Genomic DNA, 144,179 nt, shown 5'->3' with positions numbered 1-144,179 from the left:
GGTCATGATCTGGGCATAACAGGCACAAGATTCTGAGACCCACTTGTTCACATACTCAGGAATTCCACAAAAACAATAAGCTGGAAGCCATAATATATATGCAGAGGACCTAGTGGAGATGCTGCATGTCTTGTGAATGCTTGCCTCAGTCTCTGTGAGTTCATATTATCTTTCATCATGTTGATTTAGAGGACCAGGTTTTCTTGGTGTCCTCCATCCCCTCGGGCTCTTATACTCTTTCCACCTCCTCTTCCATGAGGTTCCTTCAGATTTGAGAGAGAGAAACAATGAAGTTAAGTGGCTAAGAGAGTGGAAGAGGATCTGGGATGAGATGGGAGAAGGGGGTAAAAATGATAAGAATACATTGTATGAAATTATTAAAGATTAATAAAAGCATTCTTAAAATTTTAATAGACATATAAACTATAACAAATGTAATGAATTTCTTAATTTTTATTTCCTGCTAGTAATAGTAACTTCTCTTTAGCCTTTAGTTGAGATAGTCACCTCAACCATTTTTAGATGTTATATACTCCTTGTAATATTTTCATTACATAATTAAAAATCTATCACTTCTACAAAGCAATTTTTTTCTATTTCTGCTCATAACTTGGATTATTCCCTAGAATTTAGTGGTTTACCAAGTTATTAATATGGGTGGTTATTAATATAGTTGGGTAATATTAATTGGCAATATTTGAATGGAAATCTGTGCTTGTGTGCAGGTGGAAGCACTAGAAACATTACCCTTAATTGTCAGTTATGGCTTAACTAACACAAAATCACTCTGTTTTAGTCCCTTCTTAAAATCATAAGGATTATAAATAACATGGCAATTAATAATTTTTCCAAGAAAGCTTGTTTGCAGCAATCTACTGGCCATTATTTTTATAATCATCATGACTTTGATTGTCTTTATGAGAGAGGAAACTATTTTACTGAAATTACACACATGTATATTTACCATCACAATTAAATGGCCTACTCTGCTTTAGAGTAGTCTTTCATTGGATTTATATTATATGTGGTTTTGATAATAGGTACTTATTTGGCTTAAATGCAATGGTTTACTCAAATCCATAAAAACTTATAAAACAGATGACCTTAAAAGACACAAGATTTCTGGGTGAGTTTGGTGCCATCAGGTGAGTCCTTTAAAAGGAAAGGGAAGATGTAAAGTATTAGGGTAGTTCAGTTTGTGCATCACTGTTGGCCTGAAGACGGAAAGGCCATAGGGCAAAAAGGAGAGTGTTCTCTCAGACTCAGAACCAATAGGAGTACAAGGACCTCAGTGTCACAACTGTAAGTAATTGAATTTTACCAATAAAGAACCTTGTAATTGAGTTTTTCTCAGAGATTCCAGATTAAAACTCATTTTAGTGAAGATCTGATTTTCATTCCTTATGATACTCTGAGAAGACAGTCCATTTACAACATACCAGAGTCTCCTAACCTGTAGACCTGCGATCTAATAAACAGTGTTTTAAGTTATCATGTTTATAAAAATATATCACACAGCAAAAGCAACAATAAAAAATACAGTATAACACTTTGCTAGGACTTTTACAACAAACTGTCACAAACAACAGAAATTTATTTTCTCACAGTTCTGGAGACTAGATACCTGAGGTAGAATTATTAGTAAAGATGGTTTCTTCTGAGAACCCTGTTCTTAGCTTGTAGATGGATGCCTTGTGTGTCTGTTTTTATGTTTTCTTCTGGGAGAGTGGGCACAACTCAGCCCAAAACACACAGGAGATTTAGAAGATGTTTATTTTAGTCCAGATGAAAAATGACAGTACTGAGGTAGGGACAATACAGTTGCAAATAAAAATGTGAATGGATTCAATATGCGTATATTACCAGTTTGCTGATAGATAATCTGTGAAGGAAAGAGTGAAAATATGACTGAATAAATAAAATTATCTAAGAAATTTTAATGAAAATAGTAGTATTTAGTGAAATGGAGGAGTGGGGAAGGTATGGAATTTTCCCCAATGAAATAAAAACTTTGGAGTATGTTCAGATGTCAAGTAGCCAGGAGTCTGCAACTAAGAAAGACTCAGAAAGTTTAGAGACATAAAGTGAGACACATCAGCATTTATATGAAACTAAGGCCATGTGAGTAGAAAAAAATGTTGAAAATATGAGAAAATGAAACTTCAAAGTTATTGCAAAATGTGTGATAAGAGGATATCACAATCCTCTTTCATCAGCATGCTATTTCTTCAAAAGACATAAGGTTAATTATTATCCTATGTTAGCAATAAATGTTGAGATTTCCTTATAGCATTTCATAGCTGTAATAAGACACTCACAGGGTGGAAGGTTCAGTGTATGTTTATGTGGAGGGAGGAGTGCTGAGCATGCATAAGGAGAAGACAGACACTGATTTTGAATTACAACGTATTTAAAAGTTATACTTCAGTATTGACTTAGTTATACAGAATAGTGGTAAAGTACTGAGAAGTTTGAGGCAGTGCATATCTAAAAACAGAGTATTAAGAAAATTAATCTGGTGCTAGTAAAATAAATCAACTGGGGCAAATAAACTAGGGTGAGGAATAAATGGGTTTCGAATTTCAGTATAGAAAGATGGATGTGAGGCTACAAATTCATGTTAAAAATCTCAGGACTAGGGTTCACAGAGATTCAGAAAATGCTAATATATTTTTCTTGGTTAAAAGAAGTTATAGTTTGACACAGAATACACCTATAAAAGAATGACAATTTTCTCCCCTTTATTGTAGACCTTATTTCTAATTATTGAGCCCACGAGACACAAATTAAATACTTCACTTGCCAATAGAGCAATATAAGAAAATTGAATCTCCATCAGTCTCCCCTGTGTTCCAGGGTTTTATATGAAACAAGCAATTAGCAGTTTTGAACTATGTCCTAGTAAGACATCCTGAAACAATTTCCTTGTGGCCCATGTACCTCCTTAAGTAAATGTTACTTTATAATGTCATTTTCTTTATTTGGTCACCATCCTTTTTCAGAAGTTAATTAATGCTACAGCCTTTAGATTTGAAACATTACCAAAGCAGCTTGTTTTTTACACCCAAGTTTGAATTTAAGCGCTGGTGATGAATTTAAAAAAAGTTTGCACCTACTCTCTAGATGTATGTTTAAAAGGTTACAAAGATAAGTTCACAGAAGTAGTCATGCCTCCCATCACCTGATTTCTCTCATTAAAAGTCAGTAAGTCAAACTTTCCCCATTGGTGTTCTAAAAATGAGAGTTTGGAGTTAGAGACTTGAATCTAGTGTGGCAGCTACTGTAGCTCTAGTAGAGGTTACATTCATGCATTATTTGGTATGAAATGGTTCAATCACCTTGAAAACTCTTAAGTCTTAAGATCAATCTTCAAAAGAGGATATGCTGTATTTAACTGGAGAGGTTAGAACTATAAGCACCAGCTAAGGATTTGACTTTTCTACCTTCATTGGGTCTAGAGATGATCACAGGTAACTATTTAAAATTGCTTGTAATCTACACTTACTTTCTATGTATGTTCTTTATAAAGCTTCATTCATTTCAAGCAACATTCCTAGAATTAGGAATGTAATTAGTTACAATTTCTGTGTTTAAGTAGTTCAGTCTAGACCATCACATCTACATCACATTGTAATAGTTTCTGGTTTTTAAAAAAGAGCCTTTAAGGGAGAACTCACATCTATAACACAGATGTCCCTAGCATCATATTTTCTTTTGGACAACACATAGCTCATTATATTTTGATTATAATCAAAACATCCAGTAACTTCATTGCCCTAAAAGCTCAAGAGCCACATAATCTGCTACTCTTGGAAACTATTATAGTTAACCTTCATTGTCAGCTTGATTAGAGTTAGTATTATCCAGGAGACAATTCTCTCAATGTGACTTTGAGGGCATTTCCAGAAGGGTTTAATTAAGGAGGGAAGACCTATTCCCAGTGTGGGTAATACAGTCCCATAGACTGGATCCAGAACTTTTTTTTTTTTTAATTTTTATTTTGCAATACAATTCAGTTCTACATATCAGCCACAAATTCCCTTGTTCTCCCCCCTCCCGCCCCCCTCACCTTCCCCCCAGCCCGCCCCCAATTCCAATCTCCTCCAGGGCAAAGCCTTCCCCACAGACTGAGATCAACCTGGTGGACTCAGTCCAGGTAGGTCCAGTCCCCTCCTCCCAGGCCGAGCCAAGGGACCCTGCATAGGCCCCAGGTTTCAAACAGCCAACTCATGCAATGAGCACAGGACCCGGTCCCACTGCCTGGATGCCTCCCAAACAGATCAGGCCAATCAACTGTCTCACCCACTCAGAGGGCCTGATCCAGTTGGTGACCCCTCAGCCATTGGTTCATATTTCATGTGTTTCCATTTGTTTGGCTATTTGTCTCTGTGCTTTATCCGACCTTGGTCTCAACAATTCTCGCTCATATAAACCCTCCTCATTCTCGCTAATTGGACTCCCAGAGATCCACCTGGGGCCTAGTCATGGATCTCTGCATCCAGATCCCTCAGTAGTTGGATGAGGTTTCTAGCACGACAATTAGGGTGTTTGGCCATCCCATCACCAGAGTAGGTCAGTATGTACTCACTCATAACAGGATACTAGATGTGGAACAAGGATGACTGGACTGCTACTCACATCACCAGGCAGGCTACCTGGAAAACAGGACCCCAAGAAAGACACAGGGATCGCCCAACGACAGAGAAATGGAATGAGATCTACATGAACAGCCTGGACATGAGTGGGGGTAGTGAAGGGCGAGGGTCGAGGGAAAGAGAGCTTGGGTGAGTGGGAGATCCCAGCTGGATCAACAACAGAGAGGGAGAACAAGGAATAGGAGACCATGGTAAATGAAGACCACATGAGAATAGGAAGAAACAAAGTGCTAGAGAGGCCCACAGAAATCCACAAAGATACCCCCACAACAGGATCCAGAACTTAATAAAAGGTACAAAATGAAAAATCAACTTTAGCGCCAGCATTTATTTCTCTCTGCTTCCTGACCGAAGACTTATGTGATCAGCTACTTCAAGCTACTGCTGCTGCCATTAGACTTGTTCTCAACACCATGATTCCCTCATGATACACTGTAGTCTTTAACTGGGAGACAAAATAAACCCCTCCTTCCCTTAAGTTGTTTTTATCAGGTATTTGGTCACAGCAACAAGGACATTAAGGAATATAGACCCCACATTCTCTAGCAGGACAATGTCATTCCACATGGAAATCATCCAATAAAGTCTAGAAGACATGGTTAGAAAACTACTAAAAGAAAATCAAGTGTATGATGGGGTACTTCTGTAATCGCAGCTCTGATCTGAGACAAGGAGGCAAAAAAGTATGAAACTACTCTGGATAACACTGGGATTCCCATTTCAAAAATGACTAACCAAAAAAATGAAAGCAAAAACTACTACTAAGAAAAAGCATAAAAGCCTATGATATTAGTCTGGGGAACACCTTTTTGGATGTTGTTGTGGAGTATTAGTTTAAGATGTGTTACATTTGTTTATGCTATGGAACATTTGTTTAATGATGCAAACATGTGTTGCATTCTTTTATGTTGCATTTGTTTTACTCTGTGAAGCTGTATTACTTTGCCTGTCTAAAATACCTGATAGGTTTAGTAATGAGCTCAATGGCCAACAGCTAGAGAAATAGGATAGAGAAATAGGTGGGGCTGGCAGACAGAGAGAATAAATAGAAGGAGAAATCTGGAAGAGAAGTTCAGGGAATGAAAAAAGGAGGAGAGGAGGACATCAGGGGCCAGCCACTCAACCACACGGCAAGCCACAGAGTAAAGAAAGGAATCTAGAACAGAGAAGGTAACAGCCCAGAGGCAAAAGGTAGATGGGATAATTTAAGAAAAGCTGTCAAGAATCAAGTCAAACTAAGCCTGGACATTCATAAATAAGAATAAGTCTCAGTGTATTTGTTTGGGAGCTGGGTGGTGGGCCCTCAAAGAGCAAAGAGTAAGAGACAAAAAATAAAAAATAATAAAATAAAATAAAATAAAAAACCAGCTACAGGATGTGGCTTCTAAACCATAGCAACAGAAAAAAACTTGAATTAATTTTAAAAATTTAAGTATAGCAAAGAAAATAACCAGCAAACTGAAGAGGCAGTTTACGGAATGAGAAAATATGTCTGTAAATTACTACCTAATGTTATCTTAATTAGCCAAACTTTAAAAAAATGGACAAAGGACATGAATAGATATTTTCAGAAGGAGATATGGAAGTTACCAACAAGTATTTGAAAAAAAAATGTTCAACATTACTAATCACCAGGGACATACAAATTGAAATCTCAGTGAGGCTGGGGAGATGGCTGAGTCAGTAAAGTTATCACCATGCCTCCATGGGGACCTGAGTCCAGATCCCTAGCACCCATATAAGAGCTAAGCATGGCAATGCTGTGGAGTCAGCCACAAGGATCTCTGGGGCTTGCATGCCAGCCATTCTAGCCAATCAGTGAGCTCTAGGTCAGTAAGAGGCTGTTTCAAAATATAAGATGGAGAGCAACAGAAGACATCACCCGAAGCCAACCTTCGGCATCTCACAGAGGCTCACACCTATGCTTACATGAACAGATGCAAGCACATAAACGACAACACAAATACACACACACACACACACACACACACACACACACACACCAATGAGATAGCACCTCACATCTGTTAGAATATCTATTTTAAAAGGTAAAACGATAATAAGTATTGCTAATAATGTTGAGAAAATAAAGTTCTTGAATACTGGTAGCTGGAAAGTAAATTAGTAATCTCATGTAAAATACAAGTTCAAGTTTTGTGATCACTAGACATTTTTCCATGTTATGAGAGGATTTTTTCCACTTCTGATTATAGGAAAATGAGTACTATATTTGTCAATTTGCTATCTTTCTATATCTCATTGTTTGACCTTTACCTAATCCATAATATTTAAATTTATAGCATAAATAAATGTCAAATAATAAACATTAATGACCATATATTTTATGCTATACTAATTTTCCCCATTTTAATTTATTCTTTAAGAACTTCATACAGTAATATTTTTGTCATGTTCTTTCCAGTCCCCCCAACTCCTCCCAGATCCTACCCCACTCCCTATCTACCTAACCTTATGTTCTTTCTCTCAACTAAACAAAAAAAAAAAACACTAAAAAACTTGGAGTCTGATTTGTGTTGGCCAATACTCCCTAGGCATGGGGCCTTCCCTAGAGTATGGTTTATACACCCAATGTCACTCCACTGAAGAAAGCGTATTTTACCAATTCCAGAAGCTATCCGAGAAAAGCTTCTTGGCTAGGAGTAGAACTTTGTGCTTGCTTTCTCTCTTTCATGCTGAAATTTGTGTCTGGCTTGAGCTGCTGCAGGTCTTGTGAATGTTGTAACAGTCTCTGTGAGTTCACATGTACATCTATCTGTCCTATTGTGTCTGAGGATGCTGTTTCCTTGGAGTCATCCATACCTATGGCTCCTATAATCTTTCCACCTTTTCTTCTGCATAGATCCTGAGTCTAGGGGTGGAGAGGTGTGATGAAGACCTCCATTCAGGACAGGGCACTCTAAAGTCTCTCACTCTCCGCATATTGTCTAGTTGTGGGTCTCTGTGTTGATTGTCACCTACTGCAAGAAGGTTCTTTGATTAACATTGATCAATTAACTTACCTATGGGTATAGCAAAATGTTAGTGGGTGTTGTTTTATTTCTATATTTATCAGAATAATAAAATAGTAGTAAATTTTTCCCCAGGGCTCATGATCTATCTAATCAAAAATCCAGTTGGTTACTCCAATAACATCCACACCAGAGTTGTACCAGTGGGCATATCTTGCATGTGAGTCATTATTATAGGTTTCAGGGTTCTTAGCTATGTGAGACTGATGACTAACTTTACTCCTCCTGTAACACATGTAGCACCTTCTAACACTAGCAAGTAGGGTACCAGCTAAATCTCTCTATGTTCTATTCATAAGTATGAGGTGTCTTCAGCAATAGGATCTAGCCATCAAGTTATAGAAGGTAACCAATAGAAATGACAATTTCCTGTAGTGTTTGGATGGTTGGTAGGATTCTTTTGGCCAATGACTGAAAAACAAATGTAACTCATTCCTGGAACTGGTTTATTAGGTAGCCTCACACATTATAAGTCTAATTTGATTTAAATTACACACACACACACACACACACACACTCACAATTCCACATATATAAACGTCCACAATAGTAGGTTTTCACGTGTCTTTTCAAAAAAGGCCTTTAGTGTTATTTATCCTTCCCTATATTCTCTTATTCATAAAACCAACTACTATTATTCTGTACCTTGCCTTCCCATCTTTCAGCCCATATAATTCCCCTATTCTAATTTCCTTGTTATCCTTATATAGCATTGTTTTCTATATCTGCTTCCTTTGAAGATTCCTTCCTTCCCTGTGGCCCTTCACTAGCTTCCTAAAATCTATGTGTATTCTAAATGAAATACACATATATAAAGCACAGAAACTAATGCCAACATATAAGGGAGAATATGAAATGTGTCTGGGTTTTGAATGATTTTGTCTATCTCCATCCATTTACCTGAAAATTTCAAATTTTCAATTTTATTAACAACTGAATAGTACTCCAGTGTGTAAATGTGCCACATTTTAATTATCCATTCATTAGTTGGTGGGCATCCCGGCTGTTTCTAATTTCTGGCTATTACGAATAGAGCAAGTGTATCTCAGCCGTCTGTGTTTTATCTTTTGAGAACTCTGGTTAGTTCTTTACCTCATTTTTAATTGGATTGTTTTCGTGATGGTTCAGTTTTTTAGTTCTTTGTGCATTCTCAATACATCTCTGTCTTATGTATAACTAATAAATGTTTTTCCACTCTGTAGGTCGCCTTTTTGCTTGAGTGCTTTGAATCTGTAGGTGTCCTTTGCTGTACAGAAGCATTTAGTTTCATGAAGTCCCATTTATTAATTTTTGATCTTAATGCCTGCACTGTGTCTTGTTCAGAAATTTCTTTCCTGTTCCAATGAGTTGAAGTATATTCACTACTTTCTCTTCTATCAGATTCAAGGTATTAAGGCTTATGCTACAGTCCTTGGTCTATCTGAAGTTGAGTTTTGTGCAAAATGGTAGATATTGATCTATTTTCATTCTTTCTTTTTCTTCCTTTTATTGAAAATAGATATTTTTCAGACGGGTTAGCAATTAAGAGTTTGAGTTCTCAGCACACACATGGAGACTCATAACTGTCAGTATTTGCTTTCTTCTACACACAACTATCCAGTTTGATGAACACAATTTGTTGAAGGTGCTTTCTTTTCTCAGTGTACATTTTTTCCCTTATTTGTAGAAAAAAATCAAGTGTCAGTAGATGGAGTTATGTTCAGGTCTTCAATTTAATTCCATTGATTAATGTGTCTTTTTATGCCCATGCCATGCTGATTTTATTATTGTGGCTCTGTAGTATAAATCTGGGATGGCGATACCTCCTGCAATTCTTTTTTTATTCAGGATTTTTTTTTTTTTTTGGATTTTCGAGACAGGGTTTCTCTGTGTAGTTTTGTGCCTTTCCTGGAACTCACTTTGTAGACCAGGCTGGCCTCGAACTCACAGAGTTCCGCCTGCCTCTGCCTCCCGAGTGCTGGGATTAAAGGCGTGCACCACCACCGCCCGGCCAGGATTGTTTTATCTATCCTGTTTTTGTGTTTTTGCAGGGATTTCTATATGAAAATTAAGAGTTCTTTTGTGAAGATTTTTGTTGTTATTTTAGTGTGGATTGCATTGAGTCTATAATCACTTAAAGAAGAGAGAGAGAGAAGAGAGAAGAGAAGAGGAGAGAGAGAGAGAAAGAGAGAGAGAGAGAGAGAGAGAGAGAGAGAGAGAGAGAGAGAGAGAGAGAGAGGAGATTGATTTTCTGAGGAGGTCAAGGTGGGTATCTATTTCAAGTATCAAGCTTTGAAAAATTCATCTTTTCTTCTACTGAACTATAAATCTATTTCTGTTTGTGTGTGTGTGAGTCTGGTTCTGGAGGCTTTATTTTGTTATTAGTTAGTTGGAATATATTTGCATGAATTCTATATCATCTTCTTTATACTGACATTATCATCTGTCTAAATATATGGTAGACAAAGCCTTTCCACTTTAAGAGTGTCTTCAGTATTCTTGAATCTTTGCATTTACATATTTTTATAAACAGCTTGATAATTTAAAAAAATGCATCATTTTTGTGATCACAAAATTTTATAAAATCTTGATCTCTCAATCCTTGAAAAATAGTTTAATCTCTTACTGAGTAGATGTATTTTTAAACAGTTTTCAATAAACTTAGAATTTTGACTATAGATGTTTTAAATACTTGTTATATTTACTTACAGCTATATATTGACAAATATTTTACAGTGCTACTGTAAATGATATTTCTTTGAATTTTTTATTTTCTTCCTAGTTGCTATTAGAATAAGAGAAAATAATTTTTATGTTGATTTTACATGTACTAATTTGCCTAATTTAAAAAATGAGTTCAAATTATATATTTGAAGACTTCTTCAAATTTTCTGTTATAGCATCATATCACAATTCAAAAGGAATATTTGATAATTTTTCTTTTTAATATTTATATTTTTGAGATGTAGTTTTAATATGCTTCCCAGTCTTAGCTTAAAGTTATGAATGCTCAAATGGTCCTCTTTTGATAGTCTTCTGAATATGTTGCACTGTAAGTAGGCAGTATAACATTTATTCAATCATAATATATTTCAAATGTTTTTCTTACTTGAATACACTGTCAGGGATGCCTGGGAAAATTAATAATTGAAATGATTGCAACAGGCTTGTGCTTATTCTGATCATTACAGGAATGGATTTTTAACATTTCACTTTAGTGTGTCATTTATTTTATTGTTTTTCATGAACTAAAAGTGAGTTAAAAATATACTCTCTGCCTAATTTGCTAAGAATTTTTTTTTTTTTTTTTTTTTTTTTGGTTTTTCGAGACAGGGTTTCTCTGTGTAGCTTTGCGCCTTTCCTGGGACTCACTTGGTAGCCCAGGCTGGCCTCGAACTCACAGAGATCCGCCTGCCTCTGCCTCCCGAGTGCTGGGATTAAAGGCGTGCACCACCACCGCCTGGCTGCTGAGAATTTTTATTATGACCAGATGTTGTATTTTCTTAAGTGTATTTTTTCTATTACATTCACCATTATTTTAGTTTTCTTTGTAATACTATTAAAAATACCTTCAGCAAGCTAACTTTAAAAAGAAAATAGGTTTGTATGCAGCACATTTTCTTTTTAAATTCATCTGTTGGTAAGCCTTTAGGCTGGTTTTATATTGTCACTATTGTGAACAGTATAGCAATAAACATGGGTATGGAAATACCTTGTGATATGCTGACTTATACTTCAAGGCCAGAAGTAGTAAAGCTATGTCATATGGTAGTTCTATCTTGGGGCTTTTGAAGATCCTCTATACTGATATTCATATAAGTCAGCATGTAAGTGTAGAGGTGTCTCCTGACCTCCAAATCTTCATAAGCATTTGATACTGTTTTCTCAATGATAGCCACTCTGACTGATATACAATGCAATCTCAAACCAGTTTTAGTTTGAATTTTTCTGATAACTAAGAATGATGAACATTTTCAAATACATAGCAATTTTAAAAATTAAAATAATGATATTTTCAGGAAAATGAATAGAACTAGAAATCATTACATTAGGTGAATAAGCCTAACTCCCATGAGTAAATATAGCACAGTGTGCTTTTTCCTCTAAAGGGTGTGTGTGTGTGTGTGTGTGTGTGTGTGTGTGTGTGTGTGTGTGTGTAAATATAGCACAGTGTGCTTTTTCCTCTAAAGGGTGTGTGTGTGTGTGTGTGTGTGTGTGTGTGTGTGTGTGTGTATGTGTGTGTGTGTACCCATGTGCACGTGTGCATGTGTATGCTTGATGAACTTAGTACAAGGACCATGAGAGCGGAGGAAGATAGCATAACAGAGGGAGAGGCTGGGAGAAACAGAAGGCAATGAAATACATGTGACACGAAAGAAGAAGGGGAGACTATTTGAGGACAGGAAGAGTTGGGGGATGGTAGAAGGCAGTGGGTGAAACAGATAAACTAGAAGGAAGTATGCTCTAAACTGCTATCTTATACTCAGATTTGCCCAGCTCTCAGACCTCATCAGAGAATTTTTTCTGTACAGTGAAGGATAGTTAATGTGAAACTCGCATTTGATAAAAGTGCAGAGGGTGTCAGTGGAGTACTCAGCCACATATGGGCTATCAATATCTCCCTCAATACATACAAGTCTTAGGGACGTTCATGGAAGAGGGGGCAGAACGATCATAAAAGCCAGAGGTCAGGAAGGGCTGGAGTGAAACCCTGTCTTCTGGACAGGACAGGTTTTCTACACTCATGAACTCATAGCAACTGTAGTTGTCTGCAGAAAATCGGGCCAGTTGAAATTCCAGCATGGAGGGGGAAGGGCTTAAGTACCCTACCCTAACTGGGGAGCTATTGACAATATTTAGCTTTTGGAGAAGGGAGAGTCAGTTTTCTTTAAAGATGTAGCCCATCCTAGGCTGTCCATGTTCTAGTGGATATCCTCACACTCAGGAGTATAAGGACAGCATATGAGGGCTTCTGTCTGTGGGTTACAAAAAGAAAAAAAAAAGAGGACATGAAGTTAAGGGGGGTTGTGAAGTGAGGGAAGGTCTGGGGGAAGAGTAGGGGTAAATACAATCAAAATATATTGTAAGGAATTCTTGAGGAATTAAAAAATAGTATATTAAAGTAAATAAATACAACAAAAAGGAGAAAGCTATCTGAACAGGAACACTCATTATCCTCTGCTTCCTGACTATGGATACAACATAATTAGTGGCCTTAATGTCTTGCCACCAGGACATCCTCTTCCTGTGGGACTATACACTCAAACTGTGAGGTAAAATAAATGCTTTCTCCCTGAAGCTACTTTTACTGGGGAATCTTGTCACGGCAACAGGAAAAGTAACTAAAGATGGAGGTTTGAATGCAAACGGTGCTCGGAAGCTCACAGATTTGAAGGTTTGCTCTCCAGTTCGTGGGACTGTTTGGGAAGGTATGGGGCTTATGACCTTATTGGAGGAGGTGTGTCACTGGAGGCAGGCTTTGAGGTTTCAAAAGACTCGTGCCAGGCCCAGTTCTCTCCCTCTCTGTCTCTCTGTCTCTGTCTCTGTCTCTCTCTCTGTCTCTGTCTCTGGGACTTTCAGCTACTCCAGTACCATGTCTGCCTTCATGCTATGTCCCACCATAATGATAATGGACTGTAAGCAAGCTGTCCCAAATAAATGTTTTCCTTTGTAAGGGTTGCTGTTATCATGGTGTCTCTTCACAGAAATAGAAAACCTCACTATGGCAGAGTTCTTCAGGTACTGGTCCAGCATCATGCCTTCCTGGCCTGTTGCCATGTTCCCCACCACGACTGTCATGGACTCTAACACTCTGAAAACATGAACCCCACATTAAACTCTGTTCTATAAGTTGACTTGGTCATGGTGTTTTGTCACAGCAGTCAAAAAGTAAGTAAGACAGAATGCCCTCAAATTGCGAGCCAAGATAAACTCTTTCTCTATAAAGTTGCTTATATTGGGGTACTTTATCACAGCAACAGGAAAAGTAACTAAGGCAGACCCCAGCTGGCTTTTTTGTTGTTGTTTTGTTTTGCTTGGATTTGCTTTGGACTGCTTTTCTTTTCCTTCTTTTTTCTTTTCTTCCTGTATAGGGGACTGAGCTGAAGCACTGTTGAATATGAGATAAGCACTTTACCATTATACTACATCCCTCAGGATTCAATTTGTTGTCTTTCTGAAAAGACCTTATTTTTGTAATTATATTTATGTGCTTGTGTCTGTGTGAGGGTTTGTACACATGAGTGCAGTGCCCTGAGAGGCCAGAAGAGGATATCAAGTCCCCAGGATCTGAAATTACAGGTGGCTATGTGCTGCCTGATATGGATGCTGTGAATTTTGATCCTATGGAAAAGGAATAAGCATTCTTAAATTCATGAGATGTATCTCTACCCCCTCACACCCCAATTCTTAAAGACCGTACCACCTCCAAATATCGCCACTTTGTGGACCAAATTTCCAACACATGTACCTTTGGGGAACATACTTATACCATATTCACACTGTAGCAATCATGTAATTTATTTTTATAGGCATTATAGTTAGCAGTTTTAGGCCTGCAGAAAAAAGTTGTGTGGAAGGCAAATATATTTACCATTCCACACACCAATAAAAAGCCTTCCCTTCTCTAGTGTGGCACATTTGTTATAAATGTTAAAGAACGAACAGTCTCCCTCTCTTAGCACACATTAAATTTCTCTATCTAGGGGTGGCCTTGTAAGATTTTTCTCATCAATAATAAAATGTTGTGGTGGTTTGGATGAGAACCCCACCCCAGGTCACATATTAGAATATTTGGTCTCCAGTTGGTAGAACTGTTTGGGAAGAATAAGGAGGTGTGGCCTTATAGGAGAAGGCATGCCATGGAATTGGGTGAGGGGTTGAGTTTTCAGAAGCCCACACCTATGTTTATTAGCTCTCTCTTTCTCAGCCTATGGTTGTTGTCTCAACATGTAATCTTCCAGATATTGCTCCAGAGACATATCTGCCTATCTGACACAATTCTCCATGGACTAACCCTCTGAAACTCTAAGCAAGCCCCAATAAACTCTTTCTTCTATAAGTTGCCTTGGACATGGTGACTCTTTATAATAATAGAAAAGTAAGTAAGACAAATGTCATTGTGCAGGTATTGTTTAGGCAACCAGGTTGTTGAAAGTTCATGAGTACAACTCTGTGTCATATAGACAACACTGTCTTGAAACAGACATCCATGGATGTTTCCAGCTCTTTGGGGTAAATACCAAGGAGTGAAGTTGTTATATTCTATGGGAAGTTTGAATGAAATGGCCCCATAGGGTCATAGGGAGTGGCACTAATGGGAGGTGTGGCCTTGTTGGAGGATGTGTGCCACCTGGGGGTGGGCTTTGAGGTTTGAGAAGCTCAAGCCAGGTCTAGTGGCTCGTTGTTTCTTCCTGCTACCTGTGGATCCAGATGTAGAATTCTCAGCTACCTCTCCAGCACCATGTCTGCCTGTGTTCCACCATGCTTCCCACCATGAAGATAATGGACTAACCCTTTGAGCTGTAAGCCAGCCCCAATTGCATGTTTTCCTTTGTAAGAGTTGCCATGGTCATGATGTCTCTTCACAGGTAATAAAACCCTAAGACAGTTCTTATGATACAATTATGTGTAGTTTCATAGGAAACTATAAAACTGTTTTCAAAATGGCTGTGCTTTCTTCCTTATCAACAAGAATGGGACCTTCTGCTGATCCACATCTTCACTAGAATTTGGTTTTATCAGTGCTTCAGATTTTGGACACTCTAACAAATGTGTGGTAGTGATTCAGCATTTTGATTTATATTTTTCTAATGGGCTAAGTCACTGAGTGTTTGTCCTCAGGCTTGTTTGCCATTTATACATCTTATTTGATGTGTCTGTTTGATGAAGTGTATGTAAAAGCTTTTAGTTCATTTGAGCTAGGTTTTTTCATTATTGAATTTCTGGATACTTTGTTTACTTATGGCTTTTATCAGATATGTCTTTTGAAAATATTTTCTCCCAGTCTGTGGACTGAGTCTTCATTTTTGTCAATATCTTTTACAGAACAGAAATTTTCTAGTCTATCAATTCTGTCTTTAGTGGACTATGCCTTTGATATTATATCTAAAAATAATTCCAAATCCAAGGTCATCTATATTTTTTACTCTGCTATATTCTAGAAGCTTCATAGCTTTGTATTATACATTTAGGTGTGTAATATCTTTTGAAATACATTTTTGATGTATATAAAATATTAGTCTACATTTTTGTTTTGCACGTGGTTGGATATCAAGTTGCTTAAGCACCATTTGTTGAATATATAATATTTGCCACAGATCATTTCCTTTTGTTACAATTTGAGTAAGGAATATGCCCTGTAGGGAACTTTGTTGAAGTTTGGTCTCCAGCAAGCAGTACCATTTTGAGAGACGGTAGAAATTTTCTCTGATGAGGCCTAAATGGAAGAAGCAGATCATTTAAGGGCATGATACCATTTTGATTCTTAGTCACCATGAAGGAATACTTTTCTTTATCCATATGTTTCTCTTCCTACCAGGATGTTCTATCTTACTATATACCCAAGAGCAATGGAACATGCCAAACATGGACTGAACCCTCTAAAACCCTGACCCAAATTGTCTATGTCAAGTTGGGTCTTGTTGTTTTGTTTTGTCAGAGTAATGAAAAGGTGACTAACTAATCTACCATTGAACCTGTGACAAAATTCAGTTGATTATATTCATAGTGTCCACTTCTGGACTCTTGGTTATACTCATTAATCTATTTATTTGTACTTTCACCAATGCCCCATTATTGAGATTAGTGTGTCTTTATACTAAGTCAAAATGCTAGATATTATAGTAATCCAGATTTGTTCATCTCTTTTAAAATTATACCAGCTATCCTGTCTTTTCATGTAAATTTGGATTCATTTTGTTAATAGCCAGAAAATAATCTGTTAGGATTTTTGACTAGGATTTTTTTGATGTTACACATCAAATTAGGAATATGCTGACATCTTGAAAACATTTCATCTTTCTATCTATGGGATGAAATTTCTCTCCATTTCTTTAGTTATTGTAATTTATTTTATCAGAAGTTTGTGATTTTTCTCATGAAGATTTTATATATTTTTAATTAATACATAATTACTTCATTTCGGTGTAAAAATATAAATTAGTATTTATTTATAAAAATAGTATTTTTAATTTCAACTATTAATTTCTTTTATATAGTAAAGTGATTAACACTAATACATACACAGTCACAGACATACACACACACATACACACACACACATATACGTACATATACAATGTATACCTACACACATGTACATATGTGTATACATTTTCCTATAAACATTTATTAATTTAGGAACTTTTTTATTCCTTGAGAATTTCATACTTGAATACAATCAAATATGATCATATTTACCCCTCAATTTCTCCCTGTATCTCCTCCCATTTGTCCAACTCTTAACTTTTATCAAGTCCATTTAGTGCTGCCCAGTGGTGACCCCACCACCTCACAGCAGTTATCAACTGCCAATATCTCCGACTGGAGCCTGTAGACTGTCTACCTTATCTACGCTGAAATGTTTTCTCTCTTGGTCCTGTGCTGGTCTTGTACAGTTAACCACAGTTGCTGTGAGTTCCTTGGTATGATAACCCCTGGAATATAGCATTTCACAGCACTTCTCCTATTCTTTGGATATTACATCCCTTCTGCATCCTTTACTGCAATGTTCCTGAGTCTTATATTTGGGAGGGGGTGAATGGGGGAGTGATAAGGACATCCTGTTTCAGGCTGAGCACTAACAGTCACTTCTCAGCACTCTGTCTATCTACGAGTCTTAGCATTGACTTTTTTTTTAAAGATTTATTAATTATGTATACAGTATTCTGTCTGCATATACACCTGCAGGCCAGAAGAGGGTGCCAGATCTCATTACAGATGGTTGTGAGCCACCAGTGGCTGCTGGGAATTGAACTCAGGACCTCTGGAAGAACAACCAGTGCTCTTAACCACTGAGCCATCTCTCCAGCCCTAGCATTGACTTTTGATGACTGCAAAAAGAAGCTTCTCTGACCAAGGATAAGAATAAGGCAGTTTGGCAACATGACCAGTTGGCAAAATAATAATAGTAGGGCCAATGACCTCTCCAGCCATTGAGTTTGACTAGTTTAACAGTATGCGGCATGAATTTCTTCCAGTGAAGTGGTCTTCAAATCCAAGCAGAAAGAAGTTGTTTACCCCATAACAGTCATGCCACTTTTTTGCTAATACTGACCTGCCAGGTAGGAACCTGATTTTTCTTCTTTTTATTCATGTCCTTCCTACTAGATTAATTAGAACTTTCAGTAAAATATTGAAAAGCAACTGTGAGAGAAGACATCCTTGTGTTGTTCCTGATCTTTTGGTGAGTAAGTTTCCAATTTCTTATCAATGTATATTTATATAATACTGAATCCATTTCTTTTATGCACATTATATTTGTTATTACATGATTGAAGTTTCTTCATAGATATTGGTCTATGGTTTTCTTATCATTGTCTACTTTGGGTATTAAGATATTTTTGACCATATATAAATATAAATCAAGTACTTATAACAAGATAATAATTTATTAAGACTAAGTTCGACTTACCCCATATCTTTAAATTTAATTTAACATTTAGAAAGCAAGCAATAGTAGCTCAGGAGGTAACTCAACTGTATAACATGAGAATTTAAGTTCAATCTCCAGCACCCACATTAAAAAGTTGTGCTTGATGACAGGGGTTTGAAATCTCAGTGCTGCAGAAGCAGCGATAGGTGAATCTGTGAAGACCCATGTTCAGGCAGCCTAACATAATTGGCCAGCCCCAGGCCACTGAGTGTTCCTTTTAGAAAAACAAGGTAGATGCTGCTTGGGGAACAACACTCAGATTTCACTTCTTGCTTCTATATGTGCCTATTCACATGTAGAACACACACATTCATATGTAGAATATGGATCAAGTGCTATAATTCATAAATTGGTAAATTAAAGCAGGATTTGGTAAACCATAGCTTACTGTAAAAACTTGGACTGTTACATATTTTTACAATCACTTATTCTTATAGTGATAGTACCCAGAATATGCTAAGCATGCACTTTACCTCTTACTAGCTTGATTTCAATAAAATTTTATTAGAACAGAACCACAACCTGTTTCTATTTTTTAATGTATTACTCTGCATCTGAGTAGTAAACTTTGATCTTGGCTCTTCACATAAAAACAAATGTTGGATAAAAATTACATAATAATATTGGATTTCCAAGGTTAGCCCTCACATGTAATTAGCTTGGAAATTGGCAGTCTATTGTAGTAGCAAGAAAAAGTAAAACAAAACAAAAAAATAAACCTGCAAAGTCAGGAATTCTTTATAGATCTGTAAGGAAATTGAGGTTATAAGTGTAAGTTACTGAAAACTTGTGGGACAGATAGGTAGATGCAGAACATTGCAACTTACCAAAGCAAAAATCTATGAGAACAAATATCCATGAGAATAATTTCCAAAATGGAAAGTACACTATAATTGATGAGTTCTTATAGGCTGGCTTTATAAGTCTGAGAAATAAAACCTCCAAGAGGAATCAATTCTACATGCCACTGACAATAGTGTGAGTTTTACTACCTGAAAGTGTATCAAGTTCTCACACTGAATACCAGAGAATTTGGGGGAAATAGGAAAATGAACTACATAAAATTGTCAAAGAATTTATTTAACAGAGAATACAAAGTTGGCCTTCTGGTGAAACTATTTGACTAACCACGACTTAACCTGCTGTGGTTAAAATTAAAACCTAATTTTTCTGCAAGACAGGGAATATTCATCTCCAGATTATTGGACAGTATTGTACATAGCATAAAAAAACACTAAATAATGAGGTAAACAACGTGATCATTTTTATCTTTTTGATTGTGATTGTGTGTGCGTGCATGCATGTGCGTGTTTGTGCATGCGTGTGTGGGGGGACATATGTACCATGATGTGTGTAAGTCAAAGGATATCGTTTGTGAATTGTTTCTCTCCTATCACCCTGTGGAATTGAGGGATCAAACTCAGATTGTCAGGCCTGCTTTTAAGACCCCTTAACCACTGAGCCATTTTGCCAGCTCTAATCTGAGAATCTTTATTCAACACTTATACTGAATTCCAGAAATAGAAAAGAAAGAATGGAGCAGTAACAACATTGGAAAGGTAATGGTAGCATTCTTGAAGATGAATGAAGGCTTGACCTACTAAATCAATACACCCATTGAATTTGATGAAGTAAATTTTTTTAAAACCTTACTGAGTTCTAGGAATGGAGTTCAGTGGTAGAACATTCACCTAGCATGTAGAAGGCCCTGTCTTTGAGTCCCAGCACTGAAAAATTAATAAATACTCAAATATAGCATAGTGAAAGTACAGACAACTGACAAGACAGAAAAAAATCAAATTGATAACAAGAAAAGAATTACCTAGTGCAATTGATTATCTCTATAAGAACAAGGCAATGAAAAAAATGGCAATTACATCTTCAACATGCTTAAAGAAATTTACTGTTCATGTGAACTTCTAGTCCCAGGGAAAATGTCTTTCAAGGATGTTGGAGAGTTGTTTCACTTGTATACGCATATATTAAACCCTAATATTAGCAACTTGAAAAACTGTCTTTTTTTTTTAATCTCTTATAGTCTCTGTGTGATATCTAGACATGGCATCCTCATACTGTGCTGACATCACTACTGTAATACATCAAAAGAATACTGGAATATTAGGGAGGAAGAACATGATGGAACTAAGTAGATGGAAAAAATGAAATAGAAAATTATTACAATACAAATATATGTGAGTTGAGAAAAGAGAAATATAAACTACTTGAAATAAGTGAAAAGAATAGGTTGGTGTGTTTAAACACAAAATATGGCAGTAATTAAATGCACATATAGTAAACTTCCAGTTAGAAAGGTAGATTGCCTGAACTTTTTAAAAACCCAAGAAAATGTTTTTATATAAATAATATCCTAAATATGAGGGTAAAGTTTAAAAACAAACATTTGAAAAAAAATATTTCAGTGAAAAGCTTAATAGAATAAAAGCTGAAGATGTTAAATAGGGTGTCCTAGTGTTAATAGAGTCCTGATTTCATTTTACAGCCCAACAAAACGAGAAAGAAAGGTAAAATAAATGAAGTGGGTACAAACGTGTTAGTATAGGGCAGAACTGATTTGAACATAAAACGTATTATTGGAGGCATTGGGGATACAGTTAAATCAGTAAAGTTGTTGCGTTATAAGTGGGAGACCTGATTTTAACATTCAGAAGCCAGGTTTAAAAAAACACTAGGCATGCTGATGTGCCTTTGGAACCACAGCACCGAGGAGGTGACCATAAGAGGACACGGTAGGCTCACTGGCCAGATACTCCAAGCAAGTTTCAGGCTAATCACAGACTTTGTCTCAATAAATGAAATAAAATAGTAGATGGTACACCCAAAGAATGATTTTGAAGTTGTTCTTTGCTTTCTCCATGACAGCACACATATATGGAAGCAGATACTTATCCACATGTACATTGTCTTAGTTAGGGTTACTATTGCTGTGACAAAATCACCATGACCAAAAAGCAAGTTGGAGAAGAAAGAGTTTACTTGGCCTACACTTCCATATCACTCTTCTTCATCAAAGGAAATCAGGACAGGAACTCAAACAGGGCAGGAATCTGGGGTCAGAAGATGAAGCAGAGGCCATGGAGGGGTTCTGTTTACTGGCTTGCTTCCCAGGGCTTACTCAGACTGCTTTCTTGTAGAACCCAGGACCTCAAGCCCAGAAATGGTACCATCCACAAATGGCTGGGCCCTTCGACATCAGACACTAATTGAGAAAATGCTTTACAGCTGGATATTATGGAGCTATTTTCTCAATTGAGGTTCCCTCCTTTCAGATGACTCTAGCTTGCGTTAAGTAGATGTAATGTAGTGGTTAGTGCCCCGAGTCATAACTGTTCTAACTGATGAGAATAAGTGACTAGGAGTACTCAGCTATCAATGGAGAATCTATATTAACCCCCATCCACGGCTAGGGGAACACTGCAGAAGAGAGAACAGAAGTGCAAGAGCAGGAGATGAGGAAGAATGCTATGAAGTGCTCTCTTCTCAGCACGACATAGCTATTCCACACATGAACTCACAATCACTGTGTTTATGTCCACAATACCTCCACGCGATCAAGAGAGTTAAAGATTCCAGCATGGAGGGACTCCTGAAGAACTAATGGAATTTGATGACTCCTGAGAGAGGGGAATTCACTTTTCTTTGTGTAGGGGGCTGGGCATTGGTAGGTTACCCATACCTCAGTGGAGGACCTCACATACATGAGCAAATGTGTGGGTTATAATCAAAAGAAAAACTATGAATTTAGAAGGTACAGGAGATATGTGGGTGAGGTGGAGGGGGTTGGAAAGAAGGAATAAGGAATGGATGTGATGAAAATGTAGTGTTTAAATATAAAAATATATTAAAATATAAAAATATCCTTCAAAAGTAAATAAAATACATGAACCAAAAACTTATTAAGTACAAGCTAAAACTGACAAATGAAAAATTCTCAGGCATAATTCTGACACCTCTTTTGATAACAGACATGTGAGGAAGAAAAGAGCCCAGATATATATTGTTTGAATAATGCAAATAAGAAACATGGCTAATAAACAAACATAGAATAGTATACTCCCCCAAAGCCAAATACACATTTTCTTAAACAGCACATAGAATTCTAAATATTGGCTTTATATTAGATCATAAAGAAAGTATCAAGTTTTTAAAAATTAAAATCATTTACATCATGTTCTGTAACCACAATACTTTTAAGCTAGAAATCAATAGTAAAAAGTTAAACAAAAGTCCATATATTCCTGGAAATCAATAATCACATCTATAAATAACTGACATCAAAGAAAAGAGCATTTAAGAAGCAGACAATTTGGGATGTGTATGTAGCTTAATGGTAGAGTGCTTGCCTAGTATGTTCAAGGTCCTGGGTTTGGTCTCTATCACCCTCCATTCTCCTGAAAGTGGAAACAATATTTGAACTAAGTAATAAAAATATAATCCTCTATATATCACAACTTGGTTTATACCTCAAGTATTACTTACAGGGGTTTTTATGAGTCTTTAAGTATCAAAACATATCTCATATATAGGAAAACTCATCATTTACAGTGTGTAGTTTCAAAGTTTTTGACAAAATAGACTTTTATACCCATCGTCAGAGTTTTTAAAAACTGTATTCTGGACACAAGGCTTTAATCAGATAATCAGATATGCAATTTTGAAAATGGTTTCCACAGTCTTTGGCTTAGCTTTTTTTTGACTGTGTCTTTCAAAGAGGAAAATATTTTTAATATTGATGAAATCCATCTGATTATTTAAACAAACTTTGCTTTGGGTGTCCTATATAAGAAGTTTTTGTTCAACCCAATGTTATAAAAGTTTTTTCCTATATATCAATCTCTGAGTTATATGCTTTATGTATTAAATTTATGCTGATAATTCATTTTGAATTAATCTTTGTATAGATGTTTTTGTTTAAGTTCATCATTTATTACCTATGAAAACATAGTTATGATTGCCCACTGTTGAAAGGTATTGCCTTTCCCCCATTAAACTCTATTTGTAACTTTGCCAAAAATAAAAAACAGGAAGACTGACCTCATGGTGGGTGTATGTCTCACTGGTAGAGTGCTTATGGATTCAATCCCTAGAACCTGAAAAAATGACCATATTTGTTTTAATGTGTATATGAGCATTCTCTTCCAGTTCTACTATTGTGTGTTTTTACAGTTGGTCTTGCTATTAAATATCAGGTATACTAAAAGTTTGCAGGAAGGGTGCTGGATGTTTAATCGAGGGGTTTAAGTATGCTAAACATTCATTCTGACTCTGAACTACAATTTTCAAAATTGGCATGACTATTCTAAATACATTCTCTTTCATACAAATTTCAGAATGTGCTTTCAAATAAACTTGTTTTGACTTATACAGGAACTGATTTAAATTTATCTTATAAATATTAAATTTGTATTTAGTAAATATAAACCAACTTGAAGAAATAAGCATCTTAAGTATTCTGAATCTTCTAATTCACATATGATATCTTTCTTTTTAATATCTTTTGCTTCTGTTATCAACATTTTATAGTGTTAGCATAAATATTTTACACATATTTTGTTGGGATGTAAGAGTCGTATTTTAAGTGTTATTATTGAATAATTTCTATTTCCAGTTGTTCAATTATGATTATTTCTTGTTTTTCATCGACTTTCACACTACAATCAACACAGACAACTTTTGTGACATCAAAGGTGTAAAGATTTCATTCCACTAGCAATCAAGCAATCAATTTTGTAGTGGACACCAGCTGGGTGTTCTCTAATCCAATTTAATTCTGACACCACCTGGAGATGGTGTCAGATATTATTGGTCGAGGACTCAATCTATAAGACTGTTTCTTCCCACTTTTGATGCCAGTTACAAGCACCAGGCTATTTTTATCTGTACTTGTGACAGACCTGATATACAACTGGGATTTCCACAATACACTCTTTGGGCTCAATTAATTTTCTAAAGCATTTCATATAACAGGGAAACACACATTTATTATAAAGAGTATTGTAAAGTACACTGATAAAGATGTGAAATAGGACAGGTCTGAAAGAAAGGTCATGGAGCTTCCATATTGTCTCTATGTGCCATCCTCGAGGAACCTCCTCATGTTCCTGTAGGACAACATTTCTCATTGGGTCATGAGCCATTTGAGAGTCCGATGACCCTTTCACAGGGGTAGCATATCATATATCCTGCATATCAGATATTTACATTACAATTCATAACAGAAGCAAATTTACAGTTATGAAGTAGCAACAAAAATAATTTTATGGTTGGGGGTCACCACCACATGAGGAACTAACTCTATTAAAGGGTCCCAGAATTAGGAAGGATGAGAACCACTGCTCTAGCAGGAAACTCACCAAACTTGGCTTTTGGATTTTTTTGAGAGTACATTGCATAGATGTGATTGCTAAGAGACTTGTTGTGGTGTTGTTTGAATCTTAGAAGAATAAAAAAACCCGGTACCAGATATTGGGGTAAAAGCTGAAAGATCAGAGAAGCAGAGCAAGCAAGCCACAGCCACCACCGATTACCTTACCAACTCCACGAATCCTCTTACTGAAATCCTCTGAGTCTTCACCCAAAAGGATCTCAGCTGAACTGCCTTAGTTCCTGTTTCCTCATGCCTTATATACCTTTCTGTGTCCTGCCCCATTACTTCCTGGGATTAAAAATGTGCGTGCTTCCTAGTACTGGGATTAAAGGTGTATGCCACCACTGCCGGGCTCTGTTTCCAGTGTGGCCTTGAACTCACAGAGGTTCAGACGGATCTCTGCCTCCTGAGTGATAGGATTAAGGGTGTGTGCCACCACTGTCTGGCCTCTGTGTCTAATCTAGTAGCTGGCTCTGTCCTTTGCTCCTCAGGCAAGTTTATTATCATCACATTGGGGGAATATAGAAAAACCTCTCTGTAGCATTCATCTGCTTGGGTTAGGACAGCTAAATCTTTTATGGTCAGCTCCAAGAGGGAAAAATGGAGAAAGGATTGCACTTTCTATGATCCACCTTAGGGAGGAAGTTATAGACCAATAATTTTGGTCAAAACATGTCTTATGTCACAATGATAATATATGGAATCACTATTAACATTTGTAACTTCATTTTGTATATTGAAGTCTTTCAAATTAATTTATATAAGAAGGTTTTGTTGAATCCCTGAGATTTTGTACCTAGACAATAATTTTATATGTAAATATGGGTAGTTGAAAGCCATTTATTTTATTTTCATTTGTTTCATCATTCTATAGAATTTCAAGTATGATATTAGGTGGGAGTGGTCACAATAGACATCTTGCTCATTCTTTAGTGTAAAGTAAAACATTAAATCTTTCATCATTAGGTAGGCATGATGTCTACTCTAGATTTTTTTGAAGGCATAATTTATCAGAATGAGGAAGATCCTTTGTTTTCTTAGTTTACAGCATTTTTTTCAGACATTGACATAGGATTTTGACAAATATGTTAGTCTTCATTGAATAAGAAGAACATGTTCTTTATCATCAGTTTGCTAGTCACTGAATTACATTAATTTTGGAATGTTTAGTCAGTGTTCTATTTCTTATTGTCTTAGTTGCTTTTCTGTTGCTGTGAAGAGACATCATGATCAAGGCAATTTATATAAGAAAATATTTAATTTTGGAGCCTGCTTACAGTTTCAGAGGGTCAATCCATAACCATAATGGTGGGGATCATTGCAGAAGGCAGGCAGGCAAGCATGACACTGGAACAGTAGCTGAGAGCTTACTTACGATCCACAAATAACAGGCAGAAACAGAGAGAGACTGGGCCTGGTGTGGGCCTTTGAAATCTCAAAGCCCACCTCTAATTTTTTTCCCTCCTTTTTTGTTGATGGATTTGACTTGTGAGTTGTTCATCATTCTATAGACTTCTTGTATCATTTTTATGTGGTATTAATACTGGAATAATGTATTGGGGGATATTTGATCACACTGTGAACCCTGAGTTTGCATTTGCATTAATTAAATAAAATTAACCTTGAATCAGGAGGCTGAGTTAGCAACTAGTTAACAGTAATCATGGAGCATCAGAGAGCATCTGGAAGAGATAAGAGAGATGCACTGGAGGTAGTGGGGAGGGATTTGGAGGAACATGGCTTTGTTTGTTTCATGGAGCAGAAGGAAGCTCTCTTTAGGAGGCCAGCAAGGAGAGAAGGTTAGCTAGGTGCTGTGGGATGTTCTGTATGCTGTGAATGTATTGCTCTGATTGGTTGATAAATAAAACACTGATTGGCCAGTAGCCAGGCAGGAAGTATAGTGTAGGTGGGATAAAGAAAGAGGAGAATTCTGGGAACAGGAAGGCTGAGTCAGGAGACACTGCCAGATGCCACCACCATGAGAAGCAAGATGTAAGGTACCAGTAAGCCACAAGCCATGTGGCAACTTATAGATTAATAGAAATGGGTTAATTTAAGATATAAGAACTAGATAGCAAGAAGCCTGAGCCATTAGGCCAAACAGTTTAAATAATATAAGTGTCTGTGTGTTTATTTGGGTCTGAGTGGCTGCGGGTCTGAGTGGGACTGGAGAAAACTCCAACTGCAGTTAGGTGCTACTCAACCTCTCTAATCTAGTAGGTTTTTACCCCAGCCTTTGAATCTCCAGTTTTATTTTTACATAGAATGATAGAGATTTAGTTAAAGTTACCTTTAGCAGCAGCAGCAGGGCCAGTGCCTATGGTAACAAAATTCTCGCCAGGCTGCTGTCTGCATGACCAGGCTGCTGCTAGAGAAGCAGGCCCCTACGTGCAGACTTGCAATTGCTGGCTGAGATAGCAATAAAGGCACAGCCACTGTGCCAAAGGTAAAAGAACAATAATGTCTTTAAAAGCATTCCCTACTATTTTATAGGAAAAATTATGTTCAAATATAAGGGAGTGTGGCTTAGTAGTAGTAGAATGGTGAAGTAGAGTGCTCTCCTAGCAAATATAAAGCTCTGGGTTCAGCTGAGGAAGAGGAGAGAGGAGAGGGAGAGAGGAGAGCAAAAGAGAGAGAGAGAGAGAGAGAGAGAGAGAGAGAGAGAGAGAGAGAGGAGAAAGCAAGGCAGACAGAGACAACAGAGACAGAAATTTTTTTGAATGTTTAGTGTTATTAGGATTTTTCTTTGTGAAAAGGTAGTAACGGTGATTTCAAACGCTTTTTATACATTTCATATTGGTTAAGTTGTAGTAATATGTGGTTTCCAAGGAACTGCTCCATTTCCTGATTTCTATGATGTACATGAATAGAGTTGCTCACAGAATAGCTGATTATCCTTTTAATTTCCATGGGCTCAGTAGTTTTGTGCCCACGTTTATTCTTATTAGTGTCTTCTGTTATTACTATTTTCTTTTTTTAATGTGTATATCTCACTAGAAGTTTCTAACTGATATTGAATTATTTTTTCAAAGAATTATTTTTTTAGTTGCACTCATGTCCTCTATTTTTCTGTTTTCAAACTCAGTGACTTTTAGTTCTCATCCACTCCCCTTGTTTGTTTTAGTTACTTTTGAGTACATAGAGATTAAACTGTCTTATTACTTTATAATTGTTCTTATAATTTTTCTGTGCTACAATACAGATATCTAGAGCGGATAACATGGGAGTTTACCTTCAACTAATGTCTTTTATTTTAGCTAAAGGTTTACATTACGAATGACTGTCTTTCATTCAGCTTCATTCTATCTTTGCTTTTTTATATGAGATTATTAAGCCTGATCTGTGACAATATCATCTGGAATTTCTCTGATTTTATTGTTTTCCCCTTTTCATATCAGGCCTACATCACATAATACTTTCTACCAGAGGTAATTTTTTTCTGTGCAGGTGCAGCAAGCCCTTTTTTCTTTCATCCTAACTCAGACCTAGGATATAATTTTAAGAACTATCATTTGTTCTTAAATGAAACTGTCTGCTACAAGATACTAGACATAATGTGAAATACATCATATTTGTTTTATCTAGTCTAGTCTTGTCTAGCTTATAAAACAAAAACTGAAACAGCAATAGATCTGTTATATGTTAGAGCAAGTGTTTAAATCTAGGTTTGTCTGATTACAAATCTACTCTTCACCACTACAATACATAACTTTCTGATATACTCCAATAGTATCCTCTTTTATTTTTGATGTCATACAACCTTTAAACAATGTAGTATGTTTGTACTTCCCTGTCATCTCTGTATGTATAGAACCATTTGACTTTGAGTACCCAACAAATTCTTACAAAGTAAAATGTCTCAGCTCTCTGCCATTACCATCGTCCTCTTCTTTGCTTACTGCTCCCAATATCATGGTATATGTTGCAGATTTTATAAACCTTACTATATATCACATTTAACAAGAATGCTTATTAGGACTGACTTTTGGAACACACCTCTTAGAGTTCCTGGCTGGATAAAGATAAGGAATAAGGCCTGAATTTTTGCATTAAAATTTTTCCAGGTGTTATTAATGATTCTGGCTCCAAGATCTCTCTTTGAGTATGACAGATATGTTGATACATATGATCAAGTTACCTTTGATATGTCTTCATGATATGGTTAAAATTAAAAACCAGATATGTATTCTCATTTACTTTCTGAATCAAGCCAAAAATATCCAGAAGATAAAGTCATACAGAAAAATATGAAGACTATTCCATAAATGATATATTGTATATATATCCTACATAAACATATTTCACTGTCAACAAAACACTACACACAGTGGATCCATTTGGAAAATTTTGGTCATAATGTATATCATGTTGTAAAAGGCTATAGGAACTGTAGTAATAAAGCTATACTACAAATTATATTTAACCAACTGTATATTAAACCCATAGGGTCATAAAACACTTCTTTGTATAGCACCCAGTACAGCTAGTATTGTTCTTGACACACTTTGGGAAATGCTACATCCCTAAAAATCTTCCAGAATCATAGAGCCTATTCCACTGCAATTGTACACATAAGGAGTTGGATAATCTGTCCAGAACCCAGGTCTTGTTTTCTCTAGCATGGCTTTAGAACACAGAAGTCAATTAGTTCTGAACACAAGTATACCACCAGTAAACTATTCTTTAGGAAGAGAGCTAGGTACTCTGATGCAGTGATACTACGGGTTTTATAAGGGATTATCTGCCTTCATTTTAGTTATATGTATCATTAACCAGCTGGTATTTTGATATAGAATTTTAATTTGAACTCACTTCAGATTAATTTGACCTGTTTATAAATGCTGCCTTTCATTTTTGTTCAAATGAAAATAAATATCTTTTTCATAGCTCATATCCTGAACCATTGCCCAGTCAAAAATTTCCCAACAGCAGTTAAACAAGATCGGTGTTAAGTCCTGTCAACAGGCTGGAATGGAGTTCTGCAGGATCAAATGAATTGGGCTCAGTTAATAACACACAGCTGCTTTCATATAATCATACAATGGTTTCACCTACCTTGGGATTTACCTCCTTCAGACCAATGCTTGGTGACCTTTTATACCATGAACATTCTTCTCTTTATCATAAAGAAGGCAGAAGCAAAAAAGGTTTAAGTAACTTTGTGTTAACTCTATCTGTTGCTCTTGTATCATTAGCCCCAAGCTATGAGCCTGGGCTAGAGATGGATCTAAGCATCATCCTCATAAAACAGAAGGTGGAGTAAAGGATTAGTAATACACATAAAAACTGCTGATGCTGATGAAATATAGTTGGTGACAAATTTATAATTACTTTTGCTGTCTAATGATCTAATATAGTTCTATATGTCAATTTTGATAAATTAATTGCTGCTTTGTTTTATCGTAATGATTTCAGGCAGCTAAAGTTTCCAAAATCAGCCCCATACTTCACTGGGACATTTAATTTGATTTTCAAATAGACTAATTCACAGAAATTACACTGAATTCTATGAACAATGTATTTTTAAAGTCATATAGCTGCGTAGTATATTGCAACTAGCAAGTATTTTCATATTTGAACCTAATAAGTTTGTGAGATAGATGCAATAGTGTTTAACACACACACACACACACACACACACACACACACACACACACCTGGTCTTCCTCTTTTCCTGGAATATAATTTCTATTTTTTAACTTTCTTTTTTTAATTTAAAATTATATTTTCACTTTACATACCATCCCCAGATACCCCTCCCTCCACTTCTCCAGCTCCCCCACCTCCCCCGATCCCACCCCCATCCACTCTTCAGAGGGGGCAAGTCCTCCCTTGAGTAGTCAACAAAGTCTGGCATATCAAGTTGAGGCAGGGGCTAGCCCCTCCCTGCTGCATCAAGGCTGAGCAAGGTATCCCACCATAGGGAATGGGCTCCAAAAAGCCAGTTCATGCACCTGGCATAAGTCCTGGTCCCACCGCCAGGGGCTCCTCAAACAGATCAAGCCACCCAACTGTCACCCACATTCAGAGGCCCTAGTTAGGTCCCCTGTAGGTTCCCCAGCTGCCAGTCCAGAGTCCATGAGCTTCCACTAGCTCAGTTAGTCCGTCTCTGTGATTTGCCCCGTCATGATCTTGACCCCTCTTGCTCATATGATCCCTCCTCCTTCTCTTCAACTGCTCTTCAGGAGCTCCGCCCAGTGCTTGGCTGTGGATCACTGCATCTGCTTCCATCAGTTACTGGATGTAGGTCTTTGCCTCACAATTTCTGAGGTTTCGTGGTCACTTGTCCCTGTCTCTATGATTCTGTGATTGCACAGAAGAATATGACTGTGAAGGTCTGTGAATCTACCACGAGGTGGAATATAATTTCTAAAATGATTTGCCTTTTTTGGCATGTTAATTAACTGATTAATCACTGGCAGCCTATAGGTACTACAAGATGATCATTGGATTCTGGAAACACTAAAGTATAGAGCATTAAGGCTTTCAGACTATCTTGTAGGATTGAGCCCCCAAAATCAAAATTGACTTAAATTAGAGGGCACTCAGATTGGTATCCATGGAAGAAGCAATAGCTTGCTTAGCATGCAGGAAAAGTCCCTTCCTTCCCCCTCCGCACACATAACTGTGTTTACACGAGTGTTTTGTGTTGTAACTGTAAGAGACTCTAAGTTTGTTTATCCAGTATCCTCTGTAGGGCAAATCAGTACTTTTTAAATGACCCTCAAGACAGCTCAGCCAAAATGCAAATTATTTTTTATTATCTTTAATATATTTAGCTGATGTTTTAATCCTTATGTCTATCATTAATATGGGAATTTCATTTTCTACTTTACTTGTGTATGTACTCACTTTAACTTTTAACTTTTTTCGTTTTTAGATTTAAAACATTTTATTTACTGTGTGTGAGTCTTTTCCCTGTATGTATGTATGTGTACCATGTGCATGTCTCTATTGTCCTCAGAGGTCAGAAGAGGGCATCAATTACCGTGGACTTGGAGTTACAGATGGTTGGGAGCCACCATGTGGGTGCTAGGAACTGAACCCAATCCACTGCAAGAGCAAGCAAGTGCTCTTAACACCTGAACCATCACCCTAACACCTTCATTTGAATTCTTAAAGAATGAATTGCTTTTATAGCTAGGCAAAGTGAATAAAATTTGTAGCTCTTTTTAAATTAAATTATCTTCTTAGGGAATATCTGTTCTATTCTCCCAAATCAAACATCCGAAATTAGTTTTTTAGGTGCCAAATATAAAGTATATATTATAGAGTGAAACAAAAGACTGCTGGAAATAAAATCAAGAATTCTTTGAACTAATATAAAGCTAAATATAAGAAATGAACTTGTATTACCCCATAGACCAAAGGGAGATGGAGAATACAATCATGAAGCTTGTAGACTACAGTGTCAAGCCACTGGATTTTCAAGTGTGAAATGTTGTAGGTGCATTGTTACATAGATAAGTGCATTTATACTTATTTATCAATAAAAATAATTGGCAATGCAGATTATGAATTCAGAAAGGAGTTCTCAGAGAAGGAATAGAATCTTTCTTGAGAATGATTGATTAAATTGTTGGAAGTGAATGAGGATGGTCAGAATCTGCTTTGTAATTAAACTTGATATGTCTGCCATGTGGTACTAAAGCTCATTTCTTTATTCTTGAGCTTCAAGCTGTATTCTTTATACCTAAGAATGGGAACAAGAATATGAGATACTTAAAAACTGAATGAGTATATCAATTCCACACATTAATTGTAGTCCAACTATGAAAAAGTTGACTGCCTCTATTTCTAAGAAATGCAGAGGGCAAATACAGTCAGAATTTTATGGGTACCATACTTTTACTCTTCACCTCAATTTCTTCTTTACAGACAAGGTTCCCCATTGACTGGCAACAGATACTAACAGCATGTGTGTGTGTGTGTGTGTGTGTGTGTTAAATTCAGATTTCAGTTGGTATTAACTAGATGATACTATTTATATTCAGTTCCCATTCACACAAAGTTTATGCACAATGATATAGCCAAGGTTAGTAATTAGATACTGATCTGATACTACCTGGTTACATGGTAGACCATGTATTTCTAGTTATTTTCATTAATTATTTTATTATTTTTGGATTTTGAGACAAGGTTTCAGTCTTTAGCTCAGACTGGACTTGACTTCATTGTTTAGCTGGAACTGATTTCAAACTCATGGCAATCCTTCTGTCTCAGCATTACAAGGACTGGGATTATAGTCATGTACCACCATGTCTAGCTCATTTGTATTGATTTTTGTGGAACAACATCTAAATGAACAAGAATTGTGCCTGAAAGCTCTGCAAACAGCAATAAATATGTAATACCAACAAGGTATTTTAAAGCATTTTAAATGTTAATTTTTCATATACCTTTCTTCCATAACAATTCAGATTCTTTGAAGGACTCTTGTAACTCATTTCCCTGTCACCTAGGAGATTTCTTAGATGGCTATGTGATGAACAATTAAAAATTTATTTAGCAGTATAATGTAATTCCTAAAAGCTTAGGCTCTGATGGGAATCCCCCTATTATTCACATTCCAGATCCATCTTTAGCACTTATTTAACAGTGGGAACTTTTTTCAGTGTCTTTATATCTGTGCCTCAGTTTCTCACCAGTCCATCCTTACAAAGTTGTGAGAATGTAGCAATTTATATAGTTTCTTGAATGCGATCCAGCACGCAGTAAGTGACTAGTAAATTATTAGCTTTTGTTTACTACTCAGAACAAAAAAAATGGCTACCCTGATGAAAGACATTATCTCCTTTCTGAAATAGTGGTCTCAAGGTTCATATACACATAAAGAAGACACTCTTTTCTGAAGAAGCCTTCAGGTAGTATTTCACAGCTGAGTTGTGCTCGAGTGACTTGCAAGGCATTACCTGATTGGTAAATACCATTATGATTGGATTTGCAAGTGGTTGCAAATAAGTGCTGAACACATTTAAATCTGTTTGTCTCAAAAAGCACCTTAAAGGCTTACAGTTCCTTTAACAATTGGAGATTAAAGAAACAGTGGAACTCCGTGTTTCCTAAGGCACAAAAAAAAAAAAAAAAAAAAAAAAAAATGTCAGGGCAAATTCTTTTGTAAAAATGCAAACCAGTAAAAGCAAAAAGCAAAACGCAAAGCATTTTCCTGAACCATTCCCACCCCACACCTCCAATATCTAGACAGAAATTCAATCATTTGGATACATCTGTGTCAATGTTGTTCAAAACACGTACTGTGACTGGAGCCAGACAAACAGGTTCACAAATTAGAGAATTCTTTCTTGGAGTCCCCATGGCAATCTGCTTTATCTGCATTATCACCAGGAGTTTGTGAAGAATGCAAATTTATCTCTGAAAATTACTTTGTCCCTAGGCTAATACCCTTTAATTTGGTCTGAGATCCTGGAATGAGTACTTAGGCTTGAAACAAACCACCTTTGCTAAGTTTACAAGCCATGGGAAAGTCGCTTTGTTTTCTCTAACAAGTTTGGACACTGGTGTCTTTGTCTTCAGGTTTCCAGTCCTAGGAGCTCCTGCCCTGAACGTCTGTCTCTTCTTTTTTTCAGACTCCTTTACCTACTGTGAAGCCTTGTTGCTATCTCTGTGGCAAGGCAGGGCCTTTCCTGGCACGCAAACCTGCCAGGTGAATCCGCCCCTCAGGGGCGTGTCAGTACCATTTCCTGGAGCAATCTCCCAGGGTGGCTCCACTTTTCATTTGAGCTCAAATAGTTTGCTGTCTACTCTGCAGCTGCCAGACCTGCTCCTGCTGCTGCTCAGGTAACTCATCTCTGACTGGCACCGTGAGGGATAAAAGGTGGTTGATAAAGACCCTCTTTGCGTGTCCCTGCTTGCCTGCCTGTCTTGCTATCATCTTGCTCTGTTTATTCCCTAGGGAGAGCACCTGGGGAAACCCTTTCTGACCACTGAGAAGATGATGAGCTCAAGCTATTGGAGTGAGACCAGCAGCAGCAGCTGTGGGACCCAGCAGCCCACAGAGGTGCTGCAGTGCCAGCCTCAGCATTACCACTGTTACCATCAGTCCAGTCAAGCCCAGCAGCCTCCAGAAAAAAATGTAGTGTACGAGCGAGTGAGGACGTACAGCGGGCCTATGAATAAGGTGGTGCAGGCCTTGGACCCCCTCGGCTCACGGGAAGTGCTCTCCCCCCTCAAAACTGCCTCCTCCTACCAAAATTTGGTTTGGAGCGACCATTCCCAGGTAATAAAAGATAGTTATTCCAGATTGTTGGGAAAAGAGAAACAAATCTTAAACCTCACTTCTCTTCTTTTTTGCTTCATTCACTGTCATCTACAGGATAGCTCTTGGTGAACTGCAGTTATGTATGTGTTGGACAGTCTCCCAAATTCTATCTCTTAGCCATTTTTTTTTTCATTTACTAGTGCCTGTGGTTGGTTGGTTGGTTGCCATTCCAATGATTTACATAACCTAACCTGAGCACAGGAAAGCACATTTTAAAAATTGAAGTTGATTGAAAGATGTGTCGTAAGTGGCAAACCATTTTGCCTTTAACGACAAAAGTAGTCATCAACCTAAATGCAAAAGGTTTATTTTTAGAATAGTTCCCCACTGATTCGCTTCATATCAAGAGCAAACAGGTGTTTTGTGCCAAGTAGAATGATATAGAGACAATGGCATATATGGAGTGACGTGTAGTTATTTGTGTTCAGCTAATAGTATGCTGATCCTGGCTAAGTGACAGGTGCACATGTCTTAGAATTTTCTTATGTGTCAAAATGACACATTGCTTCTTATATATACTGGCTGAATAATTTACAGAATGTTGGTAGAAGTCAGGTTATAGGATTTGAAAAGCAAGAAAGAGGTAAGCCAGTATTATATGAAAGCTACAAAAGATGGATCTCTAAGGCACTCTTGAAAATGAAATAGTTTCTAAGATTTTTGTTTGTTTTGTTTTTACCATCAATATCTGTGCTAATAGTCTTGCAAGTACATGAAAAAACAATGTGGAAAGCCAATATAAAATGACAACTTAATGTCTGTTTTGATTCTCTAACTCTCTTTATATTAAATGTAGATATCTTTAAGCTTTCTGTGAACTTCTGTCCAAACTGAAATTGTATTTTCAAGATATTTATACTGTGAAGACCTCATAAAGCAATGACTGAGGTCCTTTCCTATCTTAAATTATTATATAAATTGGAAAGAGTATAGGTTATTTTTCCAAAGTCCATAATTCAAGTAGAATATGAAACAACATTCTTAAAATGTACAGAGAAACTTAAAAAATAGATTTCCTCCAAGATACAGATGGTTTACAAACTATAGGCACAACAATTTTACTATTGTTTTATTTAACACAGCATAATTTCAGGGAAAAATACAACATAAATCTAGGATTTAATACCAATAATTTCCTTTTTAGCCTATTTTTCTTTTATTGAAAATAGATTTTTTTTTTCATAGAATATATTTAGTGTCCTCCTAACTCCTCAAAGATCCTCCCGCTTTCCCTCCCATCCAAATCCACACCCTTTCTGTCTGTAGTTATGAAAAAGTGTCATCTGTATTGAGTTCAAGGGGTAGAAAAGTATGAAGGTTAAAAAAAATCCAAGGTTGTATAAGTGATCATAGTGACCCACATTTACATTCCGATATTCAACATTAGCATGTTGATGAGCAAGAAAGTTGATATCATCTTAGATCCTTAATACCTCCAAAACAAGGAAGGTTAAAAACAACAATTACTATTGTCATAGGAATGCTGAAGTCATCCTACTTTTCAGTTATTTCAGCCTACAGCCTTTTTTTCATGCTAGTAAAAGAATGATAGATACATACTTAAGAGCAAATATATATATATATATATATATATATATATATATATATATATATATATATTACTGAATATAGAACAATTATGAGAATTGTGTTTTATTGTTTGTTCTTTGTTTCAACTTTCTTTCTTAATAATAATGTCAGGGCCAAACTAAGATGGTAAAGCTTTTTATATGACTTTCCTTCTTTTATATGGAATTTGCTAAATCAATCCCTCTAAGACTATTTCCATTCTGAAAGTTAGTTCCCTGAAGAAAAAAATAGTACAGACCCTTAGGGGCAGAAAGTGTAACCTTAGTAGCTGAGATAAGAGACTGGGATGGATTTCTTTGTGATATCTGGAGTTATCACTAGAGAAAAATAAAAATATGGATGAGTGAAGAGGAGGGAGATGAGATTCAAGCTATGTGGTAGAGAGGAAGAAGATTCCCTTGATAGGAAAGAGAAGTGTTGACTATAAATTTCACGTTGACTCGGATATGAAATCCACTAAAAGGGCCTACAACAAACCAGTTTTTTTAAGATAGTTACCACAATGATAATGAATAGGAATCGCTTCTATTTAGTTTTCCTTTCTTCCTGTGTGTTGTTGGGATGATAGTATGACACTATGTAAAGCAGTCCTAGATGTGATCTCAAGTTACCTTCATGCTGACAAAATGTCTACGCTATAATGGTACCTTTATTATATACCATCTAGGCACTGGGAAGTGAATATTACTCAAAACTCCTTTTACAATTTTAATAAAATTTCTCTTTAAGATGCAGTGTTTTAGATGAGTTGATATGTGGCAATTATGTTGATGTCAGAGTTTATTACAGGGGAAGCCAAGATAATGAGGATTAACATTCAATTTCTGGCCATGATGAATTCAATTAAACTTTTACTTTGTTTTGGTGAATATAGGATATTTAGAGAACTCAGATTTTAAAGTCTTGCCAGTAGTAAAATATGCTCCCTTTGAGAAACAATTCATGCCACACTGCTTTGTTTCATGAATCTCAATCTTGATTTTAGACTTAACCGAATGCCATTTACGACTATTTAGAATTTTCTATCTCTGGTGTTTTAGAACAGGTTTGTTTGTTTGTTTGTTTGTGTGTTTTTTATTACTGTGCTCCTGTGTACTAAAATTTATGGATATAAACATATTTATATTTCTCTCTATATGATACATAATATTGCTTTCATTTCTCATCTATAATTGATGAGACATACTTATGGTTTTCGTGATTATTATTTTGTCTGACTAGTAGGGTATTTCTCAAATAAAATTAAGTGTAGATACCAGTTGCTACTAAGTTATCTGAGTTAATAGTAGAATTTAAATTATTAGGTTTACCTTCAGGAACAAGTATAATCATACAAAACCAGAAACACTTTTAAGCCCAATGTAGTCTTACAAATAAATGAATAATATTCTAGAAGCTACTTAAAGCCAAAGAAAACAGTAACAAGAAACCCCTTTATAATTCAATCCTTAACGCTTAAATATTAAACCACCATAATTAACTCAATGCTTTAAATGAACAACACTGATGTGAATTATTCATTGGACTTATATTTGTTCCTTTAGCTAATTTAAGTATTCATGAAGGTCAAGATATTTTCCATGAATACTGAGAAACTGTTTTGAGCAAGAAAAATGGATCAAAATTAAATATTTTAAATTCCAGTCATTCAGTGAACAGATGCTCCTTAAGTGCCTATTTTACAGGAAATTCTGTCTTCTGGATAAATACCATTTGCTTGTCAAAGGAAAGTCCACTTTGAGAATCAACATACAGAGTCTGGGCTGTAGGTGGCACATATGCCTATCTACATTTTAAAATATCAATTTCTATGTTTCATGAGGATTTTATTAAATAAAATACTCGGTTTTAATGTATGAGCTAAAAAGTCTGCCATTCTTTTTAATTTAAAAACTTGTAACAAAAAATCTGACCTCAGAGAGCAGCCTAGAGGTAAATGTGAATTTGTAAATGACCTTCGCTGCCAATAACTATTCACCTGGGCATAGGTTTGTTTACATTATTATTTTCCTTTGTCTTGGGTTGCAAAGACTGTGAATGACTTCCCTACTGTGTTAAGATTGCTATTTACTACCAGAAATTTTTCCTGTTCTGGGTGGAGAGGTGTGTTGCTTTGAGAAATTGTTGTTCAAGGGTGTGGTCAGTAAAGGGAATGATTGTTCAGGGAAGTAGGTTGCCTGAATAAAGAATGAGGTCATGGGATAAAGGGGCTGCTGTTTTCAGAGTTGGTCATCCCCTTTGTGCTTACAATTAAATGAAGCTTTAGAATTTGTTAGTGCGAGTAATTGCTGGGTGAAAACGTTCATGGCAATTGTCTCTTGTTAAAGCAGATCTGATAAATTTCTGGGCCAGTTTTCAGACAGTGACATTCACAAGCTGTCCTGGTGGTGTAGGAATGGGCAGGGAATGTAGCCAGTGGAAGAAGAGAAAAAGTGTTTTATCAACTAGTCTTTCTTCACAGTTTATGGGGAAACTACTGGGAGAATTGTCATGCTCTTAAGCTTCATTTAAAAGTTAAAGCCTTTCTAAATAAATAGATTTAAACAGACATTTAGCATCAGAAAGCTATTCCAGTAGTAGGTCTTCTTTAAGACAAGAAGCATGCACTGAAAAGAACTATATATTCTGTTCCATTTCCATTTAATAGTTTTCTTTGAAAAGATAGAATAAGAATCAGGAATATGTATCTTAAGTGAGGGATTTGGGCTTGAAAAGAAGAAAAGAGTGAAGCTGCTTTTTCTTTGCTTTACACTACAACACAATCATAGACTTTTATTCTAAGTGAACGAAATGTTTGTTTCATGGGTGGGGGAAGGTGCTTATAATTTACATGTTTCTTGTATAAAGCATTGAACCTAAGGCAGGTGTTTGACGATGTTACTGACTTTGAAAAGATTCTAACAAAAGCTTTCTCCACACCATGCAGGAAAGTTATTCAAATACTAGTCTGCCTTGGGAAATTCCATCAGGATAAATGTCAGGTAGATTTAAATATATTATGGTTTCAGATTTTGTGTTTTATGGGTTTTGTATTTGTGTGTGTCTATTTTCTTTTTTATTCTTGTTTATTATTATTTTGCCTGTTTGTTTTCTAAAGAGAGAGAGAGAAAAGCAGGTCTCTAACTGGGTAGATGGGGAGTTGGGGAGGATTTGAGAGGGTTGGGGGAGGGGAAACTGTGATCAGAATACATTGTATGAAAAAAATTATTTTCAATTATAAAAGAGCTATAAAAACATAAAAAAGAGCCGGGCATTGATGGCGCACACCTTTAGTCCCAGCACTCAGGAGGAAGAGGCAGGTGGATCTCTGTGAGTTCGAGGCCAGCCTGGGCTACAGAGCGAGTTCCAGTAAAGGCTCCAAAGCTAAAGAGAAACCCTGTCTCGAAAAACCAACATATATATATACAGGTGAATCTCTCAGTTTGAGGTCAGCCTTGTCTACATAGTGAGTTCCAGAACAGTCAGGGCTACACAGAGAAACCCTTTCTAGAAAAAAAAAAGTTTAAGCCGGGCGGTGGTGGCGCACGCCTTTAATCCCAGCACTCGGGAGGCAGAGGCAGGCGGATCTCTGTGAGTTCGAGGCCAGCCTGGTCTACAGAGCGAGATCCAGGAAAAGGCGCAAAGCTACACAGAGAAACCCTGTCTTGAAAAACCAAAAAAAAAAAAAAAAAAAAGTTTAAAAAAATTAATGCTTGTTTCAAGCAACTGAGCCTAAACCTAACTCAGTATTATTACTTTCAGTGATTTTAACAGGAGGATCCATAATGCTCCCATCATCTTTGTCAGAAAACATTATATATTAGTCTTTAAGTAAAGGCTTAAAGTTCAAATTAAAAATCATGAAGTTCCATGTTCATTGCAATATACTTCCAAATATATACAGAAAAAAATCTTTCACTGTGTATATAATATTCTCTACTACCTAATTCATTTATTTATTCTTTGTTACTTGAATATCTTAAGTACTTTGACCAGAGCCACCAAGAGATAAGTGAAAGCCAGTAAGAGATGCTTGAAGAGGTTCAGATTTTGCAGTCTAAAGAACAGTTACAGAGAAAATTCCCACAAAATTGCTCTCTATGGAATGTCTTAGGGATTGCTGTAGGTACTAAACATTCAGATACTAAATGTTCAGGTGGACTATGATAGAACAGAACTCTGAAACAATGTACTTTAGATTTTAAGCTTGAGTTTATTTCCTGTTACAAGAATTCATTGGCTGTATACATCATTTTTCTCTTTTATAAAGTGGGGCAATAATAAGGAATATGTAGGATTATTGCTATAGTCAATTGGGATTATATATAGTGGAAAATACATTGTTAAATGATAATTATTGTATTACTTTGAATAAGTCACTTGTTAGAACCTCTCTTTGCTTATTTGGAAAGGAAAAATAAATGGCTTTCTTCAGAACTGCAGAGACTACTGAATAAAGTAAACGTGAAGGTATTCAGTGCAATCTTAGAGATAGTTAGCACTCAGCAATTTTATATTCTTTTTTATTTGATTCCTTAAAAGTATGGTCAACAAAAACCCTTTGTGGTACAAGCAAGGAAATTGACTAAATAGCACACCACACTGTAGGAATTCATTTAACATTAGAATGTTAGGTAGACTTCATGTGCTTGAAAAGCTTAATAGGGCTTTGCCAACTAAGAAAGAATAGGGAGAAAAAGTATTAAAGCAGTTTTACCAAGTGTATAGTATATGTTCAGAAGACTTAAATAGAAAATTGTATTTATAATCCTTAATGACACAAATATCCTTTAGAGAACATCATTTGGAAGTCCTCATGCTCTTAGTTTTTAACTTGAAACCCAATATTTGAGGTAAGGTTTTAAAATTTGTTTTCTTTTTCTTTTTTTTTTTTAAAGAATAAGGTCACACCAAGCATTAAAGCCTCCTAATGTTTTCCTTAGAAATGTATCCTTAAAAATTGTAATAGAAATGCTGAAGTATAGCTCTTCACAGTTGATGGCTTCTGGTGGGCGATGGGGAAGGACTGAGTTTTTTCTAAGGGGCTGGCCACTGCAAGTTTGACCATGCTCCAGTGAGTATATGGGCAACACAAATTGGACTTGGTGTATTTTTTTCTTCTCTTTTGGAGGATAGGGCACAAGGGTGAGGGAGTGGACCTGGGAGGACTGGGAAGCAAGTGTGATCAGGGATACATTGTGTGACATTCCCAAATAATCAATAAAAATATTATTTTGGAAAAAAACAAACAAAAGAAATGTACTTCCAGTACAGAAGCCATAGCCACATGTTGCTATTAACTTTCATATTTCAATTGGATAAAACCCAATTCAGTTCTTCAGTCACACTACTGTCATTTTAAGCATTTAATACCCTTATGTGGCTAGTGGTTTGTGTACTAATCAGTGCCGATATAGAACATGCCCCACATTGCCATGAGTTCTACCAGTGTGTGTCTATAAACTCAAGCCATCTATTATCTAAGTAGAGAAATACCTCTAAAGACCATTGAATTTAAAGGAATATTTGACGGTAAAAGTGTATGATCCACATGCTGCTAATTTGTTAGATCAGTGATGATGGATACATGGGGATGAAAAAATAATGAAGTTACAGCCTTCCAGAGTGTGAGTTTTCAGTAACTATTTCAGTACAGTAACTGACCTTCAGATGTAAAAAACAAAACAAAAACTTTAAAAGACCTGAACAAAAAGCATATGTTTGTAAACATGTATCTTTTGATCTTTTTCTTTTCAAAATCCCATTGTTTCATAGAGAAAATTGTTAGGAATAGGAGAAAGATGAAAAGTGACTCCTATTAATCATAGAGCATTTTCTTGTCTTTGTTTCATTTGGAGGAGGTTGGAAGGTCTCACTATGATAACCAGGATGGCCTGACACTCCCAATTTCAAGTGATCTGCTTGCCTCAGCCTACCAAGTATCTGGGCCTACAAATACATCCCACTGTGCTCAGGCTTTCTTTCTTTTGTACACATGATTTGGATTTCATATCCTCTCTAGAATTGTCTCTTAATTTTTACTCTCCTAAATTATTTTATGAACTTTAGTAAATGAAGTTCTATACCATTCCCATTTTTGCAGACCAGGTCCATGAAGTAACAGAGATGTAATATGACCTTTGGAATTCTGCACAGCTAGCGTATACTAAAACTGGGATTTAAACCTAGCAGTTAGTTGCAAGTCTATACCTATAACCATTATGTAATATTTTATATTCTTGGCATGTGCATTTGACTCATTTACATTACAAAGTCTGTGCCATCTGATTCATTGTTATATTTCATCATCATTTTCTTTCATATGTACCCATCATAAACTACCTAAGATAATATAGATGAATGTAATAAGTAACATAGGGTGGACATGATGTAGTCTCATCATTCAGGAGGTTGAGGTTGTAAGATCATGATGAATTTGAGACCAGCCTTAGCTACACAGTGAATCTGAGGCCATCATAGACTTCCCAAAAAACATCTAGCATGAATACCATTCTGTCTGAACTATTTTCTTTCTCAGGAACAAAATTTTTGTTGTCATTCAGAGTTACTTTTTAAAATATTTTTTCAATAATTTTACTGTTTATTTTTATCAAAATACATGATGTAAGAAATTTATTAATTTTTAGTTATTTCAAAGGTCCAAATGCCCTGGGATAACTTTGATGGAAATATTGAAAGAATAAGATCTCCCTTTCCCTTAATGTGAAATTTATGATCTTAATGACACAATGTCTTTGATGATGTGAAGAACATTTTGGGACCTCCAATTCTGCTTTTTAATCTGTCCCCCACTTGCTACATCTTTCCATCTTGTGTCCCAGATATCCATACTGCTGTTTCCTAAACAAATTCGGTTTGCCACTCTCTCCACTTCCACCTGTGTTATTTATATTCTGTAAATAATCAATCCTGACTCAGATGTCTGTTCATCTTACTGATTCCTCAAAAATGCACCTATAAAGTCATCTTTAAGGTTTTTCATAACCCATGTCTTTCCATCTAAAGCTACCCTAGATGTGGTCTACTTTTCTAACTAATGTTAGTTTGCATTAACTAGTGGGTGACACATAAAATACTACTTTGGTCTGTCCTTCCACCCAGGCTTTACACCTCTTAAAGGTTGACACATTATTTCTAAAATCAAGACTCAAAGGCAAATCAAAATAATTGTTATGGAAATAGAGTATGTACGCTTTTTCTTTCTCTTTATTCTGCTTTTCTGCTCCCTCCCTTACCCCCTTCCTCTTTCATACCTCTGTGTTTTCTTCCTTTTCTATGACTATGGCTTCTCCAAATTCCTGAATATGTTTTTTGTAAAGACATGGAACTGTCTCAGACTGTTACTCTTCCATGACCTCTCTTTGAAATGAAACTAGAAAGGCGCATATTGCTTCTTAAAAAAATTGAACAGCACATAAAATAAACATAATAGACATAAGGAAGTAATTCAATGAGTCAATTAGTTTTGTTTTCCAGATCTTAGGTCTTATTAAGCATCTGAAATTGACTTGTTTATATTTGGTCTGTAACTTTGATGGATAAATATTTGTCACAATTGTTATGGCATATGATGTTAAAGGGCAGGTATTTTGAATGGTCCTCATATCAACTATTGTCGCTTGTAGCCGTTAATTAGTTAGCTTTTAGATATATTCAATGTACTTGCCCTGCTGATGAAATTCTGTCAAAGTAAAGTTCTTTTGTTTATTAAATTTCATTCTATAAACCTCTAATCGTTTGACATATTAGTTACATGCCCAAAGATTCTCTTGTAAAGACTATTATAACTCCTCATTGCTTATCCACACACCAAATTATATTTGGAACTTTCTAAAGAAAGATTTTTGCCTCAAACATATTATCTACTTACCCATTTATCTTCTTACACAACTTTAGCTTGGATGTTATTGTGGCTTGATTATAAAATGCACTAACTAGCTCATGTTTTATACATCTATTCATGAGTTGGTAGCACTATTCTTTGGAGAATCTAGAAACTTTAAGGCAAATGTGGTCTACCTAGAAGAATAAGGTCACTTTGGGTAGGTCCTTCAGTGCATATTTTCCCTGGCCAGTTCCTGGACCACTCTGTTTCTTGATCTGTCATGGTGTGTGATCAGCTGTTCTTCACCACAGGCTCCTGCCACCTGTTCTTAATCACATGGGACCAAACATTCTGAAACTGCGAGCCAAAATGATTTTTCCCTTAGCTTGTTTTTGTACTCGATCAAAACTATCCAAAATTGACTGGATCTGATGTAGAGATTCCAACATATAATTATTTTAAATTCCTCCCAAACTTAATTACACCTAAAATGTCTTTTCTAGAAAACTTCCTCAAGTTCTCTACAAACACCTCATCTCATTTCTCTCCCCATAAAACTTTCAGTGACATTCAGTCTATAAATTTCTTTGTTTGACTTCCAGATCTACTTGTGATCTGCTTCCTATGGACCTTATTTTGTTGAAACCCGATTCTACTGTCCTATGCTTCAGACCAAATATAAACTACCATTCTCTAAATAAGATCCCAGTGTTTACACCTCTCACCAATCTATACATGACAAAACTGTAGCAAAATATATTACCCTCTTTTAATGTTTCTTTGTGATCTAATCTTTGCTTATCTAAGGTTAACTTTACCTCTTAACACTTGAAGTTCCTGTAGTAAACTCATTATAGCTCTTACTTCACTTTTATTTGTAAATTTTTATCTGCTACCTGATTATAACTTTGGTAACAATAGAGATTATATTCTGTTAATTCTTATACCTCGCTACACTGTTGCGTAACAAGTGATATCCATTATACATATAAAGAGGGCTGGAGATATAGCTCAGCTGGTAGAGTGCTTGCCTAGCGTGCATGAATCCCTGTGTGTGATCTCCAGTACCCACATAAGCTGCATGTGGTCATACATGCCTGCGTTCCCAGCATTTGAGAATCAGAAATTTAAAGTTATTCTTGGCTTACATAGCAATTTAAGACTAGTTTGGGTTACATGAGATTCTGTTTCCAGAAAAAAATAAAACGAAAATACAAATTAAAAAATCAAATGTTCCAACAGTCCAAGATAATTTGCCCAAGTTAACACAGCTATTTTAATGAATTATGCATCACTGAATTTAGAAACTTAGGATAATTCCATTGTATCAATTGTCTACATTAGTTCATTTTAATTAGATAGTAAAGTGTCTCACTTTAAACATGTTTATATTTTTATTATGATAAGTCATTTGGTGATAATGCTATTTTTATCACCCTAGAATAGCATAAAAATTTATTAGAGGACAAAAGTAGCATCCATTCTGTTTTTTTAATTCCATCCTTCAAACAATCCTTGAATTCAGAACATAGTGTATGTTTTTCAGATTTCCTTAATGTCTAGAAGAGAATAACAGCTTTCCAGCTTCTGATTTTCTTTCTTTCTTCACTACACTGTGATACTGAAAAGCACTGTCATTAGAGTAAATAACTGAGGAACTCTGGGCCATTTACACTTCAACTGATTTAACTTTGAAAAAACATAGCTATTTTAACAGTTGAAAATGGATATATACTTGTGAATAGTGAATTCCCTACTGGAAACTAAAGTTCCTAGCTCTGATATAGTATGTGCTAAGATGCAGAAAATTATCTTGAGTGATGTGGTGAAATTCTCTCAAAAAGCCAACTGATTTCAACCTACTCTGATTTTAAAATTGCCAAGGCCATGTCTACTTCATAAAAAGTAAATGAGGAAGAGAAGAAGGAACGCTGTTACAACTTTGTCAAAGCTAAAAATCATTACCTCAGGCATCACAGGACAAACCGACCTGGATTTTATACCAGATCTAGCCTATGTAATTATGAACATTGATTTCACCAGGCTTATATGTAAAGGAAGTTGACAACACGGTGGTGCTTATCATTTCTGAGCCACAAGGATAGACGACTCAATAATATAGTATATATTTTATAAGAAGAAGTAGAACTGTCCTGAAATATTAAAGGGATTAAATGGCAAAAGTAGTAAACAGAACTTCAGTGTTTTATTTAATTTAGAGCCCTGAGGCTACACTTTGCAAATATATCATGCAAGTCTAGAGATACCCTTTATTGAATTTTTAACAGCTTAAATTATTTAATCAGGGCTGTCGCCTCATGCAATCACTTTTAGATAGGTGTAATATTTTCAAGAACAGAAAAGTTGTTTTTGAACTGGGTGTGATGATGCACACCTGTAATTCAAGTATACTGTAAGAAAAGGCAGGGGAACCATGAGGCCAGCCTGAGGGACAAACTGAAATGCTGCCACAGAAAAAAATAGCAAGGATACAGCTTGGCAGTAGAGCACTTTTTCTAGCATGCACAAAGACCTCAGTTAATTTTCCAATAGCCAAAAATATAAATGTTACTTTTCACAAGAACTAATTTTAAGGAGGCAAATAAAAATATATTTAGACTCCTAATATAAGATCTAATTACAATTTACCTTATAAGTAGAGTCTTCAATTTATAATGCTGAAAATATAATCAAGCAAGTTATAAATATGGTAATATAGATTGATTAAATGAATGATTTCTGGAGTCATTGCTACTTTTGTTGAAATTCTAGTACCCAATATTGCCTATATGACTTTCATCTATTAAATTAGGCTGTTTTCTTCTAACATTACTTGTGAGTATAATAGAGTTATACTGGTACCTTCCTTATGAGTTTGTTTTAAGTTTAAGTTATTGACTTAGAAAGTGCTATACAAGTTGTTTGAAATAAAAAACTCTTAATATGTATTATCATCATCATCATCATCATCATCATTAGTATCATCATCATCATCAAAGTAAAACAAGATAGATAAGCTTAAGGCATTTCAAATTGTTTTGTCAATATGGAACCAATATGGAAAAAAAAGTTAAAAATAATCTCCCTTTGTTTATAGAATGTCGGAAATAGAACATAGATTAAGGAGTGTCTAAATCACATTTACACACAATCTCATGTCATTTTCAACATAAGGAAACGGAAGCCTGACTCCAAGCCCTGGCACCTTTCTGTTATATACCATGATAACCAAAACACCTCATCTGGGCCTTTAATTTCTTAATTATCAGGAATGAAAGGCTGTGGTACAAAAGCACGTGAACCAAATATAGCACTGCCCATTGAATTTAATGATTTCATTATGAAGGATCTAAATGACGTGTGTGTGTGTGTGTGTGTGTGTGTGTGTGTGTGTGTGTGTGTGTGATTTATATAAAATTAAACACCTAGAAAGTCTACTAAAAAAGAAATTCTTATTCCTGGGGTGACCTTTAAATTATGACATGCTCTTCATTGATTCATTCACAAACAATTTTTCACTTCGTATGGAACAGGAAATGACTGTTTGCAGGATCAATAAAGGGGATAATTATAATTTAAGAACACTGTATGCATGTGACTGTCATGATGAAACCACTTACTTTGTATGATTAATATGCTAGTAAAATATCTCACTAATCTTTTTTTAAAGTAAGAAAAAAAGAATTATGTTCATGTAGAACAAACCCCGCCCCCCCCCCCGCCCCATTTTTTCCTTCATGATCTTTTGGCCAGATCCATTAGCACATGGTTGTATTTGGAATAATTTTTCTGAAGTGAAGAATATGTACCCGTTTGCTTTGCAGTCTGTAACCTTCTGCATTTACCTGAACAATTTTTAGCTTCCAGTGGGAAATCCAGGAACCTATTCAGAGGTGTTCTGAAAATACTGAATTTATATTATTTAAGTTGACATAAAGGAAGGGGAAGATGAAAATATACCAAGTTGAAGACAAAATGATAAAAAAAATGCCAAAGTGTCCAGAACATTTTCTAGTCCGAGCAAACGTTTCAAAAACACATGTTGTACTTACATTGTACCTTGGCTTCTGATAAACCTGTCAGTGTTTACCTTGTATACCTGTGATTCTGATTTTAATTATCCCTTTCTTAGAAAAACATTTTTCTGTTTGTGGGAAAATATCCTGGAGGCATGTCAATCCATTGTAAATTATAGGAAGGCGTGAGGAGCTTGAGTAATGCTATCAACTGTGCAATCTGGAGATGAGGGAGTAGCTTAGTGGTAAGCACTGGAGTATCGTGTGAGGTCTCGGGTTTGATCCTCAGTACCTGTACACACTAATGAAGCAATGCATATTAACTAACTTGGGGAGAAAGATAAACAATGATAGCATAGTCAGAAGGGTAATAATTTTGTCTAATCATTATGAAAACCACATTCCTTCACTTCTGTGAATGATTTTGAAGCAACACTGCTGACTCCAGAATTAAGCTGGTTCCAGACCAGATAAAGTATGATGGAGCCAACTTGCAGTAATCTAACATGAAGTTGGTCAAGTAATTCAGTAAATGTGTCCTTTGGAAAGATAGACATCATCAGAGAAAGCTTACATACAATGCTCTTGTTTGTGACTACTAAGATTATTACGAAAATATAAAGGACACCTATCCTTTCAGTTGTACAAAGTATAGTGATCAGAAACAATTTCTGAATGGTATTTTTTTTTTTCAACAGGAGCTCCATTCTCCAACTCTGAAAATATCTACTTGTGCACCAAGTACTCTACATATAACACAAAATGCTGAACAGGTAAACAAAGTTGTGTGTTACATTAGATTTGTTTTTCTTATTTTTATGTAAGTCTTGTTCATATGTGTGAACAAACTTTAGGTCTTTATAGAACTACACATTCACAAAAACTTCATAGCTCACAAACAGAAGGAGATATTCTCATATATGAATATAGTCTTTGCCCAGGAAAACAATGTATAGCAAGTGCCATGAATTACATTTTTACTTCCATTATTCTCTGACTTGAACTGTTTTTAGTTTAAGTGTAGATTAACTTCTGTTTAGAATCTTCTAGTGAGAGTGGATATTTTAAGGGTCCTTGGTTTTAGTACAAATAAAGTATCTGGATTTTGGGTTGACTGGAGAACTGCTTTTGCAAGTGGTAGTATTTGAAAATTTATATTTAGAGGTTGACTCTTACAGGGCAAGAGATTCTCCTTATTATGAGTATATGATTTCAATGACACACAGACTCTTATTTCCTTTCACCTTTATGACCTAATAATCCTAGTTATTGGATTAGGTTTCAATGTAAGTCTTGTACATCCAAATGAGATCTGTAATAATAATTAATACTGTAATAAAATTTATTTAGCTAATTGATATGTGTAAAAAAGTAAAGTCTAAGGAAATAAAAATAAAGCATATTATATTTATATTTACATGGGAGAGGAGCATACAATTTTGGGTGTAAACAAGAGAGATGCTATTTTAAGTTTCTGGCAAACATATGGTATTTTGTTGTCATTAAACCCTGATTCCTAGTTTGGTTGGAATAGTTTGTTTATTAACCACTTCCTTTCCCCTTGTATTTTTATTGAGAATTTCATATATGCATATAATGTGTTCTGATCAAATCTGTTCCCTGTTTTTTCCCCTAAATTCCCATCCTTTCCTCACAACACCTGTTTCTCCAAACTTCATATGCTTTTATCATTTTTTCAAACAGAATCCTCTGGGTGCTTCCTGTATGGGCATGGTTGTTGGACATCATGCTATAGCATGAGTAGCTTTTCAGGGGACACCCCCCAGACAAAATATTGCTCCCTATTCCCTAACAGCCATCAGTTCCCAGAAACTCCTTAGTTAGGGGTAGGGCTTCATGATCTCCTCTCCCAACCACGGTGGTATTTGGCTGGTTTGATCTTGGACAGACCTTATCCATGCAGTCACAGCCATTGTGAATTCATGTGTACAGTGGTTTGCCATGCCCAGTAAAGAAGGTTTTGCTGGAGAGGTCCTCGATTTCTGGCTCTTACAATCTTCCCACCTTCCCACCCCTTCTTTCACAACCCATGAGCATTGTATTAAATTGTATATGTACTTTATCGCTTCACTATTCATTACAGATGTTTTTCTCATTGATATGTACCAAGCCTCTTATATTAGTAATACTTTTTCCATAAAACATTTCCAATTGTCTTTATTCTAGTGTTTTCTCTGTGTGTGTCTCTCTGCCTCTGTCTCTGTCTCTGTCTCTCTCTCTCTGTCTCTCTGTCTCTCTCTCTCTCTCTCTCTCTCTCTCTCTCTGTCTCTCTCTCTCCTTCCTTCCTTCTTTCCTTCTTCTTTTTTTCCCTTTGATTGGATTTCAGAGACAAGTCTAGGTACGTACACAAGGCTAATCTGGAATGCCAGATCTATTTGCTTCAGCCTCCTAAGTACTATAATTACAGGCCTGCAGCACCACATACAGGCTTTCTGTCCCTTTTAATGTAATCTATGGCTCTCCACTTCCAACACGATGAATATTTTAAAGGTGTATGCTACCATGCCCAGATAAAGCCAAATATTTAAATTGACTAACATTAAGAAGTATTTTGTTCTAATCCTGTGGGAATGCATCCAACAAAACAAAATACTTTAAAATATCTCACCATTGTCGTTTAAAAAGTATAGAGAGGCACCTATACTCCAAGCTGCTGCTGTTGCTTCTGGAGTTGCTATTGGTCATGCTTGCATAGCACAATTCTTTGTGGTCTTTGTGGTCTCCAATGTGCTTCATGTGGCCACATCAGCTAGCTTTAGCTAGAGAATAGCCTTAACTTGGAAAGTGGCACCACATCAGAAATGCCTTTCACTTTCTCCTAAACAAGTACTAAAGGATTAGCTGACCATTGAGCAGGCACCACCACCCCTTCTCCAGAAAGCAAATCAGACAAGAGATTGGGCACTCTTACTTACAAATGTTAGGTCCAGATCTTTTCTCCTTAATCTATGAAACTTTCTATATTTTCTCAAAGCTGATATCAATGGGCAGAATACAAATACCCAAGTCATCGTAGAGGTTGCTCCAAGTCCTTACTCTAAAGCCTTTCAATATCCATAAATAAAGCCTAAACTAGCCAGTCTCATTCCCTAAGTTGCTGTGGGAGTCTCTGCAAACACCACAGCCAGTAGGATGTCTCTGTGAGTGGAAAAGCAAGTCTGGTTAATGGGGGTGGAGAGATGGCTCAGAGGTTAAGAGCACTGACTGCTCTTCCAGAGATCCTGAGTTCAATTCCCAGCAACCACATGGTGGCTCACAACCATCTGTAATGAGATCTGGTGCCCTCTTCTGGCCGGCAGGGATACATGCTGTATACATAATAAAGTCTGGTTAAACAAGACTCAGTAGGCAGTGTTGGTTCAAACTTCCAGAGCCTGACAATGGGCAGTTTATTTTAGTCATATGTAAGCACAACACAATTTGGAAAAATATTTTCTCATGATAATTAACCCTATCCCGCATGTACAACAAAGCTTAAGACATGATTATATTGAAACTCTTGTAAAATACAGGTGACATCTTCTATAAAGATAGGTTATATATATTAACTAAGGAAGCAGGTTCAACATAAACAGTGCTCATGATAGGGTCTCTGGGAGGATGGCACCATAGATTGACTGAGATAAACATAAATCTAGAAGAGCTGGTGTTGCCTGGCCATACAGACAGAGCAGATGTTACCAGGCTATTAACCACATCTGTTCTCAGCCTTCTGGGCAAAACCAAAACAAAACAAAACAAAAACCAAGTTATATATCTCTTCCTTTGAAAAGACAACTCCGTGTGTTTAACCCTCCCGGTTTACCTAGTGCTTATCTGTGAGCACAAGGACCTCCATTCTTCTTAGAACTTGCAACCCTGATGGCAGAAGCCTTTTTCCTTGGCGAGGGAAAACAGTGGGGACCAGGACTATAAGTAGGAATGATAAGTATTTACATATCATATATTAGTTACTTTCCTGTTGCTATGATAGAACACTATGACCAAAAGTGATTAGAGAATTGTCTTAATTGGGGTTACTATTACCGTGATGAAGCACCATGACTAAAATTAATTTGGGGAGAAAAGGGTTTATTTATGCTTCCACATTGCTGTTCATCTTTGAAGGAAGTCAGGACAAGAACTCAAATAGGACAGAAACAAAAGCCATGAGGAGTGCTGCTCACTGGCTTGCTCGCATGACTTGCTCAGCTCTCTTTCTTATGGAACTCAGGACCACCAGCCCAATGGTGGCCCCACCCACTATGAGCTTCCCCTCCATCAATTATTACTTAGAAAATGTCCTACAGACTTGCTTACAGCTTGATCTTATGAAAGCAATTTCTCAACTGAGGCTCCCTTCTCTCGAAGGACTCTAATTTTACCAAGTTGACATAAAACTGGCCAGCACAACTGACCCCTGGCCAACTTGACACACAAATAACTCAAATGTTAAGCCACAGCCTTTTCTTTCTTGTCCATCCCCAAGATCACACATTAATATTGATATTACACTATAAAACATTTTATAAATTTAAAAAGTCCCACAGTCTTTAAAATTTTAAGCACTAAAAATTTCAGTCTCTTTAAAATATCCAATCTCTTTTAAAATCCAAAATCTTTTAAAATCCAGTATCTTTCAACTGTGGACTCCTATAAAACAAAAATACATTAAATATTTTCTTACTTCAAAAGGGAAGAACAAAAGCATAGTTACAATCCGAAAAAAAAGCAAAATGAACACCCAACTATAAATAACTCAGTATCCAAAGTCTGGGATTCACTTAAGATCTTCTGGGCTCCTCCAAAGGGCTTGAGTCACTTCTCTGGCTCCACCCTCTTCAGCTCACACAGCTTTTCTTCTAGGATCCAGCTGGCTTTACTTGACTACTGGTGCTGTTCTTGGTAGTCATGTTATGGTGCTGGCATTTCCAAACGCTAGGGTCTTCTGGTGCTTCTGGGCTGCACTTTCACCAATAACCTCTCCTGGGCTCTTTCATGGTGCCAAGCCTCAACTTCTTCGAATAAACCCTTCAGTCCTGAGACTTCAACTGCCACTGAGACTGCACCTTCACTAATGGCCTCTCCTGGCCTCTCACAGTGCCAAGCCTAAGCTACTCTCCATGACCTCTTCATGCTTTCAAAACTAGAATTACCTGAGTGATGCTTACATATTACTAAGTTCAGCTGCCAGCACAAGGTACAACTTTGGCCACTTCTGGAACACAGCTTCCCTGTGCTTTCAGGAGACTCTTTCCAGAAGATTTTACAAGTGATGCTGGTCTCTTCTTAATCACCACCGATTCTTCATCCCAGCTGACCAGCATCAAATGTCACAGCAAGGAAAAGGTTTTACTTTAATGGTTCCAGTCTCTTGTTAACCATAGCCGATTATTCAGCTCCTGCTGACCAGACACCACACATCCTTCACACAAATGACCGGATAGAGGCTTTACTTCCTTATGGAATGTCTCAGGCCAGGGCTCTATCATCTGCACTGCTCTCAACATTCATATCTTCCAGAAGAGTTCATTGAACTCTCAACATTCAATGACTTTTCTATCCCAAAGTTCCAAAGTCTCTCCACTATCCTCCCAAAACAACATGGTCATGTCGGTCACGCGATACTCCACTATCCTGGTACCAACTTTTGCGTAGAGTTATGATTGCTGTGATAAAACACCACAACCAAAAACAACTTGGGGAGGATTGGATTTATTTAGTTTATACTTCCGCATTACTCTTCAACAATAAAGTTAGTATTGTACCCAGAGTCCCCCAAAGACCACCAAGAGACCGAATCCGAAGCAAAAGCAAAGTGTCTTTATATTGTTATGAGTTAACTCTGGACTCTCTATCTATCTGACACAGCAGCAGAGCAGGAGAGACCCGAGTAGCAATGGGGCAGGGTTTTTAAAGCAAGGGGGTTTGAGGTCTACAGACTTCATAGTAACAGACTCAGGATTGGTTTATGTGAATCATGTGGTAATCATGTCAGTAACTTTTAATTGGCTGGAGTTAGTTGGGGGCTACAGTTATCCATTTTTGGGCAGGCCAGGACAAGTCCCAGGCTTTGTCCTTGAGCTGCCATAGAGACTGGCTGGCCTAGCACATACTGACTGTGGGGGCTGACTCAGTGGCCCAAGGCTCTGTTCTTGACTCATGCATGTAGCTTTAAGTTGGTGAGGGGTCCCAGACAGTAAACAATTGGCTGAACCTTGAGCAGTCAGAGTACGAGTACATACAGATAGGAAACTTCTGCAAGGGTTATGTCTTTTGTTCATGGCCCTCCTAGAAACTGCTTGCTCAAGTCTCAGTAAACTGAAATTGAGACCTGATCTCGGAGAGAAGGCTGAGCAGCCTGTTATGGTGTCTGCTTGGTCCTTTCAGCAGTTAGAACAGGAACTCAAACAGGGCAGGATGCTGGAGTCAGAAATTAATGCAGAAGCCATGGATGAGTGTTGCTTAATGGCTTGCTCTCCATGGCTGGCTCAGCCTGGTTTCTTATAGAACCCAGGACCACCTGCCAGGGGTGGTCCCACCTACAATAGCCTGGGCCCTTCCACATCAACCACTAATTAAGAAAGTGTCCTACAGGTTTTCCTGTAGCCTGATCTTATGGAAGCATTTTCTCAATTGAGGCTCCCTTCTCTCTAATGACTCTAACTTGTGTCAAGTTGACATAACACTAGGTAGCACAGGAAGAAAGAGTTTATTTGGCTTACAGTTCCAGAGGGTGAGTACATAATGGTAGTGGAGTCATGACAATACGTGACTGGAGTAGGAAGCTGAGAGATCACATCTTAACCACAAACATGTAACAGAATATACTGGAAGTAGAGTGAGACTATAAACCCACAAAGCCCATCCCCAGTGAAGTATTTCCTCCGGCAAGATTCTTCCACCTAAAGATTCCATAATCTACCCAGACAGTAGCACCAACTAGGCACCAAATGTTCAAGTACCCGAGTCCATAGGGAAAATTTATCATTCAAACCACCACTCCCCCAAGATGGGATCCAGAATCAGATCAACAAACTTTTGAAAGCAAAGAACAACCAGAATACAATCTCAGAGACAGCAAGAGTGACTTCAGCTTTCTGGTCTGTCTGTAATATTATCTACTGTAATGGCAACCCCAAACACACCAAGTCTGGTGGAAATGCAGTCATTGCAATGAAATCTAGAACTATGACACTCCAACCTGTCCATAAATTGAAGGCATTTTCAAAGGAGCTGGAGCCCAAGTGTGTTAGATTTGGGAAGCTACTAACCTTTTCAAAAAGGACACATCTGTGGGTGATGTCTGTGCTTGAAAAAAGTTAAGTTCTTAAAAGAAGTAAGCACACAAGGTGATCAATAAGCTCCTAGCTTCTCCTGCTCCTTTCTGTGCAAGTGACCTGCAGCATGAATCTATTAGTATCTTTGACCATATAAAGCCTGAAGACTTCCTCTTAATTATGCTATAGTGGGTGGGGGGGAGGGTAGGAGGTATGAAAAAAAATGGAGATCTTCAGGTCCATGGGCCAAGATTGCATCTGCTTCATATTGCATAGGGAGCATCAGAGAGGCTGTCTGTTGTTTCTGTGGTGACAAATCGTCGCTGGCAGCAACTAGTTGGAAATTCCCAACCTCCTCAGCACCGAGTTTTCCATTGAACTCCTCTACACAGTTCTGATGTAGATTATCTCCAAAGTAAACAGAAGCATGTACAAGCAGGTCAGACAAAAATGTATAGACTTCTTTAGATGGTGAGTACATCAAACAGTTCCAAGAGGCCAGCAAGTAATAAAGAGACTGAGAGGAGAAGGGGAGATACCCTCTCGGGGTTTTTGGATGCAAATACACTGTGCTATTCTACTGATTGGCCCTGCTTATTTTTATGTGCATATTTGCTTATACTGTATGAGTCTTTTTTTTTATTGATTACATTAGGGATATGTACCAGGCCATAGGGTTTGTCATATGATGCTATCCTTGTGATGTATGATGACTGTCCATATCCTTGGAAATATGTCTAGCAGCCAGATTGGGCAGGTGGATTGGGGCAACACAAAAGCAAAACAAAACAAAACAAAAACCAAAGAGCCTGGAAGCCATAGTGCATTTGATTCACAGTCAGATCACATGTCTCCAAGAGAAAAGAAATTGAAGTCATAAACATTATGAGTAATTTTTATATGTAACTTATTTAATATGAAATTAATGTAAGCTTAAGTTTTTATCTAAACATGCCATTGCAACACAATTCACTCTGAGAAAGTCTAGAAAGAAAAGGGATTGGTAAAATGTAGGAAAAGGGAAATTTGCAATGAATACCTTAAAAATAAATACCCCAGTGGACACACCCACTTTAAACCAATTGTTATTTAGATTCAAGTCACTTGCTAGATTTTCAATTTTCCAAATTCTCTTGCCTCAGACTAGGTAGGAGGTAGGGAGGTAAGTGAGAATTTTTAGGGCAGTTCAGAGGCCCTTATTTTAAACAGGCTTTAATATAAAGCAGAAAACAATGCTATGATTCTATTCAATGCCATGAACGCTATCATTTCTGTTTGTGTGTTAGATGGTTCAGAAGACTGCAGGAAGCTTAGACATAAAAACAAGGAGCAGCATTGTTCCAAAGTGGGAAGAGAAGTACAATAAAAGGGAAAATAGTTTACCGTATTTAATATATTTTAGCACAACTTATGCAATTTTACTCTACTCCAATATATCTCCAGTATGTAAATATAAATATGAATTAAGAACTGGAATCATGGAAATATTAATTTTCAATATTTTATGAAAGAAAAATATCTCCATTATTTTTGTGAAGTATTTATTGAGTCATTTGGTCTCATGAATTAATCAATCTTAAGATGTAGGGTAGAATGTAAGGAAAAATAAACTGTTAGTTCTTATAGAAATTTTTACTTGCCAAACTCTAGTAGAAAAGAATATGTAATAAAACCATAATAAAATGTGAAAAAGTATGGTAAAAATAGAAATTAGTATAGCGCAAGTACTTACAACAGCATTGAACAAAATGCTGCTTTGCAAAGGTATTTCCAACACTGAAGTTAAATAAATCAGCAAGTCACTTATCATTGCTCATGAAAATGACTATATAATGTTCACTATGAAAATTGTTCCTTATTATTGATGGCTCTAAGTTACCAAATAATGATAATTTTATGTAGTTATATGGATTTAATTTTTCTTTACAGGAACTCCATTCTCCAACAGTGAAAGTTACTACATATCCACAAACTACCATTAGGAGATACATAGTACAAAACCCTGACCAGGTAAGGTGTCATGTGATCTCTCTTTCCAATGGATGAGTCAGTCAGTTACCAGATCCTTAAAAACAGATCACTGGCCTATCTTCCAGTTAGAAAGTGTACTTCTAATCATTAACATAAAATTTTATTTTTAATTTCAGGTAGCCATGCACTGAATACATTCTGATATAGCAAAGCAAAAGTTCCAAGCAGCTTGGCTGGTATACTGCTTTCCTTTCTATATAGCCCCACCCATGCACTGCAAGGACTTTTGTGCACTTTGAACCAGGGAAAAAGGGGACAAAGGTCTTCACAGGCTTCCCATAAAATCTACCAACTATAACACTAGGAGTTGGAAGGCTGAGTGTATTTGGATTTGCCTTTCAGATGTGGACTAGTAAGAAGAAAATTAAAAGTCCAAAGCTCAAAAATGTTTTCATGTACTTATAGCCTTTGATGTATGAATTATATATTTAGTAATAAGCTATTTAGAAATTTACCCTATTATATTTCTAACTAAGATATATAACTTTATGTTTTACAGGGTACATATTATTTTCTGTCTAATTTGAGAAGAAAATTAAGAAAACATTTTTCTACAATAATAAACATCCCTTAAGTACACACACACATATGTATCCACATATACATCAATAGTGGCAACAGAATATCTTGGAATTTTAAGGCATCAATCTCTCAATAAGAAACACTGCAGTATGGATAGAAATATGACATTCTTCCCTTTACTCTACATTTCTCCATTATAACAAGAAACAATTTTTCTCTCCCCTGAAAGATGAAGTACATATTCCAGCTGTAGAAAGGAAGGGGTTAATGTGGAGTCTCATGTTTTCTACAAATCTAGATGGTGTACTTCTACTACTATCTATTCCACTTCCTATATTTTTTAATTTACTTATTAAAATCATGTTCTTGTGTCTCCTTAGTTAAGGAAGCTGCTAGTTGCTCATGCATGTCTGTGTGAATTTGTGTACACACAGGATCTGAGTAAGGTGATGATTGCTTTGGATATTTGCTGAGTTTTCATAAGTTTGTGTAAACATAGAAAGAGGGTGTGATTATAGTTAAAGTAGTTGCCTGCTCCTTCTTTTGAATAATCAAATATTTAAGCAACAAGTCTGGAAACAGGGGCAAGGTGGCTGGACAAGGGGCAGTGAGGAACCTTAGTGGGGAGAGTATGTTTCCCTACCTTTGTCTCTCTACTGCTCTCTTTCTCAATCCTGTGATGGGAATTGAATGAATATAGCCTATAATACAAAGACAGAATTTCTAGTATGTTCTGTACTTATTTATATACATCTAATCTGCTTTTTACCCACATGGTTCATGTCCTTATACTTACATAGGTATATATCCTTGTATTTGGTAATATGATGTATATGTATATGTATGTTTATGTGTACCCATGTGTGTAAGTACATGTGGAGATCAGAAGTTAACATCATATGTCTTCTTCAACCACTCTCTACCTTTCTTTTTGAGACTAAGTCTCTTTCTGAATCTGGAGCTTATAGGTAAGACTAGCCTGCCTGGTCAGTGAGCTCCAGGTATCTACTTGTTTTTCCTTCCCCAAGGCTAAGATGACAGGTATGATACCAGGGACAGATTTTCATGAATACTGGATATCCAAATTCTGATTTTCATGCTTACACAACAAGAACTTTATCAACCAAGTCATCTCCCTGGCCCAGAACTCACATTCTTTAAAATGTATTTTGCTTATTCTTGAGGAAACTTAGGTTCTTAAATGCTATAGGAACACTGAGTTACAAAGTGACAAAGTTGGAAATGGATTTGAATAATGCAGAAGAAAAATTAACAAATGAAGGAGAACTCATAATAGACCTTAAATGATTACCAGATAAATTATGTAGTTATATATGTACTTATACACCATGTTGTTTAAAAGGTAGCAAAATTAGGCATATGTGTATAAGTAAGGACATATTAAGAACACCGGGCTTGCTTCTCTAAGAACTTGTTGTCTCAGGCCATGTTGAATTACAAACATTTCCTCTAGAAAATCTAACAGAAGAGTGAAGAAAAAAAAGGTCATTTTAAAGATTTTGAACTTTGTCCTTTATGGAACAATAAAACAGGTTTCAAGCCACATGCTTTGTAAACAAAAATAACCTAACTGGTTTTGCAAAATAGCTTTAACACTCTGTTCATATATAGCCCTGTTTTCCTTTTTAAGTGTATTTCTTCTGTATTTTGCACTTTTAAATCTCTCCAGGAGAATATTTAGTTTAATTGCAATGTTTACAGTAAGTCGAGGCTCTTAAATGATAACCCCATCCTCTTTCACCTCCTAGGTTTTCTAAGCTTTATTTTTTCTTCTTCTTGGAATTAAACTGATCCCAAACGACTTGTCTAGCTGCAATTCCTTCTACCTCTACTCAGAATTTCTATTTGTAGTTACTCCTAATTTTTCCTTATTCTCAATTTGTCATCGTAATCATAGGATTTATATATGCTGGGTTTTTTTTTAATCCCAAAATGAAGACAACACATTTGTTTTATAGTAGATGAAATCTAATGATATTTATTAGTTTCATTAAGTTTCTCTTTGTGATGTTTCTGATGGTCTTTGGAACTGAGACTGTCCAGGTGGGTCTACCTACATGCAGATAAACCCATACACCAGTATGGAGCTGTATTAAAGTTCGCAGCATTAGGAAGGTTGAGAACCACTGCTGTAGAGTACCTTCTCCATATCAGAAGCAGCACAAAGAGAAAACATATATTTCTGGTGGTCTAGGTGACCCTGTAGGGGTCGAGATCCACAGGTTGAAAACTACTGCTCTATAGCCTTCAAGTAAGAATAAGGAAATAAGGTATTTTTTCCTAAACCAAAGGTGCTTACATTTTCTTTTATGGTAGGAAGTAAGGCATGTCCACAAATAGCTGTGTAAAATACATTGGAAAATACATTGTAGGGTGAGTAGAAAAATGCAAATAGTCTTAGTTACTTTTCTGTTGACATTACAAAATGCCATGACCTAGGCAACCTATAAAAGAATGTATCTATTTGAGGCTTGCTTACAGTGTCAGAGGGTGAGTCCATGACCATCATGGCAGAGAGCATGGCAACAGGCAGGCAAGCATGGTGCAGGAGCAGTAGCTGAGAGCTTACAACTGGGTGGGGTCTTGCCTTGAGGATATCACTACCTTTATTACACTTCTCCTTATCTTTCATCACAAACTAAGGCTCCAACATTACATATCCTAGTGTTCTTTTTCTCCTCAAACTACATTTTGTGTTTCTTTTTGTTCTGCTTGCTCTTTTTCATTGTAGGTCTGCATAATAGTGATCACTCATAACCACATGACACAAATCAATAGTTGACTATATCAGAATCTTCTCTACCAGTTTGAAACTCTTCAGTTTACCCTCCAGCAGATTCTTAGCACAAGGGCAAAAAGCATCTACATTCTTTGCAAAAATACACCAAGAATGGTTGTTGTCCTAGTTGCTAATACTATTCACCTCTGAAGCCAGTTGATCAGGATCACCATAGTCCACATTGCTCTAATTAAGCCTTATTGTCTTCCAATAGCCTAATAGAATGGATCATAAAGCCCCACTTATAAAATTCAACCACTTTTCTAGTCCAAAGTCTCAAAGTTTTCCACTTTCCTCCAAAAACAAACAGACAAAAAAATGAAACACCATAGTTAGACATGTCATAGCAATAGCTCACTCATTATACCAACTCCTGTTTTAGTTACTTTTCTGTTGCCATGATAAGACACTATGACCAAGACAACATTGAAAGAAAGAGTTTAATTTGGTGACTTATGGTTCCAAAGGGTGAGTCCATAGCCACAGTGGCAGGAAGTATGATAACAGACAGACAGTTATAGCAGGGGAGCAGGAGCAGGAGCTGAGAACTCACAACTCATCAACAAGCACTAGGGAAAGAGAGAGAGAGAGAGAGAGAGAGAGAGAGAGAGAGAGAGAGAGAGAGAGAGAGAGAGAGAGAGAGAGAGAGAGGAAGCACTAACTGGGAATAGTGTGGGTTTCTGAAATCTCAAAGCCCATTCCCAGTGACACACTTCCTCCAACAAGGTCACATGTTGAACCTTCTCAAGGAGCTTACTGAGGACCAAGTATTAAAACAGATGGACCTGTGGGAGCTATGCTCATTCAATCACTATACTGCAGTTTGACTTCAGATAACAACACATTTGCTATTTGTGGAAAATCAAGGAAAAGATTTGTTTTGACATGTAATATATTGATACAATTCACATGATGTTAAAATCATTATACTCATAAGGAAACAAATTTAAATAGGTGTGCTTTGTTCAAGTCTTCACAAATTCTTCTCTTTTCTGACAGCTAATCCAGATCTGCTTGAGCCAGTGGGATCTGAGGTGCATAATAGAGAGGGTACCTAGTGAATATTTAAAATGACACAGCTAAATGTCACATATGAAATATATAGAAGAGGGTTGGTATCTAAAGTTTATTGCCAAAGGTAAAGACATGAGTGTGATTGCTGTGGGGTAATGGGCAAGATTAAGGTCAGAACCTTGAGAAATATCTATTTCAAAGGAGCAGAAATAAGGACCCACTGAAATAGAGGAATCACTTTGTAACCATATCAAATTAGCATAAAGCTAAGGACAATAGATATGAGAATGAGCTTTGACAGTTAAGAAATTGGCAGTGGTATTTAAAACAACACTTTCAATATACTTATGGGAGCAAAATCCAGATGCAGAAAGTTAATGCTTCTCAAAGGGAAGTGGAGGAAGTTAATTGAGGGATGCCTTTCTGAAAAGGATATTGATCAAAGGCAAGAGAAAAGGTATCATTAGAGGAGAAAGCTGAATCTTGGAGACCCTAGAAGATTTGTAGATAGAATGAACCAGTAATGGGTAAGGGTAGTGATCCAATAGAGTAAAGGGACAAATGAGATAAGATTCTGAAGGATAAAAGAGAGGATAAAATTTCAGGTACACATAGAGATGCAACTTTAGGAAAACAAAGGTATGAATTCCTCCTTGATGAGCTGGAAGGGACAGAATGTAAAGGGTAGTTTTTTGCAGTGTGGAGAAACATGGTGAGATCACATTAACTACATTAATTTGATTATCTCCAGAAGGAAAGGGGTGAGGCAGCATGAGACTAGGGGTCGTGGAAAATAAAAGGCATTGGAACCACAGTTATAGAATTTGATTAATCTGAGTGTGATCATAAAGCTTGGAGGCAATGCTTGAAACTGAATAACTTGAACTTGTAATGAACAAATTTTTATTTTGGTTTTAAAAAATGTTTCTCTATTATAGCTTTGTGGCCTGGGAACAGTGCAATAGATGTTGGGAATTACATACTTAGTTAAATGTGAGAACTACTGCCAGAGGTTTGGAAAGTAACAATTAAAGTTATAACATCAATCATTTTGAAAACACCTGCTAATTTTTAGGGTGGATTTGGCACCAAATCAAGTTAGAGACTGAAGAAAAGAAGATACCAAAGCTAAAACTGTTGAACTCCTCCACGGTTAAGAACTTGAAAATGCCTGATCAAAGTTTTTCAGCTGATTTGTTTTTCTACAGCAATTACTCATATGAATATTTTATTTTTACATTCTTATAGATTTGGGAAAGTAATAATCTAAATTTGGATGAGTTTTTTATTGTTATTTCTATAGGAAAACCAAAATATACTCTAAAGAGAATCAGTATTTCATAAATCTTAGCTTCTTTTTTCTTGAAAACCCACTAATAATAGAGAAAGCTTTAAAATGAGTTATATTTCTTAGAGAAGAAAATCTCATATTTGTTTTCCTCTTTTAGAAAATTCTAAATCATCAAGATAAAAGTTACTACCATCCCTTCTCATTCATTTATCGGTTAATCTAGTATTGAATATTCAGAGTCAATACTTTCTTTACCTTCAAAGCAGTCTACTTTGTATAATTTAAATGATTGTCCTAGAAATATTATGACAAAATTCTCAAAAATCATTTTAATATATTAAAATATTATGATACTATGTATTAAAAACCAGTGTACAAAAAAGTTAAAATTGATGGTACCTTAAAATATATTATTTCACTTGATCCAGGGTACCCTGTATATTTTATCCTTGTGATAAGCACACTGAACTTCAGAGAAGGTTAACGCCTTACTTACCTAAGTATCCACTGCATGTAGATTATGAAGAAAGAACTGTTAACTCTTGTTTTATGACTTCATACCTTTCTTTTCCATTAAGCCTGCTTCCGCTGATTTTCTTAAGTCAGTGTCAATAGATTCACAGCAGCTAAAATCCAATCTGCTTTGTGATTCTCACCCATTGATGTCTCGGGAGCATTTTTGTGTTCAATTTCTTACTAATTTGCTGAAAATTTCTCCCTTTGATTTCAATGATTTTTTTTTCTTGCTTCTAAAACTTTCTAAGACTTCCCGATTTCTACTTTTGTTTTATTTCATTTTTTTGTTTGTTTGTTTGTTTTTTGTTTTTTTTTTCTTTTTTAGCAATTGTGTGATTGTAACCACCACTTCTAATCTGGTCATTGAGAAATCTGGATCTGCAGATTTGAGCTACAGAATTTCTTCCCTTCTTAACAATCAGTCTGTTAGGCCAGTCAGTGTAAGCACTGAGAGTAATTACAGTGTTTTCCAATCAACAATTTCTGCTGTATACTAGCAATTTCATCTAATATAAGTACATTAAAAACAAATGAATACAGTTTTGTTTTGTGACAAATCAATGAATAAAACAACCTCATGACTCAAATTAAAATCAGAACAAGGGAGAAACTGAGTGTGGTGGCACTCACCTTTAATTCCCTGGCACTTGGAGGCAGAGGTTCACTGATACTTGAGTTTGAGGCCAGCAAGATCTGCATAAAGAGTTCCAGGGCAGCCATGGCTATAGTGAGACCCTTTCTCAAAAAGAAAAAAACACTGTAGAGAAAAGAATGTGATGCGCATTACATTTCTTTTGGACTCCTTGTTTGATTCTTATTAGTCTTTCGATCTAAGACATATCACAGGCCCTTATTTCATTTACTGACATCTTCTAAGCACTTGGCTCATATTACAGCAATTTAGTTGATTATACAGAGATACAGTGGCTCTTAAAGCTTCTGCTGTCAGTTCTCAAAACATATGTTGTACTGAGAATCTTAGCCTTGATTATCATCACAAATAGGAATGGTACACTTCAATGACATGCAAATTGAGTCCTAGGAAAATACTTTAATGCAGTTCTACCTACTTTATGGTTTAGTAGGAGTGACTGATTTTTATTTATTCTAAATTTCTCTAATAATTCCTTTGTTTGGAATGAAACCTGCCTATGACTACAGTTTAAATGATAGTGACCTCATGCTAGACTACCTTAGAAGAAACTTGTATTGTGTCCTGCCTTAGAGCCAATGGATCCACAGATGCTCAAACCCAATCTGCTTTGTACTTCTCACCCATTTCTCACCCAGAGAAACAAATGCTATCCTTCCTACTTCCTTCAAATCTCCCCCAGAGAACTAGAGCAAATAAGAGGAATTCAAATTGTTCTCATTGACAATGGACTGTTCTTAAAATTATTTTCTTCTACTGGAAGAAACTTATTCATGAATCATTTCACTATCCTCCTAAAATCTCTTACTACCTTAGGACCTATTAGATATTGGGTATTTGTTGGAGTTCCTATAAAAACTACACCTTTCATATCTAACCATGTTATTTAATCTCTTATTAGGAACCATTGTCTCCTTTCCTAAGAGGCGGTCACTTCTTCCCAGGAAACAATGTAATTTATGAAAAAACAATAAGAAAAGTGGAGAAGTTAAATACAGATCAGGTAAGTAATAATTGTTCTAGAACTTGTTTTACAAGTATACATTTTTGAATTATGAATATTTTAATAGAACTGAAATAATACTCAATTACCAAGTACCAGGCAAGACCACTGTGAGTTCTACTGTGTCATCATGTCTACAGTTCTTCATGCTATCCTTAATATTTTTATATTTATTTTATTGTGAAGCACATTTCACCAAAAAGGAATCTGAAGTCACATAAAAAGTTAATGGTAGAAACTGAACTTAATACATATTATGTGTTTCCCGTTAAACTAGTTTACAAAAAATTAATTTTAAAGGCTATAATGTTATCTTCATTATTTTAATATGCTCAGACTTAAATGAATAGTATGCATTAACAGATAAGTAAAATATTCTGAAAGATATAGAAAACTGAAGCTTTAAGTAGCATTTTTAGTTGGGTGCTTTAAAGAAAAAAATTGTATTGTCTCAGTTCTATAAAGCAGAAATCAAAAACTACTCTGTAGGACAAGACGATTATCCTGCTGAAACTTCAGAGAAGAAATCCTTTTTGTTGTTAGCTTAGCTTGTGGAAGCCTCAGGCATCCTTTTGATTGCATAATAACCTTCCAACCCCCCTGTTATCACACGATGCCCTACATGTGCATCTTCACATCAGCAACCCCTTCTGCATGGCTGTCTCTGGGTCAAATGTCTCGTTTTTATAAGGACATTGGTCATATTGGATTGGATTTCACCCTAGTAAATTGATCCCACTCTAAATTGTTTCTACCTGAAAAGACCATATTTTAAAGAAAAGCAAATGCTGTATTACTGGGACTTAGAACATCACCATAAATTTGGAGTGTGGGTAGCAATTAAGTACATAATAGGCAGTTAAATATTATAAAATCAGCTTGGATAACAAAATCATTTTTTTTTCATTTATAAATGAAGCACACTGAAAATGTATTGGATTTTGTTTTAAAACTTCTTGGCAAGAGAACACGCTCTATTTTTATAAGCACTTATTGGCAGTTGTTAGTAGACTTGTAGGGAATAACATATTATTCCTTATTTTATGCCCAGTAAAAATGAAATGACATAAATTTCCAGAATGATAACCATCAAGATGTCTACTTTTTGGTTTGCTTGTTAAACAGAATAGTTTCTAAAGATCTAGGGCATTAAATACAAGTGTTCCTGAAGAAGAGCCCAACATTATGATATCAAGTAGAAAAAATTCACTGGATGTTTCTTATCTTCCAAGTAATATTTTCCAAAGCTATCAACTTACATTTACATTTATTCAACTTGGCTATTAAAAAATGATGTTTCACACATTTTAAGTAGTAAGGAGTATTTGAGGTGCATCATTTAATGCTGCTTTCAGGTTATTGTTTTAATGAGAATGAATAGTATTTCTATTTTATAGCCTCTAGAATACAATGTTGACTATTATATACATTGTCTTACCGCTCATGTAGCTGAAACAATTAAGAAAGATTTTTTAAGAACACTGCTTTTGCTTATTGTTGATATCAGTATTTTTTTACTGTAATCACATTTTCTCACTAATAATTTTAATGATTTGCCAGTTTTATAACTGTTATGTAAGCTGTCCAAATTACAATTACCTGTGCAAGTGGAACAAAGCATAATTTTTTGTTTTGTTGTTTCCTCAGTGATAGAGGCTATACCATGGCATGCTGGACAAAACTAAGGTCCAAACAAAACAATTTACTGGCACTTGTAACTGAATCAAATACAAGTAGCTACGGAAATTAGACTTGTCCAAGAACAAAAAAGGTCTTTGTAGTAAAAAGTTGGTAAAGTAGTGCTAGTTGCAAGATAATTATCCTTTTAAAATATTTGTATTTTATATTATTCTTTTTTTACCCTCTAGCTAAAGAAATAACCTATGATAAGATCATAATTGTTTGATATTTTGTGCTTTAAAGTTTAGATTATGATATACTTCAAAATATGATCTCCATGTGAATATTTTTCTTTAAAACAATAACCTTGGTAGTTGAATTTAAGAACTGCAGCTGTAAAGTACTTGAGTGTATGAAGCTCTGGCTTCCATCTTAACACCAAGACTGAAAATAGTAAACACATTTTTTTAAATTACCAATGCTGCATGGTGACATTTTATGCCTATATATATATATATATATATATATATATATATATATATATATGTCAGATTTGTAGGAAAATTGATTAAAGCATATAGCTAGTTTTCTAAACTGTAAAGATCCCAGTGCTATCATACTTATAAAATGAGTCATATTAAACAGTCTAGAGAAAGGAATGCCAACAACTGACTCTATGACCTTTATATACCTACTGAGCAGTTTCTAGTCATAATATATGCTTCCTCATATATTTTTCTTTATTCTAAAATAATTTAGGCACCTAAAAAGCAATAGAGTAAGAAGTTCAGAATGTAAAATGAATATTAAAAATAATGCAAATGACATTAATGACACTTGACTTCTCTATCTGGGCCTTCATGTGTCCAGTTTTTTTTCAGATAGCCACTCTTGGAAGTTTATTACTCTATTCATATGAAAGCAGCTATGTATATTCATATATATATATGTGTGTGTGTGTGTATGTAGATTATTTTATATGTTAAACCAGAGAAAAAATACTCCGTTGTTCTGTACCTTGGTATTGTTTTTATCTGACATAGTTTGAAAATTGTTTCATCTAAGAGTCTAAACTGTTGAATTACATAACTTTTCAATATGAGTCAACTTTTTACACTCAAAAAGAAAATTTACACAGAATTTATACTTTCAAACTTGACTATATGTGAGTGACTGTAACATTATGACTAATGTTGAGTGATGTTTCTTTGAAAGCAGGCTATTAGCAGGAGCTTTTCAAAGCAGCATGACAACATACTATAGAAATGTTCAAGTATACCTGAAGTGTACACAATGGATATATGTAAATGTTAGTTTCTGCACTGTACTCAGAAAAAAAAACGTCATGACATAAACAAGCAGGTGAAATAGATTGCATTTAAAAGCAAATTCCAGATGTTTTTGTAGTTGATATAAATGAAGCCTCATCCAAAGAGAGTCTGAGGTACAAATCATGAATTCAAGTCACAATTTTGGTATTAATTAGTTTTATTACTATTTCTATGTTCAAATTTAGTGAGATAGATGATAATAAAATTGAATTATGGTGTCAACACTGATATAATAATTGTAATACACATTTATCCCTCACTTACTTTGTAATACAAAATTTACAGACAATTCATTTACTCCACACAGAAACTCAATGAAAACAATATTTGAATAAGAGTACCTGGTAGAATTAAAGTAAGGTCATATGTTTTCTGGATTAAAAGCACCAATCAGTGGTTTTAAATGTTGAAAAATAAAAGGCCTTTTCTCAATTTTCATAAGCATGAGATCATTGCCTCCCCAAGAGGGATACACACATGCTTCCTGATATTGAAAAATCATTCTGTTGTATTATTTCCTAATTTTAAGTTATTTTACGTGTTCAGCATGACAGGATTATTATATAATTAGGTGCTGCAGTGCCTGTTGAAACATCAAACAAAGTTTAATTAATATTCATAGTAGTTTTAGGATTAAGTATAACTAGAATATTAATTTAATTAGTCATGTAATTCTATGGCATATCTAGGTAAGTAGTTTGATGGTCATAGCTACTGATTAAATACAAGCAAAATTCAGTAAAATTTTCTTAATGTATAAAGTAAATAATATATCACTAATTAAAACTAGAAATTCTACATTTTTAATTATTTGATAAAAGATACATTGTAGTTTTCAAATTTGGTTCAAAACTTTTCTTGATTCATTAGTAGCTCTGATTCTAGGTGGCAATTTTTTGACATGTATATGTGTTTTAGGAATGTTATCCTCAAATTCAATGCCATCATCATGTTGTCCAGCAACCCCAGATCATCCACTCTCCACAATGTCAACAGTCCCATTCTAGCCATCAAATCCAATGCATCACAGAAAATGACCCAAATATTGGGCATGAACTCTGCCACAGTGGGTCAAGCCAGATACATGAACAGGTAAGACCAATCAGCTGAATGCTTAGCAAAGTTCTTGAACATTTCTTGCACCAGTATTCTAACATTCATATTAAATTTCCATTCAAACATTGAGGAATTATACCACTGGTATTTGTGGGTTTTATTTTACTTTCTCTTTATTTATTCTATGTGTCTTTCACATTATGCATCTTGATTCCATTCATTTCCCTGTCCCTTCTCATCTGCCCTACGGCTCTGCAACCCCCCACCCCCTCCAATAAAACAAAATTTAAGAGAAAAAAAGGAAAAAAAATCTTGTCATAGAAGCTGTAGTGTGACACACTGACTCACTCAGTAAGCCCCTTTGTCCATATATCTTTACTTGCAAGTGTTGATTGCAAGAGTCACTGGTCTGGTTCGAGGCCTCTGATTTCTACTACACTATCAATGCTTGACCCTCATTGGGACTTCTCTTGGATATCCTATTGTTGCTCTGTATCGTGGAGATCCTGTAGCTTTGGGTCTGTGGGTCAGGCTCCTTCACATGCTCCAGCAGATCATAGATGCGGTAGATGTTGTGGTGAATCAACTCATAACCCTGGTTCTGGGCCTAGGCAGCTGCAGGGTTGGTCAACTGCCAGTTCTCCCCTGTTCTCACCACTAGGGTGAGCTCTCCAGCATTGCCTTAGCTAATTCACCCCTGGTATTTGTGTTTTCACAACATTTTAAAAACAGCTTATCCACACTCCTCTCAAAAGACAAAATCGTTCAGGTTCATTAATTAAATGTATGAAGTTATGACTTGATTCATGAATATTTAATTGTAACTGATAATTGATCTTTAGAAATGAGCCCAACAGTTGTTCAGTGTTGCACATTTCCATGATATATAATATTCAAATGAACAACGAGTTGCAAATGCTATCATTTGAGATGATTGTTAATGATATCATTTCACAAGCTGGTAATTAGTTGCTGTATATATCCTTTGAGAATACATTATTCTAATTCAAGTCAAAATATTCTTATACTTTATTGTGTATTATAACAAAATAGAAATCAAAACTTAGTTGCTAAGGAGAAACCTCCTTAGATACAATCTTGAGTGACTAATTTATGTTGTGAAGACTTTGGAGTCTTGTAATCATCTGCTGCACAAGTGATAATAGGAAAAAAAAGATTTTCTTCAATCTGGTAAAAACTAATGATAATGACTGATAATGGAAAGTCAGACACTGTTTGTACTTACTGCAATTTCAAATTGACCTCTCTCATGGACAGCTCTTAGGAGAAGATAAAAGAATAAGAAAGAAAATTATTAAAAGAAAATTAGCTTCCAATTGAGGAATTAGAAATGTTTTAATATTAAATATACATGGGATTATTTCTGATGCTTAGAAATATATACTTTGGCTATATTGGTAAAAAAATAACTAGAGGTAATTTAAAATTCATATTTTCCAATATAAAAAAAGCCTAAAATTATCTTTCCTCTGACTGTCTGCTCAGAAACATTAGCTTCTAGAGTAGTGTGTGAAATTTCTTACATTAAATGGATCCGTAATGACAAAAATAGCTATTTTATTAGATTAAATCATTTGAAATTGTTATTTTATAGGTCATAATTGACCAAATAGAAATACCTCTGCACAGTTGAATTTAATTTTTAATTTTGCTTCTCCTTGGTTTCCTCTAATAGAGGAAAGTGGAAGTACCTAAAATTTAATGCAAAGCAAAATGTTGGCATCTCCCTTAAGAAGGAACAAGCAATGTGTTTCGGGAGAAAAAGAAAGAAGAAATTAATTTCAGTTGGGAGATCAAGGGTATTTTCAGTAGGTTTGAAAACTGAGCAGTATTTCCACATTTGATACCATGGTGTTACATGGAGACAATGGCCAAGGAAGAAAAAATCATATGGATAATATTACAGGTTTAGAGAAGTATATTTCGTGTTTCCAAATTTAGTCATGGGCTGCGAAGATAGCTCAGTAGGATTGTAAAGCATTTGCCATGCAAGTATGAGCACCTAAGTTCAGATCCTCAGAACTGTGAAGCCAGGCAACAGTGTGCACATTTGTAATTTCAGTGCTCCTATGGCAGGATAGAAGGCAGGTAGGAGAATCCCTGGAAGCATGGAGGCCAGGTAGACTAGTACATGCAGTGGCAAACAAATGATTCTTTCTCAAACACAGTAGGCCTTACACTTAGATTGTCCTCTGACGTCTAAATGCATGCAGTGGCACATGTGGGCCACATTCACACACACAAGCACGCATATGTATCACACACGTGCAGCCACAGACACACACAGAGTAAAGAAGGGGAACAAACAAAAACAAGACTAGTTAGTTGTTTCATCCGAATAGAATTGAAGGTGCATGACAAGAACATACTGGTTGAAGTATTAACACGGTTCATTAAGCCTAGGTCATGAAGTTCTAAAATGTTAAGGCAAAAAAAAAAAAACAACTTTGGACTATATAATGGATAGTTAGTAAAGGTTTTAAATAGGAAAGTACCAATAAAAATACTACTTTAGAAGGTTAACAATGGCAGCTTTGTGCCAAGTAGACTAGCATGTTGTTTAATTTTCTTCTCATAATGATCAAATTAGGAAGATATTATTATTATTGTCTTTTTTGTTCACAAAAAGAAACTAAAGTTTGAAGAATTTACTTGTAGAGACTTACACAGTTAGCATGTGTTAGATCCAAATTTCATTCAAAAGGTAAGAACATTTTGACACTGGAGATGAATTGTTAGTGTAATAGTCTGGATTGGCTTCAGGGTAAGAAGATCTAAGTTTCATCTCCAGAACTTTATATTTTAAGCTACTTATCTTAATAATATCAAATGTCTCTGCAACATTCTCCTTCATTAAATTTTGGTAGTTATATCTACCTCACAGAATTGACAGAAAGACTAAAAGAAATACGTGAGGAAAGATTCCCAGAAACTATGAAGACATGTAAAAATGTCATGGAGAAAACTTTTTGAAAAGAATAAAGCCTAAATTAGACTAATGATGATAGGACTGGTATAACAGATAATTTTCAAAGATAGAAGAAATATTACAGGATTCAAAATTTTTGCTAGGAGCAACAGTATTACAATGATATCCATTCACTCACAGTTTAACTATAATATATATGACCAGCTGATATTATTATCTACTTAGAAAATAATCATCATATTTAGGTAACTAATGTAGTTCCTCCAGCTTCATTATTTACACTACAGTTTGCAATTTCAGCGTTGTGAAAATATGAGTACTTTTTCTTATATACAGTTTTTCTGTCTGAGTGGAACTTTGAGGATAATAATGAAGTGTACAAAGTACATGGACAAAGGAGGGCCTCGGTAGTCACATGTCCCCTGTAGGTGTGACATAGAGTTGGAAGACTCTCCTGAAAGCATTGCAGAACAGATGTAAATTGGACTCTTTTAAAATTATAGTTTTACCTACTTTTGCTATAGTTTTTATTATTCAAAAACAATTTTTGGATTTAAATATATATTTGGTCATATTCTTCTCCTACCCTAAGTCCTTCCAGATCCTCTTCCCCTTCCCACCCATCCAATTTTAAGTTCTTTTTAACACACACACACACACACACACACACACAAACCAATACAACAATAAATGCCCCCAAAACCAAGAAAACAAAATAAACAACACCCATAAAAGAAAAAAAAAACAACACCAAACTGTAACAAAATAAAAGCACACAGAAAACGGTGGATTCCATTATATGTTGGAGTTTGACCTATTTTTAGAATTTGTATTTGAGATTGCAATTTGGATGTAGCGTGGAAAAGGGAAAAGTCACAATCTTTCAATTCAGTTGCTTGAGTTTATAAAACATGATGCTACATGACCTTCAGCAGTAAACTTGGTTAAGCGTCAATTTCCCACTATGTAACAGGGAATCATACTTTCATGTATGGTATATCCTGCAAGAAGATTGAAATAAACTCTGCAAAGCACCCAGCTTACTGTCAATCCTATAGGAGATTCTCAAATCAATGTTTGATCACTAAACTTTTTGCTGCCTCAGTCTCAGATCTCAGATATTTTAAGGATCACTGTAGAAATTGGTTATGTTGTAAAGCAATTTTTGGTGTTTATGGTCAAACCCAAACCCTTATACATGCTAAATATGCTCTACCACTGCACTATTCCATCAGCCCCTATAATACTACTTAAAAAAATGTTTTGCTTTAAAATACTTTGTATTAGTTTGTATAGTAACTTAAATAATGAACTAGAAAATGCTTTTCCCAAAGCAAAATGTATTGATTAAAAACAAAACAAACAGAAAATAGGGTGAACTCAAATCTGGTTTCATAGTATTTTTTACAAAATTGTTATATGAATATTCCCCATGGTTGTCTCTAGTCACATAATTTTAGCTTCAAATTCCAAAATGTCTCTTGTCATGTATCCTTTCTTAAGAACAAATTAAGAATAGCATGATGTGATCATTTTCATGCTATTAGCAAGACATAGATAATTTCACACAGTTAATGATAGGAAAAAGCTCAGCTGAACTCATTTTAGAAGTTATTGTTTAGTTAGAGGGTGGCTGAAGAGATGGCTTAGTCAACAAAGTTCTTGCCACAGAAGCATGAAGAAGACCTGTGTTCGAATCTCCACAGCCTTCACAAAAAGCTAGATGTGGCTGCTTGTGTCTGGAACGCCAGCTCTGGGAAACTGAAGACAGAAATATCTGTAGGTCTTTTTCTGACCAGGTGTTCTAGCCAAGTTGGTGAGCTCCGGCTTCTTTGAGAGCCTCTGTCTCAATAAATGAGAGGGAGAGTAATTGAGAAAACACCTAACATTGGCTTCTGGCCTCTGTGCACATGTGCCCACAACCCACATGCATATGCACTGGAGTATTCGCATGCAGACATACATAAATAGAAATTGTCCTATTGGAGTTCGTAATGAAGACAAATAATTATTTATGACATCTATACACTCTTCTGTTTACCTTGAGTCTTCTGGCAAGCCTTTTTGGAGTCATGACAGGTGATAAAGAACAGGACTGTAGATGTAACCAACCGTCTTATTAAATAAGAAACACAGAACCAATGCAAAGAAGAAAGCCAAGAGGTCAGAGCTAAGAGCTAAAACCTTACCCTTCCTCCTGCGGTGGTCCTACCTCTCCGAAAGAGAGCTACTTCCTGTGTTAAAGTTTTAGAAAGACTTTCGGTTCTGCCTTCTCATTGGTTGTAAACCCAACCACATGACCGCCTCATCACTGCCTGTCTGTACAGACCTCCAAGTCTTCTATGGTTGGTATTGAGGTTAAAGGCGAGTGTCTCCAATACTGGCTGTATCCCTGAACACACAGAGATCTACCTAGCTCTGCCTACCAAGTGCTGGGATTAAAGGTGTGCACCACCACCGCCCGGCTTTCCTATGGCTTGCTAATAGGTCTGACCCCCGGGCAACTTTATTTATTAACATACAAATAACATTTTAGTACAAAATAAAATGTCATATCTCCCCTTTTCTTTTTTAATAAAAAGAAAAAAGGAAAAAGCTTATAACTAACATGAGAAAAACTATATACAAAAGTACAATAACTATATACAATATATACAAGTAATAAATACCTAAACAATGTCTAGTCCATTTGTATTTGACAAATTCAGAGAAAATAATTCCATTATCTATCCTATTTTGGTAAGTCCAAAATGTATCTAATTCACTTTCTATCCTAATTAATCTTCAGCTATAACTAACTAATCTTCAACTCCCTCAGAGACCCAAGAAGGAAATAATATTAGCTAACAAAAATAAAAACAGGAGGTACATGTAGCATGAGTCTTAAAAGTTCTTATTAATAAAATCAAACCCAGGGGTGAAATGCTGGATTGTCAGAGTACCAGAACAAGCCACAGCTATCTCACCTTGCCAATTCTTCAGCTGGTCTTGTTTCCTCAGACTGGAAGCTTCTGTGTCCTCATCCCAATGACTCTCACCTGAACTGCTGCTCCAAATCCTGAACGCTTAACCAGCCAAATGCTTAACCTGCCAAATGCTTCTAGTTTATGGTCTCCACGCCTTATATATCTTTATGCTTTCTACCACCAGTCCCTGGGATTAAAGGCTGCTTTCTGGGATTAAAGGTGTGTGTCGCCATGCCTGGCATTTCCAATGTGGCCTGGAACTCACAGAGATCCAGAGAGATTTCTGTCTCTAGAATGCTAGGATTAAAGGCATGTGCTAACATTTTCTAGCCTAAGTATCTTGTGGCTTTTCTGTTCTCTGACCCCAGATAAGTTTATTAAGATACACAATATTTTGAGAAACACAATACCACCACAGGTACATGCAAGCAACTTCCAAAAAATGTGAGTTGACAGAAACAGCCAGATGCCTGGACAGTCATCTGAGGTTTCTCCGCAGTGTTGGGGCATCATCTTCAGCCTATAGGCTTAGCATATCTGACAGACTCATTTGTGAAGTAGGATGTACACAAGGTCAACAGTTCAACCTCACATTGGGTGAGAGCAGTCCATGTACCAGAAACACCTGAATTCCACTAGTGTCATGTCATGATTCAGGATTTTAAATTCTGGAAATTGTTGATTTTTTTGAATTCAGCTGTCCATTCTTCTTGGCTATGTGTGTGTGAGGCTTCATCTCAACATCTCGTTCTTCTCCATATCCCTCTATTAAATGCCAGTCTACTATTGAGAGGTGTGAGTTTAGTTACTCTTCAAGAATAACTGTTTCAGCTGTTGTTCCATTGCACATCAGAAGCCATCGGCCCATTGCCTGTTCAGCTGCCTTCGAAGAAAAGGGCACTGTACCTTTTCCGGATTGTGAAGGCCACTTCAGGGATGGGGCCATATTGTTCTGTCCTCAGAAGATGCCTTTTGATAAAGCCATAACCACACTTGTTTTGGCAAGAATCAGTAGTCCTTTGTTTCGTGTCCTGTCTGTCCTGTTTGTCAGCAGTTGATTCGAGGATACTTTGTTGTCCAGTGGTTAACTTTTGCCACAAAGAAAGTTAACTCCAATTGCAGTTTCTTCAATGCCCATATTTTCTCTGAAGTAGATTGGTACTGCTAGGAGCCGACATGTCTCATAGTCATAACAAAAAAGAAAAATTTTCTAAGTTATTAAAACATTTTAAATGCCATATTCTGTAGATCTCTGAAGGGTCTGAAGATGACCTGTCTATCTAAAATATATCTGCTCGATCTTGAAAACATACCTAATATGACTACAAGTTCTATTATAATGTCTAACTACTAATTTTCATTTCTTTATATCCTAATAGTTGGTAATAATAACATTCAAGGATCAGAAAATTGCATTACATTGTTAAATGAACGGTATAAGTACAATTAGAAATATACATATAGCGTTTTCTAACAATATCTATTTCAATATATATAATTTGTATACAATACAGGACTGTTCACTTGTTCACTTTTGTTACTGGAAAACTACTCTAGGGATGCAGTGTCTTTAAAACTTATATTTTTGTCAACATCAATATAACATATCTCTTAGTGTTAAGTCTTTTGTCTGAAATTTACTACAGGAAGTTTACTACAATGGTTTCTTTATACTTAAATTGGTGAGGGAGCAGTTAAAAAAGCAAGACAGATGTTAGTGAAAAGAGTAAGAAAATAATTCAAGATAATTGTGTAAGAATTCAGTTAGCTTTATTAACTGGCATGTTTTAGTTTTCATGGAGATAGAAAATCTTGAGATATGTTTGTAGGTATAGAACAATGAATCCCACTGTTGGTAAAACAAAGAACATTTTGGAAAACAGAGGTACTATGTTTATATAAGTGTTTAAAGGTTTTTTATAGAATACTATCTATATAAATCTTTGTGTACAATTTCTAAGTTCTATGACATATAAACATACTGTGTGATAGTAACATTACATTTTAACTCATCTACTTCCTGACTTCATATAGGAGACTTTACACTGTTTAATAGACAGACAACTTTTACCTCTCTAGGGAAGCAACGCCACAATTTATATAGTCAAGAAAACTATCATGGTGGACTATTCACCCAGATTTTCTTCTCTCTTTTTTTAACATGTGTTTATTTATTTACTTACTTATTGTGTGTAGAGAGATGACATATACATGCCATGGGAGCACACACTGAAGTCAGAGGAAAATTTGTAAGAATCTATTCTCTCCTTTGACCATGTGGGTCCTGGAGATTTTAATACAGGCCATTGGGCTTGGAGGAAAAAGCTTTTACCGACTGAATGATCTCAGTGGCTCTGATTTCATTCTTTCTTTTAAAAGAGTATCGCTGATTTTGAATTTGAGATATCTGAGTCATTTATCCAATCCTCTCATCCAGACTTTCCAAAATATGAATCTGCATTCCTTTTAAGGAAATCAGTTAGATTTATTAAGGAAAAACAGAGCTCGCATGAGTATGAGGGGACTTCCAAGAAAGACTATGGCCCATGAATACACATTTCTTTATAAAATTATGATGAAAATATACTGTGATTTTATTCAGCATTTATTTTTGCTAATCTGTGTTTTGTAAACTGATTTTCTTATTACAGATGTGGTTATGAGTGCCTGTTCTTGCTTGCTTTTTGGCCTTCCATTTGTCTCAGTATACCTGGACTTTTAGGGTATTCCTTCAGCAGAGAGGTTGAAAAGGAAGTATCAGTAGTCAAATTTGAACTATTCATCTCTTCATCCCATGTTTAAAATTAAGACAGTATAGAGTATGGCCTAAGCTATTACTCTCCAAGCAGTGAGTCTTTGGATGATACACAAGGTAGCCAACAGTATTAGAAAGATTAATAGCAAGGAAATGAGGCCAATAAAATATGTCTGAGTTAGGACAGTAGTCATAATAATTTGTGTCAAAGAGTTTAAATGTCTCTTATGTCTGTAATTTTTTTTCACTTGGCTCTGAGCTACTTTTTTTCCATGTCTTATTGACTAGATAGTAAATCCAAATAAAAAAGTGAAGAATTAGATAAAAATATATAAAGGACATTGGATTGAATAGTTTCTTTTAGTCTAACTTTAATATATACTAATAATCAAATGGACTTTCATCAAAGTGATAGTAATTCTTCTATATCAGTACAATTGAAGATATTCACATTTTGTTTATCCACAGTAGGCAGATATGAAAGGAATGTTATGGGCTGGAGAGATGGCTCAATAGTTAAGAACATGTACTGCTCTTGTAGAGGACCTGAGTTTGATTCCTATCACCCATATTAGGTAGCTTACAACTACCTGTAACTCCTCCAGTTTGAGAGAGTTGACAATGTCTTCTGGCCTCCAAAGGCACATGCACACACACCCCCCCACACACACACAAATTATAAAACTAAGAAAAAGAAATGAAATTTGGTAATAATTGGAAACTGATTTATTTATTTATTTATTTAGCTATTTCATTTAAGCAACTATACTCAAGAATTTAATATTACTCCAGAGGGGATGGAGGACACTAAACACAGTAGTACTGACACATATGAACTCACAGAGAATGGGGCAGCATGCATAGGACCTGCATAGGTTTACATCAGATGGGATCTCAGTGCTGAGAGAAGACATGGACACAAGCCCCCATCCCTAACCCAGAAGCTCTTTCCAATTAATAAGCACTCACAACTGAAGAAAACAAAATCACTTTTCTCGAAGGGAGTCTCAATGGGTATACAAACCACTTTTAAGTCCATGCCTCATGCCCAGCAGTAGATGGCTAACACAAAACGAACTCAATAGCATCTTTGGAGGTTCTTTGTCTCAAAAGGCTTTTGACAGGGCATTTTATTATTTTATTTCTTCTTCTTCTTCTTCTTCTTCTTCTTCTTCTTCTTCTTCTTCTTCTTCTTCTTCTTCTTCTTCTTCTTCTTCTTCTTTTTCTTCTTCTTCCTTCTCCCCCTTCTCCTCCTCTTCTCCTTCCTTCTTTCCTTCCTTCCTTCCTTCCTTCCTTCCTTCCTTCCTTCCTTCCTTCCTTCCTTCCTCCTCCTTCTCCTCCTCCTTCTTCTTCTAACCTTAAATGTCTTTTGTGTATGTATTATGGCTTCTGGTTTTATGTTTTCAGGGGATTATTATGTGTACAAACAAGCGTCTTTCTGCATCTATGTATATATCTTGTGCTTTTTCTTTAGCTTTTTTCTTCTGTTTGCTTTATCCTATTCCAGTTTGTTAGATTTTGTTTTATTTTATTTAATTATTATTTTTAGATGCCTGTTTGATTTCTAAGGAGAGACAGAAAGGGTGTAGATTCCAGTGAGGGAAAACATGAAGGGAATCTCAGAGGACTTGGAGAAGGGACAACCATGATCAGAGATACATTGTATGAAAAACACCTATTTTCAATAAAAGAAAGAAAAATTTATGTTACTCAAGTTTTACATTCACCAGATTACTTAGAATTGAGTGAAATTAAATTGAAAATACTGTTTCAATGTTGATTTTCCTTGCAATTCTGTCCCTACTGAAAATATACACATCTGATGCATAGACAATTCAGTGGCTTGATTCATGTGATGATTCTAATAGATTTTTTTTATTCTTTAAAACTTCATATCAATGTATCTGTGAGCTTAGAAAAACAATATTGCTTATAATTATAATTGATATTTGCTTCAGGTGATAATTCAGGATGATGGCCCTGAAAAATTGGACCCCAAATATTTTGGAGAGTTGCTTGCTGACCTAAGCCGCAAGAATACAGACCTATATCACTGCTTATTAGAACATTTGGAGAGAATTGGAGGAAGGTATTATAAATGCATTTTTTTTGTCTTGATGTTGCAGTTGTCAAATAATTTAGTCTATTCTTGTAATTTAAAAAATAAACATTTAAGGATTTTTTTATGTGTATTCATGTATGCCTCAATGAGTTAATGTGCACCACATGTGTTCAGGTGCCCTCATAGTCCAGAGGTAATTAGAGACCCTGGAATTTTTGTTACATGAAGTTGTGAGATGCCCAGCATTGTTCTAGAAATGAAACTTGGATCCTCTCGAAGAGCAGTATGTGGTCCTAACCACTGAACATCTCTATAGCCCTTAAAATAGCCTTTTTGAAGAGCGCATTCAGGTTTACAGCAGAACACCAGTACTCTTAATGAGTAAGTAGATCAATTATATGAGAAAACTGAGCAAATGTTTCATTTTAAAAGTTAATCAAGGGGTCTGAAGAGATGGCTCAGAGGTTTAGAGCACTGACTACTCTTTCAGAGATTCTGAGTTCAATTCCCAGTAACCACATGGTGGCTCACAACCATCTAGAATGAGATCTGGTGCCCTCTTCTGGTGTGCAGGCATACATGCAGGCAGAACACTATACAAATTTTTTAAAAAGTTAATCAAGCTGATTGTGGTGGCTTCACACCTGTGATCCCAGCCTTCAGGAGGCTGAACTGGAAGAATGCCTTCATTTTGATGACATCCTGGGCTACGTATCTTATCTTTCCATGTGGTGCTATATAGCAAGTTTATGTCTCAAAAAGATCAAAACCAAACAAAGGAGAGTTAATTCACTTTATGAAAATCAGCAGAGACCTCATTAACTACTTTTAGATCAGTTAAGAATTATGTATGTTTTCTTTTGTAATGTACTTTGATAACAAAAACCACTACCTGAGAAAGAAGCTAAATAAAATGACTGACATATTAAAAAGACAAAAGATAAGAAATGATGGTGCAGATGTGGAGAAGGAAATGAATATTGTGGTAATGTACAGGTACACACTAGTCATTATAGGAAGAATATGGAGGATTTTCAAAATGAAAACTAGAGCTACCATGCAATCCAGAAATCTGAACACTGGGTATATAATCAAATACAATGAAATGAGTATGTAAAAGACACACCTTCACTCCCATGTTCACGATACCAGGGAATGGAAACAACCTGACAATCTACCAGCAGAAAAAGAATAAAATTCTATCATTTTCAACAACGTAAATGGAATTGGAAATGACCCTAATCAGTAAAATAACACAGGCACATAAAGCAAGTGTCACATGACTTAGTTTGTAATCTTAAAAAAAACAGAATTTCATAGAAAGTGAGAGTGGGATGGTCATTGTCACAAGCTCAATGCAGTAGAGGGTTCAAGGTGGAAATGTTACTCAATGTACACTAAATTACTGCTGGATAAGGGCAAATTTTAGTGTGTTACTAGAGAGTGTTGACTACAGATAATGATAAAGAACTTTAAGTTTCAAATCTAGAGGAAGGGATTTTGAGTGTTTTCCTCATACAGAAAATATGTTTGATATAATAGAAATGTTTAAAGTTATTTGAAAATTACACTGTTTACACATGTATGGAAACATCACTTGGTGCCTCATAAATACATATAATTCTATGTGTTAATTAAAAATATGTGGTTATTATGACTTGGTTTTGACATATTACATTTATAATAGAATATATATATTTACAACCAATACACCACTACGTGTATGTCATTGATGTGTTCTCAATTTATAAATATTTTATCTGTAAATATTATATTTTATACATATAAATCACATACTATATTGATTTATATAGTATATTGTATGTAACATATAAATTATGGAGTATTATATATTTATAAATAAAAAATGTTTAATTTAGTAGATGACATGCAACTATATATGCCTAAGTACATTTACCTTTTTTATGTGTACATGTGTGTGCCTGCGTGAGTTTATGTGCACCACATGATTACAGGTGCCTGCACAGACCAGTAAAATTTGGATTCCCTGGAATTGGAAGGAATCATTCATTTGTTAATGACAGCGCATGGCTATTAAATGAGTTACCTAGTGCTATCTAGTCAAAGCATGACTGTGACAACAAGTTCAAAGTAATCGGGAAGATAAAGGAATGTCAACAGATTTTTTTTAATTCAACATTTTCATTGACTGCATTCTTTTGCTTCTAAATTTTTATAATATAGAATTTATATAGCATATAAATATAGAGGGTATGACCCAATATGTACTATTTTGTATACCTTTTAAGTTAAAGAAGGCATATATTTTCCAGATCAACATTTATATTTAGTGCCTTTAATATATTCTTTTAATCTTTTGCCCATCTCTTTTCTATCAATTTTATTACCTTCCTACTACCAATTTCCTCAACTACTTTTTGTTCTTGTCTGCTTGTCTATCCCACTTAGCAAAATGCTAACTTTAGGTAAGTAAGATGTTCTCACTAGGACTCTCTTTCCACTATCTCTTTCTACTGCCATTTCTACTACTCACCTGCTGTCAGCTGTCCATAGTATTTAGAGAGCTAGCTACACAAAAGCTGTTTTATGTGGTTTGGAATTCATTTAGCTTAATACAGGACTTGGTATCTGTTGACTAAACATATGCTATCATTACTGTTAATTCATTAAGATACAGCAAAGTTGCTGTGGGATGGTCTGTATGTCAAATGTGTTGCTGATTGGTCAATAAATAAAACATTGATTGGCCAGTGGCCAGGCAGGAAGTATAGGCGGGACTAACAGAGAGGAGAATTGAGAGAACAGGAAGCTGGGTGAGAGAGACACTGCCAGCCACCATGATGAGAAACAGCGTGTGAAGATGCCAGTAAGCCACGAGCCATGTGGCAAGGTATAGTTTAATAGAAATGGATTAATTTAAGCTGTAAGAACAGTTAGCAAGAAGCCTGCCACGGCCATACAGTTTGTAAGCAATATAAGTTTCTGTGTTTACTTGGTTGGGTCTGAGTGGCTGTGGGATTGGCGGGTGAGAGACATTTGCCCTGACCGTGGTCCAGGCAGGAAAACTCTAGCTACACAAAGTACAGCTAATTATTACATTTATTCCCTTATAAAATATGTTTTCTCTTTTGTGAAGTTTTGATCGTTATACTTAATCAGCATCTTCTCAAATTACCCAAACTACTTTCTTCTCCCCCATGACCCAAAGAACTACCTGATGCATTCAATTTCTTTTGCACAAGTTTGCTATGTTAATATATTTCTCTTCCCCTCAATAGCCTATTCATTGAATGACCATAATATGCCAGATACTGTACTGTTTATATGTATTATAAAATTTCAAAACTATCCTCATAAAATTTTAGATGAAGATGTAGGTGGCATGTTATTAATAAGATTACTTATCTACTGATGGCTTAAGATGTATTCAAATATTTTTAAATACTCTATTCTCTTAGCTATAAACTATGACTCAGCTTTTCTGCAAAATGCTCTCAAGATCTTGATTAGGTCTAAATGATCCTCTTTTGGGCTTTAGTTATGTTTTGTGGATATTTCATTTTTTAAGTCTATCCCAATATATCTATTTGGCACAATACAACAAATGCCAAATACATACATGCAAACTATTGTACATGTACTACTAGGCATGCACTGGGAATGGGAATGTACAGTTCTCTTTTGCTGTAGTAGCTTGTCTATTTTTATAAATGTATGCAAGAGGCTTTTAACTGTGACCCACTTATCTCTATAAGCAACATTTTGCTCATAAGCAATTACATAAGGGATAAAGGTAGGGACTAACGTACTAAAACTCTCTTAACTTAAAATATTATTTCTATCTTGCTGTCAGAACATATACAACTGTTTTTCTATTTATTTTGGCATGTTCACATACATGTTCATACCTCATTCTTCTATGTGCAGAGGAGCAATTAGACAAAAATAAAATTCGATCTGTTGCCCTTGACAACACTGTAACTGTATTCTTCCAAGTCTTCACAATTCCTACAGGAGCATATACCAGACTGGTATAAACACTGACAATCTCATAAGAGTCGCCCACCCCCCATTCCCATGTCCTCCAGGGCAAAGACTCCCCCACGGACTGAGATCAACCTGGTAGACTCAGTCCAGGCAGGTCCAGTCCCCTCCTCCCAGGCTGAGCCAAGCGTCCCTGCATAGGCCCCAGGTTTCAAACAGCCAACTCATGCACTGAACACAGGACCCGGTCTCACTGCATGGATGCCTCCCAAACAGATCAAGCCAATCAACTGCCTCACCTATTCAGAGAGCCTGATCCAGTTGGGAGCCCCTCAGCCATTGGTTCATAGTTCATGTGCTTCCATTCGTTTGGCTATTTGTCCCTGTGCTTTATCCAACCTTGGTCTCAACAATTCTCAGTTAAAGGGCTAGGCTCACAACCAAAAATATAAAAGTCGCCTTCTTAATTTGGCTCCAAAAACACTGTCTCAATCTCTCTGTCCAAATACTCATTTTCTTGCTCAAAATCTTATTGTCAAACTAGAATTTTGATCATTTTGCTTTGTTTGGTGTAGATTCAAATACTGTTCTAACCTCATGTCTTCCTAGTATACATAGATTAAATGAATTGACCTCATCTTGAAAGTTTTTATTTTGATAAAATGGAATGAATAACATGAAAACAGCAATAGAAACTAGACTCAAAATTGAAAGTGAGAACCAGAGGGAGAAAATGGAGGTAGAAATAGAGAAAACCTGTAATTGTTTAATTACCCAAAGACCATTTGCTGTCCAGCACTTCTACATCTACCCTCAGACAGACTGGTGAAAATGGATGATGTACTAACTAATTCTGCATATTTTATAATTTTTTTATTTGGATGTTACTCATTTTTAGTAGGTCAGCTAATTCTAGAAAAGTTATTTTAGTCAAACTAAGTGAAAGCTGCATTTTTATATTAACTTTTTAAATTTTTTATCCTAACTTAAACTAATACTATTATGATATACAAAATATAAAACAAGTAGATCAGGCATATTTATATATAATTACTGAATCCATTTTTCTAAAGTTGTCTTTTTATTGTTATTCTTGCAGCAAACAAGACTTTGAGTCTTCAGATGCAGTAAGTCCAAAAATCATTAAAATTAAATAGACAACAAAGTACGTTGTGATTGTGATACCAATAACGTTCTTTTATTTAGTATATTTATTAGACTGGAAACACAGGTTAGTAAAATAAATAATGTTTATATCTTTGTAATGTCTACAAATACAATAATCACAAAGAGTAGTTTTGTGGTTGTCACTAGGATTTAAATTGTCAGTGTTGAATGCACAATTAAAATTTGCCTGATCACAAAACTGTTTTCAGAAGACAGAAATCTATACAATAAAAATCAATTTCTTCTAATATGCTTTAAATACAGTGTGTGACATCTATTGGAATTAAAAACCTTTGTATCAATTTCTTTACGTTTGCAATTTTGTAAAACTATTTTAATTTAATAAGCAATAAACAGAGTTTATTTTAGTATAACAAAAAGAACAATCACGTCTTATATATTATTTTATTTTATCATTATTTTCATTGTATTGCTATTCTACATTCACCAAAGTAATTCTGTATGTCTTTAATTGCCTTTGAAAAGCACTTATTTTAGCTTCTCTCTTAAATTTAGTTGGAGCTTACAAATGTTGCTGTGGCAACATTATAGTCTCTCAAAAGTCACCATAGCCTCAAGCAAATTTTCTTTAAGTCCTATAATACCTATAATTTTATTTCACAGTTTTCATAATTTAAAATTTAAGCTTCTCAAACGTGTCTACCATCCAACAAAACTTGGTTTTGGAGGATACAGTGATGTTATTTTCAGTGGAATTTGAATTTTTATAACATTGTTATTATTTCTATCATCATTATTATTTGCTTTTATGAGACAGGATCTGGCTATATATCATGGCCTTGCCTTGAACTTATGTAGCACAAGCTAGCCTTACTCCTCTTGCCTCAAACACTTGGGTCCTGAGAGTATTGGCATGTAGCACCATACCCAGATAAGTAACCATTTTGTTTGAAATTGCTTTTTCCTCCACCCCCTTGGTTTTACCAGGGCCTTATAATGCTATGGAAGCACTATGCCACCAAGCCCTAGCCCTAAACTGATATTTTAAAGTAGAAATGGAATATTTGGCTGGTTGCCCAAATCTTTTCTCTAACAATCTCTAGAATTTAGTATTATTACAAAGTCTGTGTAATACAACTAAGTATTTAAAAGTGAGAATTTGTAAAACTGTAAATGGTATTCATAGAAACTATTCTTTGAAAGGTAACTTAATCTTCTGCTATCTCCCCAAATATGCTTTTTTACACAAAAGCCTATAAACTGCGGCCCATAAGATTAAAATATTGATGTTTTCAATGGATAAATTTCACTTTCTTACAGTCAGAAGACATTGAGTCATTGATTCCTAAAGGGCTGTCAGAGTTTACAAAACAGCAAATTCGTTATATTCTGCAGGTAAGATGGGATCAGTGTCTGACTTTGATATGATAGTTTTTGCTTCATCTTATTGTACTTTATTTTGTCATGTTTGGTTGTTATTTCTGTTCTTTTCTACTGTGAGACAGAAAGGGAGTAGTTCTAGAAGAGAGTGCAAGTCTGGAGGAACTGGGAGAAGCTGAGGGAGGGGAAAGTATAATCAGAGTACATTGTGTGACAAAATATTTTCAATTAAAAAAAGAAAGTAGTAGTAACACTAAACTTCAGATCAACTTACAATAATTTTAATAATTTCTTAGTAAACTCAAAGAGTGTGTGTGTGTGTGTGTGTGTGTGTGTGTGTGTGTGTGTGTGTGTGTTTTAAGAGATCACATTATAGCTTAGATAGATCACCAAAACTAGAATGTTTAGCATTCAGGAAATCAATCTAGAAATTACCTTCTCTGAATTGTTCTTATTCATACTTTCATACCTTAGTACAACTTGATTCTAAATCATAGTTTTCCCCTTCTTTTCCTCGCACTCATTCCATGCAGTACTCCCTGGCCCATACCATTCCAAGTACTGCCAGTGTAGGATGGAAAGACATTGCCTTACCTTTCCTGTGATGTGTAAGGATTGAATCCATAGGAACAGGAAATTCTCCTGTAATGAAGGGGTATCCACAAGTCAAGAGAGAAGCTAAGGAAATATGACTGAAAGTAGCATGCATTAAGAAAATAATAAAAAGGGGGTTGGGGATTTAGCCCAGTGATAGAGCACTTGCCTAGCAAGCGCAAGGCCCTAGGTTTGGTCCTCAGATCTGAAAAAAAAAAAAAAAGAAAAGAAAAGAAAGAAGAAAATAATAAAAAAAAAAACCCAAAAGCTAGCTAGGATACAGAGGAAAAAGAACCCTTATATATGTCTTCTGCGAAAACAAACTAATCCAGACACTGTGGAAATCACTATGGAGTTTTCTCAAAAACACTGAAAATAAAACTACTGTCTAGCTCGAGTTCCAGGAAAGGAGCAAAGCTATACAGAGAAACCCTGTCTCAAAAAACAAAAAACAAACAAACAAACAAACAAAACTACTGTCATAGTCAGGGTTTCTATTACTGTGATAAGGGTTTATTTCACCTTACAACTCCAAGTAACAGTCCATCAGTGTGGGAAGCAGGGCACGAACTCAAGCAGATGCCATCGAGGAATGCTGGCATTGGCTTACTCAGAATCACCTTCCCGAGGGAGGCACTCTCCACAGAGATCTGGGCCCTCCCACTTCAATCATCAGTCAAGACAACAGCCCACAGATATTCTTTGTTCTGCTTCTTTATGAAACACATGGCACTTTAGAATTCCATTTTGATTTGTTGTTTTGGGGTGTAACTTTTTCAGTGGTTTCTCTTGCTATTACATTATATATCACATTATATATTTGTGAATCCAGTGTGTGGATTTGAGTATTTTTCCAGTTTTAGAAAGCTGAAAGCTTTGGGGTTTTATGTCTCTTTATCTTGTATTTATAATATTATTCTGAAACATTTCTTCTCCTTTCATAAACAACATATTAGTATTATAATTTTTGTTTCAGCTACCAAACATAAATAAGAAGGCTAAGTAAGCATAATTATAGCCTGTCGTGTTTACCCATATGATTTTTTTCCTTCTTAATGTCCAACACTTCTTGATTTAGAATTTTATTCTATTTAGAGAAGTTCCTTTAGCTAGTCTTTAAAAGTAGGTCTAATAGTGACTTATTATTTCCATTTTCCTAGGCCTGAAAAATATCATGATTTGTTTTCTTCATTTGAAAAGGAGCTCAATTTCATTGGATATAAAATTTACAGTTGACATTTTTGTTCTTTGAGTATTTGAAAAAAAATATTGTATCAGTTTCAAAATCAATCTCTCTCTCTCTCTCTCTCTCTCTCTCTCTCTCTCTCTCTCTCTCTCTCTCTCTCTCTCTCTCTCCACCACTGGCTTATTTTATGGAAGAGTCTGACTCCACCTTTCCTGGTGTTGGGCAATTCTAACAGTTCTTTTTATCTTGATATTGGCACCTATCAATTGATTTTCCTTATCAACTTGAGACTTTTTTTTTTTTTTTTTTGCTTTTTCAAGACAGGGTTTCTCTGTGTAGTATTGCGCCTTTCCTGGAACTCACTTGGTAGCCCAGGCTGGCCTCGAACTCACAGAGATCCGCCTGGCTCTGCCTCCCGAGTGCTGGGATTAAAGTCGTGCGCCACCACTGCCCGGCCGACTTGAGACTTTTTTGTCTTTCAATGGTTAGTGAATCTAGATGGAAACCTGAGCATTTTGTTACTGTGGTATGAAACTCTGAGTCTTATTCAGATTTTTTTTTAAGAAGGTCACCTCCTACAGTAAAAGATCAGAGGAAGTAACAGTTTTTATTACTGAGAATTGGAAATGAATGTTCTCCTAATTGGCCTGTCTACATATGATAGGATGGAAGGCTTTATGGCATTAAGAATTTGGGATATCATTTTTTGCTGTTAGGATGAAAGTCTCATCTCTCTACTCTGCTTTTTCTGACATGATCCTAGAAAATAGTGTTGGTATATTGCTTTAAATCCTGATCATGGCAGAAGTCTGGGCTCATTTCTCAGCCCCTTTTCCTTAGGTGAGATAACAGTCACAGTTTCCCCAGTCCAACCTGATGTATTGGTTGGAATAAAATTGTTATTGTTTAAAATTGTTTTTTTTTGCATTGTTTGTCTGCTCCTTTCATGGTCATTAGCCTAGAGACAAAGTTTTTCATCATCTTGAGCCCTTCAATATTTTTTTATGTATAATTATCTGTGATTTTTCAGTCATAATAAGAACATCAGGAAAGGCCGGGTGGTGGTGGTGCACGCCTTTAAACCCAGCACTTGGGAGGCAGATCTCTGTGAGTTCAAGGACAGGCAACAAAACTACAAAGAGAAACCTGGTCTTGAAAAAAAAAAAAAAAAGAACTTTAGGAAAAAGTATTTCTCTTCCTTCTTTACAGAAGCTGAAATTTCCCAATAAACAAATGCGAATAATTTACTGTAAGAATTTTCTCTCCTTTGAAATGAGTCAGTTTCATCTGTATTTCAACACTAAAATTTATTAGTATTTTGGGAGTATGTTATGTTAAAAATATTGACAAAAACATAGAACTTTGCATGTATTTCCACAATTTCAGAATTTATTGATTAATAACAAATTCACAAGCTGTTAGTATGTTGGTTGTACTTCAACAGTTACCCCTCATTTATTTCATATTATGGTCATTGGACATAACAAGGTCTTTTATTCAAATCTCAGCTACTAATATTAATGCACATATTATACATTTTATGTCACACAATGACATATAGGATACAGAATTGCTAAGAAACCATTAAAGAGACTATAGGATTCAAAGAAGTTTTCTTAAAGGCCTGAGCAGTACACGCATACAAATTCAATGAGAGCCATTGGAGGTAGTTAGGTAAGATATTAAGGAACCCATGCAGAAGGAGTTTTTCAAGACAAAATCTCTTCAAGGAAGACATGGTTCAAGGGTAGTCCATATGAGGTCATCCCATTTAATGTCAATTCCAGTAAACCATGTCAGGAAGATAGGGCCATCACGAGCCGTAGTTCTGGGGTCAGATCTGAACATTTATCACTTGTTGATCCCAAGATGCAAGTACCACATATCTGGTGATCTGTAGATAAGTCTCCACAAGTCAGTGTTAGGTTTACCTCTTTTATATGAGTGTTGCATCATTTGTTTGTCTGGTGTGTATGATATACTTTTGGACCTGGTTTTTGTTTTCTACGGTTTTGATATGCCCATATTCCCATGTGTTCTTCATCTAATTTAATTGCAGAAGTTCATAGGTGAAAATATTTAATTTGTCTAAACAGATGATTTATTTTTCAGTTTGTACCTCATGGTTCTTACTGGGTTATTCACTTGCATCCAACAGAACAGGGAGTCATTCTGCCTCAGGATTTGTATTCAAAATGCAGCAATCTAGTTCTATTCCCTAGTCAGTCTCAACAGCCGTGTGTGATTTTTGAGGGGCTGGACAGATGAATTATTTTTTGCCATAGCAGAGAATCAGGTTTGAGGTCCCAGCACCCACATAAAGTTAACAACATTCAGTAACTCTACTTTCAGGAGATTTGATGCCCTCTTCTTGCCTCCCCAGGCATCAGGCACTGGTGATGCATATCTATACATGGAGGCAAAACACTCATATACATGTTAGAAAATGAACACATCTTTGTAAGGAATGTGCTGTGAGGTATCTCACCTTCTAAAATGTAACAAACAGCCTTTGGGGCAAACAGAATCAGTCAAGGCAGGGTACTGCCCGAAAACAATAGTTGTGAGGCTTAGAACAGAGCACACTGTACTCCACAGACTACTTTATTCTTCCTACCTCAGGCACAGTCGATACACATCACTGCACACTTAGGCAAGTTCATTTTAGGGCTTGAAAATTAAGTGCCTCCTCTCTTTTTTAATCGCCTAAACAAAGAATTAAAATAAAAGCAAAATTTGATGATAGAATTGTGCTGTATGAAGATGATACTTATACATACAAAAGAAAAAAAAAGTCTTCCAAAGGCATAGTTGAAATCTTTTGAGGAATGTTGCTTGACCTGCTTGAGAGCATTATTCAGAAAGTTCTTTTTATCTCTAACCAAATAAAGTGCTGAGAGTGAGAGGGCATGGGAGGGGTCTGGAGGAAGGGAAAAGAAGGAGAAAAGTGGTGATATTGTAGTTTAATTAAAAGTATGTATAAATTTCTGGGTTTGGTGGCACAGGCCTTTACTCTCAGAATTTGGGAAACAGAAGCTGGTGGATCTCTGTGAGGTCAAGGCCAGCCTACTCTATCTAGAAAGCAAGTTCCAAGACAGTCAGGGCTACATAATGAGCAACTATCTCAAAAAATGTATTAAAAGTAAATTTTTTTTTAAAGTTTTTTCATAGGAACAGAAAAAAGTATGTTTGCTTGTGTTACCTATTTTGAAACATTGGTACAAATAAACCATCAACTGCTTTCTTCCCCAGATGAGGGGTATGTCAGATAAGTCACTGAGACTAGTGCTGTCCACGTTTAGCAACATACGGGAAGAACTTGGACATCTTCAAAATGACTTGACAGTAAGATTGATTTTGACACTTCTTTCCAAAGTGTTTCTGATTGTTTGCTTCCTAACAGAAATGAAAATATTCAATATACTTTTTAAATGTATTGCAACAATATTACACCTACCTAGACATAAATTATTTTGTGAAACAGCTAATTAGCATTGAAAGATGACAAAAGAACTGCCCCATGAATACATGAATGTATGTTGATACGCACCAATTATTTAATTTACTACTAAGATAATTTAATGCTTAAAGCCAGAGTCACCTACGAAATTCGAACAACTATAGTTATTTAATAAAAATTTCCTTCTTTCCTGTGATAATAAAGCATACTTTGAATTTCTCTTTTAAAAAAGCTTGAAAACCCCTTCCTCCCAATAGTTAACCTTTCCTATTTTTTTATTTTAATTGGTATTCTTGGTACCATCAAGTAGATACATTCTGAATGCTCTCTTCACAGTGAAAAACACCTTGAGGACTTTGGAATGTTTTTTCCCCCTACTTTTCTGGTTTATTTCTGCATTCTCATGAGTGTAGTTGGACTTTAATTTGAAAATTCTCCACCTGCTGGGATTAAGAAGTCTTTGTAGATTGAAGTAAAACATAAAAATGATTGAGAACTTTCTGCTTCATTGCACTTAACAGTAGCCAATCCATCAAAATATTCCTTTTAATACAGGTGTTCAAAGTTTGGGTTTTTCTATCTTATATTTTGCTTGACTTTGAAGAATTCTACTTTGTTAAGCAATGACAGATGAAACAAGTTTTTATTTAAATTCTACAACATAAACAAGACTTTGCCTCTTAACAATTTTATATAACTCCGAGTCCTAATAAGTAATTTTGCCTTTAGTCGCTGGAAAATGACAAGATAAGACTTGAAAAGGACTTGAAATTCAAAGAAAATCAAATAAAAGAGTATGAAGAACTCTTGGCATCAGTGAGAGCAAATAATCGCCAACAGCAAGTAAGTTGATGTCTTTTGTAGGTGATACTCTAGATTGATAGCTTTCCATATGCACAATTACTGGCATATTTAAGTTCTGAGATACAACCCAGACAGTGCTAAAATCTGATGGAAAAATTTCTTCATCTGAGAATTGAACAGCTTTGCAGATTTTCAACAACTGAATGTCCTCCAGAAAAATGGGCGAGCTTATGTGTTATATAGTATACACAGCACACAGTTCTCTGTATTTTGGAGCAACAAGAATTGCCACTGAAAGTCTAGGTTGACTCATTCATCTAATTTAATGATACGTTAATTGGGAAAAAGAATCTTATGTAGATTTTACATTTGTGTACTGAATAAACAAGGGAATGAACTTAGGCACATTCTATAGTTGTCTGAACAGAGATAATTCTAAGCAAACTGTAATGATCCCCTAGAGTTCTTTCTCTCCTTTTTGTCTCATGGCTTGCCCAAAGATTTTACTAAGATCCTATTTTTACCACAATCAAGGGCATGACCATTTTAGTGACTGTTAGTATACGATGATGTGGTGAATCTATCAAGAATCTAATACAAAATTGGGACACTGAAAATTTTATATGAATGTTAATTCTTTTTGTTCAAGTTAGGCAAATGAGATTAGGGACAAGCATAACATGTAGTATGATGTTTAAAATATCATCTAAAGGCAAGAATTTAAAAAGATTCAGTTTGAAAACATTTGCTTCAATTTTCTCAATGAATCACTTAAAAGGACATTTCCTCTGTAAAATCAAAATGCATTTTTCTTATGGACTTATGTCTTCCTTACAGCAAGGACTTCAAGACTCAAGCTCAAAATGTCAGACACTGGAAGAAAATAACCTTTCTCTTCGACATACACTATCAGACATGGAATATAGACTAAAAGAACTTGAATATTGTAAACGTAATTTAGAGCAAGAGAATAAAAACCTTAGAATACAGGTACTAATTTTTATAGTATTGTCCTAGTTATGTAATTATAAAGCTATCACTGTTAATAGAATATAAAACTTTACCTTGTGAAGTACTTTAACTCCCTTCTCTTGACCTTAAATGAAAGTTTTATTATTCTTGCACCTGAACCTTATCGAATAGCCTCTCAAGGTCATTTTTATTATTTCAATGTCTTATTTAATCACATGGTATTCATGTAATAATAAATATTGAAACATAATATATATTTTTGTATAGGTATCTGAGACTTGCACAGGCCCGATACTACAAGCTAAAATGGATGAGATTGGCAACCATTATATGGAGATGGTAAAAAACTTGAGACTTGAGAAAGACAGAGAAATCGGCAAGCTGAGGGTATGTTGATCGTACACTGCATGCAATAGTGATGTTAGACCTTGAGAGGTACCTCAGAGGTTAAAAACATTTGCTGTTCAATCATGAGGAGCAGAGTTTGGATCCCATCACCAATGTAACAAGCCAGGCATCCTTCAAAGGCCTATAGCTACAGCTCTGCAAGATCTATCTCCCTCCTCTGGCCTCTGCATGCACATACAAGCATGCACACACATGCATGAACAGATAATTTAATACGGTAAATTTTATTAAAGATAATAATTACTATCCCTGTGACCACCACTCCCCACCCTACCACTCTTAAAAATAAAAATAAATAAATAAATAGAATGATTTTTATAATTTTAAAGCTAAAAAGAAAAATAAGTAAGTTGATTTTTTAAATATTTTCTTAAACCTTTTCTTATGAATATGCTTGTGAATATTAAAAAGCATGGAATTTTCTAACTGGTATTTCAAGTTAAATTATTTTATACTGTAGGTTAATTTTTCTTCTCAGATGGTTAAAAATATATTAATTTCATTGTCTTGATTTTTATTAATTTTTAGCAATTTATGTTTGGGAAATGGGTGGAGGACCCTTCATAATATTACTTAATGCATGTTTATTCAGAAACGTGTAATATTTAAAATTATATAGCTAAGCCATAGTTTATCTGGATGATTATAAATTTTTTTAGTTAACTTTTTTAAATTAAAAAATAATTACTCCATTTTCCTTCTTCTCTTTCCTCCCTCAAATCCCTTCTCTATACCCATCCTTTGCTCCCTCTCGAGAGCCTGGCCTCTTTTTCTTTAAATGTTATTATTATATATTTTTACAAATGCCTAAATAAATGAATACAACCTGCTCAGCTATTTAGTGTTATGTGTATGTATATATTGGTATTGAATAACCGATTAAGGGATTCATCCCTAGGGAAACCTATTTCTCCCACTCTGCATTCCTTAGCTGCCTGTAGTTCTTTGTCTATGGGTGCAGCTTGGTGAGATTTTCCCCTTCTGTGTTAACATGTCTATTGTCATACTTCTTCAGGTCTTGTTTAGGCAGGCATATTGTTGAAGCATCATGGGTGAAATTTCCCAGTCATTTCTAGAAAGGTCAATCTCACAGCAGATTTACTGGTTCTTTGGCTTTTACAAGCTTCCTGCCCCCTCTTCTATGATGTTCCCTGAGCCTTAGGTTCATGAATTGTGTTGTAGATATATCAGTTGGGGCTGGATACCTCATGATCATTTGTTCTCTGTATTTTAACAAATTATACATATTAAGGACTTTGTCATTCATGGTAAGTTATACTGGATTTTGTTTAATTAGGGTATTTGCAAGGATATAGTATATTGCCTTATAATTCTATGTTGAATGGATTTAACTAACCCTTAATTTGCTGAGTCCTAAATGTAGACAGATGCACTTAAATATCTTAGTAGACAAAATGACAAGTGAAATGGTTTTCTAAAATAAATTGAACAAAACTTAATTTGTTAATAGGTCTACTAATTATTCTACCAAATATCTTCCACTGGTTTCCTCTTTGCCAACCTAACATTATTAGTAACACTTTAACCAAGCAGGTTCTATATCCATATATGGGGAAGTAAGAAAGACAAGACATTTATTCAGGAATTTTTTTTTTGAGTTTCAGCCTTTATTATGTTATTCTGGGTTACTTCTAGGATTCATTTAACTCTTGAAAATAATGCTTATCTCCCTGGGATTGTGTGAAAATTCATTTAAGACACACATCAAAAGTAATTTTGTGAACTGAAAGTCACAGTATAACCTTAAGATTGAAGGTGCCTTAATTAGTGTTTGAAGAAATCCAAAATGCCTATTTTCTTAGCTTTATTTTATTGCTATGGCCTAAAGCAATTATTGTATTTAATCATAAATAGCAAACACAGATTTTTTTAAAATGAGAAATATCTAACTAACACTTCAAATTATATTTTATATCAATAAAATTCTATAGACATTTATGGAAATTGATATAGCATTTTTCATTTGATGACTAGCTATGTGACTTAATATAAGTATACTTCACTGGAATTCAGTTGTATGTTTTTTTTAAAAAGAGCATCATAATAATTATTGTTTCTAAATCCTTAGTCTCAATTAAACCAGTACCAAAAAGATGTTTCAAAAAGAGAAGGAAATTGTAGTGACTTCCAATTTAAGCTTCATGAACTGACAAGCTTGCTGGAAGAGAAGGATTCTCTTATAAAGCGTCAGTCAGAGGTAAGAAAAAGAAGAGGAAAACGCAGGGGGGAGAAGAAAAGTATAATTAGGTTCCTTAGAACAATTACTTCCCATGTGTTAGGAAAGGACACACTGAACTGCAGAGATGGTTCAGCTGTTAAAGGCTAGACTCTTAAAACATTAAGGAAAGGATACATTACCAAGACATACTTTATTACACATGAGAGTATTATGTGAATAGTAAAATTTCTATTTGAGAAACAATCCAACTGAAGGCAGGAATTGAAGTTAAAGAAAAAAGACTGGTGTTATACCTTTACTGTTTCTAAGACATTTAATTTATATTTCATTAGTAGTGAAATTCCCCAAAGCCTGTGAGCTCAGTCTAAGGTCATGAACTCCTCTTTCATTAAAGAACTGTGTTATATCAGCAACATGTAGCCCCAAATCTGTCATACAATAGGTACTAAAGGAACTATTAAAAACAATGGGCTAATATTTTATTGTTATTATTTAAAAAAATGGCACTTGCAGTAACATTAATGATAAATTCCTGTTTGGATTCTGCATCTACTTCCTTACTGAAATTTCACCATCATCATTATTATTCATTAACCTTACTTTTCAATTGTTCAACAAACAAACAAACAAACAAACAAACAAAAAACTCACATTCTCATACTGAGAGAACCATAGCCAGTCAATTGTTGATATCCTACCTTAGTTAGTGGGGTTCTTTAAAGGCATGTTTAGCATTTTGGCTACTGTGGATCAACATTAGTAGGATTAGAACACTACATAAAAACAAAACAGGAGGAGTGGTGGGAGTTGTTCTTAGTAACCTTATTACCTCATGTTTATATTTCTGTTTAAATAATCATTATGTTTTATTTGTAAGGAACTCTCAAAGTTGAGACAGGAAATATATGCATCCCATAACCAAGCCTCCAGTAGTGGAAGGACTACAATCACCACAAAAAAGTAATGTACTTTAAAATGACGTTTTAATATGTGAAGTTATTATAAAATTTAAGTTAAGTTTTTATTCTTTAAGTTATTATTTAAGTTATTATTCTCTTAGTTGGTGTGTATCACTAAAAAGAATTTTTTTTTTTTTACTTGTAAGCAATTCCACTGAAGAACGAATATTCAAAAAATGCATTGCTACCATGGTTAGGACAATTGTTTATCATATCTATAGTATGTTAAATATTATAGAAGTAAAAACAAACAATCGGTTGTTTATTATGTATGACACAGTATGTATTTATCAGGTTATGAATATTTAGGTTGTGCTCAATTTTGGACTATTATGAACAAAGCTACAACGAACATCTCTGTACAAGTGTGGAACATGTACTTCAAGTCATTTGCATATAGACTTAGGAGTGAAGTTTGCTGGTTAAGATAGTAGTAGTTTCACTGCTTTCTAAAACAGTTGCGCCATTGTATACTACAAACAGTGGATGGAGGTTCTAAGGTTTCTCTACTTTTGCCAACATTTGTTAGTGTCCTTCTCTTGGACAACCTAGTTGCTGAGGTGTGCTATCCATTTGTAGCTTTGATTTGTATTTCACTACTGATGACACTCTTGCATTATGTCATATATTTCACATATATGACACAATATATTTATATATATAATGCATATATATAAACATATATGAAATACATATATTCTTTGGATAGAGTTCCATTAAATTCCTTTTCCACTTTGAATTGACTAGTTTTTATTGTAGAATCTTAGTTTTATTCCATTGATCTCTCTGTATTTATGTCACTGTCACACTACTATTAATCCTATAGGTTTTAGTAAGTTTAAAGCCAGATTATTTTTCCTACTAGTTGACTCTTGCTTTTCTATATGAGTCTTAGGATAAGTTTGTAAAACACAATGTATTTAAACCTTGTTAAGTTCTCACTGCATTTCATTATATATATATATATATATATATAATATTTTAGATCTTATCAACATCTTAAAAATAGTAAATATTCTAATGCACACATATGGGGACTTTTAAAATTAAAGCCTATCTCTAACTCATTCCTTCCTCACCAAATTATTTATTCCTTTGGCTTGAGTATGTACAGGTCTTGTGCATATTGTCACCATCACCGTGAGTTCATATGTGTGCCTGCTCTGTTGTTTCTGGAAAACACTGTTTCCTTGATCTTATTCCTCTGATTCCAAAGTCAATTCTTGTTTTTCTTTTTTTCTAAACATATATTTTATTTATTTTACTACCTGACCACTGTTTCCCCTCCTTCCTCTCCTCCCAATCCCTCCTCCCCATTTCCCCTCGGCACCCCATCTACTCCTCCTTTGTCTCTATTCAGAGAAGGTCAGGCCTCTTCATGGATATCAGTCAAATATGGCATACCAAATTGAAGGCTGGATGAGGCAATCCAGTATGAGGAGTAGGGTCCTAAAAGCTGACAAGAGAGTCAGAGATAGCCCCTGCTTCCACTATTAGGAGTTCCGCAAGAAGACCAAGCTATACAACTGTAATGTATATGCAGAGAGTCTAGGTAGGTCCTATGCAGGCTCCCTGGTTGTAGTTCAGTCTCTGTGAGCTCCTATGAGCCCAGGTTAGTTGATTCTGTGGGTTTTCTTGTGATGTCCTTGACCCCTCTGGCTCCCACAATCTTTCCTTTCTATCTTTAGCAGGATTCTCTGAGGTGTGCCTAATGTTTGGCTGTGGCTGTCTACATCAGTTTGCAGAATATCATTTGGAATCATTTCATTGGTTTTTTTTCTAGTCATGTTTGGTTCTATCCTAGGTCTCTGGGCTGTCCAGCTTCTGGTTCCTCGTCCTCCAGGCAATATTGGGAGTGGGATCTCTCTTATGGCATGGGTCTCAATCTGGACCAGTCATTAGTAGGCCATTCCCATAATTTTTGTGCCATCTATACCCCAGCACATCTTGTAGGCAGAACAAATTGTAAGTTGAAGGTTATGTGGCTGGGTCGGTGTCCCAATCCCTCCATTGGAAGTCTTGCCTGGTTATAGGAGATGACCAATTGAGGCTCCATATTCCCCATTGCTAGGAGTCTAGAAGATATTAGAAGACTGAAAGACCTCCCATGCTCATGGATCAGTAGGATTAACATGGTAAAAATGGCCATCTTACCAAAAGCAAGATTGATTCAACACAATCCCCATGAAAAGTCTGACATAATTCTTTACAGACCTTGAAAGAACAGTATCCACTTCATAAGGAAAAACAACAATAACAACAACAACAAAAATAGGATATATAAAAGAGTCCTGTACAATAAAGGAACTTCTGGAGTTATAACCATCCCTAATTTCAAGCTGTACTCCAAAGCTATAGAGAAAAAGTGCATGGTATTGGCATAAAAACAGACAAAAAAGTCAATGATGTTGGATCAAAGACCCAGATGTAAATCCACACATGTATGGACATCTGATTTTTGATGATGAAGAAGCCAAAATTAAATAATGGAGAAAAGAAAGCATCATCAACAAATGGTGCTGATCAAACTGGATGTCAGCATGTAGAAGAATACAAATAGATCCACATCTATCATTCTGCACAAAATTCAAGTGTAAGTAGATCAAAGACCTCAACATGAAACCAGATACACTGAACCTGATAGAAGAGAAAGTGGGAAATAGCCCTGAACACATTGGCACAAGAGAAAACTTTCTGAATAAAACACCAATAATGCAGGCACTAAGATTGACAATTAGTAAATGGGACCTCATGAAACTGAAAAACATCTATAAGACAAAGGACACCATCAACAGGACAAAATGGCAGCTTTAGAATGGGAAAAGATTTTCAGCAATACCACATCAGACAGGGGGATAATATTTAAAATATATAAATAATTCAAGAAACTAGACATCAACACACCAAATAACCCAATTAAAAATGGGGTATAAGCCGGGTGGTGGTGGCGCACGCCTTTAATCCCAGCACTCGGGAGGCAGAGCCAGGCGGATCTCTGTGAGTTCGAGGCCAGCCTGGACTACCAAGTGAGTTCCAGGAAAGGCGCAAAGCTACACAGAGAAACCCTGTCTCAGAAAACCAAAAAAAAAAAAAAAAAAAAAATGGGGTATAGGCTCTAAACATAATTGTCAACAGAGGAATCTCAAATGGCTGATAAACACTTAAAGAAGTGTTTAACATCCTTAGCCATCAGGGAAATGAAAAATAAAACAACTCTGAGATTCCATCTTACATCTGTTAGAATGGTTAAGATTAAAAACACAAGAAACAGCTCATGCTGGTGAGAATGTGGAGCAAGGGGAACACTCCTCTATTGCTGGTGGGAGTGCAAACTTGTACAGCCACTTTGGAAATAAATATGGTGGTTTCTCAGAAAATTGGGAATGGATCTACCTCAAGACCTAGCTATACCATTCTTGGCCATGTACCTAAAGGACGCTCCATCCTACCACAAAGACTCTTGCTCAACTATGTACATAGAAGCTTTATTGGTAATTATCAGAAGCTGGAAACAACCTATATGTCCCTCAAATGAAGAATGAATAAATAAATTATGATACAATTACACAATGGAGTATTATTCAGCTGTTAAAAGCAATGGCATCATGGAATTTGAAGACAAATGGCTGGAGCTAGAAAAAAATCATCCTGAGTGAGGTAACCCAGACACAGAAAGACAAACATAGTATGTATTCACTTATAAGTGGATATTAGCTGTAAAGGATAATCACACTACAATCCACAGACACAGAGAAGCTAAGTAACAAAGAGGACCCTGGGAAAGAGAAATAGAAGAGATCTCCTGGGTGGACTGGGGGCAGGTGGGGATGGAAACATGAGGGATCAGGTGGGAGAGGGAAAGAGGGAGAGAGTACTGAGAGAGATAACAGGAATTGGGGAACATCTTGGGGATAACTTGAAACCTAGCACAATGGAAATTCCCAGAAATCTATGAGGCTGACCCTAGCTAAGACTCCTAGCAATTTTCTTTTTAAGAGATGATCTCACTATGCAGCACTGGTGTTGTAGTTACTTTTCTATTGCTGCGAAGAGACACTGTGACCAAGGTCTCTTATAAACAGCTTATAAAAAATGTTTAATTGAAGGTTTGTTTACAGTTTCAGAGGGTGAGTCCTTGATCATCATAGTAGGTAGCATGGTAGGTAGGCAGGATTGCATTGCACTGGAACAGTAGCTGAGAGTTACATCTGATCCACAAGCACAGGGGAGAGTGGAGGAGAAAGGGAGGGAGAGAGATAAAGAGAAGAAGGAAGAGACAGACGGGGCAGGGGGGGCAGAGAGAGAGAGGGAGGGAAGGAGGGAGGGAGGGAGAGAGAGAGAGAGAGAGAGAGAGAGAGAGAGAGAGAGAGAGAGAGAGAGAGAGAGAAATGGAGAGGGAGGGAGGGAGGGAGGGAGAGAGAGAGAGAGAGAGAGAGACAGAGACAGAGACAGAGACAGAGACAGAGAGAGAGAGACTGAGTGAAAGGATGAAAGGAAGACTGGAACTGGGATTTTGACGCCCACCTCCAGTCATATACCTCCTCCAACAAGACCATAACTCCTAATCCTTCCCAAGACAGTCCCACCAGTTAGGGACTAAACACTCACATGTGATCCTGTGGGGGCCATTCTCATTCAAACCCTTATACCTGGCTGGCTTAGAAATCTTTGTTGACCAGGCTGGCCTCCAACTCACAGAAATCCACCTGCCTCTGTCTCCCAACTGCTGGATTAAAGGTGTATGCCACCATGCCCAGCTGTCTTTCAGTTAATGAGACAGTAATTTGTAGTTTTCAAATTATAAATCTTACACTACTTTGCTGTGTTTTTTTTCATGCTATTATTAGTACAGTTATTTTCCTTTTTTAGGAGAAAAACTTCCTGTGTATGGGGTTTTTGCCTGTAAGTGTGTCTGTGTACTATGTACATGTCTGGGTGCATGGGAAGGCCAGAAGACGTCATTGGATCTTCTGCAACCGGGTTACAGATGGTTTTTAAGCCACCATGTGGGTGTTGGGAATTGAGCCAGAGTCCTATGAAAGAGCATCCAGTATTCTGAACCTCCAACCCCTTTCTCCAACTCCTAAAATTATTTTCTTAATTTTATTTTCAGATCATTTATTATAGGGGTATAGGATTACAGTTGGTAGTCTGTGTATTCATTTTATATTCCTCAAGGTTAAAGATCCATTATAATATATTTTTTTACTGAACCCATCAAAATTATCTTATATGAGATCATTTCATTTGCAAATAACTTCTTCATTTTCAGTCTAGGTACATTTTATTTCCTTTTTCTTACCTAATTACCCTGATACTTCCAAAACAATGTTAAATAGAAGTAGGAAAGAGATTTTTTTTTTCACTTTTCCTGATCTTAGCAGGTGTGTGGGTTTTTCAAATATGATGTTAGCTGTAAGTTTTTATCTAATTGAAGATATTCACTTTCATTCCTTATGGAGTTCTTTTTCAAGTTATGACAGTGCTAGAAAATTTATATTAGATGAGCAAAAGAGTTTGTGCATGGTTCTATAAATAATATATTACATTAAGTGATTTTTAAGATGTTAGAGTCTCATATTGTTTGAGTCAAATGCTCTTGTTCATGTTATCCAATTATTTTTATATGTTATTGGATTTGGTTTGCTAGCGTTTTGTTGAGAATTTTTAATTCTGCATTCACAAATGCTATTCATCTGTTTTTTCTTTTACTCTTGTGATATATTTCTGGTTCTGGTAGCAGGTTACAACTTACTTTAGAGAATGAAATCAAAAGTGTTTTTTTTTAATCTTAGTCTTTGGGAGAGTTTCCAAGGATTAGCATTAATTCTGTAAATTTCTGATATGCTATACTAGTTGCAAATATTTGAAGATTGTTTTTCCTTTGTGGGAAATTAGTTTCTGTTTGTTTTGTTTTTCATGGTTTTTCTATTTGTTCTTGAGATAGATTACTCTTGGTATTCTCCCAAGAATTTATTCATATCATCTGTGTTACCTAGTCTTTTCACATACAGATTTCCATAGTACTTTTATATACTGATTTTTATTTCTTCAAAATCAGTAATAGTGATTTTCCCTTTTCCCCATGTGATTTTAGTAATTTGAGTTCTTTCTTTCTTTTTTTTCTTGGTCAATTTGTATTAACTTTTACCTTGTCATTTACATTTTTATTTTATTGATTAAATTGGTTCTTTAACAATTTTACACAAGTACACAATGCACTCTGTTTATTCTCCCTTCCCATTGTCTCTTATTTCCCTCTCATCTATCACCTACCCCTCTTTCCTCCAAATCCCTTTCCCAGATCCATCTTTTTTATTTCTTCAACGTCAGTAATAGTGATCTTCTATTTTACCTATGCAATTTTAGCAATTAGAGACCTTTCTCTTTTTCTTGCTCAATCTATGTTAATTATTTAGAAATAATTTTGATTTGAGTAATCTCTATCTCCCATATAATCTTTAAATTTTTATTTTATACATGTGTGTGTGTTAGCTTTTTCTTTTCTTTTTTTTATTTTTTTATTTTTTTTTTTATTTTGCAATACAATTCAGTTCTACATATCAGCCACGGATTCCCTTGTTCTCCCACCTCCCACCCCCCTCACCTTGCCCCCAGCCCACCCCCCATTCCCACCTCCTCCAGGGCAAAGCCTTCCCTGCGGACTGAGATCAACCTGGTAGACTCAGTCCAGGTAGGTCCAGACCCCTCCTCCCAGGCCGAGCCAAGCGATCCTGCATAGGCCCCAGGTTTCAAACAGCCGACTCATGCAATGAGTTCTAAGATACAAGCCTAGGTGATTGGGATTGTTCTTTCCTCATAAAAGAGGCAATATAACTGGAATATTTTCTCTTGAGCCTTACTTTCACTGTATTGCCCAAGTTTAAGTATGCTTTATTATTGTAGTTGTTTAGGATATTTCCTTTCTTTTGCATTTGTGCTATGAATGGAACACAGGGCTTCATACATAACAAACAGGCTTGCACTGTGAGACATTTACTGCCAGCTTCTGGAAAATATTTTGTGATTTTTTGGGGGGGAGATACACTCATCAATTGTATCACTTAACTTACAAAATATTTGTGAATTTCTTAAGGTATTCACTTTTATTTCTGATTTCACTCCATTTTAACTAGAACATACTTTGTTTTTCTTAAAGTTATTGAGTCTCATTTCATAGTCTAACATTTAGTCTATCCCACCCAAAATTCCAAATATATTCAAAAATATATATTTTAATTCTTTTTAGGTAGAAAATACTATTGATGTCCACTAGGCATGGATGTAAAATGCTATTCAAGCCTATTTCCATGTTCACATTCTGTCCAGTTTATTATGTATAGAAAGTGGTTACTGAAACCTCCAAATATTATTTACTTATTTCCATGTTCAATTCTGCCCAGTTTTGGTTCATGTAATTTTGAATTCTGTTATTAGGTACATATATGTTTATAATTTTTTGTAATGCCTTTTGAAATTGTCTCCAGAATTTCTTTTTTAAAATAAATTTTGAAATTGTGTTTATTTATTTTGTCTATGCATGCTATGGTATACATATTGTGATCACAGGAGAGCTTATGTGACTTGATTTCCTTATTCCACCAAGTGCATTCTGAGGATCGAACTCAGGTCACCAGGCTTCAAAGAAAGGGTCTTGACCTGGTTAGTTAATACCTTGGTTTTCAGTTTCTTATAGAGCAGTCTTGCATAAGTCTTTAAATTCTCAAAGCCTCTTCCCAGTGACATACTTCTTCCAACATGGCCAGACCTCCTAAACGTCCCCAGACAATTCTACCAACTAGGGACCAAGCATTCAAATCTCTGAGATTATGGCAGATATCTAAATCAAACCACCCCTCGGAAGTTTCAGTGCATGGTTGTTTGGTCTCATTGCCTTTATTTAGGCCTATGATAAGACAGAAATTCTTAGCAGTGAGCACATGGCAGAAGTAGCTGTTTATCTCATGACAGTCAAGAATCAAAGATGACAGGACAGACTATGATCTCAACATCTTCTAGGGTACACCTCCAATGACCTAAGTTCCTTTCACTCGATCTCATCTCCTAAAGGTCATGTCACTTCCTAATAGTGCTCCAGAATGGCAACCGTGTCTGCTTTTCTAAAACTTACCTACATTATAGCAGAATTTTCTGCTGTATGGTATATATGTTATAACCATTTTGTTCTAAGGCTATTTTTTTATATTTAGGGAATTATTTTTGTTTGCTTACTTTTTAAATAGTACAACTAGCTGGTTCTTTATACAATTGAAAATTTACTGTTAGAAAGCATATTAAAAACTCTTATGGCAATTATCTACAATGCGTGTTGAAATTTTCCATCTAGTTAGATGTTTGCTATTTGTTCAACATTATCCTTATTCCTCCTTTTTTCCATTTTTTTATTTTAGATATTCTTTCATGATATAAATCATTTGTTAATTGTTTATTATGTGTATTTGTTTTCATTGTTACTTTATAGTTTATAATATATAGTATTCTTTAGCCTATCAATCTACCTTCAAACACTATTATACTTATCATATGCAGCATATTTCTATTTACTCTTTATGATCTTTTTGTTATTTTTACCATATATACTTTCTCATATACATTATGAAAAACGTTTTACTTTTAAAAGTTAACTACCTTTTAAAAACATGTTAATAATAACAAAAGCAATATTTTAGGTTTCTCTACATAATTATCTTTACTGATTCTATTAATTCTTTATCCTGGGTCCAAATTTATCTAGTATCACCTTTTATCTGGCTACATTTTTGTGCTGCTCTTCTAGTGAACAATTCTCTTGACTTTTAAGTTGGAAAGCAGTCTTTTTTGAATTTTTTTATTCATTTTGCATACCAACCGCAGTTCTCCTTCCTCCTTCCCCACCTCCTCCCTCCAACCCATCCCCCATTCACTCCTCCAAAAGGGTAAGGCCTCCTCTGGGGAGTCAACGAAGCTCCTCCCCCATGTCTCAAGGCTGAGCAAGGCGTCCCACCATGGGGAATGGGCTCCAAAAAGCCAGCGCATGAACCAGGGATAGATCCTGGTCACACTGCCAGGGGACCTGTCAAGCAGACCAAGCTACCCAACTGTTTCCCACATTCAGAGGGCCTAATTTGGTCCTATGCAGGCTCCACTGCTATAGGGTCAAGAGTTTGTGAGTTCACAGGAGCTTGGAAAGCAGTCTTTATCTTGCCTTCTTTATTCAAGTGAGAATATGTGACAGGTATATGCTCCACTAATCACACTGCATGTCTGAAACCCTGGAAAGTATAAACCCTTACATAAACTGTCTTTTCTTATTTGATTTTTAAAACAGATATTATCAATATCAGCATATAATGTTTTCCTTTATTAAGTACTGATTTTATACCTGTTCTCTTAAAGAATGTATATATCTGAATATTTAGCATCACTAATCTTATGCTTTAGGAAAATAAAATGGTTTTGTGTGGTATTATCAGTTGAGCTGATAACAAAGAAAGTTGAGTTACTGTGAGTAGCATATATGGCATGGATACATTAAGTAAAGGAATAATACATACACAGAATATAATACAACAGAACAAGCTTTTATTACCCTACTCAGAATGGTGCACTATTTATAATTTAAGAATTATTTATTTGGGGGATTTTCATCTAGTATTTTTGGACACATTTGACAATGAGTGTCTGGAACTGTCATAGTCAGGGGCGGGGCAGAATACTGCTTTCTTTCTGTGTAGAGAATAGCACTAAAGAAATCTGCCCCACAAGATATGGCTGTGCTGTATATTATTGTGTCACTTTAACTTGATAAGGTTTCTGAAATCCATTTGTTTTCCTTTTTCCTGTCCTGTAAACATGAAAAATTCTCTAAGCAGCGAGCTTGATATTTATGGTACTTATTTTATTTTTATCTTTTCTGTGTATCATTGTCCTGTACTACCAATGATCCATCATGGACAGAGGCAGAAGTTTCTCCCATTTACTAAACATAAAAATAGTGATCGTTGTTCTTTTATATTGAGAAGGCATTTCATTTGAAACTAATAAAAATGATTCAGCAATAAATTGATTTAAACAGGGAACTGGAAATGGGAATGGCTACAAATGAAAGTTATTTCATAATACTTGTAATTCTGTTTTTGGTGTATAGGTACAGGACACAATATCCAATCCTAGGTCTCCTGTATGATGACTATGAATATATACCACCAGGAAGTGACACACAGACTATTGTGATTGAGAAAACCGAAGACAAATGGACTTGTGTAAGTTTATTTGGCCATTTCTAGTCTGTTTTAATTAATTATATACTTACAGCTTTGAAAAATTAGGTAAAATATCAAACGCCATAGACAATTGGAAGGGAAATGGAGTATGAATGTGCATGTATCAATAGAATATGTTTTGTAATCTTAAATGTGGATATGTATTACCTTTCATTTCTTTAAAATCTGAAAAGAGAGTTGTGTCTATTTTCTCTCTACACTGTAAAATCCTCCAGCTTAAAATTTTAGAGTTTAATGTAAGGCTGAATAACCATGCAAATGACATGTACTCTAATATTTACTTTCTACAACTTCCTTCAACATAACCAGACAACATAGATATCAACACCATTCTAAATAATTCAACCCATTATTAAGGGCTGATTTTTTTTTTTTTTTTGGTTTTTTCGAGACAGGGTTTCTCTGTGTAGCTTTGCGCCTCTCCTGGAACTCACTTGGTAGCCCAGGCTGGCCTCGAACTCACAGAGATCCGCCTGGCTCTGCCTCCCGAGTGCTGGGATTAAAGGCGTGTGCCACCACCGCCCGGCAAGGGCTGATTATTTTAAAATCTTTCTTATAAATGGATGCCAGCTATGTTGTTAAAACTTTTACTGCTTTCTTTATTAACCTTTATAGTAGTGATCATCAAAGAGTAAATATATCTTCCCTAGCACAGTGGTTCTTTCCAGTGGCATCCACTTCTCAACTCCAGAACATTTACTGTCTTTAGACATTTTCAGTTTTCATTAGAGGTTAACTATATTTGCATCTACTGGGTGTAGACCACAGGTGCTACCATGCATCCTATGGTGTGCAGGACCCTCCCTTACCAAAGAATTATCTGTCCCCAAATTTTAATAGTGCTGAGCTTGAGAAAACTTGCTAATATTAAAAAAGAGCTCTTGAGTTTTTCTTAATAATATACTTCTACAGTCTTACATGATATTTAACAGTAATTCACTGATCATGAGCACAAGAATGTGTAACATTTCTCAGGTACAATGTACAGAAAGAAGTTTCATAATCTCACTTTTCAAACCACACATGACCTTATTCAAAACTGTGTGGAAAGTAACTTCAGTGTTAACATTTACCTGTCAAATGGCTTACATGCTAAAAATAGGCAAAGCAAATCCATGGTTAGTAAATATAAGAAGTGGCTTATCAGGGAAAGTACAGACTGATTGCAAGGGAGCATAGGAGGGCATCCAGTTTACTAATAATGTTTTGTTTTCTGAGATGTGTGGTTTTGAGTATATGTGTGCAGTCTGGAAACTAATGTTTATAATATATATATTTTTAACATTTTTATTGTATTTTGGTAAGTATATGGTGACAAGCAATAAATCTTACATCTTAAAATTACACTTCAGTTATGATGTTACTAAAATTAAAAGTTGTTAAATAATGCATTAAAATATATATTGTATGGCCAAATAAGTTCAAATACTTGAGTAATAATAAAAATCATGAAGATTTTAGTTCTAATGGTCTTTCACAGTACATAGGCACCAATATTTTAAGTAATCAGTGGAAGTAAGCAGTATTTAATAAATCTGCAGCAAAAATAAGAATACATGCAAAGTTTAATCTTTCAAAGTAATTTTTCTTAGGTCATTAATTAGTTGGGAACTATTACTAATTATCAAGTGATAAAGAGAATTTGATAACTCAACAATAAGATTATTAACAAAAGAGGTTTGCACAGGGTACACAATTTTAATTTAAGGATAATTTGATGCTGAAAGTTAAGACTCAGAAACAATTGATAGACTAACTACATGTGTCTCAGAGGTGACAATAGAGTGAGAATCTGTGGAATAAGGGTCTAGTGTAGGTGTAGTAGCCATTTCTTCTGTCTCCAGTGAAATAGGTCTGAAAGAGATATAGAGGAATGTATTTATACAGGTTCACAGATGATAGATCTGTATTAATTGTTAGAGCTAATATGACAATAAGAAGAAAATGCACCCGATCTCCCTCTTTCTTGCTTAGTCATTTAAAACACATGCCTTAAGTCAGAGAGATCATTTTATTGAGCACTACATAAAAGAGTATATAAAAAAAGTATGGTCGGGTGGTGGTGGTGCACGCCTTTAATCCCAGCACTCGGGAGGCAGAGCCAGGTGGATCTCTGTGAGTTCGAGGCCAGCTTGGGCTACCAAGTGAGTTCCAGGAGAGGCGCAAAGCTACACAGAGAAACCCTGTCTCGAAAAACCAAAAAAAAAAAAAAAAAAGTATGCTACATTTCTGTTAGGAGTATACATACCCAACTGAATAATTTTAGAACTATATACTTGTAATAATGGCAGTATTTTAAAATAATTGTGAACCAATTTTAAGATTTGTTTTTCTTTTCTAGCCATGAATGAATCCACTCTGCAGTACTACAACTCAATGGAGATTATTTCTGCAACAGTATTTTAATTGTTATTTTTCTATTGCTAAAGCACAATCAAATTGTGAACCATGGTCCTACCCCAATCAATCTAATGGGATGATTTAATTGTGAAGATGAGTTCCCCCAGCCATTCAGGAGACCTGAATCCTTTTATATACATTGATATATTTGATACAACACTATACAAATGGAAAGAAAAAAAAAACTTTGTTTAAAGTCTGGTTGCAGACATTGTAGAACCTAACCTGCTACTTTCATATAGGGTGCTTCATATATGTTGAACATCTTCATAAGGATAGACTCTTTACAAGTTATTCTATTATGTTAAACATGCAATTTAGCTACAAGATTCAATGCTGTCTTTCAGCAAAATAAAGGCAAAGGACAATTAAATTAAAAAATAGGTTAACTAGAGCATGAAATATACAGCCTAAATGCATTTTTCTCACATTGAGTTTTGACTAAATGAGAGCATGGCAATACTAACAATGCCTCAGATGTAGCTAAGTCAAAGGTGGAGGTTAATGTTGTTAATCAAGGAAATGGGCTAATGTCTTTTTAAATAACTACATTAATTAAATTATACATTATGCAACTTGGTTCTAAGTACATGTTAGTATCTGGGAGAATCTGTTCTTTCAAAACATGTTTTCTGTAAGTGATCCTATTCACTTTCTTAAAAATATATAATACTGTACTGTAGTAGTAGGACAATAAGAATGTAGAAGTTTTCATAGTGATAAATAAACATAATATATAGTCATAAAAGCTTTAGTAATAAAAATGGCAAAAAAGGTACTTGATAACTATCTTACTTGGAGAATATTTTATAGTTGAGTCTTTAATGTATTTAGAAGTTTCTAAGTTGAATTTTAATGATTTTACAAAGTGGATACAAGTATTTGTTAAATATATTACAATAATGAAATCTCATAACATAACCTAATTAAAAGGTACAAAATTTTCTTCATCAAAGTTAGGATTAATATAACAAATATATTCAGGTTACATATTTAGTACATAATTTTGTACTAAAGTATCTACATAAACCTTTATAAAATTTTTCAATAATTATTCATTATACTAAGAAGCAAGTAAGATAAGCATGGCTATGGCACTACACTAACTGGAACTATGGGAGACAAATATTTAAAAGGTATTGATATAAAATTAAGTCTTATTTATATTTTCATAACACTTGAGCTAAACATTAAGTTCTACAACATGAATAAAATTTGTTTTATCAATATTTTATCATATAAAATGTTAATGTTTCATATTACTGCAATGTCCCTATATTTTATGAAAAGATCAGTTTCTTCTCTGATAGCTACTCACATACATAACTGTGGCAAAAGTGTGCTATGTTATTCATCCATTACAAAAGTTGTAAGATGTTTTAATTTCCTTGACAGAAAGCTGCCACAATTACAGTTTGAAAATAAGAATAAGTAAGACTTTTTCAAAACTACTAAAAACTAATCATATCCAAAATTATAGGGCAATTAAGAAGATAGCCCATTTGATCAAGGATAGTGAACTGGAGTCATACATAAGTTTCTCATTATATTTACCAGCTTAAAAAAAAAACCTTGTACAAAGTTTAATGGCAGAGAGATTTTCTCTGTATTTGGAAATAAGATCAATAGAAATAAGAGTTTGAACAAAAGTGATGTATTTTCCTCCCACCAATTCATGAAGTTTCTCAATGAAAACTCCAGTGATGTCAGGTGAGGATGCCTGTTTATCTCATTTCTATTTCCGTACGTTTTCACTTCAGATTTGTCAAATAAAATGAAGACTAAAGTCTGGCATGCAAAATTTGTTTATATGTCTAAATAAAATATATTAAGCATTTATATGGTCTTTGTGGAAGTTTGAATAGGAAATGTACAGGAAAGATTTTTAGCTTATCTTCATATTTTGCCAGGAAGTTTTTATCATTTGAATGTTTATACAAGAGGTAAGAGACAATACTGTAAAACAAATAGAACAAAGTCTTCTTGAAGTAGCCTACTCAAGTAGAACTTTAACAAAAGTTTGACATCCAGCTGATGAAAAGTATTATGCCTTTGCTTACAAATGTAATTTTGTAAGCCCAAACACAGTTTGTTAAAACTGGTGCTTTAATCATATTACTTTTTTCAAACTTGAACAATATAAAAAGAACACAATTTAAAAAATATTTAACTATAAAATTTATATCAATTTAACAAAAACCTGTCTCTGTATTTCTTTCTCATTATTGCAATTTATAAAGATTATACTTCTTTGGATAATACAAATTCTTTTGAAATTAAATGTTTTCAAATGATTTCCTCATATAGCCCATCTTCACCATGACAAATCATTACAAAATTTACTTGATTATGTAGGGTTTTTTGTTTAACTGAAAAATACATAGTATTTCATGGTCACTCTAGGATAAATGGTAAACAAGGTATTTCAGTAGAGAGTATAATAAGCACATCTTTCATTAATAAAAAATTAACTAATATTTACTCCAGAACAAGTCATACCTCTTTTTATTATACAAAGGAATAATGGAATTGTTATATGACACAATTACATGATAGTCAGTATCAATTATGATGTTCTTGGTAATTTTCTTGAATTCATCTTATAAAGAATGTGTTTATAAAAAGCTGGGTGTGGTGGCACACACCTTTAATCTCAGCACTCCACTCCGGAGGTAGAGCAGATTCTAGATCTTTGAGTTTGAGGCAAGCCTGATATATAAAGTAAGTTCCAAGACAGCCAGGGCTACACAGAGAAATCCTGTCTCAAAAAAATTATGTTTGTAAACTTTGGTTTCCCATCCCTGCATATTTTTTGTTTGAAATACATGCTACAGAAATATTTTAAGGGACAGACTTTAAAATATAATGCTTTAAATATATGTACTTTGCTACTACCATCAGTGTTGAATACTCTATGTGGATCAAGACCCAACAAAGCAAACCAATTTGTTTAAATGAGCCAATATATACACATTTTTATGTAGTTTCCTAAAGGAGTCTAGTGAGACAATCATATTGTGGAAAGTATCTGTTCCTAGGATAAGAGAATTTGTAAATCAGATGGGAGGTGACTTAAGACATTAAGGGGTGTATGAGGCAGTATCAATATTGTCAACTGGTTCAGATTTTTAAATGAAACAAAATTCTCTTTGGAGTACTTATTTGAAAAATGTACAAACATAAAGGCATAATACTTGGAACAGGCAGGCACCTAGGATCAGAGTTTGTATGCAACGTCTCTTAATAGGTTTCAAATGTACATGGTAATGCTTTTAGAAGGGTAGAGTTAATCTGCACAAAATTGAGAAATAAGGAAGATTCTTTAAACTAATGACATTCTAGAATTATAGCCTCATACATGCATGCTTTTCTACATGAAGATTTATTAATTCAAAAATCAAAGAAAACTTAATTGGATAGAGTCCCAAGTTTTGCCGGCTATGATTCTTTTGTTCCACTACCTTCATAAATGAGGAATTCTATCACTTACCAATAATTCTTTAAACAGTATCAGGAATTCCCTTCAAATTAAACTACGGGGGAAGGAAACATCAAATAACCAATTATTGTTAAATGAAGAGAAGAAGACAAATATAAATGAAACAAGCTATGTAATGTAATGTTAATCATTTAAGATTTATAATGTGTACATAGAAGTTAATTTTATTCTTGAATTGATATGTGTATAAAAAATCTTTAAGAGAAGTGCAAGGTTGATATCGGTGGTTGTCTTGCTTGAGACATGAGTTGAATTTGAGGACTCAATCTTGGAAATAATTCCTGATATATTGTCATGCCATAGATCATTTAAAAGTAGGAGTTGAACAAATCCATCTGCATGGATTGATGGCTATGAACTATTCTGTAAAAAGGACTTTTTAGTAATTCCAATATAGACACACAGGGCAGTCCTCTGCCAGGAAAACCTGTTCTTTAAAGGACTATCTTTAATTTGTTACATGAGCTGAATTTTTATTCTGTCTGGACTGATGATTTTTAGGGACAATCTATAAGAAATAGATCTATTTTTGTTTAGTTCCATTGTAACCATGAATAATCTCTTTATATGGCACCTTGCTTCCCTCAGCAACCTTGTGATATAGTCCTTATAGTCTCCAAAATGATCTTTAAATATAAACCAAAGGGAAAAAGAAAGGGAGGGAGGGAGGGAGGGAGGGAGGAAAAGAAAAGAAAGAAAAGGAAAGGAAACTGCTCCATTCTTTCAAACCCACAGTGGTTTTCTACTAGAGACTTCTCACAGGCCCCCTCTCTTTATCAGTCCTACTTGCTCACAATTGTCTGGCAACAGCTTATTTCATCTCAGATTATTTGTATTTACAAGTTTCTTTTTCTTGCTCTTAATGGTATGTCCCTAATATGGATTTTCTTTATCCACTCACCCAGTTATTTAGGCAAGAGCACCGAAGAGTTCTAGAATTACACTGGATGTTCTTTGAGTAACATCTTAGTACTTAGTACTCACAGGGTGACACCAAAGGTGAACTTGCTAGAACTGTAAAACTGTAGTCGCTACAATTGAATTTGAATATGCATTTCAATAAGATCCCTAGGTGAACCTTATACTTATTAAATTTGTGGAGCACTGGTCTAATACATGATGTTAATAGATTTCTGCTGCTGCTAATGGGCTTTAAAGAATAATCACTCAGTTGGCAGAATTTTAACTTATAGTGCTATATATATATATGTGTGTGTGTGTGTGTGTGTGTGTGTGTATATGGAATATGAATTCTGTTAAATAATAACCATTGGAGAATAGCAAATTGGTGTATGCTTATTTTCAGAAACATTTCCCAAATGATTGAAGCAATACTTTATCTTTTGAATGTATATTGGGAAAATTACTAGATATACTCATTTCTCAGAACAAGATCATGTAAACAGCTTAAGAATTTTTAGGTTCCTTTCTAATAGTCAATCTCAGGTCTTAAAATGAGCACTTTTACTTAAAGTCTTCCATCATGGTTTTATCAAAAAATACCCAGTTTTAAGGAATAAACATGCCATAATCATTGTTAACTGTTTAAATCCCAGCTCATGTTAACTAATGCACAAAATTGAACAAGGTATTTTTAAAAGATCAAACTGCCTAAGAGAAAGTTTAAGTGAGAAGTCCTTAATCAGGAATGCACATTATAACACAACTTATAAAATAAATTTTATAAAACTTTGAAGTGCAATAAATGCTTTTTATTGTATGCTCATTTCAATGAGTAACATTTAGAAATAATAAGTCCACATAACAGTAACAATCTTATTTTACAGCGTGTACATCATTTACAGCCACATAACACACAAGTTTAGTAGATTTTCCAAATTTAGTATTCTGAAGTTAAGAAAGATAAAAAATTTATTTTCAAGTAACTGATTCTTATCTGGTGCAAAAACAGAAAGGTGAATATTACTTAAAACACAAAGCCACAATATAGCATGAAGAAAAATTTCATTTTAATTATGCTGAACAGCTGAATATAAACTAAATTAAGCCAACTAAAACTTAAAAGTACACATCATATGCATTACATTTATGAACAGGATTTTCATTAAAATTCCCTACACCAGCTTTTAATATTAAGCGCCATTTTGATTTGCAGCATGCTAACACAAAGCGTTGTTAAAGGGATGCATATTTTAAATTTATACACTGTAAACTGAATATCCACCTCCAAACTCTATTGGCAGCATATTGTTCTGTCAACTACTGCATAAATACCGCCTCATTGAAAATTCATGTTAAGAATATGGTATATCGATTTTAAAAATCAAACTTTTCAATAATGGCATAAAATTGCACCTTTAAACATTAGAGCAAGTAAGACTTGAACAGTCATACTTACTAAAACTGTCCTAAAAATTCTAAATATTTTAATATTTAAGAAAACTGTTCTCTCAATTTAATATTTAATTATAAGAAACATAGTGCTGACTTTGTAACATTATAGTTGCATCCATTTTAGAAAGCCACATTTGACTCAAATACATTTTTATCATATATGCCATACTGAATCTACTTGAACATCAAAACTGGAACTTTATTTCTTATATTTCACTTCAGATTTCAGTACAGAATGCTGTTTTAAACATCCTATCCTGTGATAAAATATCAGCAACTCTGAAGTTCTTTTTTTTTTTTACTAGTACTGAATGAATATAACTTGGTTTCTCAGTGAGATTCCTTATAACGAATACACAAAACTTTTGCCATTTCTGGAATCCAATGTCCAGGTACAATATAAAAGGCTCAATGACTAAGTGACTGATGGATGACTGCATTTTCTTTGCCCACCCCATTTCTAAAATTGCATAAAAGTGAGGCTGCTTGCTACAGCAAAGCATTTCTAAATCAATTATGTATTCTCCTTTCAGAAACACTTACTCTAGTGTTACCACTCAAATAAGGTGTCTTAACTTTCCCCTCTGTAGTTTAGTTATGCATATAATACTGTTAATACACAATTAAGTCCCTCTGCAACCATCCTATGGTGCTTCTTAAATTCTTTACGTAATTTTCAAAGGGCTATGAGATTACCCTTCTAATCCAAATATTTTAAGATCTTTAATACAAAGAATGTAAAGGTATGACTTAATATCAAGCTTTGAAACCAGATAAAACAGTAAGATTCTCCTCCCAAATAGCATATTTTAATCTTATTTTGTAAATAACTTTTTTCCTTATACTGATCTTACTATATAAGAGTCTCCTTGTGGTGCCTCATTATATGCTGATTTTTTTCTGATGGTCTTCGGAATCCTTTCTTGCAGAATTCACACCTGTGTGGATAGTCTTTTGTATGTATTGAAATCACATGTCGTTTAAAGCCAGATGCATCTGTGGTGCTGTATTCACAATATTCACATTGGTAAATCTTCCTTCCAGTATGCGTCTTCATGTGCTTTTTCAGCTCATTCTGCTGTCTGAACCCTCTCTTGCACCGTTTACACTTCAATGATTGATCCTTAGTGTGAACTGAAAGGATATGACCACTAAGAATAAATGGATCTGATGTTTTAAAGTCACAATGCCTACACTGATGAATCTTCCTACCCTTATGAATATCACTATGTTTTTTAAGCTCTGAAGGACGATGGAAACCTTTATCACAGACTTCACATTTGTGAGGAAAGTCCTTGGTATGGACAGATATGATGTGCCGCTTAAGGTCACTTGAGTTGGTGCTCTTATGATCACAATGAGGACATTGGTGTGTTTTATGTCCTTGAAACAAATCCAGATGGCGTTGAAGCTCTCTTTCATCACCAAATGCTTGAGGACAATGCTCACATTTATATGGCAAGTTGCTACCATGCTTAGACTTAATGTGAGTTTTCAGATTTGACTGATCTGCACACCTGAAGACACAATACTGACACTGATATGGCTTCTCACCGGTATGGGTTCTCATATGTTTCTTAAGTTCAGAAGGATGACGAAAACCCTTTCCACACTCAACACAAACATGAGGGAAATTCTTGCTGTGAACAGCCAGCAAATGTCTGTTTAACAGTCCTTGTTCGGCAGTTTCATAATCACAGTACTTGCACTTGTGCATCTTCGGCTCCTTGTCTCTTAAGATGAGTTTATTTGAACTCAGTGGACTAGCTTCTCTGTATCTTCGAGTGTATTCTGTAAATTCATGGGTTTTATCAACTTTGTTTATGAGCTTATGGCTTTCTAAGTGGTTATGGAAACTCACTTTCTTGTTAGTTGTAAAGTCACAATCTGTACATTGATATTTCTTTCTCATCAAATGATCAGGATGATTCTTCATGTGTCTTTTTAAGAATCCCCTGGATTTAAACTTTTTTGTGCAAATATGGCAAGGGTATACTGTCAAGGGTTGTCCATCAGGCCCTATTATGACAGCTGCATGGGGAAAAAAAGGAAATTGTGACATTTGATCACACTGCTTTAAACTATTTTGTAAAACAGGTTTCTGAAACTAGCTGAAATTCACTATGTGAAAATACTAGTTCAATAAAAGCCTTATAAGATAGAAATACCTACTATAAAATTTTTTTGTAATATTGCCTACTGAGTAATGAGTTTCTCTATATTGTAAATTACTCATCTACGGCATGAAATATATTAAAAGGGGACTAAAAAACCTTTATAATTAAATCATATGAAATTTGTCTTTAAAATATCTTTTGAATAAGGAGGAAAAGCATTTTAAAAGCATCAATCAAGGTGCTAAAATTTAATATCAGAGCTGGAGAAACAGTTTAGCAGTTGAGTACACTTGCTGCTCTTGTAGAGGATCTTTGTTTCTCAGCACCTATGTCAGGCTGCATGCAACTGCCTGTAACTTCAGTTCCAATGGATACAACACTCTCTTCTGGCCTCCACAAACACCTGCACACATGTGGTGTACGTATACACACACACACACACACACACACACACACACACACCCCAAATTAAAGTAAATCTTAATATATATGTAGTTATCTATAGAATATACAGGGCTATATGGGGGAATAACTATCTTGCAAACATTGGTTTTCCTCCTTGTATTACATAAAACTGTACGTCTCAAATGTACTATTCACAAAACAGAAGTATCTTACCTGTTTGCCACTGCCTTGTTTCTCCCCTTCTCCTCTTCTTGATTTTTTGTTTAAGTACTTTATTTGTGTTAATGCTATCACAAATTTGAAGGTACTGTGCTGCTGTAGTGCTTCTGTTTTCTAATGCTGAGTCAAAAGTGTTTCCTGAAAACAAAAAGGTAAACTGTTCAACGTATATATTTATAGTTTCAGGGTTTCGTTAGACAAATTAATTGATGTGATATGGTGTTAAGTCATGGTATTAAATTTCAGAAAGTATACACGTTTTCTCATTCTCCTTAGTTTAATCCATATCCTCTTGTGCACATGCAAGCACACTGAGTAAGTTAGCACACAAAGTTAAGTTATTTCAACATAACCATCCTAAAGGAATAAACTGGTAAGATTAATGTAACATAAGAAACTTTATTTTAAGAAACTATACAAAATTATGTTATCAGACTAACTTATGAATAGAATCTGATAAAATTAAAGGGATTCAGCAAAGAACATACATAACTAAGTGAACCAATATAGTCGTGGTAATTATATGTAAAATAGATGATACATGTATGTTTTATGATATGAAAGTTATTATTTAGACTGACTTCAGGTATTAAAATAGACATGGCAGGTAATTTGCTACAATTTCAATGTGACCAATGCATACAAAATAAAGTCTTTAATAAAACCAGTTCTCGCAAATCTATCATATTATACAAATACATTGTGATACTTTGAATAAGCATAGCCCCTATAGGCTCTTATGTTTGAATATTTGGGTCCCAGTTAGTGGAACTGTTTGGGAAGGATTAAGAGCTGTGGCTTTGTTGGAGGCAGTGTGGCCTTGTAGAAGAAGGTGGGGGTGGGCTTTGAGGTTTCAAAACCCCACCCTAAACACAGTTTCTCTCTCTGCTGGCCTGCCCGCCTGTGGATCAGGATGTAAGTTCTCTTCCTCAAGGCCGCCTGCCTGTTTGCCTGCTAGCGTGCTTCCTGACATGATGATAACGGACTAATCTGCTGAAATTGTAAGCAAGCCACCAATTAAATGTTTTCTTTAATAAAAGTTGCCTTGATCACAGCTCTTCACAGCAATAGAACTATAACTAAGACATACATTAAAAATTTAAATCTACAAAACTGTCAGACTAGTATATATGCTGACACACACACAATAAATATATATTTCTATTAAACTTACATTAAAATTTAGAGTCAAATGTTACTCAGTAGAAGAAACAGAACAATTATATACTTTGTCATAAGAAAAAGTCTCCTTAAGAAAAAGAAACTGATCCACCAAGGAATAACACTAAATAGAGGGTGTTAAACTAGAAAAGTTATTAAGCTGGGATATGAATTTATGATATATTCATATTAGATGTTTGCCATAGAAATTAGGAAGGGGGTCTCACTCCAAGAATGACATTAACAAACGGTTGATAAGAACAATTGTTCTTTTTCTCTTCAAGTAATTTGTATAATTTTTTCTATAGCAACCTTTTATGACCCATGTGGTAAATTGTCTAATACTTGTACCATCAGGGATATCCAAAATGCTTTTCATTCACAAATTAATACACATTGTATTTATAAATGTTGGTTGTTAAAAAGAGGCAAACTCTTCTATAACTTCTATAATAGGTGAAGTCCAACAAATAAGTCTACAGACATAAGCTAACTTTTTTACTTATCGAGTTGTATATAAAACAAAACAATTTATATCTCCTTTACAATGCTCTCTCACCTGTTGCTTGACAATCTTCATACCTTCGGGAAACTCTTCTTTCATCTATAAGAAAGGACTAGTTATAAACTGATACACTGCCTAGAGAAACTACTACCAGATCACATTTTAACTTATAAAATTTTACTTTTGCCCCAATTTCTCAATGAAATACATTTTTTATTGAAACTTACATGTTAGATAATATTCTCCATTGAAAATAAGGACTACTCATTAGAACTGATAACATCTAGAACAGTTTTAATTTTAAGTGGAAACTGAGTAGCTATTTCTGCAGAGTACCCTTAGCAATGAAGATGTTCAATAGATACATGACTGTATTGAATGAATGATGAATTAATGAAACTTTGAGAAAAACAACTTTGGATAAATTAATGCATTGTCTATCAGGAGCTTTTAATGCATACATTACAGAAAAAAATGAGATTAACAAAAGGCAGAATGGGGTAAGAAAAAAACTTGATAAGTGAACATATACTCTAGAGAATTTGTTTTTGTCCCAGACTTCAGTTTTATTATTTGTGTGTCAACAACTGAAATACATTTTTGTAAAAGGGAAGGATTAATCTTAAGAAGATACTATTTTAGGAAAATTAAATATCTTATGGTGCTCACTTATATAGGTAGGATTTAGAACAGATCCTAACAAAAATGCATTAAGCAAGCTTTAGTAGCATAAGATATGTGATAGAAAAATCATGTAAAATAACTGGAAATGAATTAATTCACAGCAGAATATTTTATTCTATTAGCCAACACACAGTGACATTATAGCACAGAATATTTAATTACTCAAAGGCACAGTAAATACCTACTTTATGTACTTAGATAAAAATACTAGTGTCCTACCGTATGATGCAGGATAGACAACAAGGAAACCTGTTTTATTAACATCAGAGATCTCAAGCTGAATCTTAAGGAGTGTTCCTTCCTCTTCCCCTACGATTATTTCCATGTACAGTTCATTTGATATTTCAACATAACCTAAATTTTGGAAATAATTGCTTGTTTACAATCTCAAGTATTTAATAAATGGGCAAAAAATTCTTTAGGTTTTCAAGATTTCACTTCGTTAATTTCAAAATGCACAAATTTAAATTAAGTTTATATTAGGTATTTTTGAGAGCTAATACTTCTAGAAGACAATTGTTTCCCCCAAATTATTATCTTCCTGCTATTAGAAACAAGTGCTATGAAATGGCTTCTTTATTTTTCATTCCGACATAAGGTCTTGCTTTGCAGCCAAGGCTGGTCTAAAACTTGCATTCCTATCCACAGCATTCCTACTGCTTCAGCCTTCTGTGTCTTGGGATTACAGCCATGCACCATCATGCCTGGCTCTAAAAATGACTTTTACATTTACAAACATGTGTGCTTGAAGAGGGTATTACAACCCAGAAGATACTGGAAATTTATAAAAGGAGTGTTATTCCATAAATGTTCCTAAGAGATTTTTTGGAACTCAGAAAATATTTTCCATAAAAATATGATACAGAGTAATTTATGCTTTCCTGCACTATTTTGATAGTACCATATGTGTAATGAATAATGATCAATATACTAGTTATTGAATAAACTTTTAAAAATGATTAAAACTATATATATATGTAAATACATATATATGTACAAATATAAATATGAAATGCTGTTGCTCAAGAATTAGTAGACCCTCTTCAAGAAGCAGGACTTTTAAGAACACTACAGAGAGAAAAAAAGACATTTAAAGATAATATTGGGGTTAAAAAATTTAAACCTAAAGAGACAATTTACATGCTGTGAAAAACTATTTCTATTTAATGTCATAAATGTGTTATTGAATTTAATTTATGCTTTTACTACGATTCAAAAACTTGGATCTTCTATTTACTATAGAAGAAATGTGTAAATACAGTGAGGTGAAAGGTATCCTCTAGTTTCTCCTCTTTAAAAACCACAAGATACTGGACTAAGTTTTCCACATTCCTTCTGAATTCTGGCATTAGCTAAACCTATGCCTCAGTTTCCCATCTCCTACCATGCCTCTTCCCCAGTAAGTTAAAAATAGTAAGATTTAGAGATGAAACAAACATTATTTCAATTAATGTTTTCTGTCCCTATTCAAATACTCTCCCCTGAATGTTTTGATAGTTTCAGCTGTGATATGGGGGGCAGACATCTCTCTCTGTTTGCTAGAGAAAGATTTGAGGAGTAGTTATTAGAGTGCAGTATAAATAGAACATAGCACTATCATGGTATTTCTGTGAAAAGGAGGCTCTTGCCCTTCTGTGATAAAACAAAATAGTGTTTTGTCAGCATGGAAATGAGAAAGCTGTAGCCTTAGCGAAAGACTGCATAATGAGATGAAGACCATGTAGGAAAAGAATAAAATGTCTTAATGAAAAATAAACAACAAAAAGTGTGAGACATGACAAAGAAAGCAAATCTGAATAGGGATTTTATCCTGTGGTCCTCACTCCCAAGAAACCCTAATAACAATTACCCATGAACAGCATAATAAATTAATAAGATCCTGGCAGAATGGCTTGTGTAAATACTTACCCACCTAACCTCTCAGTGACAGGAGATCAACCAGTTAGCCCTTCCACTGCTAAATCCAGATAGGCCAAAAGTGATTACTGCCATATGGAGAAAACACTGGCAGTAGAGTTAGACAACGATTCAAATTCTAGTACTGTACAAATCTTAGGCAACTTATTTTCTCTGAGCCTTTATTTGTCTTATAAAACAGGAATATTTTCTACCTCAGAGATGAATTATTAAAGATAAATGAAATTAAATAAAGATTTATTTTAAATTTATGTGTGTATATTCCAATGTGAGCTTATGTGCAGTACATGTGTGCATGGACTCATATAAGCCAGAAAAGGGTGTTGGATCCCCTGGAACTGGAGTTACAGGTGGTTATAATCTGCCAGACTTAGGAACTGAAAATGAACCTGGGTCCTTTGGAAGAATAGTGACTATTTTAACTACTGAACCACCTCTCCAGACCCAATTAAACAGATGTAATTATATAGACATAATGTATATGATTCAATTTCTATATATTTGTGAACTTCATTACATCAAAAACAATAAACTCTTCATCTCTTTGTAACACAGCATTTGAAATGTAGAGTTCATGTATCCTTTTCTGAGTAATGTATTGGTTCAGGAATGTCTAAAAGGACTCTTTCTTTTAAATATTTGCAATAAATGGCTTTTGTTTGTTTGTTTGGTTTTTTGAGACAGAGTTTCTCTGTGTAGCTTTGGAGCCTGTCCTGGATCTCACTCTGTAGACCAGGCTGACCTTAAACTCACAGAGATCCACCTGCCTCTGCCTCCCGAGTGCTGGGATCAAAGGCGTGCGCCACCACTGCCCAGCCAGAAATGGCTTATTTTTTAAACTTTGTTCTTATTTAGTACATCTATTGTTATCAATTGCTTTTAAAGTTTTATCATTGCTTCTTTGCAGTGCCCTTTTATCTTACTGATATCATCCTCTTCTTGGGAAGAATCTTTAACTGCCATGTAAACCATTTTCTCTCGTTGCATTCGGCTCTGGTCAAGCACGCCAGCTACAGAATGTCCACTGGTATATTCACTCTCTGTGACAATTTCTGTCCCACCTTAAAAATTAAAACACATGTAAACTAGAAACATATCATGGAATAAATCCCTGTAATAATGAGGAGGATATAAAGGGTGTATAAAAATTCTAATAAACTTCAAAATACATTAATATATTCATGTAAATTATACCATAAACATTCATCTCTCATTTCAGGTGTAAACATTTGTGTCACACTTATATGCCAAGCACTACAAAAATTTTATATATATTTACCCATTTTGTTTTCATAAAACTCCTATTAGGTAGTCATGATCATTACGGCCGTCATAGGAAACAAAGCAGAAGGAGATCAGACAAGCCATTGAAGGAATCTCAAAATACCTGCCTCTGTCATCAATGCTATTAAACACTCATCATAATCCTTATTCTAATCCCAATTATTTTCTCTTGTTTTAAAATTTTCTGCCATAATAGTTTCATATTGAAAAGAATCTAAAAATGACATAGTCTCCATTCCCACTTCATATGTAGATATTCATATACAGCTTTAGAAATATACTAAAAAGCCTATGAACATTTTTGTCTTTTGAGAATTTTGGAATAATCCCCATGAAAGATAAGAATTCTAATGTCTCTCATATCATGGAATTAAAATATCTTTGTACCTATTTCAACATCATCTTCAGCCTCTGCTTTAAATATATACACTTTTATCACTTCTGAACCAAATCCATCTTCTTTAACATCTTCTTGTGAGCCATCACTACCGATTTTTAATGGTGTGTTCCCCATATGCTCTAACTTCTCTCCCACATCATCCACTGCAAAATATAAAGGAAACAATTTCAGTCAAAAAGTACCTCTGGCATTTAATAAGAATTAAGCATAATGGCAAAATAAAATATTTTAACCACCTACCCACTATATTCCCTTAGTGACCTATTTTGCAGTCACTAAAAATGCTGTTTCATGAAACCAATACTCAAGATAGCTATATCAAAGGATCAAATTACATAAAAAATATTTAAAATTACATTGTATTACCCAAAACATGCTTCTGTATAAGAAGTATTGAAATTTAAAATAGCAAGCATGTGTTTAGGTAGGCCATATTTCTTGAATATGACTTATGATTTTGGCAGTTTATAAATATCTATTCACTGCAGTTCATATATAATGCTCCTGTGATATTGATATTCTTAAAACTATAGAGGAAGCCGGGCGGTGGTGGCGCATGCCTTTAATCCCAGCACTCGGGAGGCAGAGCCAGGTGGATCTCTGTGAGTTCGAGGCCAGCCTGGGCTACCAAGTGAGTTCCAGGAGAGGCGCAAAGCTACACAGAGAAACCCTGCCTCGAAAAAAAAAACAAAAAACAAACAAACAAACAAAAAAAATCTATAGAGAATACAAGTTTAACATAAATATAAGTGGTGACTTCAAATACTGTGCCATTACCTTTTCATATATAATGTTCTAATGTTCTTATATTCAATGAATCATTAGGCTTTAGATGAGAAAAGTGGGGTAGTATCTACTTAGGTATTTGCTTCACATATAATTATGAAATAAAGCATAGACTGCATTTTAAGTAAAATCCTATCACCAAAATATGTAACAAAAAACAGATGAGTTATAAGTTCACATGAACAAATCCTAAATTAAAAAGCAGTTGTTTCTAAAACTAATTAATTTATCAAATTAATTATTTTAAACAATGAAATAGAACATATCCAAATGATTTTAATAAAAAGGACTTTTCATAAATCATCATGAAAATATTATCTAAAAGCTCAAATATGGGTTGAGGTATTAAAGATAATTTCAAAACACAAATTTTGTGTGTCTAAGTATATGCTTTGTTTTAAAATCAGAAATAAAGATAATACATAACTGCATGATACTTTTTCCTTATTAAAAACCTGATGCTTCAGAGTATATGAAAAAAAAACATACAGAAAGGCAAAGCAACCACAGTTGAGACTACTACTAAAGATTTTCAATATATATGTACAATTTTATTCTGTTCTACAGTTTCTGAGGAAGACACAACATGTCACATGAATACTCTACATGAACTATGAAATATAAATTCTATTAATAATCTTAAAGCAGCTATAAGTCATATTCAAGCAATATATTCTCTAAATATTATGTCTCTACCATATTAGTTTCAATCCTGTTCCTATAAAAACTAAAGAATAATCTAAACCAAAATTGTGCCCTTACAGACTTCAGAATACCACATATGAAACATAAAATACTGAAGCCCTTGAATATATCTAATAATTTTAGAACTATGGAAAAGAGAATAAAATGCATTAAAGAGCATTTTAAGAAGTACCTTGGTACTTCTTAAAAATTTAGGCAGATCTAAATGAATCAAAATCTATATTTTCCGGAGTTCAGTGTCAAGTTTGATGTCATCAAAAACGTTGTTTTGTTCATATGAAATGGAAAACAAGGAATGCACTTCACAAATTTAACACTGAAAAGCTATTTTATCTTCTTGTTTAAATATAAATAAGTTCATTCTATTTAAAAATTTGAATATACTATTGCTAATGAAAGTTAGCACTCAAATGACATAAGAATGATCTAAATATTTCTGTTCCACTATAGCTCCTAATCATATTTACTGTATTTTTAGCAATTCTGGGGTTACAATGTCATGAATTAAGATGATGAGCTACATGTTATCTGTTTAATAGTTTTTCTTAGCAAATAAAATGATTAGATCATAGAAATATTAAAACAATAAGTTAACTTTTAAGAAAAAAGCTCTTGCTCATTCATGGATTTGAAAATGGGATTTATAGAAAACTTTTTAAAAGCCAAAAATACAAATTTTGGAAGCTGGAATATTTGAAAATTGTTAAAAATAAGAAAATACTCTTGTTTGGAAATATGTCATTATTACACATAAATGGATTAAGTGACCATAGAACACACTAATTTAATATACCCTCACCACTTTTTCTGTTAGCATTATTTCTGATTTCACTTCTACTTAAAAAAGCTTCATACTCTTAATATTTAATGTACCCATTGATTCCTGCCTAGATTAAGCATCTCAGAATGAACAATTTTGAAATGTATAAAGCAACTGAATTTGTTCTGTAGTTTTAGCCCATAAATGATAGTTATTTTTAAAACTGGTATGAACTTTGAAGAGGTTAGGCATCAGCTTTACTAATATTTATTCTATATTCTTAGTTACAGAAAATACACTGACAAAGTTCTACTAGGAAACAAAATGACTTTAAGAAATAAATTCTCACATATTTTGTCTTCCTATTTTTAGGATATAGAACTGCTTCTATGTAGCCCAAGCTTGAAAACTATGTAGGCCTTCCATGTAGGCCTGGATCTTGCAAACTTCCTACCTTGACTCTCCAGTACTGAGATTATAGGAATGCGCCACTTGTCTTTCAGTGACTGTTCTTAACATAGATCCAAATTAAATACTTAAAAGATTCAAGCTTAAAATTTTGGCTATTTTAAGGCATACAGCACATTATTGTTTCTGAACCCACCTTTAAGTGAGCAATATAACATCCCTACAAAATTCTATTAGCATTAAAGACAAGAACATAAGTAAGGTACATTGTTTGCTAGCACTGAAAAGGCTCGAAGTATTCAATATTCTTTTGTAGATCACTGGCACAATTTGATTAAAATTCCATTTTACCACAATATACAGTGTAATACTCATTTTTAAAAACTGATTAAAATATAATTACATCATTTCCCTCATCTCTGTCTCCTATGCCCACTTCACTCCTCCCCAAATTGATGGCCTCCTTTTTAAAGCCACAAGGCTTTTGAGTTTACCCGTTACGGTACATCAATAAAATTATGATTACCTATAAAATATGTTTAAACTTTCTAGCACTTTAATACTGGCTTAATTTAATGAGTAATTTTTGGATGCATACTGCACTTATTTTAATATAGAGACACTAATAAATTTCCCTATACCATCTTATATGATGGTCATTGCTTTTCACGTCAAGTTAGTATTTAAATATGGAGTTGCCCCAAAAAGCCACATACATGCATGAATACGTAATATCATTCCCACAATCTTTTAGTAGTGCACCTCATTCTCTTAAAGAAAATGTAAGTATTTACTGGCAAATTATTTCCAGGTTGGGCATGGTGGCAATGCCAGCACCTGTTATGTCTTTTAAAAGCAGTAATAACATAATTTACTCATTTTGAAATACAAATTTATCATTGAAATTTTGTATGAGTTAATGTTTCTATTGAGCCTTTCAAACACATGTTTCCATTCTAAGACATCAGTTGGCCTTTTCATTTTTACTTTGGTGTGCTATTTCAGAGTATATTAAAAATACAGATAGAGTATATTAAAAATATAGGTAAACTCAAAAAGCATCTCAACACTACAGCTTTGAAATTATTTTCAAATGATTCCTTTTATTGCTTTTATGAAATATATCCTTGATCCCAGAATACCTTCCAGATTATAGAAATTAATCCCCCAAGTAATGGACTTTATGTTTCACTTACAAGATATCATTAAGTAGTCTTCAGAAGTGCTCTTGACATCATCATCATCATCATCATCTTCAGTTTTTATTGTAACAGTAGAACCAGGAACACCACCAGCTGCTTGAATTACAGTTTCTGTATCTGAATTAGTTACAAGAACTTCTTCTGATACCATTGTGGGAGAGTCAACACCTGAAACACAATCTTGGACCACATGTCCCAAATGTCCATCAGGACCAGTAACAAGATCAGCTACAAAAACCTGCTCTGGTACCCTAACGGTTTCTGTAATTAGTTCGGAAGTCAAGATATGATCTCCATCATCTTCCTCTAAATCTTCTTCAATGGCAACATCAGCTTCAAGTACAGCTTCAGGGACAATCACACCTTCTGTTACTACATCAGTCTCTGTAATAATATCAGGCCCATGGACAACTTCCGCTGCAAGGCCATGATCAAGAGTTATCCCATCATCTGTGACAACATCAGAAACTAATACAGCTTCAGGAACTGAAACAACAATATGGTCTCCATCGATATGTGCAGTACCAGCCATTCCAGCCACTACAATACAAACAATTATTCAAAAAAGGGTAAAGTTATTTTATTAATAAAATATATTTAATAAATATCTACTACAAGATAATTTAAATATTATTATATGTCTTGATATATATATATATATATAATTTAAGAAGCATTGTTGGTAATTTAACTGTAATAAAAAATCGTCACTGATTAGGAACTGGGTTAGATACCAGTGTAAAGAAGAAAAAAAAATCTAAGTTAAGATCTTAAAAGTAATTTACTGTTATTTAAAAGCAAAAAGTCATAAGACATCACAACACTGAAATTAAAATAACTAAAATAAAAAACAAAGCTGATGAAGACAGAGAAAATGTATGTTTTATATATTTGGGGGAATGTAAAATGTTAACAGTCCTTCAGAAAAATAGTTTGGCAGTTTCTGACAAAACTAAACATTCATTTTCTATATAAAGCAACAATTGTACTCTAGGACATTTCTCCCCAGAAAATGTAAAACATGTTTACACAGAAACTATACTTAAATGTCCATAGTAGTTCATAGCAGTTATTACTCCTAATAGTAAAAAAATAAACACTATCCAAATATTAATCCATCAGCAGATAAATGTGTGGTTAAATCAATCCTGGCACATCCTTACCACAGAACAATACTTAGTCATAAATAGGAATAAGGTACTGATATAACCAACAACCAGAATAAATCTCCAGAAATTTATCCTTACTTGGACCTGCTACTCAAAATCAAGAAAATAAATGACAAATGTGGATCCATCCTTAAACAATTCCCTTAAATCACCACTTCAAAGGCTAAGAGGACATTAAAGAAGAGGTAAAGATGTCTGTAAGAACTAAAGATAGGGTGAAGGTAACAGTAGTTACCTGCATTTCCCCCCACAAGACCAGTCCTATCAACAGTCAAAGAAGGGAGAAGGGGTTACAGGGATCTACCCTTGACCTGTGAACTATTGGCTATATTTGAGAGGGAAATCACTGTCTTTACTTGTATAACCTCTACTGAGCCCACCAGGCTCCAAAGGATAGCTCTACACCCCACTGCACAATGGCCCTGAATGATCTTTGTGAGTCTCAAAGTGAAATGAAGACACGAACATGAGAAATAAATTTGTTGGGGGGAAGAGTGGGTGGTAGGAAGTAGGAGGTAAAAGTAGTCAAAATGCAAGGTATACACATGTAAAATTTGCAAAAGGAACAAATGAAAAATTTAAAATTCACAAACAAATGTATGCCCAAACGATAGAAAAAAGAACAAGGTATATGGTTTTAGATAACAGGAATTACCTAAGACTTTAATTTTCTGGGTTTGGTATTGTACTATTGATAAATGGGATACCAGCATTGGGGGGGGATGAATAAAAGGTATATAAGACCTTACTACTCTAATTTTTCTTACTTCCTATGACTATATATTTCTTGGAAAAAATGAAAGCAAAATGAGAAACACAAAGGGATACTGTTACGAGTTAATACTACATTATATCACAAAACATATAACCATAGAATTCCCAAGAAATTCTTTAACTTAAAGGAATTGCTATCCAAAACCTTAGAATCTTTTAACACCCGATTTAGGAGAAAAGAATCTTAACTCATACTAGACTAAGATTTAGCCTGATAATATTAATAAGTTTGCAACAGGGAGAAAACTTTAATTTTGCTCTTGAGAAGCATAGTAAGCACCAACTCCCACTTCCATTGTAAATACTGAAAGAGAGTAAACTCTCTTCATGAGCAATTTTCAGTTTAGCCATGCTGAGGTGCTACAGTAAATTAAGAGTTTGTGGGTCTCCTTATAATGCATGATGCAGTAGATAGCCTTTTTTAACATAATGATCACTTTCCTTTAAAGTACTATCTGAAAGAATGTAAAGGGAGACATTACTAAAGATATACAATGCTCACTATTTATAATCAATTCATCAGGATATTAGTTAAAGCTGGAAACCAGTTTCTACCAGCTAAATAAAAAGCTAAGAATGAAAAGAAAGCTGATTTTTCAACAGAGGTCTTGGGATCATTATTATTGTACTGATTTTTGAAGCAGGGCCCCACGCAGTTCAAGCTGGTCTCAAACTGGCTATGTAGTCAAGGGTGACCTGGAACTCGTGATTGACCTGACTCTGCCTCGGGAGTTCTGGAATTACAGGCACATGCCAACACACCCATCCTCCCTTTCAACTATTCTAAATCCTTCTCAACATTCTTCAGTTTTCACCTAAAACCTAAATTACATCAAAAGAGCATAACAGACATACCAAAGTAGACACAAAGGCTCAACCCTACACAAGGAGCTACCTGCAACTAAGGAATGTTCAGAGTGGGAGAAATGTCTTTAAATGTCATTAATTCAGATACACATAAGTAGTATTTGTTTTTTTTTTTTTGTTTTTTTTTTTTTTTTTTTTTTTTTGGTTTTTCGAGACAGGGTTTCTCTGTGTAGCTTTGCGCCTTTCCTGGAACTCACGTGGTAGCCCAGGCTGGCCTCGAACTCACAGAGATCCGCCTGGCTCTGCCTCCCGAGTGCTGGGATTAAAGGCGTGCGCCATCACTGCCCGGCCATAAGTAGTATTTATTATGCACTAATAATGCCTCAAGCAATCTTATACTATGTGTGTGTGAGATGAAGCATATACATACATACAATCTCGTTTAATCCTCAAAATAAGTGTGAGTGTTATCTCCATCTTACATGTGAAGAAAAAATGTTTTTTCTTTAAAAATTGTATTTATTCTTGTTGTGCATACAAAATCTGGGTAGATTTTTTTGTGGAGTTGGTTCTCGCCTTTAACCAGGAATTGAAGTCAGGTTGTTGTTAGGCTTTCATGGAGAGCACTTTACCCGCTAAACCATCCAGCTAGCCCCCCAAAACTATATTATAGAGAGGTTGGCTGTATTCATTCTTTGACTCAGGGTTGTAATATTCTTCTTCTTCTACTCTCCTAGGAGGAAAAGTTTGTTTCTTATCCTAGATAAGTTTTAAAAGAGAGACTTATAGAATTAAGAAAATAGGGCATTACCACAGTAATATTTTGAGAAGAATTAAAAGAGCTATCACATAGAAACTCATTTAAATATTATTTAAAAAATTTATTAAGCAGCACCTAATGACATAGAGAATTTATCTTACTAGTTAAAAAATTTACAAATGATAAACAATCATCTTTCAAATGTGAACCAATGAGATAAATATGTAACAATAAACAGTAAATTCTGACAAAATATTTTCCATTTTATGAGAATTTGTTCAAAGGTTATCTGGCACCCCATTAGAGTTATAGCAAAAAATCTTTCTTAACAGTCTGTCTTGGACTAGTATCTAAGGCCATTTTGCTATTTAAGTTTCAAAGCAACACTTACCTTTGCAACACTAAAATCTTGAACAACTATTAAACTCAATGCCACTGACTGTAAGGACAATCACTGTACTCAAACATCAGCAAAAATATTATATGACACAATATTGTAAAATTTTAAATCTTAATCATCCTTCAAAAGAAATTGATCTAATAGCTTCTAAATTAGTTCTTCCAATTTTTTATACAATATTCATCCCATAGTCTCAAATGAGAACCTTTCAGAATTTACATGGCTGAATAACTTCAAAAATTTCAAAATCTATTTACTAAGGACAATTGGAAACCTAACATGTTCTAGGACAGAACCATCACAAACCGTAAATCCATAAATGAGTAAACATTATACTCATATTAGCAATTCTTGATTTCACTATAATTAAGAATAACAATATTGCCACAATATAAAAATTCAGTTGGCACTGATTTATCCATTTCAATTTAAGTGATCATGAAAATGGAATTTAAAATAACTTATTTCAAAAACACTAAGCTATTGAATCATAAATGAGTTTATAACAAAAAGTAGCTCTCTACTTTTTTTCTGACATAAAAATATTTACATTAGTTCACTTTAGAGAAGCCTATAGATAACTATGACAATGCCAACTAAAATTGGAAGTAGGTCTCAAACTTTCCCATCCTCTTACTCCTTCCTTGAACAACACAGGATATACCAAATGAAAACTTTTCTTTCAGCCATAATGTGACCACCTATAACATATCAATTGGTAATAAAAGAGGAGTTATGTGTTTGTATGTGCAGTAACATAAATAACACATAAAAATGTGTTAAAGTAAAAAGAGGCCATGCATGAAAGGTCATATATTACATGATTGTGTTTATAGGAATTTTTCAGAATAGGTAAATCCATAAATTGAATTATTGGTTGTTAAGAACTGGTGGAAACAGAAAGGATAGGCAACAACTGTTAATAACTATGAGGGCTTTTATTTAATTTTTATATTTAAAATTTTTTGAGATAAATTTTAGGATAACAAATGCCTGAAAATTAAACTGGTGATGACTGTATAATTCTCTAATTGTACTAAAATATGGAATTATAAACTTTAAAATAGGGTTTGAAGAGATGGCTCAGCAGTTGAGAACACCTGCTGTTCTTCCTTAGGGCCTGAGTTCAGTCCTAGCAAGCACTTTCAGTGGCTTATAACTGCCTGTAACACCAGCTCCAAGGGATCTCATGCCCTCTTCTGACTTTCACAGGTACCAACATACATGTGGCATACATGCACACACACATATACATACAAATAAAAATAACTACTTTAAAAACCAACTTTAAAAGGGGTGGACAGTATAGCATATAAATTTTATCTCAATGAAAAAGAAAAAAAATATTTGTATAAAAGTAATTCAATATGTAGCTCCTATTTCCCAGCATCTAAAAGTAAATAAAATATCACATATAAGAAAACCTCGCCGGGCGGTGGTGGCGCACGCCTTTAATCCCAGCACTCGGGAGGCAGAGCCAGGCGGATCTCTGTGAGTTCGAGGCCAGCCTGGGCTACCAAGTGAGTTCCAGGAAAGGCACAAAGCTACACAGGGAAACCCTGTCTCAAAAAAAACAAAAAAAAAAAAACAAAAAACAAAAAAAAACAAAACAAAACAAAAAAAAAAAAAAAAAAAAGAAAACCTCAACATACTGAGGAGGTTACAAAGTTGACATCTAAAATGAAAGTTTGTTTAGTATATTGAAATTCAAGTACCCCTCTAGTCTATACTATAACCTAAACTGAAACGTAAGTGGTTTTAGCATTTTAAAGCTTATGAACTCCCCAGCCAAGATTTTTAAGGACAAAAAAAAATCTATCTTTAACTTTATTTCCTTTCTTCTATAGTTCTTCCTGTGTCACTTCTTTCATTACTGTGATTTAAACACGAGAGGAAAATTTAAAAGATTCGTTTTGGCTCACAGTTTCAGAGATTTCAGCCTGTTTCCATTGCTATGGGACCAAAGTGGGAGAGGCTGAATGTCATGGCAGGGAGCATGTAGTAGAGAAAGCAGCTAACCTCATGGAGAAAAGGAAGCAGGAGACTATGCCTGTGGTAGGCGGCATTCTCCACTCTTCCTATTTTATTGCATCTAGGCCCCTAGTATGTTGGATGCTGATGCCTATATGTAAGGTGAGTTTTTCCTCTTATTTAATCCTGTGTAAAAAAAAAAAAACACGCTAATAGACATAACCAAACATGTGCTTTAATAACTTTTTAAAATCCTCACACCAATCAATTCACTATCACAATTCTTGTACATTTTCACCCACCCCAAATCATTTTGAAATTATGCATAAACAACAAAGCTCACTCATCTTTCAGGAGAATAAATCCATGAGTCCTTTATATATCACTTTAACTATCATCTCAATCCTTACGAAATTCAACCTTGAGGTACCCAGCTGTATTTATCTGACAAATGTCAAAGAATTACAGACCTCCTCATTATAAAAGTGGATCCGTAATTCAGCCAAGTTTATAACCTAGAGAACACCACTGTCAAGACTAGAATACAGTTCCTCTAATTCTTATTACTGTGAACTTTAAAATGGCATATTAAGCCATATTGAGAATAGTAGTAGTATTTTCTTAGTCAAGCAAAGTATCATTAGTTCTAGGCCCCCATCACTGATTTCAGCTTCATCAATTCCACATGACCCTATGGGTCCTGTGTCCTTCTTACAACCATTTATTATTTCTGTTTTCTACTTTCATTCCTATCTCATCTTCAATTCTTAAGATCCCATTCCTGCCTCTTTTAATTTGGATACCACTATCTCCTCTAAAATTCAGACCAATCTTCCCAAAATTTAGTTCCTTTCTAGACAATCAATGCAGTCTTAATATATTCATAAAAATGATTTTAAAGCTATTGAAAAAGTGGGACATAGAATTAAGGAATATTTATTAGGGAAAAGGTAGTGGACTGTAGAAATTTCTCAGAGGTTAAGAGTGCTTTCTGAATGGGGGGGTGGGCTGGGGGGAAGGTGAGGGGGGCGGGAGGGGGGAGAACAAGGGAATCCGTGGCTGATATGTAGAACTGAATTGTATTGCAAAATAAAAATAAAAAAATTTTTAAAAAAAGAGAAAGAGTGCTTTCTGCCCTGTTAGAGGACCTGAGTTCAGTTCCAAGTATCCATGTCAGACAGCTCAGAACCACCCATAACTCTGGCGCCAGGAGATTCAATGCTTGCTTTTGGAGTCTGTGGGCACCTACACACATGCAGCACACACACGTATGAATCTTTTTAAAAAGAAGTGTATTTTATTAGTAACAGCCTTGAGGAAATGATATCTGAACATAATTACCAAATACATGACTTACCTTTATCTCTTTATAATCATCTTAATCCTTTGTTTTGATAGAAGCACTTCCCTTTCTAGCTTTATGAACAATACAACTTAAAATGTATTTTAGAAAGCTGATTTAACATTTTCTACATCTGAAAACTAATATATACTATCCCACAACATGATGCAATTCAGCACTCATGCATAGTGAGTTTTTCATTTTTAGTAAAATATTATCTTTATATCTCAAGTTTCTTTATTTCAAACTTCTAACAAATTATATGATCTTAAATATACTGTTTACATATGCCTTTAAGAAAATAAGCTGTACAGTTTGATTTTCCTAGTAAAGGAATATTTCAGTGTAATTCTACTTCCTTGTTTATTTTTAATACATTCATACTTTACAATCATAAAGTACAACAAAGAAAATGCTTTACCAAAATCCTGCATAATCATGGTATGGGCCATTCTAGCGTCTGAAGTGTGCAATCCAAGACTTCCACCACCTGAATCCATACTTAACAAATTTCATTCACAAATATCTGTAAAATAAATGGTTTGAAAAATAGTTTAGATACATTTATCTCCAAGTCAGGTGTTTTGAGAAAAATACAATAGAAAATATGCCTTACAACCAGGTATGCAAAGCTCATTACAAAAGAAAAGAAAAATCCAAAACTGCTTAGATGCTTTATGTGAGAACCATACATAAAAGAGGCAGGTGGAAGTAAAGCCAAGATAACGGAAAATGAGCCACAGTTATGTTGATGAGCCATTGGAACGTGATAAAAACAAGCAAAGGAACAAAACTGCAAGACTGAGGTCCAGTTAAAATATACGTAATAAATAAAAATAAGATGATGACAGATTAATAGTTGGGATGTTTATACATTACTAGAGGACTCAGATGTCTAGTATTAGTGAATGGCATCCAGTAGCTCTCATCCATTTCTTCCAGACCCAGATCAGCCCTGCAGCGGAGCTCTGTGGATATTGTATTCACCTCTGGCTCCTGGGGCTCTACTTATAATGCAAAATGTTCTATCACAAGTTTCCCCGGAGTTCTTTGAACCAGTAAGGACTTCTGGCCTCACTCTACTACATTCTCTTGTCTCACAGTTTTGAGGAATCATGAAACATGACTGCTTCCTAAATATGGTAAAGATAAGATCAATCACATACAAACATTTAGCATTGTTTCTTTAAGCATATCATTTGCTTGCAATTGTTCAACTTATATTTTCCAGTAATGATTTATAAAATCACGCTATTCTATGGAAGTTTTTAAAGCAATAGCTCAACCTGTTTCATTTCCTATATTAAGACAATCAGACAACATGGAACAGAAAGCCAGATGTTTTCACTCCATGTAATACTTATAATTGCATATGTGCATTGCCCCAGCAACAAAAGAGTCTAACCAAACAACCAAAATTGTGTGAATTTTAAAAGGTATTTATCTGATTTTCATTCAGAAGTGCTTGTTAAATTGAACCATATCACACAAAGGTTATGTCATTAATGAAAATTTTAGAACGATACCACACAAACAAAATAAGTACTTGGTATGGCTAAGCTTTTTTTCCTCTGCTGTAAAGTCCTATAGCTACCAAACAGGCAGAAGAATCTTGAAGACAAATTCCTTATTAAACATTTGAATTGTATGCTTTGTACACAAAAATATTCTATATATCAGTGGGTAATTATTTCTATGTACCAAAATTATTAGGTAAAGTATGTGGGAACAAAATTAGATATTTGGGAGGACTTCCTAGCTATATTTTGCCTTTCTTTCAAATTAGTATGTTTTGTCTTGTTGTATCCAAGATAAGGACAAAAGGCCAATAGAGTTCCCCATAAATTACCTGTCTATCCATACCTTTAAATAAAAATGCCATAAAATTTTTTTTGACACTTAAAAATATACTTTGTGGACTTCAATTATCATTTGCTTTCTTTATCAGATAACTAATACGACAATTACAAATTTCATTCTATGGTTTAAATTTTTGTAATTACTAAAGAAAAGAGTAAGCAATTTGTTAATCACCTTTATACAAGTGGGTTGAAGAAACTGTAGATTTCCTTACAGATTGTAAGGTGAATTTTGCAAAATTTCTGTTTATTTTTCTCCTTCAAAACAATGCATTTTCTTTGGGAAAATGTTCTTTACCTACTATGAAAATACAAATTAGATACTTCAAGACATTTTTAACCAAATCTCTTACACAACTTAAGAATTTTTTTTCTCTACTCTTCAACTTGTAGGGTGAGGTTGCGAAAGCTCACGTGCTCAAATCTGTGCTTGTATAAAAAGCAGCCAGAGGGACATCACCAGACACCCCCCCCAAATTCCACATTTAGAATTCTACTGCTTAAGCAAAAATCTTCTTTAAATCGGATTTTTATAATACTTTAATTTGGAAAGTAAGGAACAACCAAGGGCAAGGTGTATTTTTGCCAAATCCATACAGAAAAATCTGCTCCAGCACTCAATGAAGTGTGAAAATTACAACATACAGGGCGAATATTATGGAAAGTACCACACTGTATAAACAGCAAAGAAATAAAGTGCAATACTTTTTCACATATAGGAAGTTTCAATAAGATCAATAATAAATAATGTAAGGGAACAGCAGTATGGTATTTAATAACCAATACGTAGCCAAGCTACTCGGTCTTCTCAAGAGTGTACCCCACATGCTTATCGAACCGAGATAAACCAAGCAACTATGCTTCAAGTAAACATCCTTCTATCAATGCACGGGAAGCAGAAAACACAAAAATCAAATTCTGCTCTCATCTGCCTCTTCTAAACAACTCGTTCAGGGGCAAGCTTCTCCATGATGTCAACAGGGCGAGGGATAGAAGAGAAACGGTAAGGGCGGCTGAGCCAGAGAATGGGAAAGTAGTATTTGCAGAGATAGACAAAGGAGCCCTGGCAAGTAGCAATATTGCAGCTTTGGACGCAGCACTCTTCCCGCAGAAGTCTCCCTTTCCCACGACCGTGCCAAGTTTCAATCATTTCCAGCAGAACGCACACACGTGCCCTCTGCGATGTCGCCCCGAGACTGATGTTCCAGCGACCAAGAACAAGAGAGCCTTGGCAGCGGAGAGGCGAGCCCCGGGCGAGGAGGAGTCGTCCCCCGTCCCCCCCCCCCCCCCCGCGTCGCCCTCCCCGCTCTCCCGCGGCGCAGCGGTCACGGGCGCTGCCCCCACCCCGCGCCGCCCCTCGCTCCCGCGGCCCCGCCGTACGTGGGAGCCCCGCCGCCAAGCAAAATGGTGGTGTCGGAGGCGAGGCGACGGCTGCCGCACACACGGCACCCCCCCACACACACAACCCCCCATCCCCCCCCCCAAAGCCCGGCTCTGACGGCTCTGGCTCCCTGCCCCCTCCCACGCCCGGCCCCGGGCCACTTCACTGGCCGAGCCCGCTCGCCCTCGGGCGTGTGCCCGAAGGCTCCTGTCAGCCGCTGCCGCCAGCGAGCCAGCGAGCGAGCAAACGCCGCGCGGCGGGGCGCGGGCGAGCGGATCCTGGAGGTGGTGTGTGTGTGTGTGGGGGGGGGGGGGGGTCGCTAAGAGAAAAATGCCAAGGGGACGCCGCACTCTCCACCGTTTTGTTTTCCGCCATTTTCCTGTCACCCTAAACCACCGACGGCCCAAACGACGGCTCGAGCTGCCCCCCCCCGGGGGGGGGGGGGGGCTCCGGCCTAGGAGAGGAGGGGGCTGGCCGAGGAGGAGACCCTCACTTCCCCGAGGGTTCTCCCGCCCCAGATTGGCGGCGGCGGCGGCGGCGGCAAGCCGGGACTCCTCTGGCGGCTAAGGGAAAGCTCGGGGACTAGACGCCACTTCCATTGTTCCCTTCGCCCTCCCCGAGACGCTGGGTGGGAGCCTCTCCCCTGCACGGAGCCACGCTGAGCGTGGCAGAGCCGACGCTCGCGAGTTTCTCCTCAGGAGTCCCCTTACCTGTCACCGCCGCCGCCGCCGCCGCCGCCGCCGCGGGGCCGCCGCCGCCACCGCCTTCCCCGCCGCCAGGCAGACTGAGGCCGCGCTCTCAAGTGCCGCGGGGGGCGGCAGCTGGGGACCTGGAAGGTCCGAGCTTTCGGGTTTCCGAGGTTCCGCAGCCCGAGCCAATCACAGGCTACTCTGCGTCTGGGAGGCGCGCCGCCTCGTCCTGCTTTATAGCGCTCCTACATGCTGAGGTTGCATTACGTCACGCAACCCTTGCTGCAGGGTAGGGGGCCAAAGGGGGAAGGCGCGCACGCGCGCGCGGCGCCGACCGTGGAGCCCGCGCTGGGTTTGTGCTCGGAGACCCCGCGGACTCGCAGCGAGGGCTGCGCCGCCGGTGCAGTCCGAGTGCGCAAGCTCGGGGCTTGGGACGTCCCCGAGGAGTTTCCGTGGGAAGATTTTGTTTTCTAGGTTTCCCAAATGGGAAGGAGGGAAAAGCAGAATAAGCACTCGCTGAACGTCCAGTCGATGTTGCTTGCCATTTAAAAATGTGTGTGTGTGTGTGTGTGTGTGTGTGTGTGTGTGTGTGTGTCTGTGTGTCTGTGTGTCTGTGTGTGTGTCTGTGTGTGTGTGTGTACATTCTACCCTGAATCTATCCTGGAGGACCTAAAACAAATTAGGCTGACCACAGAGATGTTGCCTCTCCACCAATAAAACCTATATTTGTTTTGCAGCCTCCCTCCGTTCTCCGTTCCGTGCCTTTGATAATGGAGATAATTTGAGGAAGAAAGTAAAATGAAATAAAATTAAATAAAAAATTAAAAACACAGTTTTAAAAATGGAAGAAGAGGGTAGACACGAGAACTAAATGAAATGAACACTAAATAATTCCTGAATGTGACACTTTTAGCTTCTGTCTGCAGAAAGGTGAAAAATTCGATGGGTATGCAAGAAAAAGTGATGAAATGTGGCAGAAAAGGAGATATGAACCACGCTGTAATTTTAACATGCCTTATGTGCTGAGAATTAAGCCTTAATAGTATGCTCATTCAGAATCTATAGCACTGTTTAAACAGGGAGCAGATATGTTCCTTTGTGAAAGAGGAAACGGTAACTCACTATTATTGAGTAAATAATTAGAATATGTAAAAACAAAGGATGTTATTGTTCTAGATCATTTTGATTATTTGTCCAGGTATCTAGAACTATATTCCTCTAGAGAGTTTTTAGATGTCTAGAAAGATCTGACACTCTAATTACTATCTGACCAGGAATCAATAGTCTTTCTCTGAAAGGTACCAGGTACTAGATATTTTAGTTTTGAAAATAAATCGTAATAAATATTTTTCCCATTGTGCTGGGGATCAAACCCAGTACCACACACAATCTAAGCAAGCACTCTACTGCTGAACTACATAATCAAACCAAGGAAATATTTCAGAGGGCTGTAAAGTCTATATCACAACTACTCAACTCTCCTACTGTAGCCCCCAAACACCCATAATTTGTACACAGTGAGCAAGGTTGTTTTCTATTAGGAATTAATATACTTTGACATTTGAATTTTATTCCATTTAATGTGTTTTGAATCATTCTTTCGGAGATTGAACCATTTAAAATATAAATCCCCTTTTAAGTGCAGAATATGTATAAAAAAAGAAAATGGCACTTGTCTAGATTTGGCCTGTGGGCCACGGTTTGTTCATTCTTTTAGCTGTCATTTCTTTACACTTCTATTTTCTTTCCTAGATGAAGAAAGGTGTTTTTATGAGTGTATATGGTGACATATTTCTGTACTTAATACATTGTCAAATATTGCTTACTAGTCTTTTCCTGTGACAATTCCAACTAAATACATAGAAGAAACTTGTAAAAGAAGTGTTTGTGTGTGTTTGATTGGTTTGGCTTGTGGGTGTGTGTGTGTGTGTGTGTGTGTGTGTGTATGGAGAGAGACAGAGACAGAGAGTCAGAGAGTCAGTTTCATGAATGGCAGCACTGTGGTACACAATTTTGAAAAACCCCAAATTCATCCTTGCTCTTCTTTCCTAAAATATCTGGCCAATCAAAATGGCATGAGAATTCTACCTCAACATCTGGAGAATTCACCAAATTTCAACCGTTTGTGACATCATCCTTTGTTCAGATTCCATCCCTTCTTACTTACGTTACTACAATACTATGCTCAGAATTATTGTGTGTGTTTAATCATGAAATTCCAAAATAGCAAGTTTCCAAGCCAGAAAAATATCTAGATTAAGTCTCCACACACCATTCTTACTTCACTTAATGCTTTCAGCAAGTGAGACCATTGTAATGCTCTTCTGACTCATTTCTCTTCCATATAACCCAATTTAATGAAATAGAAAAAATTTAAATCTAATCAAATCAAAACATAAAAGATACTCATTTAAAGGAGGAAATTGGCTACCATGTGGAAGAAAAAAAAACATGAAGCACAGGTTTTTTTATGTTTTAAAAAATAATAAATGTTTATATGTTGATATTTTGGTGCTTCTTCCGTTTCATACTAGCTACAAGACCAATAATATTAATCATAAATTCTATAATTTACAGCATGCTTGGTTTTGTAGATTGTCCAATTCACTCCCTTTGACTTCCTGAGTAACCTCAGCTAACTAATAGTGGATTGCTACGGTACATTTAGAAACCAAATATTGCTCTCTCTTTCTTCTTAAATGATTCTGCAGTCACTGTTTGTCATGAGCTATATTCTCTTTAAACTGAATCGCATGTATGAACTGTATTCCTCTTCTTGCTTTCACTGTAACCTAGGCAACTCCCACGGAATAATACCAAATGAATGAACATAAGCATATTCCGGGTCACCTAGAAGAACACTTTACAATTATATACTGTCATGCACTGTCAACATTCATATTTATATTTCTATTTACAAACATGTTGAAACTAGATAATGCTGTTTTAATTGTTCTGGGATGATTTGAAACAAGAGTCAGATTTCATTTGTAAATTATGTGGTACTACCCGGTGTGCTGTGCATAATAAAATATCTTGGTAGTTAGAGTGATGGGTGGAGTGAGTCATCTCATAGCATACAATAGGGCAAGCCACATTCAATATGCCACAGCAGTCATATTCATGTATGAGCTACAATTTAGTTTCATCAAAAACATAATGTGTGATATTAAATTAATGCTGTTAGTTCAGTGGGAGTTTTTGCTTGTTTTCTGAATTGCACACACACACACACACACACACACACACACACACACACACACAAAACCAAAGTGTATTTCTATACTCCTCTTGTTTTGTTGATGTTTAACTGACATTATAATAAAACTAAATTAACATTGAATAATACCATTTTTCCTTCAAAATAATGTAGAATAAAAACTGCAAATTACACACAGAAGTCTAAATACTATCCTCCACAAACAGGACCAGGAAACCTTAGGGGAAATGACTAACTCCAGGTTTCTGATAGGAAATGAATAAGATGAGATTTTGTCATTTTTTTTCTAACAAAAAGGAAGCTTTCAAAGACTAATGTGTTCGTGCAAAAAGGACACAAAAGCTTCTAAAGATAATAGTAGCTGTGAATGATGGAAACATAATAAATACAAAAATTTCTAAGTTGAGTCAGGATTTTCAAAGAGATCTCCTAAACAAAAGCCTCAGTGGAAGCTATTTTTCTGGCATCCATAGAATATCAACTTACATACTCTGAAAATTAACAATAAAAAGAAAATAAATCAAGTTTATTTTCCTTTTTCCATAGAAACTATCTCAGCACAGCAAAATAGTCTTAGTAGAAAATCAACATTTTTTTAGTCTCAAATGTAGTGACAGACCCAAGCAACATCACCAATGGATGAAACATGAGATGAAATATTGAAGTAAAAAATTGTAAGGCTATTATCACCTAAATATCTTAACAGCTTCCCTATCAGTATCTTCATCAAAATGTGATGTTATCACTATTCTTTAGTTTACATTATCTTAAACTTGCACTTGTCTGGTACCTAATGATGGTAAATGCATTTTTAATAGTGCTCTCAAGACCCAGCTATACTAATTATGGGCATATACCTAAAGGATGTTCCATCCTACCACAAGGACACTTGCTCAACTTGCTCAACCATGTTCATAGCAGCTTTATTCATAATAGCCAGAAACTGAAAACAACCTAGATGTCCCTCAACAGAAGAGTAGATAAAGAAATTGTGGTATATTTACACAATGGAGTATTACTCACCTGTAAAATTTGCAGGCAAATGGATGGAATGAGGAAAAAATTATCCTGAGTAAGGTAATCCATAGTCCTTTCTAATTAGACAATACTTTTTCAGCCCTTCTTAATTTTTACTAAAATTTGTTTTGTAACACAATATTTTTCTATGCACTTGAATCTAACATACAGTTTATCGCTCTTAGGTGGGATGTTCTGTACCTAGCTGATTAACTATTTTTGTTTTGTTTAGATGGTTTACTTACTACTGAAAGTGAGATAATAAGTTTTCTACTATTATTATATTACAATTTTTCTTATTGCTGCCAATATTGCTTCATATATTTATGTCTTTAATGTAGAGTAAATATATATCTAGTATATTTTCCATCGTTATATAATG

The 144,179-nt window shown here is 35.3% G+C and overlaps 2 protein-coding genes across 3 annotated transcripts; one reads left to right on the top strand and one right to left on the bottom strand.

Moving 5' to 3' along the window:
- Positions 1-34,654: 34,654 nt before the first annotated feature.
- Positions 34,655-107,604, top strand: Pof1b (POF1B actin binding protein). The gene is made up of 15 exons (XM_059251320.1): positions 34,655-34,939; positions 49,111-49,185; positions 57,622-57,702; positions 65,420-65,521; positions 69,391-69,564; positions 80,158-80,288; positions 85,327-85,354; positions 86,676-86,750; positions 91,768-91,860; positions 92,705-92,818; positions 93,617-93,769; positions 94,019-94,138; positions 96,249-96,377; positions 97,237-97,319; positions 107,466-107,604. The coding sequence occupies exons 1-15, from the start codon at positions 34,655-34,657 to the stop codon at positions 107,602-107,604; spliced, it is 1,782 nt and encodes a 593-aa protein (XP_059107303.1).
- A 7,586-nt stretch (positions 107,605-115,190) lies between these two features.
- Znf711 (zinc finger protein 711) lies at positions 115,191-137,935 on the bottom strand. 2 transcript variants are annotated; one of them, XM_059250523.1, is made up of 9 exons: positions 137,666-137,935; positions 136,053-136,157; positions 128,403-128,948; positions 124,535-124,690; positions 123,787-123,924; positions 121,166-121,300; positions 120,317-120,361; positions 118,591-118,734; positions 115,191-117,886 (listed from the first exon to the last, which is right to left on the bottom strand). In XM_059250523.1, the coding sequence occupies exons 2-9, from the start codon at positions 136,129-136,131 to the stop codon at positions 116,709-116,711; spliced, it is 2,421 nt and encodes an 806-aa protein (XP_059106506.1). In that variant the 5' UTR covers positions 136,132-136,157; positions 137,666-137,935; the 3' UTR covers positions 115,191-116,708. The 2 variants fall into 2 exon arrangements, with proteins under 2 accessions (XP_059106506.1, XP_059106507.1); XM_059250524.1 differs by lacking the exon at positions 121,166-121,300 and having other exon boundaries at positions 137,666-137,930.
- Positions 137,936-144,179: the final 6,244 nt, after the last annotated feature.

Source organism: Peromyscus eremicus, chromosome X (assembly GCF_949786415.1).
Source record: "Peromyscus eremicus chromosome X, PerEre_H2_v1, whole genome shotgun sequence".
NCBI classification, from domain to species: Eukaryota; Metazoa; Chordata; class Mammalia; order Rodentia; family Cricetidae; genus Peromyscus; species Peromyscus eremicus.
The sequence above is the reverse complement of the archived record's forward strand: the minus strand, read 5'-3'. Positions and strand labels throughout refer to the sequence as shown.

Coding starts and splice junctions, on each gene's coding strand:
- Znf711 (XM_059250523.1), bottom strand. CDS start 136,131: ATGGATTCAGGTGGTGGAAGTCTTGGATTGCACACTTCAGACGCTAGA. Junction 124,691..128,402: donor AGACTACTTAATGATATCTT/GTAAGTGAAACA, acceptor TATATTTTGCAG/TGGATGATGTGGGAGAGAAG. Junction 121,301..123,786: donor CCAAGAAGAGGATGATATCA/GTAAGATAAAAG, acceptor TCCAAAATTTAG/GTTATGTTGAAATATCAAAT.
- Pof1b (XM_059251320.1), top strand. CDS start 34,655: ATGATGAGCTCAAGCTATTGGAGTGAGACCAGCAGCAGCAGCTGTGGG. Junction 34,940..49,110: donor TTTGGAGCGACCATTCCCAG/GTAATAAAAGAT, acceptor TTTTTTCAACAG/GAGCTCCATTCTCCAACTCT. Junction 97,320..107,465: donor ACTACAATCACCACAAAAAA/GTAATGTACTTT, acceptor TTTGGTGTATAG/GTACAGGACACAATATCCAA.